Here is a 144,179-nt window from a genome sequence, read left to right on the forward strand (position 1 = left end):
TTTAAAGAACGCAGGGGCGACGTTTCAAAGGGCAATGAATTATGCCTTCCATGACATCAAGAACATCGTTCAACCTTATCTCGACGACATTCCGGCTCATTCGCGAAAGCGGACTGATCTTCTGCAGCATTTAAGAGTGATATTTCTACGTTTCCGACACTACAAGATAAGACTCAATCCACACAAATGTGTGTTTTGCGTCGGTTCTGGTTGTTTACTTGGCTTTGTAGTCTCTAAGGATGGGATTCGTCTCGACCCTTGCAAGGTTCAGGCAATCATTAATTTGCCTCCACCTTCAAATTTGCTTCAGATTCAGAAACTCCAAGGGAAAGCAAACTTTCTGAGGAGGTTCATTCCAAATTACGCAGAACTTGCTAAAGGTTACACTCGTCTTTTGAAAAAGGATGTACCTTTCGTCTGGGACCAGGTGGCGCAAGCTTCCTTTGATGCTCTGAAAGATTGTCTAGTAAAAGCATCATTAATGTACGCCCCAGACTATCAAAGAGATTTTAACCTATATCTGGCTGCAGCAGATACGACCATTGCGATGGTTTTAGTTCAAGAAGTCGATGGAATTGAACATCCTATATATTATTTAAGTAAAAACTTAAATGATACAGAAAGTAAATATTCTTATGTTGAAAAACTAGCGCTTGCAGCTGTTCAAGCGATTCAAAGGTTTCGACATTATGTCCTCTTTCGGAAAACTACCATTTTATCAGATTGCAACCCCATGACTTATATACTGTTGCGACAGTTGCTGGGGGGCAAATATTCAAAATGGATAGCGATCCTTCAAGAGTTTGATCTGGAATTTGTAAAATCCAAATCAAAGAAAGCTCTAGTTTTCGCAGAATTATTGTGCGATCTCCCATCATCGTCCAACGATGAAACATCAGAAGAGTCAATCGTAGACGAAAGTTTGTTTCTGATATCTACAAGCAATGAGTGGTATGGAGATATCATAGTTTATCTCCAAACCCAAAAGTTCAGGCCTAACACCTCTCACTCTGAACAAAAACGCATACGATACTAAGCCAAAGACTACATGATCGTCGGTGATACGCTTTACCATCGTGGTATCGATACAGTTCTGAGGAGGTGCCTTACCCATGAGGAGGCCGAAAAAGCACTGAATGAGTGTCATTCAGGCGCGTGTGGGGGGCATCAATCTGGATATGCAACAGCACAAAAAATCTTACGAGCAGGATACTTTTGGCCAACCATGTTCAAAGATTGCATAATCGCAGTCAAAAGTTGCCATGCTTGTCAAATTTTTGATAGCAAAACCAGAAAACCGCCCGCACCTTTACAGCCAATAGTTGTTGTTGGGCCTTTCGCCAAATGGGGCATCGATTTCATGCAATGTAACCCCACCTCGACCGGGGGGCATGGGTATATTATAGTCGTTGTTGACTATTTTAGCAAATGGGCCGAGGCGATGCCTACATTGGATAACACTGGTGAAACAGCTGCCCTTTTCTTTTTCAATCATGTAGTCGCCAGGTTCGGCGTACCACAGGCTATAGTTACAGATCATGGATCGCATTTTTGCAATCACATGATGGTCGAATTAGCTGCCAAGCTAGGGCTATCTCACGACAGCTCTACCCCGTATTATCCGCAAGCCAACGGACAAGTTGAAGCAATCAACAAGGTCCTCAAGCGTATATTGCAAAGGATGATCGGGGTTCATAAAAGAAGGTGGCACCTAATCCTGTACTCAGCCTTGTGGGCTTACCAAACGTCGGTAAAGAACGCAACCGGGTTCACACCTTTCCAACTGGTGTATGGCCTGGAAGCAGTCTTGCCATTCCAGTGTTAAATTTCGTCGCTTAAACTCACAATTGATCTCCTCCCCGAAACTTCGGAAGAAGAGGCTCGTTTCTTGGAATTAATCCAATTGGATGAAACCTGTCGTGACACTGCTTTGGCTAACGAAGCCCATAAGAAACGAGTCAAGGTGTAGTTCGACAAAAATGTCAAACCCCGTGTCTTCTCAGAAGGTGATTTGGTCTTGCTTTATGACCAAGAATCCGATAAATTGGGAGCAGGTAAATTTAATTCCTTATGGATGGGCCCCTATATTGTTAAAAGGGTGTTAGCAAAAGGAGCCTACGAGTTAATGGATTATGACGGAATTCCACTGGCGCAACCCCGCAACGGGTTGTACCTCAAGCGTTACTATCCTTAAATAGTAACCTGTATGCTTTTGTTGTATTTTGTTTTCGCTAAAGTGTTTGTTTTGGTCGAGTGATCCAACTTTTTCATTTGTTGCAGATGTCAAACCTTCTGGAGACATGTGTTGGATATGCCGACGGAGCGAGTCGTAGTTCGCGGAACCTATCCTCCGTAGCCTGGGCCATTTTTGATCCAAGCGGCGAGTTAGTAAGTTTCAGAGTTGTGTGTATTGGGCAATCAACGAATAACATCACTGAGTATAGCACGTTGATAGAACTACTCTCTGATGCCATCAACCATGGTATACGCTGACTAATTGTCAGGCTAGACTCACAACTCGTGATACTGCAACTCAATGGTATATATTCCGTTCGCAATCCAGCTATTTATCGCATGTTCCTAAGGGTTAAGATTTTGGAAAGACAATTTGATTCAATTCAATACTAGCATATTTCCAGAAACTTAAACACATTAACCGACTCATTAGCAAATTATGTGCTATATAGACATTTGCGACATTTATAAAAAGAGACACATCATCAATGATTGTACATATGGATCATATAACTCAACCAGAATAAAACTCGAAAATCAAAATATATATAAGTTGTTTATCGTTCATACATAATGTTCTGTAACCAAGACAAAATCGGTCATATGACCCAAAAACTCAAAAATGCTAGGGGGCACCCTAGCCTAGTGGTGCTCATGATAGCACGTCACGGCCTGTGCAATCATGCGCAAGAGACGAGTCCATCGTCTAGGCACACCAGTAGTATGTCGCTGCAACTGTAAAGGTAACTCATCAATCCTCACATCGGGAATGCCGAGAGTAAGACTCTCAACCTGCTCCTGCACAGCTATAAGAGTCTCTGCCACATCAAGGTCGCAGAGAATAACCCTCCCAGCAGTCTCCCCTGCTGGGGCAGCAACTGGCGCTTTCGGGCGAGCTGCTGGATGAACAGGACCAACATCTTCATGCACACATGAGTTTGATTAAAGTCTTGATAGAATAAATCACAAGGACATTATAAATAAGAACAGTAAACAGTAATATGGTCAAAGATTTTACCAATAGCACCCCACTGTTCGCCATCCGGTAGCACCAAATCCGGATCACCTCAGAAATCCATGCCAACATATGGGTACTCAGAATAGACCATCTCCTGGCACTCGAACCACCTGAAGAAGGTATCAGTGAAAGTAATCTGAGATTGACCGGCATGCCTAGACATGTGATCAACCCATCTCTGCATGCGTGGCTCGGTAGGAGAAGGTAAGTCGAGTGTGATATACTGAGGCTGCAGCAGTGGTATTTTCTCCAAGGCAAAGGCAGTCAGAATAGAACCATACCCAAAGTTCTTTAGCTTCCCGTCCTTTACCTTGGTCAATTGACTTTTCATCTGAACAAGTACTGCATCACACCAATTGAATACTTTCGGTTGGAGACACTCCAAGGCGTGCTGCACATAAGATCTGTTGGTAACATGTAGAGATGCGCTACCAGCCATCCTACCAATAGTATACAGAATGGACCTGAGAGACCTGTCAGTGATCTCACGGATAACAACCTTGCCATCTCTGCTCGGCTGGGAACCTTCCCTGCAATACTGGCGGACATAATCTCTCACGGAGTCATTCCCCCGGGCTGAACCTGACAAAGAAATGGGGGCACCCCGCCTTGACAACCCAATCAAGAAGTAAATGTCCTCTATGGTCAAGGGGATGGATTTTCCCCTAATCTAGAATACTTGGTTGATGGGATCCCAAGCATCAAGCATGTATTGCAGTAAAGAGATCTGTGCTCTCATGCTAGAGATACGGAAAAACTTCAGCAGGCCACAGTTCCGCAGCGCGTTCACCGTGACAGGGTCATGGAGGGCAATCATGTCCTCCTCTTCATGTTCTCATTCTCGCCATGTAAGGGACATTTTGCTCAAAGATCCCTGCAAAACAAACAAGAGAAAGAGTAAGTTCCTGAATTTGATGAGAAACTGGCAAAATTTCATCAAAAACTGTGCATAGAACTGCTTTTCTGAGATCAACGCAGTTGGCAAGTGTCCTACCTGCGTTGAAGGTCAAACTGCCTTAAGGCAGCTTGACATTCAACGCAGGTTTCGAATGGACTGCCTGCGCTGATGCCAGAGCGCCCTAGCAAAACCCCAGGGGCTCATGGGGACAGGAAAACAGGCACAAAATTGAAAAAGGAAACCATGAAAAGAAAGAGCTAGGGTTTAGCTCCTACCTGGTCCAGACGGCGCTGAAAATCGTCCGCAGAATCTCCCGGAATAAGCTGGTGAAAATCAAGGGGAAGAGGCACCTCCAGAGCTCCAACAAACCAAGTTCAAATGAAATGGTAAAATGAGAGGTAAAAACACCTTTTAATGGCTTTTTACGAAGTTCAAAGCGAAATATTAGGGTTATAATCTCATTTTCATGCAAATGTTATTCATTTCTAACTAAGTTTGATGCAGCAATTAAGAATGCAGTACTATCCTTGAAAGGAGAAAATCTAGTTATGGTAAAAATAAAAAATTTGACTATATAATCGAGCAGTTTTAGCATAAAGTTCATGCTCGTTAAAAAATAAACGCAAGATCCGAGCAGTTTTAACGCAGTCTTCATGCTCGTTAAAAAATAAATATAAGCAGTGAGCAGAGTTTCCTCCAGTGTTCAAGCTCATCTTTAACTAAAAAATGAACCTATCCCGGTAAATAACCACTGTGAATGTAATTTTATCAGCCGTTAAAGCCTTGGTCGTGTTTGCACCTGCCACCTCCACTTTTCATTTGGCCGATCGTTCACCTCCATATGATTGTTTACCCATTTTGAGAAACAGCTGCGAAGAGTGATTTCACCTAGCCATCCTTGTGACACTGCCGTGATTGGAAAATTCCAACCTGTACCTGGAATCAGTTGCTATCCCTGTTTATCACTCGTTCCTCAAAAGACGAGTCTTCTTTAAGCTCTTTTCAATTGACTCGTAAAATATGAAAAGATTGCCGAGTTTTGGCCTTCCAGCTCGTTAAAGGACAGGAAGAGCTATCCCTCCTCTAGATTTTAATCTTTTTGGACATGAGGGATTATTGCACAAAAAGGTCGAGCGCTTGTTTTATTCAGCTCGTTAAAATTATCGAAAACTCATCCCTTCTGTATTGTTTTATACTTTTTCGGACTTAAGGGATTAGATGACGAAAAAGGAATTTTGGAGTTAACTTTATGTACCTTTTCAGACTCTCTAAAAATGAAAAGGACCGAGTTATCCTTGTCATTAGACTCGTTAAAATTATTAAATAGCGACAAACTTGTCTTTAGACGAGAACGAGTTTCACTATCGCTAGGCTCGTTAAAACATAGCGATGGGCTTGCCCGAAGGGCAGGTTATAGAACAAGCATATGTTATCCTCCTCAAGCTTGACAAAAATAAAGAGGTACTGGTCAGTAATGACTGGGGAAAAATTGGGAAAAATCAAGAAAACTTTGATGGTAGCAGGTCGCTCTTGAACATGACACTTTTCCTCCGTGCCACATTCGGGTTGGGTTGTCTCATTCACCGGTCACATCACCATGGTCTCGCCATACCATCCATATTTGGGGTAATGCTACCAATCCATCGCATTAGTGTCGCCATATGTTCAAGAGAAGTCGTTCAGAAAGAGTCAACCGGGTCCCATCCACTACCATACATTATCCTTCATCCATTCATGACCGCCACCCTGAATCATATGTCACAGATCGTTTTCACCTCCATTAAAATCATTAGCTCCGTTCCGTGTCACTGATGTGGGATTCATTAAGGCCCTCCTGTGACGGATCACTTCTTGTCGACATCAGCTCATTATCCAAGAAGTTGATCTAGGAACAACCCCTTCAGTACTTTGAAGCTTGCATGCCTCAATGGCAAGTTTCTCACTTCCGGCGACAGGTATACATCAATGACCTTCGACCAGAAGATTTTGCGTGGTGTTCGATGCCAAGTCCTTTATTCACACCACGTGAATTGTACTGCAGTACCTTGAGGGTCATTATCATTATCGGTGATTCCTCTCGCGCTTGTTAACGGTTTACATCATTGACCGGTAATCAAGCGATGTCTTTCCATGTTCGACTTCAGCGCAATTCTCACATGGATCGACTTGTACTTAGAGTGAAGATCGAACGAGTTTGAAGACCCCGGATCTAGTTTCATCCATCCGGGCTGCGATATATATATTCAAGAAAGATAAAGACATTTGACATGTACATCATTGCAGCAGATGATCATCCTACTCAAAGGATGATAATTTCGCCAAAATTATCAGTCTACCATCAGACGATCGTCTGCTCTATGTACAAAAATGAATTTATAAAGCTGAGCATGGGAATGCCCGCCTCAGCTAGATCATGAAAGCAGTATGAATCATAATGTATTGTATTGTATTTTATTACAGGTCTCCTCCCAACAGATGGATGAACTTCGGACCCTCCTGGATAAAGCATTTCACCCGATAAACGACCTCATACTTTAGGGGGCAACTGTTATAGACATTTTTGTGCCTTACAGCATTGAGCATGAAATGTCCATAAACTAAGGGATCCAAAGTCCCTAAACATGTTGTTCCTAGCCCTAGAGGAACAAGGAAAACTAACCACAGCAATTCACAGAAGTTCTCCACCTGAAAACACTCAAAAACAAGCCAATTCTGGATCATGTCAACTGCTCCACTGAGCATCTGCGCTGAATGTCAACTGCTACACTGGCTACCTGCGTTGAATGTCAACTCCAACACTAGCTACCTGCGCTGAGCGAGTTTGGACATGTGGCAGAGTCATTCCTCAAGGTGTCAATGCCCAGGAAGCTTCCAAAATGACACTTGCATCAAGGAATTCGACTGGTGATGAGTAAGAGGTTCCAAATCTCCAAGTGGAAGCAAGAACCTCCAAGTGGACTCAAGAACTGAGAGAGGGAGAGGACACTAGTCAGATCTCAAGCTGACTCATCCTCTCTCCAAAACATCTATATATGGATCTCTCCTCCATGAGATCCAGGAGGCTGGAATTTGGTAATTGCAAAGAATTGATGTTGGTTTGTGGCTGGAAACATTGGGTGTCTAATGCTTTGAAGGGAGCTGAAGAAGGAATTCCATTCTGCTGGGAAGGAGATGCTAGATTGGAGCCCTGTGGGTTGTATCTCTTCCTGAACCCTGTTACTTATTAATAAAGCTATCTTGATTCTTTCATATATGCTGGTGTACTTTGTATGATTGCATTAGTATATTTGATTTGCTTCTAATCCTGAATCATTTATGAATATGTATATTTGCCTTTGTATTGTGTTCTTCTCTTGTCGCAAGTAGTTGTTCTCTTGTCATAGGTAGTTTTTCTCTTGTGATCTCGTGGGACTCAAGTAGCTGTTCTCTTGATCAAGCGAGGAGGCAAGTAGCTGTGGACACACAAAGAGAAGAGGATCTAGTTCGAGGGACAACCGGAAGACAACGGTAAGTCTGTCAATCTCCCCTCTTTCACATTTCATAAAGGAAGAAATCATAATAGCTGTATTCGTTTGTTGCTAAGGCGTTGTCACACCTTAGGTGGATAGGATCGTCCTGCATAGGCATTTTTCCCCACAACAGGTACTGATTCTGATAAGGTCATCCCATTGACTACCTGGCACATATTTTTCTTTCCATAGCCGTGCCCAAGGTATATGTGGTTTGGAAATCGAGTTCCACCAGATGCGGGCTCCCATTGTGTTGTTGCTTTGGAGGGGATCCCTTAATCCTAACCCACCGGAAAATTTTGGCTGATAGACCTCATTCCAATTGACAAGAGCCCATTTCCTATTGAGACCAGAGGATCCCCAAAGAAAATTTCTTTGTAGATTGCGGATGATCTTGAGTACCCATTTGGGCGCTGCCAGAATAAAAAAGAGATAAAGAGGCATGGCCTGGAGAACTGATTTGATCAGGATGAGTCTGCCAGCAATATTGAGCGAGCGGAAAGTCCAGGAAGAGATTCTGGATTCCAACTTGTCAAGGAGGGTTCTCAAGGAGGCGTGTTTTATGGCTGAGTCCAACAAAGGAGCTCCCAAGTATTTTGAGGGAAGCACGGCTATAGAGAACCCCAGAATCCTGGCAATGTTCCTTTGAGTGATGGAAGGGGTATGAAAAAAGAAAAGTTGGGATTTGGAGGCATTGATGGAGGTCCCAGAGGCTTTAGAGAAGAGAGAGAGCAGGGTCTTGAAGGCAGATGCCTCTTGAGCAGACAGGTGACCGAAAAGCATAGTATCGTCTACAAACTGTTGGTGGGATAAGGGTTGAAGACCATGGAGAGAAATTCCTTTTAGGGTGTGAGAGGAGATGGCAGAATGAAGTAGGTGACTGAGGCCTTCTGCCATGAGAACAAAAAGGAAAGGGGAAAGGGGATCCCCTTGACGGATACCGCGGGAAGGACGGAAGGGTGCGGAGGGTGAACCATTGAGCAGGATCGAAAAACAGGGAGAAGAGATGAGATTCATGATCCACATTGTCCAAGTTGCATTGAAGCCAAAAGCCAATAACATCTAATGGATATAGTTCCAGCTAAGTTTATCAAAAGCTTTGGAGAGATCTAGCTTAAGAATCATACATGGCTTTTTTAGAAGCTTCAGAGAGTGGATCACTTCATTTGAAAGAATAATGTCGTCCATTATCTGTCGCCCTTCTACGTATCCAGTCTGCTCTGGCGAGATGAGAAGAGGGAGAAGAGGTTTGAGCCTGTTCGCCAGTACTTTGGATATGAGTTTGTAGATGACGTTACACAATGCAATTGGCCTATATTTTTCGGGCGTGTTTGGTTCATCCCCTTTAGGAATTAGTGCTAAAAAAGTAGCGTTTAGGGAGGGGAGAATCCAGTGCATGGATCTTGATTCCTCCACTAATTCCCAAACCTCTGTGTTGATGAGCTCCCAAAACTCGTGAAAGAAGTTGGCGGTGAAACCGTCAGGACCAGGTGCCTTGCCATCCTTGAGTTGGGCCATAGCATCTTCCACTTCCTGCATTGAGATGGATTGGAGCAACTTGTTGTTGTGGTCCTCCGTTATAATTTTAGGGATGTGCTGCATGATTGATCGAATGGCTTGTTCTCTACTCCCTGGTTGTTCCCTGAGAGTTTCCTGAAAGTACTCTTTGAATTCCTGTTCCATTTCTTCATGCGCTTCTAATCTCTCCCCTTGACGATTATTGATGAAGGCTATATTATTGTGCATTCTTCTTTGGATGGTAGATCTATGGAAAAATTTTGTATTTTTCTCCCCTTCCTTAAGCCACCAGATTCTAGACTTTTGTCGCCACAGGATTTCTTCTTGCTGCCTGCGTGCTTCAATTTCGGTCAAGAGGGTCTGCTCCTGTTGCGCATGCTCTTCTGTCCTTCCCTCCAAGATGATGTTCTGTTGGAGTGAGCACATTTGCTGCTCCAGCTTTTTTCGATGCTCAAAGATGTTGCCAAACTGAGTTCGATTCCAGATTTTGAGAACTTGTTTGAGGTTTTTTAATTTTTGTTGGAACTAGAACATCTTGGGTCCTTTAGGTGGGATAAAGGATTTCCAAGCCTCATTAAACACTGCTTTGAAGTTTGGATGTGAGAACCAAAAGGCTTCAAATCGAAAAGGTTTATTGCACTTTGTACCTAGGCGCGTCCATTATAACATAATGGGCCAGTGGTCGGATCCCACTTGAGGCATGATGGAGGCATGAAAGTCCCCACCCAGGTGTATGGCATTATCCGAGATGAGGAAACGATCCAGCCTGGAAGTAATATGTTGAGGTCCCCTCTGTTTGTTGGTCCAGGTATATATACCATTTGAAGTCTGAATGTCCATTAATTGGTTGCTTTGAATGAAGTCTTTGAAACCAATACTATCGCCTTCTAGCTTCGATTTTCTGCCTGTTTTCTCCTCCAAAGCCATTATGATATTGAAGTCGCCGCCACCAATCCATAGGGGAAACTAGCTATTAGAATTGAGAGTTGTGAGTGTATCCAATAGATCCAATTTTTGTTGTAAATTTTGCGGAAAATAAACATTGGAGAGATGACCGTGAATGTTTGTCCCGATGAGATGGAAGGTGGCTTGGATGAGGAAATGAGAGGCATGAAAGTCTTGAAGGGTGAGTACCTACAGGTTCCACAAGATTTCCAGCCCTCCGGAAGCACCTGAAGCATCCATTGAGACTGAGCGACATCCTAACCAGACCTTATTAAGAATCCTTTCTATAACAGTGCTGTTACTTTTTGTTTCTTGAAGAAAAACTAATGTGGGCTTTTCTTGCTGGATCAAGTTTTTTAACATTTTGTGTTTTGAGGGGCTATTAAGCCCTCTCACGTTCTAGGAAATGAGCTTCATGAGGAACAATGGGGTTGAGATTTGTAGAACTTTGTCAGCTTGGGGAATCTCCCAGATTCCACTAGCATTTCTCCTATAATAATGGTCCTTTGCAGATCCATTTTGCGCCCTCTTTTCTTCATTTCTTTCAAGATTTTCTTTCCATCCCATGGACTTCCGGCTTGGATACCTAGACATTTATTATGCTGAGCCCTGGTTAGAACTCCTTCCAGCCTTTCGATTTCCCAGGGGGGTATTGTATTGTATTCTTTCTGTTTGCATGCTGTTTCCAATTTGAGAATGTCCAAACCTTCCAGGCTTACACTCTCTGGATCCTCATCCATATTTGTCAGAGTGTTCTGATCTTCCTCGATAGTATTATCTTGAATATTGAGGGCTAGAGCAGCATCCAGCTCCATTGAAGAAGACTGCAGGGCGATCTCTGGAACAGTTTTCTCCGATGAGGTCGAGTTGGGAAGGCTAGAGAGAGCGGTGGTTGAGGATGGCAGAGAAGCTTTTGGAATCTGGGAGGATGAGGAGGGAGAAGGGTTCACCAAAGGATCTGCATGATGATCCTCTGTAGTGTCTTGAGAGGAAAGAATGATAAATCTGTTCTGGGTATCAGGTCTTTTTGAGCTTTCTGGGGCTGCGGGAGTTTTCTTTGCATGCCGGTGGTGATTAGGGACTTTAGTAAATCCTTCAGAGTCTTTGCTGGTATCATTAACTGGGGTTTTGGGCTGAAGATTCAGAGGAAAATCCCTGAAAAGATGGCCATGTTCATGGCATTTTCGGCAATGAAAAGGAATATGTTCATAGTCTATTGTTTGGATCCATTCATAATCATCATGAAATAGACTTACCGAGTCTGCAAGAGCTTTGGTCAGATGCATTTGAACACAGATCCTGGCATATGAGGTGTATCTTCGAGTTTTGGTTTCCTCAGCAACTTTGATGAAGACCCCCAGGCTATTGCCTATGTCCGTTAAAGTCTCCTCGTTCCAGTATTCCAAAGGAAGGGAGTACAAGCATATCCATACTGGAGCCCAACTGAAGTCTTCTTTATCTGGGTTGAACCTTTCTTTCCATTCTCGAAGGTACAGACCTGAAGAGTTAAAGAAATACGGGCCTCCCTCAAATATGCGAGATTTGTCCTCCAGACAGTTGAAAGTTGCAGTAAAGAAGCCTTTGGGACCAAGCTGCAGAGTGACTTGTCCTTTAGGCTTCCATTTTGAAGCAATCCAACCATGCAAGGCCTTTTCAGTTGGCCAGAATCTGAGGAACTTTCCTATGAGTGCATGGTCCCTCATAAATTGGATTTCGCTGTTGATTCTTTGACTGGGGAGATCGACTTTGATTCTTTTTGCAGTTTTCAGAATGCATGTTGCCGAAGACGCCTTTGGCTGTGACGTTGGGGACTTTTGGTTCACGCCTTTGTCATTGGCAGTCGCATCACGTGCCGCTGTATTCCCAGCTTCATCGTTGGCAGGTTCTGTACCCTAATCTTTCCCTGGGAGATCATCTGGTTTGAACAGAGAATCTGTGGGTTTGGTATTGTCAGAAGAGGTACCGATATGAGGAGGGGGGGATGATCTCGCCCCTCCCGAGGGCGCATCCATGGTTAAGAACTCAATGGGAGTTATGTGGCTAAGTCGCTGAAGGCTGAGAGGAAGCAGGGGTTAGGGTTAGCGCATATGGAATAGCGCAAGTCGCATTGCAGAGCTCAGAGCCCCAAGTCTTTAGAGAAAGTTTATCACCAGTTTCCCAATTTATGTGTGTGTGTGTTGAGAATTTGATATTTCCTTCCTAATAATTTCTAAGTAAAATGCTTTTATTCTAAATCTAATGTAATTGTATTCTAATGAACAGAAATATCTAATTCTAAAACTAACTCGGGATTTAATCTTTCAGTTATGCGATCTAAAATGATTTCAAATGGCAATTGGTAATAAAGATCATTCAACTGCCATGAGAAAAGAATTCAATAAACATAAACCATTTCGTATAAAAAGTTAGACAAAACAATTGCGAAAAACATATCGCATAATAAGTTACTCATATATTAAAGCATAAATAAATAGCTATCACCATATAGAAGTGCCAAATGATAGCTCAAGCATTCAAGCATTCATATATAAATAACTGAACATGAATATCACCTTAACACATAAGCAGAAATAGTTAAGAGATAAAAGTACCATTTATAACTAGTTCTACTCAAGAGCTTCAACAATAATGATCTATCTCTTCTTAATCCAACATCTACTAAGAGTACAAAAGTGCAACATCAGTAGTAGTTATTAAACGCAGATATCAATAAATCTTGTTCAATTAATTCATCAAAACCCCCTCGGAGGGTGCAAAAGTGCATGTTCTGAGGACAAGTTTTTGACAAATTTCAGGACCCTTCTCTACATGCATGAGAAGGGTTTAAATACTACTACCTAAATCTAAAAATAATTTATTACAAAAATGTAGGATACGATTTAAATGAATGTCCTCATTTTAGGCAAAAAATAAAGAAAAATTAAAACTAAAACTGAATCTAAAACTAAAACTTACAACTAACTATCTATGTATATTTTCCTTGTAGTCGCAAGCGTTCAACATTTTCTTGAGGAGAGTTGGCCGACCGACTTCCAACTTTAGCTGTCCTATGAAAACGGAATCGGCAAGTGCTGGCGCCATATTCTCGGTAGAGTTAATGACACATTTGAGAGTCATGCACTGGCTGTGTGGTTTTACCAAGTACGTCCAGTAAGAATCCCAATTCAACTTGGCTAACCTTTTGATGGACTCTGCTTTTTCTTGAGCCTTCTATCTCCAGCTTGTCTATAGATGCTATAAATTTGGTAGATATTTACATACCACTTGAGGATATCCCTGATAAATACCACTGGTTTTTGAGTTCAAGTTTTTCCTTTCGCCTTTAGTACTTTTTCCTACAAATTTCTGGGATTATAGGCGACTGAGCGATTAGAGGCTTCTCTTTTCATGAGGTTTTGCCTAGCAATGCGCGATTAGGCGCTAATTGCGCATCAGAAACTGCCTCCGTTTCTGGATCTGGGCTTCCCTGGTGCTATTTTTCGCCTCTTGCACCGTCCTTTTGTTACATGATATAAACCTTAAATTTTGTGGAAAGAATGACTGCGTACGTTCTCGGCTCTGAGTCTTAAACTGTCTATTCATGATATCAGCACTATCTAGTACCCATTTGACCATGTCCATGTATGGAAGAATTTTGGGCTTCGCCACTATCCGGTGCAAGAATGAACATGATAGTTCTGTAATAGACGCCTCAGATGACCCGTGTGAGCCAGTAGTAGCTGTAACCTCCATTATTCTGGGGTTTTCTTCTTTGAGTAGACTGTACATGCCTTCCCAAGTAGTAATACCGGCATCTTTGTTACAGGTGGTGTCTGTGTATAAGGGTGTCTTCTCTTTATCTTCAGAACTTGAAGCTTTACCCTTCTTTCCCATAATAATCTGAACACTCCTATGTACACTTCTCTGCTCTTTGCTCCTGCAGTTTACAAATGAGGCAAGAGTAATGATAAGAAAAAGGTGATGGGAAAGCTTTAAATGTTGAAAACATATAAAATATATCACCCTACGTGAAATGGCTCTTCGATCAGATCAAAACCATATTTCATTAATGATTGCCAACTAACTCATTAATTAACATTAACGCGCATAACTGGGCATCGGTTTATGGAAAAAGATTTTTCGAACAACGAGCCCTGTAGATCTGTGATAAGGTGATTTTGCGATTTGCTTCGCAATATTGTAGATCGCAATATCGCTAATCCGTTGCGTGTGGCAATCATCCGTTATAACGTGTTTTCTGCAAAATGCGATTTGCGAGATGCGCCATCGCATATCGGCGGTTTGAGGCATTTCAGCTTAAGTGATATTTGAGGCATGTGATGCGATGAGGGTCTTTTGATGCATGATTTCGCATCGTGATTTCGCAATCTTAGGATTCCACTTGTAGGAAGGCCTCCATTACCTTTTTGCGATGTGACGCTTTTTATTAAGGGAACGGTTTTGTTCGGACTTATCATAAAACTTAAGTCTTTTGAGATTTTTCGGGTATTCTCCTAAGTTTATGATAGTAAGTTTTATTCAAAAAGGGAATACAAGCACTAATTTATTTTTTTAATTTTTTGAATAAGGGTCCCCACTTATTTAGTATTAGTAATAAAACTAAATAAGAAGGGTGGTTGTTGCTGGCCACAAGAATTGGCGATTCACTTGGAAGAACCAATTATCTCTGCTTTTCTTTTGAATTTTCTAAATTTCCAAAACAGAAGCTTTTCTAGAAAATCAAACTTTATTATGGAAAGATAAAGTACATCACGCTTTCAGCTGTTAATGATAGTTTGATTCTTCTATGTTAACTTTGGTTATTTACTTCCTAGAGCTAGTCATTGTATTTACATCAGTCACTACTTGGTTTATGAAGATAAAAACAAAGGCTTCTCTGTAAATTAGTTTTAAATATGCTCATTTGTCGTAGGTAGAACCTATGCTACGAGCAGGCGTTTATAGCATCGACAGGGTTACCTTTTACCCAGCAATGATCCTGTATCCTACTTGGGGAAAAGTATGATTTTCAAAGGGAAATCCATATCCACACTTATTGCTTTTATTTTCTTTTAATCCTCAAAGAATAATGCCTTGGTTTGATAGCCAAAGTATGACAGTGCCACTCACTTGATTTATAACTTTGCTGAACAAGCTGGCTCGTGATGAGACCCCTTGTCTTTTGATTGCAACAATCTTGAGTCATTGCCCTGTTGTGGTATGTAGTTTTGGAAAAGTCAGCAAGCTATAATATCTATGATCATGATAAGTCGGCTCGTGATGAGACCTCTTATTCTTTAAGTCAAAGTGTATCACTGGATTATTCCTTGAAGCTCGTAATTCCCTAGGTGGGGAGGAAGTCATTGTTTCCTTAAGAATAGCTCTAGACGACAATGGTAGATTTTTTTGGAAAGAGCTTTTCTACAGATAATATTAGTTTTGTTATTGATACCTTTCATTTGACTGATATAAAACAAATTCCCACTAAAGGTCGTTTTCTATCAAAATTTACAAGGTTGAGACTAGCATCATTTTCAAGCTTATAGCCTTTGACTATATCTTTTAATAATAATGATCAATTTTCTAAATCAATTCTATTTATACAAGCGAAAAACAAAATCTAAAAGAAATACTAGATTTTTGTTTTTTTGTTTGTTTGTTTGTTTGTTTGTTCTTTTTTTTTTTTCTTCATGAATTCCAAATGTAACCATTTACAACTGGTTTTATTATCAAAATAAAGGAAAAACTAATTTACAAAAATAGAAGACTGATCTCCTATGGAAAGTATTTTTTAAGGATCTGTCCATTAACAGGTAAAGATTCTTTTTTTCCTATTAAATCCTGTAACATAAAAATAGATGGACCTATGATTTCTGCAATTTGGAAAGGGCTAAGCCACATTCATTGAAATTTCGTATGTTTTCCCTTTTCCTCATGGGACTTATCCCATTTTAAAACTAGATCTCCAATCTGAAAGTCCTTTTTGGATATCATGTTTGAATCAAAAGAAGCTTTTACTAATGCTTGGTGATGAGCATGAGTTATTTTAGCCTGTTCTCATTGCTCTTCTAGCTTAAGGATTTGCAGTTGCCTTAGTTGTAAGGAAGAGGTTGGTGTTTCATTAATATATTGAACTAAGGCCAAAGAGGGAATCGCTAGATGAGTTGGAAGGACCACTTCTTTCCCATAAACTAAATTAAAGGGAGAAGTGCCAATGGAGGCTTTTTGCGTTATTCAGTCTGCCCATAGAGCATATATTAAGGATCTGTGCCAATTCTTATGATTTTGATGAATGGTTCACTTAATGATTCTGATTAAGTTTTTATTCGTTGATTCAGCTAATCCATTCCCCTATGGGTAATAATTGGCAGAGTATTTAAGTTTAAAACCTCTTTTGAGTGCAAATTCAGTCATAGCATTGCTAGAAAAATACGATGCATTATCAAACATTAAAGCAGAGGGTAAACCAAACCTGGTGATTATGAACTGATCTATGAAATCAATGATGTGTTCGGCATTAGCTGTCTTGAGAGGAACTGCTTCTACCCATTTAGTAAAATAATCTGTAGCTGTAAGGATATACCTATGCTGTTTAGAAGAGTGAGGAATGATCTCACCTATTATATCTAATCCCCATTGATCAAAAGGCTGCTCAATGTTGACTGGTTGCAAAGGCAATGATGGTTTCTTTTGTCTCCCAGCAGCAGTTTGACAAACTTGACATTTCCTTACGTAGCTATGTGCGTCTTTGAATAGTGTAGGCCAATAATATCCTGCACGCAGGATTTTATGTGCGGTAGCATCTCCAGCATAATGTCCACCTACTGGTCCATCGTGGAGTTCCTGCAACACTTTTTTAGCTTCATGTTTCTCAAGACATCTAAGGAGAACAGAATCATAATTCATCCTAAAAAGTACATTGTTCACAAGCTGATATTGCTTAGCCTTCAACCTTAGGGCTATTTTCTTTGTATAATCTAGGTTTGAAGGAGCATATCCATTTTTTAGATAAAATATGATATCAGTGTATAATGATTCAAGATCGTTTAGGCTTACCTCGTACATTTGTACTTCTGAAGATGGTATTTTGGAAATAAGCGATGCTCCAACCAACGTTTTACAAAAGCCTTGACCTTTTATAATATTTGTTGGTTTAGTTTCTGCGTCGTATTCTTGTAAGGCAGTAACCCAATTGGCTCTTTTCTCACCCACGTCTTTCTGTACTAAGAGATTTCTTACCGCTGGAAACAGTACTATGATTTTTGTATGGGTCTTAAGCAGAAAGGGTCTGAAATGTTTGATCGCTTTAAAAACAGCATAAGCTTGTTTTTCAACGTCTGAGTAATTTAATTCAGCCCGTTGTAGATTTGAACTGAAAAATGCAATTAGGACTTTTGCCTTGTCTTGATTTGCTTGAGTGAGTATTGCAACATATGATCTATCAGAGGAAAATGTATACAAAATGAAAGGGTCGGAAAAATTTTGAGTTGCTAAAGATGGGGCGTTAACAATCGCTTGTTTAATCAAATTGAATGCTTCATATTCATCTTAGCCCCATTTGAAGATTGAATTCTTTTTAATCATTGCCTGTAAGGGAGATACGATTCTTGAAAAGTCGGGAACAAATCTCTTTACAAAATTAATCTGGCCAAGGAAAGATTGCATAGATTTCTTGTTGTGAGGTAAGGGTATTTGGAAATCTCCTTGATTCTGTCGGGATCAATATGGATTCCAGATTTTGACACTATAAATCCAAGAAGTTTTTCTTCACTTAATGCAAAAAAGGATTTTTTCGGGTTAAGTGAAATTCCATACCTTAGACAACGTTGGAAGATCTGTTTTAAATCTTTGAGATGATTACCTCGTTTTTTGGAATATACAGTTATATCATCCAAGTAGATTACTACTGATTTATTTACTAATCCCTTAAATGCGATGTCCATGGCCCTTTGAAATGTGGTGCCAGCGTTGATCAGACCAAAAGGCATCTTTTAATATGCATAAGTACCCCATTTGGTTTTGAACGTGGTCTTTAATTGATCGTCAGGATGGACCAAAACATGGTTGTAGCTGGAGAAACCATCCAAAAAAGACATTAATTCTGATCCTGCAACTGCCTATAATATTTGCTCCATGGGAGGCAAAGGAAAGTTACCTTTTTGGAAGGCTTTGTTAAGATTTCGAAAGTCAATGCAAATTCTAATGTCTCCATTTTTCTTTCTAATGGGAACCATATTGGAAACCCATTTAGAATGTCGAACAGGAAAAATAATTTTGGATTTCAATAATTTATTGAGTTCAGACTTGATCTGGTTTTTTAGATTAGGATGGATCTTTCTCAGCTTTTGCTGGACAGGTTTTTCATCGTTTATCATTGGGATTGTATGCTGAATGATAGAAGTGTCATACGTCTTAAGTTCATCGTAGCTCCAAGCAAAGACACTTTTGTATTGTTTCAAGAGACAAACATACGCTAATATTTCTTCAGGGGCTAGGCCAAGACCTAGATTGATATTCTACGGCTTGGAGTCAGTTTCTAGATTTACTAATTCATAATTCAGAGTTGAACTTTGAAGTTTTGAATTGGTAGATCTTTTGAATCGATCTTTCAAATCATATAGGTCTTCTAATTTGACTACTAACTTTGGCATAGCATTATTAGTGCTATCTTGTTGCAATTGTCTGTCATGTTGGTCCTCATCAATTATCTGATTGGCATAAGATCCCTCTGATGTGAGGAAGCTTACAATATCAGGATCATTGTTGAAAATTCTCCAATTTGTAATGTATCAGGAATTGAAGGTCTAAAGATTAATTCGATTGAAAATCTATCAGGGCTAAGGGAATGAGCTTGGAAGCTACGTTTGCTAAGAGGTCAGCACTAGCGTTTTGGAGTCTGGGAATTGATGAAATATTGAATGCTATAAAATTGTTGTTGGGAAAAGTATCCAATACGGAATGACCCTATCCCACTCTAAGGGTGATAGTACCTCAGCAACAATCAAAGCAAAGTTATTCGAGATTACTTCTTTATGAGATGTAAGAGAGAGGAGAAAGAGATCCACTAACCGTTATCTTCCGCTAATGATTGATCCAATCTTCCCTCTTTGCTGCTTGCTCCCAGCTCCTTGCTCTTTCACTGGCCCAGCTACACAAAGATCCTGCAAAAGGGCAAGAGAGGGAAACTACAAGAAGCATACATTCATAATTGATTCAAGGATTAGAATAAATCAAATACACAAGTATAACAATACACCATTGAGACACATGCATATAGAAGAACCTCAAATGCTTTATTAATGGAAGAAGTAAAGTTTTGAGAGTGTTACAACCATAAGAGGCCCAATCCAGCAACACCTCCCAGCAGAAAGAAATCTCCTCTTCACCTCCTTCAAGCAAATCACCCAATAGTTCTATACTCAAACCAACAGCACTTCCTTACATTCACAAGATTCCAGCCTCCATAGACCTCATGAGAGAGCTCTATATATAGGATATTTGGAGAAAGGATGAGTCAGCTTGAGCTTGGCATGGAGCTGACTAGTGTCCTCTCCCACTTCAGTTATTCTTTAGTTCTTGAGTCCACTTGGAGGTTCTTGCTTCCACTTGGAGATCTAGACCCTCTTACTCATCACTAGGCGAATTCCCTGATCCAAGTGCCATTTTGGAAGCTTCCTGGGCATTGACACCTTGAGGAATGACTGTGCCACTTGGCCAATCTCGCCCAGTGTAGGTAGCCTTCATTACTGTTGACATTCAGCGCAGGTACAGAGTGGAGCATTTGACATTCAGCGCAGATGCTCAGTGGAGCAGTTGACATGATCCAGAATTAGCTTGTTTTTGAGTGTTTTCAGGTGGAGAACTGATATTTAGTGCTGTGGTTTGCTGACCTTGTTCCTCTAGGGGTAGGAACAACATGTTTAGGGACTTTGGATCCCTTAGATTATTGACATTTCATGCTTCATGCTGTAAGGCACAAAAATGTCTATAACAGTTGCCCCCTAAAGTATGAGGTCGTTTATCAGGTGAAATGCTTTATCAGGAGGATCCGAAGTTCATTCAATCGCTGAGAGGTGACCTGTAATAAAATACAATACAATACATTATTTTTCATTCTGCTTTCATGATCTAGCTGAGGCGGGCATTCCCATGCTCAACTTTATAAATTCATTTTGGTACATAGAACAGACGATCGTCTGATGATAGACTGATAATTCTCTGCTGAAATTATCATCCTTTGAGTAGGATGATCATCTGCTGCAATGATGTACATATCAAATGTCTTTATATTTCCTGAATATATATCGCAGCCCGGATGGATGAAACTAGATCCGGGGTCTTCAAACTCGTTCGATCTTCACTCTAAGTACAAGTCGATCCATGTGAGAATTGCGCTGAAGTCGAACATGGAAAGACATCGCTTTATTACCGGTCAATAATGTAAACCGTTAACAAGTGCGAGAGGAATCACCGATAATGATAATGACCCTCAAGGTACTGCAGTACAATTCATGTGGTGTGAATATAGGACTTGGCATCGAACACCACGCAAAATCTTCTGGTCGAAGGTCATTGAGGTATACTTGTCGCCGGAAGTGAGAAACTTGCCATTGAGGCATGCAAGCTTCAAAGTACTGAGGGGGGTGTTCCTAGATCAACTTCTTGGATAATGAGTTGAAGTCAACAAGAAGCGATCCGTCAAAGGAGGGCCTTAATGAATCCCACATCAGTGACACGGAACGGAGCTAATGATTTTAGTGGAGGTGAAAACATCTGTGAAATATGATTCAGGGTGGCGATCATGGGTGGATGAAGGATAATGTATGGCAGTGGATGGGACACGGTTGACTCTTTCTGAACAACATCTCTTGAACATATAACGACACTGATGCGATGGATCGGTAGCATTACCCCAAATGTGGATGGTTTGGTGAGGACCATGGTGATGAGACCGGTGAATGAAACAACCCAACCCGATGTGATACGGAGGAGAAGTGTCATGTTCAAGAGCGACTTGCTACCATTAAAGCTTTGAGGTTCTCCCAATTTTTCCCCAGTCATTTCTGACCAGTACCTCTTTATTTTTGTCAAGCTTGAGGAGGATAACATATGCTTGTTCTATAACCTGCCCTTCGGGCAAGCCCATCGCTATGTTTTAACGAGCCTAGCGATAGGGAAACTCGTTCTCGTCTAAATACAAGTTTGTCGCTATTTAATCATTTTAACGAGTCTAACGACAAGGAAAACTCGGTCCTTTTCATTTTTAGAGAGTCTGAAAAGGTACAGAAAGTTAACTCCAAAATTCCTTTTTCGTCATCTAATCCCTTAAGTCCGAAAAAGTATAAAACAATACAAAAGGGATGAGTTTTCGATAACTTTAATGAGCCGAATAAAACAAGCGCTCGACCTTTTTGTGTAATAATCCCTCAGGTCCAAAAAGATTAAAATCTAGAGGAGGGATAGCTCTTCCGGTCACTTTAACGAGCTGGAAGGCCAAAACTCGGCAAACTTTTCATATTTTACGAGTCAGGAGAAAAGAGCTCAAAGAAGACTCGTCTTTTGAGGAACGAGTGATAAACAGGGATAGCAGCAGATTCCAGGTACAGGTTGGAATTTTCCAACCACGGCAGTGTCACAAGGATGGCTAGGTGAAATCACTCTTCGCAGTTGTTCCTCAAAATGGGTAAACAATCATATGGAGGTGAACGGTTGGCCAAATGAAATGGAGGTGGTAGGTGCAAACACGACCAAGGCTTTTTATGGCTAATAAATTTACGATCACAATGGTTATTTACCGGAATAGGTTCATTTTTTAATGAGCTTAAACTCTGGAGGAAACTCTTGCTCAATCTTATGTTTATTTTTTAACGAGCATGAACTATGTGCTAAAACTGCTCGGATCTCACTTTTCTATTTTTTAACGAGCATAAATTCCGCGGTAAAACTGCTCGATAATACCAGTCATAAGATAAGAATGTCTCCTGTGAGATCTCTATTTTTTATAGAGCTTCATCTTCACTAAGCTTTGCTCCCTCTCATCCTTTCTTTATGCAAGTTCGGAAACGGCTAATCCCAAAAACAGATAAATAACCGCTCTTAGCTTGCACTCCAAAAGGTTTGCATGCCCCCAGGTATAAAGTACAATTTCAAGGCTGCCCCTACTTATCCGATAAAACATCTGTTTTAAAGGGTGAGGCTTGCCTCTTTCTGGTTACCCAAGGATTGTTTCATTAACACCATCAAACTAAAACATTTCCTCGGCACTGTCTACCGAAGTAGACAATGGTGAATGACCTTTGTCAAACAAGTAACCTTGACAAAAGAATCCTGTTCTAGAACAACCCCTCTTCCATCCACGGACGGGGTACGGACTAGTCATATTCTTTCGCGGAAATTCTACCTTATACCCAAGGTTTCCTCTGCCCAAAGCAGACCAGGATGCATGCCCCCTGGGTTCCAGTCCCATCTTTCCGAATCACTTGCACTCATCGGGAAGGAGGACTGGGGGTGGAGACATTTCTTGGGTGAATAGACCATTCAGGGTTGGTATTTGACTATTTGCGATGCGTGATCCCGGAAATGAAAGTTGGTCTACGAGCTTGACCATTCTTCCTTCGTGTGGAAAACACATTACTCTAAAGAGTGAGGAGACTATAGCTCCCATGCAATATATATAGTCTCGTCCAAGGAGTAGGTTATAATCCAAGGGTCCTTGAACGACTATCACGTTCATTTGAACGGTCTTCCCTTTCAATGTAACAGGTACATTGGGGAGGATCCCTAATGGTCGACTGGTTCCTTTATCAAAACCCGCGAGATTTCTTATCTCAGGTAAAAGCTCCGGGGAACCCAGTGCTTTCCAAGCAATAGAGGAAAGGATACTCACAGATGCCCCTTCATCAATGATAGTGCCAGCCATTACCATTCTATAAATTTGGACTATGATTCTGAATGGTATACTGGCCGGCAACCGGGGTCTGCCTAGTTGGTTCCAATCAAAGGACACAACCAGGTTGCTTGGTGGTGGGACCGAATACACGGCCGGATATGAACCTGACGATGTTCCTTCCTGTGATAAAGGAATGGGTGCATTGCCCTGATGCTCATCAGAGTCGGTGTTGATGAAAAGAATCTGGATGGTGTCATCCTTATTCTCTTCAGTGAGGGTGTCATTTGAAGATGAATCTTCATTGACGGTGTCATTTGAAGATGAAACCTCTGAAGGCGGAACTGGGTCAACTGCCATTTCGACCTTTAGACTTTCATCTGGTCTGGATTCAGTAGGTTCATTTTCAATGACTGATGCTTCAGCTGACCACTTGAGCGGGCCAGCTGTATTTTCAACCAACGAAGGACTTGGCACGAGTTTTTTGTATCCAGGAGGAAGTCTCAACGGTGAAACCGGGCGATCTTCCAAAACTCTCTTCGCTTCGTCTAAGAAGGGACAACGGTGGATGGCGTGATCGCCTTCACACAGTCTGTAGGGGGATCTTGCTCCCCCTCTTTGTCTTGAACCTTCACTTTCGCTGGTTGACGGTAAGCATTCAACATGGCTATCAGAGGTTGATGCTCCCGAATTGTGCAACCGAGGGGACCAGTCCCTTAGTATCTGGGGAATACAGGGACAATCTCTATGGAAGTGGTCTCCTCTACATATGACACATGGCGATTTAGTCCCGGTCTGTGCTGTGTGTGGATTTTTGTCAGATGTCTTTTGCTTTCCCCCAGTCGCCTTAGGCTCCTTCTTCTTCTTCTCCTTCTTCTTCTTCTCCTTCTTCTCCATGGGAGCTTGGCTTTTGCCAGCTCTACCTTGTGAAGATGAAGGATTGGAGGAAGAGTTATAGGAAGTAGAAGGCTGGTGGGCAGTTCTAGACTCATCTAACTATTGACTCGACTGTTCAGGAACCATGGTGTTCTGAACTACATTGGTTGAGAATAGCCAAATTGGCAGGCCAATTGTCAGTCCTGGAAGCGAAAATGTGGCCATGTGGGGCGCACCAACTTCTCCCCAAGAGGAGAAAGGACTAGGATTTCCATCATGTGGAATTCCTTGGTTGGGGCGTTCCATGTTCTCAACCTACAGATCAACGCAGGAATAGGAGGTGATTATGTTCCGTTTAAAATAAATTTTATAACGACGCTTTAGACACAACTTGCTTTTTCACTTTTTAAGAGTCGAGAAAAAGCTAAAGATGACTCTAGTCTCCTTCGATGTTTTAACGAGCCCGAAGTGACAAATGCTCGGATGGACTTTTTTAGTTATAGAGTTTGAAAAAGGCCAAAAGAAACTGCTCTGGAGATCTAGGCAGAGGGTGTGCCAAACTTTTCGCAAAACCACAGAATACGTTTTACGGTACGGGTGGTCGATCTTCGTGAATGCTGTGTTCACTGCATTGCGATCAGTAGGGCGGCCGACACGGTTTCCTATGGATAAAGGCTTTGTTCCTATAGGGGTCTCCCAATATATACGCGACGGTACATGGGAGCACAAGTCCGTATTGATACTTATCGCTTCACCGTGGAGGAATCACCCAACCACTCAACGCTAAGATATCACGTTTAACGACGCCGGAACACATCTCTAGCTTAGACCTCTATGTGTTTGCGTTATGTTTCAATGCGTTGTTATGTAAATTCAATTTATTTTAAGGTTGATCTTGTTTAGCAGTTTGCCTTTATGGATCACCACGAGATGTATAGTAACACTCCTAAATGCAGTCTAAGATGATAAGCAAGCTTTTCAATCTTTCAACTTTGAAAATCTTAACTACTGAGGGAAAAGAAAGACAACATCTTTTCACACAAATCATAGAGCACACACTAATGCACTTTTTCCTAAATCAACATGCAAGCTGTCATAATGCACATGCACAATGCAAGTATTTCTTTTCTCTTTCTTAATGTTTGTACGATACAAAAAGAAAGCTGTTGTATAACTTTGAATTCAATTTCAAGTGAAAGCAAACAAGCTTGTCCAAAATCAAAAGACACCTTAAGATTTACTTGTTTCGACACTAGAAATATATAAATTCAAACCATATGACGAAAGCAAAAGCTCAATCAGCTATGAACAGCAAATAAACTAACTCTTAAGATCAAAACGACACTTAATCACAGGTCTAGATCTAAGAGGCCACAGCAAGACTAGTTCACTTTCGTTATGGGAAACTGCAAATGATACAAGAAATACACAAAGAACAAACACAGTTTCTTTATACAACCAAGGCGGAATAGTGGAAAGGAAAGTTGGTTTCAGATAGGTACATTGACTGGTAACAGGCTGCAAAAACAAGGGTGAAAACAGGGCAAGAAACAGCAGGAAACCCCAGTAGCACAAGGCAAGACTGGTTCAGCGCAGGTAGTACACTGTCAGTTTGACATTCAGCGCAGGTAGCCCCTTCGGGAACTGCGCTGAAATGCAGACAGCCTTCACACAGCCTGCACTGAAGAACGAAACTTTCATTTCTCTTGGTTTCCGGGTCACAGATTGCTCAAAAATTCACAGTTTTTGGCCAAATCAGAAGCTATCAGTCAAGTACACACTAAGGGATGAAAAGGAGGATGAAAAGCTATCACTAAGAGCTATTTAGAGTCCTTGTGAATCAGCTCTTCAAATCATAAACATGCCCAGAAACTGAGCTAGAGTAGCTGCCCTCTACTTTGCATTTGAAAGATCCAAATGCAGTTCGATTCGGTACTCCCTTTGTTTACGAAATGAATAGCAAAAAACACAAACAACCAATAAGATATGATCCCCAGTGGAGTCGCCAATTTGTTGTTGGGAAAAGTATCCAATACGGAATGACCCTATCCCACTCTAAGGGTGATAGTACCTCAACAACAATCAAAGCAAAGCTATTCGAGATTACTTCTTTATGAGATGTAAGAGAGAGGAGAAAGAGATCCACTAACCGTTATCTTCCACTAATGATTGATCCAATCTTCCCTCTTTGCTACTTGCTCCCAGCTCCTTGCTCTTTCACTGGCCCAGCTACACAAAGATCCTGCAAAAGGGCAAGAGAGGGAAACTACAAGAAGCATACATTCATAATTGATTCAAGGATTAGAATAAATCAAATACACAAGTATAACAATACACCATTGAGACACATGCATATAGAAGAACCTCAAATGCTTTATTAATGGAAGAAGTAAAGTTCTGAGAGTGTTACAACCATAAGAGGCCCAATCCAGCAACACCTCCCAGCAGAAAGAAATCTCCTCTTCACCTCCTTCAAGCAAATCACCCAATAGTTCTATACTCAAACCAACAGCACTTCCTTACATTCACAAGATTCCAGCCTCCATAGACCTCATGAGAGAGCTCTATATATAGGATATTTGGAGAAAGGATGAGTCAGCTTGAGCTTGGCATGGAGCTGACTAGTGTCCTCTCCCACTTCAGTTATTCTTCAGTTCTTGAGTCCACTTGGAGGTTCTTGCTTCCACTTGGAGATCTAGACCCTCTTACTCATCACTAGGCGAATTCCCTGATCCAAGTGTCATTTTGGAAGCTTCCTGGGCATTGACACCTTGAGGAATGACTGTGCCACTTGGCCAATCTCGCCCAGTGCAGGTAGCCTTCATTACTGTTGACATTCAGCGCAGGTACAGAGTGGAGCAGTTGACATTCAGCGCAGATGCTCAGTGGAGCAGTTGACATGATCCAGAATTAGCTTGTTTTTGAGTGTTTTCAGGTGGAGAACTGATATTTAGTGCTGTGGTTTGCTGACCTTGTTCCTCTAGGGGTAGGAACAACATGTTTAGGGACTTTGGATCCCTTAGATTATTGACATTTCATGCTTCATGCTGTAAGGCACAAAAATGTCTATAACAAAAATGTTCAGTCAGATCTTGTAATAAAGATTGATAATGCTTTAAATGACTTGATAGACAATGTATAGTATTTCGTACATGTCTGATAACAATTTTAGAATCTCCGAAGACTTGTAGATATTTGATATCTAATCCGATTGCTTTGTATAATCCTTGGACTAAAGCCTCGTACTCTGTAGTATTATTGGTGCAATCGAACTCAGGTCTACAAGTTAGCATAGTTTTTTTTCCCTCTGGAATGATTAATACGCATCTTGCTCCTTCTCCTTCATTAGACTTAGAACCGTCAAAAAATAACTTCCAAAATAAATATTTATTTACAGGACTATCTATAAAATTAATACATTTAGAACTATCTGTTTGAGAAAATTTTTCCACTTGAGATAAAACAGAATGTTCTAAGTAAGGTGAAGTATGAGCATTAAAATTTCCTAAGAAGTAATCAACATAATAGTTGCCAATTATATTGTTGTTGTATGCTACAGGTTCATTTTCTCCTTCCAATTATGTTACTATGTATTTATGATGTCTTTCTCGCTCAACCCTTATTTGATTTGGTTTACCATTGTAAGGGAGCCACATATGCGACCAATCAGTTGCAAAATATCCATGAAGCTTTTCATACCAATATCTGCTAAGAATTAAGCCATAAAATTCTGGAATATCTGCAATTAAAATGTCGATAACTTGACATACCTTCGGATTAGATGACAACTTTATGGTAACCTTATTTAATTCGCCGATCACTTCAACTTGCGATCGGTCCAGCTGAACTATGCATACTGCTGATTTTTGAGGTTGAACGTTCAACTTTGCACATATTGATTTAGGTAAGATATTAGATGAAGCTCCTGAATCCACTAAACAATTATGCAAATTTTTGTTGAAAACTTCGTAAGTAAGAAGAAATGGGGAAGCATGAGATCTTTACCTTCCTCTAATTAAAGCAATATCGTTTGGATCAACTTTATTAGTCACATTAGTTGGAGGTCTTCCCATCTCATGGGAAGCTTGCGAGATTACAGCGACGGGCAGAGGTGCAACTGGTACTGTGTGTAACTCTTTCAAAAGTATCTTTTGCTGGTGTTTTAACTTGCTCAATTCATAAAAAGTGATGTTAGCCCTAGTCTTCTTCATGTCTTCTATGATATTATATTCCATCTCATCAGAAACAATCAATGTTTTAGATGGAGTTGGTGAATTTGTTTGGACTGGGCTTGTTTGAGTCGCTTTGGGTGACGTTTTCTTAGTTGCAACTTTATCCGTAGTCATTGAGCTTGCGCTCTTCGACTTAGGATTAGGTTGAGGAGGATCGAGTTGATTTCTACTTCTAGTACGACCGGTGATACCTCTTAATCCTCTTCATCTGGTAGGATGAAATCCCACATACCTTGTACTTCTACAACTTCTTCTTCATCGATAGGCTCTTCGTTAGCAATTTCCTCTTCTTATTCTTCTGATTCAGCGTTTGCAATAGCATTGGGAGGCTTTGAATCAGTTGAAGGATTTCTTCTATAAGGCTTGTATGGACTTTTAGAAGAATTTTCTGCTACTTGTTTCTTAATGTCAACCATTTCATTAGACATGGTTTTCAAAAATTTCTGCAATCCTTCTAAATCGAATGGGTCTTTCGATTTTTTCTTTGGATCTTCTTTAAAAGTAACCTTCTTATATTTTCGTTCATCAACAACGTTTTTCTTTTCTAAGGCTATGATACATTTCTCTACTGCTATTGCTTCCTTCATATTGTCAGCTAAAGTTGTTTTGTTAGCCCTATCGACGAAGATTGCTATGTTTGATGGTAGAGCAGATATGTACCATTCACTTCGAACTTCTTCGCTAGGCTTGGAAGCAGTAGGAATTTTGTTCAACAGTTTATTGAAACGTGAGTTAAAATCTTTGATAGGTTCCCTCGACTCAGCCCTAAGGTTGGATAGGTCATTGATAAGTGTCGCAGTAGACCTGTGATCCCCGAACTTAGTCAATAATTATGCTTGGAAAATATCCCAACTAGTAATAGATCCGGATGGTAATGAGAAATACCATGATCTGGCTGCTCCTTGCAAAGTGTAAGGAAAGAGCCAGACAATAGCGTCTTCATCAGCAACCCCATTGAGATTTATAGATAACATAAAGTTGTTTATATGTTCTTTCACTAGCATGCCTGCTTCAGGATTAAACTTAGGCAGCCATTTTTCAGGATGGGTCGGTATTTGACTCAAAGGCGCAGGCATTAAGACTACCCCTGGGTTATTCCATGGAGTTTGGGCCATCGTTGAACTACTAATGGAGGAAAGTGCAGAAGATGATCCCTGCGGTTGGGAAGATGAGGATATTACAGTTCCAGATGATTGAGAAGGAGATGTGTAAGTTCCAGTGGACTGGTGGACAATTATCTGAAGTGGAGGGGTGGATGGTTGACTTCGTGGTGGAGAGGTTGAGATGGATGATGATGAAGAAAGAGTCTCTCTATCAGACCCTTTAGGTGATTTCCTTTCTCTCTTCCTTGTAGGTATAGGTAACTCGTTTGGTTCAATACCAAACTTTTCGCTCTTCAATCTGGTAAGAGGATGAGCAGGGTTATAGTGTGAAGTCACACTACCTTGAGATTTTTTAGATCTTTGGGGTGATATAGAAAATATTTGAAGTTTATGGATCAAATATTCGACTTCGGGAGGTTCTATAGTAGATTTCTCTGAAATGTTTGGGTTTGTGGCAGTGGTTGTTGTTTTATCGACTTCTTGCTCAAGATTTAAAGATTCTAAATGTGATGGGGAAGTTGGGGGAGATGGTGAGGGTGATTTACTCTCAGAATGGTATTTAGATTTAGATTTACTTGCCATTCACATTTCGGGGCCCTCCTTCTAGCGCCAAATATGTTGAAGCCCCGAAAATCAGGTCTAGAAGAAGGGGGATACCCACTCGGTCTGGACCTTAGTTAGCAACTCCTTTTCCATTTGGTATAGTGGGTCCGACTGGGGATATGGGACTAGTTTCCCAATTTATGTGTGTGTGTGTTGAGAATTTGATATTTCCTTCCTAATAATTTCTAAGTAAAATGCTTTTATGCTAAATCTAATGTAATTGTATTCTAATGAACAGAAATATCTAATTCTAAAACTAACCCGGGATTTAATCTTTCAGTTATGCGATCTAAAATGATTTCAAATGGCAATTGGTAATAAAGATCATTCAATTGCTATGAGAAAAGAATTCAATAAACATAAACCATTTCGTATAAAAAGTTAGATGAAACAATTGTGAAAAACATATCACATAATAAGTTACTCATATATTAAAGCATAAATAAATAGCTATCACCGTACAGAAGTGCCAAATAATAGCTCAAGCATTCAAGCATTCATATATAAATAACTTAACATGAATATCACCTTAACACGTAAGCAGAAATAGCTAAGAGATAAAAATACCAATTATAACTAGTTCTACTCATGAGCTTCAGCAATAATGATCTATCTCTTCTTAATCCAACATCTACTAAGAGTACAAAAGTGCAACATCAGTAGTAGATATTAAACACAGATATCAATAAATCTTGTTCCATTCATTCATCAAAACCTCCTCGGAGGGTGAAAAAGTGCATGTTCTGAGGACAAGTTTTTGACAAATTTCAGGACCCTTCTCTAAATGCATGAGAAGGGTTTAAATACTACTAGCTAAATCTAAAAATAATTTATTACAAAAATGTAGGATACGGTTTAAATGACCGTCCTCATTTTAGGAAAAAATAAAGCAAAATTAAAACTAAAACTGAATCTAAAACTAAAACTGACAACTAACTATCTATGTATCTATTCCTTGTAGTCGCAAGCATTCAGCATTTGCTTGAGGAGAGTTGGCTGGCCGACTTCCGACTTTAGTTGTCCTGCGAAAACTAAATCGTCAAGTGTTGGCGCCATCTTCTTGGTAGAGTTAATGACACATTTGAGAGTCATGCACTGGCTGTGTGGTTTTACCAAGTATGTCCAGTAAGAATCCCAATTCAACTTGGTTAACCTTTTGATGGACTTTGCTTTTTCTTGAGCCTTCTGTCTCCAGCTTGTCTGTAGATGCTATACATTTGGTAGATATTTACATACCACTTGAGGATATCCCTGATAAATACCACTGGTTTTTGAGTTCAAGTTTTGCCTTTCGCCTTTAGCACTTTTTCCTACAAATTTCCGGGCTTACAGGCGACTGAGCGATTAGAGGCTTCCCTTCTCGAGGGGTTTTGCCTGGCGATGCACGATTAGGTGCTAATCGCGCATTGGAAACTGCCTCCGTTTCTCGATCCAGGCTTCCCTGGTGCTATTTTTCGCCTCTTGCGCGCCTTTTGTTAGAGGATATAAACCTTAAATTTTGTGGAAAGAATGACTTCGTACGTTCTTGGCTCTGAGTCTTAAACTTTCTATTTGTGATATCAGCACTATCCAGTACCCATTTGACCATGTCCATGTATGGAATAATTTTGGACTTCGCTGCTATCCAATGCAAGAACGAACATGCTAGTTTGGTAATAGACACCTTAGATGACCCGTGTGAGCCAGCAGTAGCTATAACCTCCATTATTCTAGGGTTTTCTTCCTCGAGTAGACTATACATGCCTTCCCAAGTAGTAATACTAGCATCTTTGTTACAGGTGGTGTCTGTGTATAAGGGCGTCATCTCTTTATCTTCAGAACTCGAAGCTTTACCCTTCTTTCCCATAATATTCTAAACACTGCTATGTACACTTCTCTGCTTTTCGCTCCTGCAGTTTACAAATGAGGCAAGAGTAATGATAAGAAAAAGGTGACGGGAAAGCTTTAAATGCCGAAAACATATAAAATATATCACCCTACGTGAAATGGCTCTTCGATCAGATCAAAACCATATTTCATTAATGATTGCCAACTAACTCATTAATTAACATTAACGTGCATAATTGGGCATCGGTTTATGGAAAAATCTTTTTCGAACAACGAGCCCTGTAGATCTGTGATAAGGCGATTTTGCGATTTTCTTCACAATATCGTAGATCTGTTGCATGTGGCAATCATCCATTATAACGTGTTTTCTGCAAAATGTGATTTGCGAGATGCGCCATCGCATATCGGCGGTTTGAGGCATTTCAGCTTAAGTGATATTTGAGGCATGCGATGCGATGAGGGTCTTTTGATGCATGATTTCGCATCGCAATTTCGCAATCTTAGGATTCCGCTTGTAGGAAGGACTCCATTACCTTTTTGCGATGCGACGCTTTTTATTAAGGGAATTGTTTTGTTCGGACTTATCATAAAACTTAAGTCTTTTGAGATTTTTTGGGTATTCTCCTAAGTTTATGATAGTAAGTTTTATTCAAAAAGGGAATACAAGCACTAATTTATTTTTAAAATTTTTTGAATAAGGGTCCCCACTTATTTAGTATTAATAATAAAACTAAATAAGAAGGGGGGTTGTTGCTAGCCACAACAGCAGTTTTGTCAGGTTACAGTAGCATATGTACACACGTTTCCCCATATGAACCCATGTATACGCAGGTTTCTTTGGGCTGAATCACGTATACACACAACTGTGTATTGACACAGTCATGTATATCTTAATTTTCCAAGATTTTTTCAAGTCTTTCTACCTGAGAAGATTTGTTTTCTGGTCTGAGTATTTCCTAAGTAGTTAGTTTTTGTTGTCAGTCCTTGGTTTTGCAACAAGTTTACGGTTTCGAACTCTCTCCTGTTGTGGAAAGTTTTGGTCTTGTTTGGTTTTGTTGCAAGTGTCATCATTTGTGTTTGAGCACATGAGATTTCTTTCTGAGAATATTGGTTGTTTTGGCCTTTCAGTGCAGAAAGATTGGTTTCAATCTTTGTGACAAACTTTATCTTTGTGATCTTATTGCTTTGTGTCAAAACTACATCTTGTGGCCATTTGCTTTTCTCACTTTTTGAAAGTTTTTGGTTGACGATTTTGAAAGTTGTCTTTCTTGGTCTTTTGATCATTGTTACCAAGCCCTTTTTGCTGCTTTTTGGTCGTTCGGGGCATCTTGAAACACCTATTTTGTTGAGTTTTTTCCCATATTGAGTTGATAACTTGCAAAGTGTTTTTGTTGCCTATTTTCAGTCTTAAAGTCTTCAATAGTATTTGGAGCGCTTTTGAAAAGTTGTGTTTTTGCTTTTGTGAAAAAAAAATTCTTAAAAACTTGGTTTTTTTCTTTCTTTTGCCTTGTTTTGATTTGCTTTCTTTTTGCGAGTGAGAGTACATTTTGTTTGTCCTAAGATTTTCTTTTAGTGTTTGGACGAAAATTAGCATTAGGAACTTATATTCTATCTGAACATCTAAGGTGGCTAATTGGAAGCGATAAACAATTTGTTTTCATTCTTTGCTTTAGAGTAATCTTAAGTTTTTGCATTAGCATATACTCAGTGCATTAGGGTAGTTTGTGCATTTTTTAGGGCATCAGATAGTTTTTTTAGTTTTTGTGAGTGTGAAGCTTGTTGAAAGAAAAGAGAAATTTATTGCTTTATTAGAAGTTACCTATAACTTGGTAGAAATTTCTTTTCATCGAAGAATGAATCAAGTGCATTTGCATATAGTTTGGTTTTTATTAATTTCTTTCGCATCGACAAACATCACAAGTTTCACTTTCGTTTATCCCTTGACTTAAGAACAACCCATTTAAAAACAAGCACTAAATAAAATATACTAGAACTTTTTTATATTGTCAATTTAGACACACCAACAAGTTTTAGGATATTTAGTGCCTTGGATTAGGCGAGTGGAGAGAAAACTCTCTAAGGCCACTTTAAACTGTCAAACATAGAGGTCTGAATAAAGAGTGCAAATCCAATAGCGTTAGGGAGACCAGGAAAGCTCCAAATTTGGGAGTCAAGCACGAGGGTTTTTGAAGATAAGGAAGAGAGATACCCCCTCTCCTACTTGTCGGATCTTACCTCGAGACTGTTCCGCTTGGCTTCTGACACAAGTTGGTAACCTTAGGTGCTTATCCTAGGGATCTACACAGGTGGCTGCAAAGGGGAATCCTGTGGCACCTGAGGTTGAAGTTGTATCACTCTCAGCAGTACTTCTGGAGGGCACCCTTGCGAAGCTCGGGGGCTTGCACTGGCACAGGCTGTTGTCTTGAGGTCAGCGTAGCTTCCTCTGATACCTTCGCTGGTAGGCCTGGGCCATCATTATCCTAGACTATCTTCGGAAGGCACCTACTTCACTTTCTTGTATTTTGGTGTCCGGTCCTCATCACCCACAGTGGAAATACTTAAAAGTTGTTTGATTGGCTAACTTCTTTTAGGGACATTTTTAGTGTGTTCTCTATGCTCCTAGTTGGCCTAGGTTTCATTTTTTCTTGAGTCTTTAATTAGATCTTAATAAAATATTCAAAGTGGCTGACCAATTGCTTAGACGGTCCCACAGACTTCGTGGGCTTTCACCTGCAAGTCCAGATCCTTCTTCTAGAAGGCGTAGGAGCGATACTGCCAGTGGGCTTCACCCAGTGGCAGCCGACGCATCAGGGATTGATCCTCCACTTAGGGGTAGTAGTGTACAAGATAGGCCTAGTATTACCACAGAGCCAGAGAGGAACACCCCAGTTCTTTCTCGAGTCCTCTTCCAGTCGAAATATAATATTTAGGTAGAAGAACTCTTAGAGATGTTAGCAACTTTGAATTCTCCTCTGCCTTCTGATAATCTGGACGTAGTCTTATACGTTGGGACTCCAACACATAGACCTTCAAGTCTAGGTCCACACACGCACATCCCTTTGATGACCACTGCTGGGGGCATGGCATACACCACAAGTGCTACAAGTATGCAGACTCCTATATTAGTACAGGGGGGGGACCATTTCCATCCCTTCTACATCTTTATTTGGGTCTACTGCTAGCACATCCTTGTTTTGGTCTACTTCCATTCCATTGACGAGTGGAAGTTCCCAAGCGCATGCATCCAGTTTTGGATTCTTCCCTTTTGGCATGCCTTCTCTAGGTATTCCTTCAGTTCCATTAAGTGTACCATTAACTGCCTCCACATCCATGATGAGTGGATTGGCATCTTTTCAGGGTTTTCCTTTTGGAAGTGGTCATATACCACATTCCAATCTGACGGTAGGATCTATGCCTTTTTCTTTCACAAATCAAGGCAGCAATCCCTTTCAGGGTTGGAATAATCCTGCAGTTAGTGGCACGGGAGCTGCGAATCTATTTTTTGGAAATAAAGGAATATGTTGTACTCCTTGGTCAGTTCATTTCGAAGTTTTCCACCCTTAGCTAATGCTTGGAACCCTTACCAAGGGTTTTCCACTCCTTATAATAATTCGTTAGGGGGAAACTTTGCCAGTTACGAAGGTGTTTCGGTTGGAGTTGGTCAAAATCCGAGTTTTGCAGGACCAAAAGGGTCACCTTTTGGTTCAGCGAGTTCTGCTAGTTACTTCAAGTAGCCTGGTGCCTTTCAAAATCCAGGCCAATCTTTTTAGAACTTTGGGAACTCCGCCCAATTTGGGTGGAATCCCCAAGGTCCTTCCATACTTCCTTTTCTAGCAACGCTGAATTTTCTAGATCTCACAAAATTGACAAATGATCCAATCAGATTCAATCCGTCCTGGTGTCTGGTCCCAACCAAACTCCCATCAGATATTCCAAAGTTCGAGGGGAAGGGCGGTGAAGACCCAGGCGACCATGTAACCACATTCCATTTATGGTGCTCATCAAAATCCCTCGTTGATGACTCGATTAGGTTGATACTTTTTCAACGCACCTTACTTGGCAATGCGGCTAAGTGGTATATAGAGTTTCCAGGTGGCAGCTTTACATCTTTCGCCGATTTTGCTAACATTTTCCTAATCCATTTCCAGTTGCGCGTCCATTATGATGTCGGAACTGAACTTCTGGACAATTTCTGTTAGGATACGGTAACTCACATCTCTGATCATATTCAGGAATGGAGACGAAGAAAGAGGCTCATTAAAGCTGAAATTCCTCCTGAATACCGTCTCGAATGGTTCTTGAAATCATTACAACTTGAGATCTCCAAGGATGTCTCTTTGTCCGGAGTCTATTCTGAAGAGCAAGCTATTTTTCGGGCCCAGCAGTTAGAATTGATTTATTCTCAGTCTGGGATCCTTTAGAAAATCTTGCCTGATGCTCCTGGGGCTAAGGTTGATATAGCCAAATCGAAGCCAGGTCCCCATGTAGACGGTATTGTTGGATCGATTGATGCGAATGCGATGGACCTTCTAAGCCAATTGCAGCAGTTGTCTATACAAACTGCTTCTTCCAATCAGGTTGCGCCGTCTACTATTACACCTTCTCAACCTTCTTCCATAAATGCCATTTAGGCTTCTAACCCCAAAGGAAATCAAAATTCTGATGGGAAGAAGAAGGGACAAGGTAAAAAGAAGAATCAAGATGGGAAGGGTAATGTGAATAAGCCCGGAAATAATGTTGGTGAAGGTGGAAAAGAGTCTAAGAAGAAATTTAAATTTCCATGCAAGCTATGTAGTGGGGACCATTTGACTCATCTCTGCCCAAAAATTCAAGATGCTCAGTTCTTGTTAGTGAAGCAAGGGTCTTCTAGCTCCTAGGTTGTCTTAACTAACCCTTTCCCCCAAGGGCAACAGTTGCTTGTTGGCGCGAATTCAAACCTTGGTACCTCTGCAGGGGGAAACCACGAGGGGGACCATTCCTCAAATGTTTTCATGATGCATTCTCACATCAATGTGGCCACACGGTCACGTCATTATGGTGAAGCTAAAACATCCAAGGATAAAACTGTTCCCGGAACTACGGATCCACTTCATATTGAGCGACCCTCTATCGAGTCTATACCTCGAATACCGAAAGGTTCCACCAAACGCGCGACTATCAACCCTAATGCTAGGGCAGCTCAGAATTACTCCATTGTGGAGGATCTGGCTCAAATTACATGTGCTATGTCTACCTTAGAGGTACTCCAGTCGCGTCCAGCTCAACGAGGTGCTTTGCTTTCAGCGATAGGTGCAATTGATCCAAACAATTCCTTAATGCTCACTTTTGACATGCTCAATGTCAAAAAGAGACTCCCTCATCATATGGCTTTTCAAATAAAGCCTGCTTACTGGAAAACTAACATTTTTCAAATCATTATTGATGAAGGAGCTTCCATGCCTCATTTCGATGTCATGTTGGAAGGCCATTAAATCACCTTTATTTGTTCCTTCACCTACACTCTTGACAGCATTTGACGATCATTCTCATAGGCCACATGGGATTATCTCGGCCTTTCCTATATGTGTTGGTAGGAAGGTCGTTAAAATCAAAGTAGAAATCATCGATGCCAACCTAGATTAAAATCTCCTCTTGGGATGAAATTGGATTTATGAAATGGATGTCGTTGTTTCGACTCTATTTTAGGTCCTGTGTTTTCCTCATGAGGGGAAAATTGTTAAGGTTGATCAATTGGATTATTCTCCAGTTGACCCTCGAGCAAATTCAGATTCTACTATTCCGTTGGTGGATAACCCTTGTCAACCTATCGAGAATCTAGGAGTTGGGATGTATTCTTCATTGATGGGTACATTTGATTTTCCCACTCCTATAGCTAGAATCAATGTCATTTCATCCTCCAAAGAGTCTTCATGGGAAGAGTTCTTACGGACTCGTTATTTTTCAAACCCTTGGACCTTGCCTTCGCCTACTACCACATTAGATGAAGGACAAGTGGGTGGAATGGCATTCCCCATGTCTGCAGTAGAGCTTAGATATCAGTCTATCGTGAACTCTGCAGATGACCATCCTACTCCTTTTTTAGAGGAAGAGTTAGATGGTGATGTGGCCCCAGCTTGGACCCTTGACTCTACTTCTGCTATGGATTGCTTAGATATGGTTTTACCATCTGAGGAAGAAATCTTAGAAGCAATGATGGGTGTAGATCGACCTTGGGAAGACTTACACCATCATTCATATTTTCTTCCCCCATTGCAAGAAGTCAAGTCTAGGTTTTCCAATCTGCTTACTAGTGATGTTTGTATGGTTTCAAACCCTTTGGCTCCAACACACATTCGTGCCGAAGGTAACATGTTGGTCATTTCAAAAAATGTACCAATAAACATCTCTAGGAACCTTAGCGTGATAGAAAATGTCTTCATCGGAGCTGAGTGTTCCCCTGAAGAGATTCAAGTTTACACCGACCTCTTCAAAAAGTTTCAGGACGTCCTTGCTTGGTCTTATGAAGAAATTCCTAGTATTGACCCATCCATCGTTCAGCATGAGATCAAGACGTATGAAAATGCTAAGCCAATTCATCAGAAGCTTCGACCGGTCAATCCTAGGAAAGCAGCAACTATTAAAGCTAAAGTAGAAAAGTTACTCAAGGCAGGTTTCATATACCCCATTCCCCTAACAATTGGGTTTCTAATCCAATCCCAGTTGATAAAAAACAAGGAATGATCCATGTATGCATTGACTTTAGGGATTTGAACAAAGCTTGTCCAAAAGATAATTACCCCACATCGTTTATTGATCAGATAGTTGATGAATGTGCAGGTAATGAGATTTTTTCCTTCATGGATGGATTCTCCGGTTATAATCAAATATCTATCTGTCCAGAAGACCAGCATAAGACAACTTTCATATGTCCCTGGGGTACCTTTGCGTACAAAAAGATGCCTTTTGGTCTTAAAAATGCTGGAGCGACATTTTAGCGGGCCATGTCATACACTTTCCACGACATCAAGCATGTCATCGAAGCATACTTAGATGATTTAGCTGCTCGTTCTCGAAAGAGAATCGATCATCCTGGTCACCTTCGATTGGTTTTCGAACAATGTTGTTTTTACAAGATCTAGTTGATTCCAAATAAATGTGTTTTTGCGGTTACATCAGGTCGGTTGTTAGGGTTCATTGTGTCAACTGAAGGGATTCAAGTTGATCCCTTCAAGGTGGAGGCAATAGTTCAGTTGCCTCCCCCGTCCTCCATCCGACAACTTCAAAGTCTTCAAGGGAAGGCAAATTTATTGAGATGATTTATAGTGAACTATGCTGAGATAACCAAAGGGTTTATGTTTTTTCTCAGGAAAGGAGTTCCATTTCTATGGGATGACTTTTACCAATGATCTTTTGATGCCTTGAAGTAGGCGTTGATCTCTGCCCCGCTTTTGAGTCCACCGGATTATGGTAGAGATTTCCTTTTATATCTTGTAGCTACAGAATCAACCATAGGTATGGCTCTAGTTTAGGAAGATGATGTGCTCACAGAGCATGTCATTTACTACTTGAGTCGAGGCTTTGTAGGCCCTGAACTATGCTATTCTCCGGTTGAGAAATTGGCCTTGGCAGCTGTCCATGTTGTCCAGCGGCTTCACCATTACATTCTACTATGAAAAACATTTGTCTTAGCGACAGTCAATCCTTTCCAATTTTTCCTCAGTAGGTGAGTGATTGGGGGCAAATACACGATGGATTGTTATTTTACAAGAATTCGATCTCGAGTTCTTGTCGGCCAAGTCTAAAAAATCATTGGTTTTTGCGGAATTAATTTATGAGCTGCCTTGTGGAGAGGATACTATTTATGAGGAAATTTTTCCTGATGAACATTTGTTCCTCATCTCTTCACAAGATCCCTGGTATGGAGATATCATAATCTATCTCCAGAATTCGAAGTTTCCTCCTGCTGCCTCCAAGGATGAATTGCGAAAATTATGTCACCTGGCTAAGAACTATGTGATCATTGGTGATACATTATATCGCCGAGGGATTGATTCAATCCTTAGGCATTGTTTAACCTTAGAGGAAGCAGAGTCTGTGCTTAATGATTGCCACAGTGGAGCTTGTGGCGGTCATCTTTCAGGGCTTTCTACAGCCCAAAAAATCTTGTGTGCCAGCTACTTTTGGCCTTCTCTTTTCAAAGATTCTGTTGAAGTGGTCAAACATTGCCACCCTTGTCAAGTCTATACTCGGAAGATGCATGCGCATCCAACTCCTCTTTTCCCTGTTGTCACTGTCGGTCCTTTTACAGAGTGGGGTATTGATTTTACTACTTGTAATCCGCCTTCAGTAGCAAATCACAAGTACATTATTGTGGCGGTAGACTACTTTACAAAGTGGGCTAAGGCCATGCCCACTTATAAAAATGATAGTGAAATAGCGGCATTGTTTCTCTTCAATCAGATTATTTCATGGTTAGATATCCCGAGAGAGATTGTCACTAATCATGGCAGTCATCTCCAGAACCAACTGATGTCCGAATTGGCTCTTAAATTGGGCTTTCGACAGGAGCATTCTTCTCTGTATTATCCTCAGGCCAATGGCCAAGTAGAAGCCGTGAGTAAGTCCCTCAAGACGATCCTGCAAAGGACAATCAATAAAAGTCGCTCCAATTGGAATCTCATGTTGTATCCGACTCTCTGGGCATACCGAACTTCAGTAAAGACTGCTACTGGTTTTACACCTTTTTAGTTAGTTTACGGGTTGGAATCTATCTTTCTTATTGAATGCGAAATTCCATCTCTTAAGCTAGCTATTGAGCTCCCTCCAGAGACCTCTAGTCTTGAAGAGTGCCTCCTTCATTTGGAACATCTCTATGTGCATCATCGAGATGCCACCACAATCAATGAGGCTCATAAGAAAAGGGTTAAAACTCAGTACGATAGAGTTGTCCGTCCTCGAGTCTTTTCTGAAGGTGACCTTGTCTTGGTCTATGACCAAGCTAAAGACACCTTGGGGGCAGGAAAATTCAAGTCTATGTGGTATGGTCCCTTTATAGTGAAATGAGTTTTAGAAAAAGGGGCTTATGAATTAGTCGATTTTCAAGGGAACAAGTTGGTGGAGCCCCAAAATAGGCTCTACCTTAAGAAGTACTTTGCCTAGGTTACAACCGAGCAATGGCTTCTTTGTATATTTTGTATTTTTGTACATATCTTATCGGGAATTTTCATGATATTAACACTTTTTGATCTGCTTTGGCGGTGTTGATGGATGACTTGGTCTATTTTGGATTTGTCGATGGTGCTAGTTGTCATACTCGGAACCTCGCTTCCACAGCTTGGGTGATCTACTATCCAACTGGTCAGTTAATGGTGTCAAGGAGAGTATGCATTGGTCCTGCATCAAATAATATGGTTGAGTATATTGTCGTTATTAATCTACTATCCAAAGCTATTTCTTATGGAATTGATTCGTTAGTAGTATATCTTGATTCACAACTAATAGTGTCTCAATTAAATAACATTTATCGGGTTAGGGATCCATGTTTATATCGCCAATATTTGATAGTGAGGGTGTTGCAAAGATCATTTGTTTATATTACTTATTTGCACATTCCACGATCTAATAATTCATTAGCAGATTCTATTACTAATCAAGCTTTAAATTAGCAGATCATTCATTCATCAAGATAAAATCAAACATCAACAAGTAGAAACTATATATATATATATCTATATATATATATATATATATATATATATATATATATATATATATATAGATATATATATCATAAAACATCCCGAATGTACATAAGTGTGTCCAAAATAATATACAAAAATTGGGACTAAAATTCCCATAATCATGTCCAGACTATCTATGACCCGGCTTAGGATGAGCGGCCAAGTATGTGACTACAGCATTAGCCACACACCTAAGAGTCCAAACCCAGGCCCATGGCATTCCAACCACGTGACGCTGCATGTTCTCAGGGAGATCCTCTACTACCACCATCAGTATTCGGTGAGTCAATCTCACCAAGTTCCGTTGAACTACATATAGGACCCGCTCTATATCGGCAGCTGCCTCTTTGGCACCTCGACCATGACGTCCATTGTTGTAGGGAAAAGTATCCGACTCGGATGACCCTATCCCACTCTAAGGGTGACAGTTCCTTAGCAACAACTGTAAAACAAACTACTTAAGGTTTACTTCTTTATGAAAGCAAAAGAGAATGGAGAAAGCACTAACCGTTGCCTTGCGCTTAATGTCGAATCCAAACTCTTCTCTTTGGCCGCTTGCTCCTAGCTCTTTGTTCTTCTGCTCGCCCAGCTACGATGAGATCCTGCAAAATAACAAAGAAGGAAACTACAAGAGGCATGCAATCATAACTGGTTCATGGATTAGTGTAAACCAAACATGCAATCATCACAATATATTATTGAAACAAGAGCACATAGAAGAACCTCAATAGCTTTTATTAATGAAGAAATAAAGGTTCTGAGAGTATTACAACCATTGAAGGCTCCAACCCAGCAACACCTCCCAGCAGAAAGAATTGCTCTTCTTCACCTCTCTCAAACAATCACCCAATAACTCAATAGTGAAACCAACAGCATATCATTACTTTGCACAAAATTCCAGCCTCCTGAGCTCATAGGAGAGAGCTCAATATATAGATGAATTGAGAAAGGATGAGTCAGCTTGCAACTGATGTGTAGCTACCTTGTGTCCTCTCTCTCTTCAGTTAATCTTTAGTTGATCTTCAGTTCTTGAGTCCACTTGGAGAACTTTGCTTCCACTTGGAGAAACAGAGCCTCTGACTCATCACAAGGTGAAATACCTGATCCAAGTGTCATTTTTGGAAGATTCCAAAGCAATGACTCACTGTGCCACTTGTCCCTTCTCGCTCAGCGCAGGTGGCCTTTGTCCCACTTGCTTTGCAACGCAGGTACACCATGGAGCAACTGAGTTTCAGTGCAGAAACCTAGTGGAGCACCTGCTTTGATTTCAGGATTGCTTGTTTTTGAGTGTTTTCAGGCGGAGAACTGATCTGAGAGCTGTTGGTTTGCTGACCTTGTTCCTCTAGGGGTAGGAACATCATGTTTAGGGAACTTTGGATCCCTTGGATTATTGACAATTCATGCTTGTTGTTGTAAGGCACAAAATTGTCTATAACATCCATGCCGTGGGAATCCATCTGGTCATACTGGCCCAATATATGGAATATGATCATTACATTAGTCATTTGAATCCCATCAAAAATATTTTTAAGTTCATTTTCATATTTGAAAAATCATAAAAATCTTAAAAATCATAAAATCAATAAAATATTTGTTACCTATATCTCCCCATGCCGCACCTGGTGGTAATGCTAGATCAGGATCTCCCCAGAAGTCCAAGTCGGCATAGGGGTAACCATCCACTGCGATGATTTGCTGCTCCCACCAGGAGAAGAAATCGTTATCAAAAGATGTTTGCGGTACGTCCCCACCTCCTAGACGTTTCATCAAATCGGCCCACCTGCCCATCCGTGGATCTCGTAGGCTGTTGATCTGAACTGGTACTCTAGGGCATAGCCTAGGGCCTTCTCGAAAAAGAAGGAGCACAGAAAAATCCCTACCCAAAGTTTTTGGTCTGGCCCTTTTTGATAGATGATAGCTGGCTCTTCAAGTTGGTGAGGAGAGGTGTACACCAATCAAATACTGTGGTGAGATAGTCTACAGCCAAGCTCATGGCAAGTCGTGAAGCTTGGTGTAAGGAGGTTGATCCATTCACTTTGGCTATAGTGAACAGGATGATCCTCAATGACAAACTCTCTACGTGCTTGATTGGAATCTGGCTTCCAATTTTTTTTGGATGGCCCAGGCAGTATATATGCACATAGTCCTCTATAGAAAGGCTACCTCGTGAACGACCCATAGAATGTACTACCTCTCCCCTCCGAGAAAGGCCTGTGATAAAATAGATATCCTCAATCTCTATCCTCAATGGCATTTGATCAATCATGAATGAATCGTCCTCGATACTCCAGTAGTGAATGAGCATTTCAAGCAAGTGGGTATTTGCCTTCATATTTGGCATTTTGAAAAATTTTAACAAACCGCATCCCCTCAGTGCATCTAAGGCCTGTTGATCATTCATAACCTCATCATCAATAGTGGCATGCTCCCTTTCCCTCCAGGTGATTGTCATCCTGAGAAAAAAAACAAGTTTGGACCGTTAGTTTTTTGTTTTGAAATCAAAATGGCATATACGCGGGTTTGTTTTATACTCAGTCGCGTCTAGGGCCTGCGTATACGCAGGTTTCATATAGCCAACACGCGTATGCGACGTAACAAAAAAATTTGACATAAATTTAATGGTGAAACCTTAATTAAAATTATTAAAAACAATCACAAATTGATGCAAGCCAAGTTTGGGGGTTACCTGATGATTTTGAGAAGATTTGAACAGTCAGATTCGGCAAAAGGCAAGCTTGCTTCTTTTTCTCCACTCCTTGTGCTCTCAACTCAAACGGTAACAATGGTGAGTCAAAAAACTATTTTATAAGCTTTGAAAATGTCAATTTTTTTCAAAACTTCATTTTGTTTTGTCTCATGTATCTTTTAACTTGGGAGCTTGGAGTGTCGAGAATGGATTGTTTTTCAGGACATTTTGGACACTTTTTCGAAAATTTCAAGTCAGTTCCATGACTGCTGACCCATCATGGCAGGTATCGTTTTCTCACTGGCATATAGGTTAGGGAAGCCATTTTTCCATTGCATTTTGCATACTAGCCTCCATTTGTCGATACACTTGCCATAGGGTCAATCCCATCGTGTTATGGTTCATAAACCATCTTCACTCGCCGATTTTTTAAATCATGACATGATGGTAGAGCCATCCTTTTCATGGGCATCATAGTTAGCACCTCACTGACATTGGTTGCCCATGCTACTTCATTGAGTAGGCTCGGGATTCCTCTGTAGTCCCGCCATGACTTATGCATTGGAGACTCATTCCTCTTTGCTTCTTCGCTTCGTTCTAGCCTTATACCCTAGAAGCTCCTTTATGTTGAGTTATACTACTGCATTGCATTTTGACCATTTGCACCTTTTGGCCTTGAGCCGGCTTCACTTGGACTCAAGTTTAAGCCACTTTTTGATCATGTCTTCTGCAAAAATCAAACTTACAATCCCTTAACTTCTGCAACTTGACACACTATGACCCATGGAAGGAACATACCTTTGAGTGTCTTTGACCAGTTTTTGCCTCCCTGCATTGAGCATAGGATTGTTCCAATCCCAGGAACTAGATCATCTGCTTCACTGACACTCGTTCTTTCCACTATATTATAGCATTCTTTTATTCTTTTTCAAGCTTAATGAAAAAGACAAAAAAAATTATATATTCCAAAAAGAGCGGGAACGGGACAATATTTCCATTTATTGTTGGCAGCTAGAGTCATGTCGCCCTTGAACAAAGCACTCAAACAAAGTGTCTCCTCCATTTGGGTGGGATCTAGCTTGGCTTAGGTATGCCTTAACCTTGTTATTGAGTCAGTCCTCCTCCGATTGGTTATCTCTTCCAATCATATGGAGAGTTCGTTCATGCCTCCTGCGTGACGAGCTTATACAAAGTTATCATATGCTACCACAAAGTCATCATTTGAGTCATGCTTTTGTTCAAGGGAAGTAAGCCTGAGTCAGCCTCTCTGCAGTGTCTCTTGACTCATTTTTCATTCGGCCTGTTATCACTTAGAACTAAAAAAAAAAAAAAATTGCATATAATCCTTTGTCCTAGTTCAATGTCAAAAGTTTGTGCCAAATTGTTTTCGTTTTATGTTTCTTACTTAGGGTTGGAGCTTTAAAGGTGTTTGATTTAAATTATACTCGAATCCTATTGGTCCTCCTCCACCATCATGGTTTCATAAGTCATGTCTTGTCTTATCCTAGTCACCGATTCTTTTCGTGATTTCGCAGCGTAATCTCCTATTGGCCAGTTTCGCAGCGTAATCATTGCTCAGCCATTCCGCAGCGCGTTATCATTAAGCCGTTTCGTAGCGCATTATTAGAATTCAAAACTAACCGCGCTGCGAAATCGTGGATTCGTGCATTTCGCAGCGAATCTTTCCCAAAGTGTCAAGTCTGTTGATGAGTCACCAATTCTGTCCTCTCATGTCAGTTTGTGTACCTCCCGTACCATGCCTAAACGCTCATTAGTCACTACTCCACCAATAGATTTGTTGAAATGCACATAAATATCATTCCAATGGATTTTACCGTGCATGGATCTTTATGATGATCGTAAGCGATGCATAAGTGACGAGCTTGTATGGTGATGTATTTGAGTTTTCAAGCGAGGCTATTTTCAAGCGAGCCTGATTACAAGTGAGGCCGAGTTAAAGAGAACTGAACCGCCATTTCAACTGAAGCTGTTGGTCATTGTGTTTGTGAAGATTTCAAAAGCAAAATGGAGAGGAAAGAACACAGATCTGGAAAATGCCAGAGGACCGAACCTGAAGGTTTGGACATAGCATTGAGAGATGAAGGCGTGAAGAAAGCATTCAAAGATGCCGGGTGCTGGAACTTTTGTAAAAAGCTGCAAGGAGGACATGCGCAGGTAACCAAAGAGTTTGCTTTAAAATTCACCGGTTTAAATTCAAAAATAGCTATGTTGGAAGTTCAAGTGTCTCCGGAGGCAATAGCTGCTGTAACAGAGATCCCAAGAGGGCGGCAAGAATGGTTTAAGAATTTTAAGTTTGATATGAATCCATGCAAAGAGTTTTTAAAAGAGGCATATGTGAATGAAGACCTAACAAAAGCAGTGCCCAGAAACTATGTCAAAGAGCATTATGCCCTTCTTCTCACCTGTATTCAGAAATACTTGACCTGTGAAGGAAGATACAATAAGGTCTACTCTTATCACTTCAAGTTGCTTTTACATTTCACTGGGAAAGCTTCCATAGACATTCCTTTTTACTTATTTCGTAGTTTGAGTAAAATGTGTGATAAGGTGCAGCTGAGGAAAGAAGATTGTGAAACCTCTTTGTTTCACCATGGTTTGGTTAAATTGTTAGTTTTAGATGGCCTCCAGAAGATAGGCAGAGACTGGAATTCGTTCATCTTCATGGCTGGTTTCCAAAGAAAAATTGGCCTTACTCCACAACCAGTTAAAGAACAACCAGTCAAAGAACTTGTTAGCGCTTGGAATTCACCTAGGCTGAGATAGACAAACTCTCAAGGCTACATCAAACCATTTCACCTCGTAGCTAGCCCTACGAGGTATGAGAAGGCTCTCTCGGGTCAGATTTGATAGATCTTATAATACAATAAGCTGACCAATTAGGATCAAAGATATTAGGCTAGTAAATTGATAAGGGGGGTTGATTTAATGATTTTTGGGGTTTTTGGTGGCAATTGGAGGAAGTGCAATTCAGGGTGCGGGGATTGGGCACAGTTTTTGCAGGTGGGTCTTTGGGGCAAGGTAGGAGTTTATGCTGATGCCTTTAGCTGAAAGAGATGATTAAGGAAGAAAGAAGAGAAACTAAAGAGGGCGAACAATGAATTCGAATCCTCTCTAGACAGTGGAAAACATAAATTTTAAACAAAATTGAAAGCTGAGCATGGCATGCATGAATTCAAACTTTATCACTTCTTTTGTTTAAATAGCAGCAAGAGATTAAGAAATGGAACACATAAACACACTTACAATAACAGTAGGAGACACACCATCAACATAATAATCCACAAGAATCCACAATGAAGTCTGCAAAATCCTGGCCTTCCTTTTCCTCAAATTGCAGAGAATACAAGTCAATAATACAATAGCACTTCTCCCTCTAGAGTCCAACCATCAAAATGAGAAAGAGAAGGCATAATATAGAAGGTCAAACCTCTTTCCCCACCTCTAGGGGTCGAGCTCAGTTTCCTAGGAGCTGTTGTAACTAATTCTAAATCAGTCACTAGATAATAGACCAGCTCAACAACTTACCTCTAAAACTTAGGAAGCTTATCTATGCATTAAATATTCACTATTTACATCAAAGAAGCTTCTAGAAGTGGTAAAGAAGAGTAAAAGTATCTAATGCCATGAAATTTACACAATAATCCATCATTTACATGCCCAAATAGTCAACCAAAGTGAAAATAGTGCTTTTCTGGCCGAACTAGTCAAAAACTGGCAAATCTGGAAGTTCTGGTCGCGCCCCTGGAAGTTCTGGTAGCGCCCCTTTGCAGCTACTTTTGAGTGGGTTCCACTGATCCAAATCAGGTGCAAGATGGCTCATTGGAAAGCTTGGCCTGTCTACTTTCCATCCCAAGTGGAATTTCTGAATTTGGTGTAGATTTGACCCCTCAAAAACCATTTCTCCCAAGGTCACTTTCTGCAACTCAAAAAGTGGGCAGAAAGTCAATTTTTAGGTGTATTTTGAGCTTTTGGAGGCTCAAAACTCAAAATTAGGCTGCCCCCAAGTACTGGTAATTTTTCTTTTTGCATACCCTTTCCAAAAATGCCAAGTTTGCAAAATTCCGAGCAGCCCTTCAAAATGGTCTCACCCGGGGTGAGACCAAACCGTGGGCAAAACCTGTAATTTTACCAAAAATTTGCAAAATGCTCCAAAATTCTCAAAATTTTCAGATTTTGATGCTAGATCAAGGCTGATCAGTACCATGATGAGTGAGGAATGCCTCAGCCAAGATGCGGAGTGGATTTGTCCTTTTCTTCTTCTTCCGGGCCTCTGACAGCTCTCTTTGGAGAAATTTCATTCTCGCCTTGCAAACATGTAACCACTATGATGACCACCTTTGCCACCCTTACGAGGCCTCTGCTGTGTCTCAACCTCTGTAGAAGAAGACCGGTCATCACCTTGCTCATTAGTCTCAGTGGTTGACATGGTGTTATTGAGCAAGGTGGAATAAATAAGTCAAGATGACTGCTGCCCTGCCTGCAAAATGCTGTGAAGTATGCTGTTTTCAAGGGGAAAAATCATGAGGGACATGTTAAGGGGGGGAATTTACATAAGGAAAGGGAAAAAATATATATAAACAACAGGGAATTTTGAAGGAAACAATCACACAATGTTAAACATGTCATTCTATCTTTCATCATTTGCAAATAAATACTGTATTAGGGAAATATGTGTTATGATCACCAAGGGAAAAGACAATATAGATTTTCATCATGATGGAGGGAAGGATGTCATGGGCATAGGGGGATAAGGCAGCATCAACTATCAACATTTAACAGGCTGCTCATTTCATTTTGTCTTTGAATGTCTATTAAGAGCATACTCTGTTTTTTTATAGCTTTTGAAATGGTCATTGATGCTTTTGGGAAACAGGGATTTTGTTATTTTGATTACAAAGGGAAGAGAAGGGTTTTTATGACAATTTGAAAAGGAAATGGGAAAGGGACTGTATCAAGGGAATTAGGGAAAATAGAGGATATTAGGGATTAGGTTTAGGGGGGATAATGGAACCCATCAACAAAGTCTGCTGCCAATCAATTTTTGTAGCAGCAATTCATTTAAAACAGAGGCAGCCTTATTTTTTCATTTGCCATGAGTAATTAGGGTTTCACTGTGTGATTTGATCATAGGGAGGGATATTCAATTGCCTAGGGAGTTTAACTGAAGGGACAAGCAATTGAATTAGGGTTTACATAGGGAATTAGGTAGGGGAAAAAACAGAGTTTTGAGGAGGGGAAAAAGATACCATGTTAGTGCAAACCCTAACCACAGCAAGTCTGATTTCTTTGATGTCTATGCAAATGAAATTTTGTCATGACCTTATTGAGCTTTGAAGTCTTTGACATATACACGAGATGACCCTTTTCCTTTGTTTTTTCTGAGGCTATGCAAAATGGCAAATTTCACTGTTTTTACAATTTTTTGAGTGCATGCCTTGTCATCACTTTTTTTATTTGTTTTTTTTTTTATAATGTTTCTTTTCATTCTTTTGCTGTACATTTACATAGGCATTTTGCTGTGTTACTAGTGCTTAGGGTTTGATCATTATACATGTGGAAAAGGTAGGGTTTATAGGGTTTGAAAGGACTAGGGTTTGCAAATAATTTAGGGGTAGGATTTGTATAATATTGGGGGTAGGGTTTGAGTATTGTTTGCAAATGAGATTAATGATAATGACATTTTAACACCTGTGATTAATCATGGGAAAATGAATGGAAAGGAATAAGGAATAAAACACCTTGAATAACAAACAAAACTACCAAAGCATATGCTTGCAAAAACCTCAAGCCAATTTAACCTATTCTTACATTGACTTCTTGCATGAATTTTATGACCATAATCCACCTTTGAAATCATGACACATTTCAAAACGATGTGATGGAGGCATACCTTCAAACCCACGAGCAAAATTTGGTGAAATTCGGGAGTTTGGGTGAGTTTCTGGGCAGACAGAGTTTTTGGTCGCGCACCTACGTTTGGTCGCGCCTGTGTAATTTAACATAGTGCGTTGGCCTGTTTTTGGTCGCGCACCTCCGTTTGGTCGCGCACGTTCACAGCCTTGTTTGAGGGCCTTCCCGGCATCGGAATCAGGCGCAGGATGGCTCGTTGGAAAGGTATTTGAGTCTACTTTCCAACCCAACCATAATTTTTCAATTTGGAGTTGATTTGACCTGTCAAAAAGCAAATCTCCCAAGACTGGTCAAAAAGTGTCCAATGAGGCTGCCTCAAGGAAGAGTGCTGTTGCAGTCAACTTTTGAATGCCTTCCTCAACCCCAAATTGAGCGCAGGATAGCTCATTGGAAAGCTCTTCGTGTCTAGTTATCAATTTATCCATCAAGTAAGTCATTTGGCCAACCAAGCTAGGAGAAAACTTGATTTTCCCAAGGTCACTTCAGAGGTGCCTTTGATTCTCCTGAGGCAACGGTATTCTTGACATTTCTCTCAAACCATGACACCTGTGTAAAAAATGAAGGAGGTTTTTCTTCCTTGGAATGTTTTGGACAAAAACCTCTCTCAGTTTTGAAAAATTCATCTTTGATTGCTCCGAAACAGCTTTTGAGTGAAACTTGTCCCGATGTGTGAAACAAGGAATTTTGTCGAAATGAAGCGGAATGAAGGGGACAGAGGGCTTCTAAATTCTTGGGGAAATTTTTGGGAATGGGGAGGGATGTTAGGAAGCAGGGGAAAGTGGAATCTCAGAGATTGAGCGAGGGGAAGGGGTCCAAAAGGGCAAAACACAGGCCAAACCTAGAAAATTGCCAAGTTGTAGCTAGAAACTAGGGTTTGTGCAAAAATGAGGAATTTGGCGGATCTAAGGGATGGGAAGTGTTTGATAAGGTACATGAAGGATAGGGGAAGGTGTATTAACATCAGGAAACAAGTTTTGCCGATGATTTGGCCGCCCAAGAGAAATTGGCTTTCAAAACCCTAGGAGAGGGAAATGAGCTTGCCTAGGCACAACTGAAGCATGAACATGGTGTAAAATGACCCATTAGACACTGACATGACGATGAAAAACCTCTGAATGATGATAGGCTCAGCTGAATGATGACATGGACTGACATTTGGGCAAACCCTAGGCCTAATGCCTAGTGACCAAATTTTGCTTGAAGACTCACTGAAATGACAAAATTTGACCTTGACACTTCAAAATCACTATGTAAGAGCACATTTGATCACTGGAGGAAGGCTGTAAAGACTGACACTAACAGAACTCACGATAGCTGAGCTTCAAAAAGAGGCAAGAGATAAAAAGCAAGCCAAGTCACAGCTAAGAAAACCAGTGAAGCCACTGATCATTAGAGAACAACCTCAGCAATCAACAAAAGAAGAAGCTCAGCATAAGAGGACTGTACCTGAAACAAGTAGATCTGAAACAGTGTCAAGGGTAAGGACAAGAAGCCAAATAAGTAAAGAAAAAGGTAAAGCCATAGCTGTTGAAGAAAGCCCAGTATCTAAGGCAAGCCTGAATGATTTATTGGAGGCCATTGAGTTTGAGCAAATTGAACCAGTGCATATTGATTTGACACAGTCATCACCAGAAAGTACCAAGAAGTCTAAGGCCTCAAAAAGGCTGAAGTTTGATGAGCCAGGTGAAGAATTCATTTTCAAACCCAGAAGACCTATTACAAGGAAGCAAGTAAAGGAAGCCGAGAAATTGCCCAGAACAGAGGAGGCAGAGAAAATTAAGAAAAAAGACACAAATAGAACAGTCATCATATCTCAAGGAGGTAATATTATAGCTATAAGGAACCAGTTAGAAGCAGCTAAACATGAGATTGCTAAGGTGAAGAATGCCACTAGGGAGTCTGCAGTCAGGTATGCAAATTATCGTAAAGCTGTATGGAAAGGAAGTGAAAACCTAGTAAACCAGTTGGATTCAGTAGCCGATGTTTACACATGGACAGTTCCAGCAATCAAAGAGGCCAAATTCATCAGAAAGACAAATATGCATCTAAGAGTTGAAAATAAAGCTATGAGGAAGAAAGTTGAAGACTTGAAGGCACAGCTAGGCCAGTTAGCTACTAAATGAAGTTGTTGTTCAAAGAAAGGTTTTGTTCCAAATTTTGTCAAATTTTGCTTAGTTTTATTGTTTTGAGGACATGTAGATCCCCGCTATATGTATCAAAGATCAAAAGGAGTTTTGGCAATCAAATGTCTAGGCGGTAAATACCTCAGGGCAAAGACAAGCTGTTTAAACAATTCAGCAGTTTCGTAGCGCGCTACGAAACTGCTGTAGGTGGTGTTTTCAATGCAGACAAACAGTTTGGTAATATGTGCGGAAATTTTCAAAAGGAAACACCTAAAGGATATGTAAGAGACCAAATGAAGCCATCACAACCATTCAGATCAAGATAGGTGTACCTTTAAAAGGTGGAATGCTTTAACTCAAGTTTAAAGTTTCTGTTATAAAGCCACTTTATTACCGGTCATAGGGTATTGAATGAGTTGCATACAAGGAATTTTGGCTTGCACACTTGGCCATCGATGAAGCCTCCAACACATCAGGAACATGGTGGTGTTCTATATTTTTGGGTTATTAAAAGGGCTAAAAGACATGTTGCTGTATATTCGAAGTTATGGAGGACTGGAACCGAAAAGCAAGGGATATCACCTAACATCACTGAGCAGTTAAAGCATTCAGCATCCAAGGCCAACATGGAGCATTAAATACTCATCTCAGCAATCATCTCAGCCATCTCAGCCAAACTGAAAGAAGACCAGGTGTCAAAGAACAAGGAGGAATCATTCTACGAAAAAGATAGAGTTAGAGTCATAGTCAAATTAGAACTCTTTAGAACTCCAGTTAGCACTTATTGTATTTAATAGTTTGTTGCAAAGCAGATAGGTGTCATAAAAAATAGTTATTGAATTCCCCTCATGCTGGAGGAGGAATCTCGAATTAGGTAGAATAAGAATTCTATATATAGCTAAGACAGTGATGTAATGAGGGTTGGATATTTTATAAAACAGAGGACTGTTTTGGCTTATGTAAAAAAACAGAGTTCAGTAATATAAATGACTGTTTTACTTCTCAGGATTCATAAGGGATTTTCTTGTTCAGAATGTGTGATGGTATATTTTCTTTAGTGTTCTTTTACAGTTGTACAAATGCATAATCACTCAGAATTCATTGATCATGCTCTGACTTCCTGTATGTCTTTGTAAACTGTGGTTTTATATAAGTGGTATTCTGAACATCCAAATGCTAAATGCCCTGACTTCTATGTAAGGCATCATCATTGTTTGCTGTAGTATGTTTGACTCCATAGGCCCAATGGAAACTTATGTAATGTTTGTCCAGCCTTCATTATTTGTCAATGTTATTCACAAGAGTTAGCCATCTTATTAATAGTCAAAATCAATAATCCTTTGAGAGAGCCCTCTCAGGCTAAGGAGGCTAGGCCTTAGTCAAAGATTGGTGTGAAATAGTTACTTGAAGTCTTCCTAGGTTGCAGCCTTCCAGGGCTTGATTTTGAGATAACATTTTGGTGCGTCTGCCGGGAGCCTGAAGATTACTCATTCCCGAAATTATGAAGCTGAACTTCTGAAGGTAGCAGGAGCTCAGAAAGGTTTTCGAGGCTGCATTCTACCTTGGTGACTCCATTCAATCTTAAAGTTAAAAAGGTGGCTTCGAGAGGAAGATATACAAGGAGTAATCCTGACCCAAACCCACCTAGTCCTGTGGATAATCCCAACATTATCTCAAGGAGTAGACAAAGATTTTCTGATATACCAGGTACTTCAAACATTTCAAAATCTTTGTTTCCTGAATTTTCTAGAAGTCCTGAAGATAAAATTGTTGATGATAAAATTCAAGAGGTATTGTTGAGGTCTGAAAACGAAGAAGAGCTTATTGGAATTATTTTAGATTTACAAAAGAGAGGCATTGATACTTCATCTTTAGTGTCACAAAAAGATAAGGAAGAGTTTTGGGAGGTTGTTACTTCAGAATTGCTATTAGAGGAAGAGGACTTGAATCAGCTCAAAGAGCTTGACCCTTTTGAAGTTTTGCTCAAATCTAAAACTGGTTTACCTCTCCCAAATTGGAGTTCTTTTGTCAGTGGTTTACAAAGTCCAAATAGCCCTTTTCGTACCCATACTTTATCTTCTGCCTCTGCTAGTTCAAATAGTCCTCAGACAACATCTCATACTAGTTCTGGTTCCACTGGTCATACAATACCTGTTATCACTGTTCCCCCATTCACTATGGCTATACCTGCTAGGTATGCCCCTCTAGCTCTCCCTGTTGTTTTGCATGATCTTCCTAGTAAATATGCTGCCAGAATTCCAACATGGGGAGGAGATGAAGATATTACAGCCGAGGAACATGTAGATAGGTTCAATGATTTTGTTGACAGGGAAGAAGTGGATGATGAAGATGTAAAATTAAGACTGTTTGCTCAAACTTTCATTGGGGAAGTCAGAAAATGGTTTAAAGCCCTTAGAGCTGGAAGCATTCATAGTTGGGTAGAATTTGAAGACAGCTTTCTAAGGAAATGGGGAAACAGAACTAACCCTGTCCAAGCCCTTACTGAGTATAACAATCTTAGGAGAGCTCCAGAGGAAACTGTTCAAAGTTTCTCTAAGAGGTTTAACAAAGTTTATAATTCTATTCCAGCTCATCTGAAGCCTCCTGGAGCTTTGGCACAGTTGAGATATGCTGAGTCCTTTGATTCAGATTTTTCTCTTTTACTCAGAGAAAGGGAGTCAGCCTCTCTTGCTGACATGCAAAATGATGCAATTAAGGTAGAAGTGAATATGCTTGCTGCTAAGAAATCAAAGATGGCAAAGACAAAGATAAAGGAAGAAGAGAAGCCTTCTACCTCTGCTCAAGAAGACAAGTTTGAAACAATGATGAAAACCATGGAGAAATTGATGGACCGATTAGCTCTTGGGAATACTTCTGCTCCTCAAGCACAACAAGAACCTCAATTTAGAAACCCACAGTTCAGAAGACCTCAGAATCAGCAAAGGCCAAGAGACAACAGAAATCAGCAGGCAGATCCTCCAGTGAGACCTCCTTTCCAACAAAACTTGGTGGATGAAGAAGAAGAACCTGAAGTCCCTGAGGAATCTATCCATTGCTTTGATGAAGAAGATTCAGGAATTTTCTTAACTAAGGAGGAACATGATGAGTCTAGCATGATAAAATCAGAAGAGGAGCCTTCAGATTTCTTAAAAGGTTATCAGCATGCTATATTTGAGATACAGAAGCAGTACAATCTTAGGAATAGAGATGTTCCTATCACAGCAAACAAGGCACAGCCCAAGAAGAATTCCTCAAGAACAGCTGATGATAAAAAGGAAAAAGCAAAGGTAGGTGAAAGTAAAGATGATCCTCCTCTTGACAAAAGGGACATTCAAATTTCTTCTCCTCCCAAAGAAAGTGACAAGTCTACCTCTGTTTTTAATATTGAGAATGAGATTGCAAAAATTAAAATATCAGTCCCTTTTAATGAAATTCTCAAGGTAGATAAGTACAGAAGCAAAATTGTTGAAATGCTAAATTCACAACCAGGAGTGGCTGATATCCTAAATGTACAAGAAGATAATCCTATTATATGCTTGGGTCCAAGGCTTGAGGATGAACAAAATGAAGAATTTCCTCCTTTCTACATAAGCATTACCATCCATGACATGACTCTACATAATGCTATGTTAGATTCAGGGGCATCACATAATCTTATGCCTAAGGTAATTATGGAAAGACTGGGGTTAGAGATTACTAGGCCATATAAGGATTTATTCTCCTTTGATTCAAAGAGAGTTCACTGCATTGGTTTGATAAAAGATGTTGTTGTGGGTCTTACACAAATTCCAGCAAAAACCACTGTTATGGACATTGTTGTTGCAGACATTCCACCTAAGTTTGGAATGCTTCTTTCAAGGTCATGGGCAGCCAAAATCAAGGGCACAATGCAGATGGATCTTACATATGCTACTATTCCAGTGTTTGGTGAGCAAAGGAGGTTGTACCGTGAAACAAGGATGGCCTACATGGTGAGCAGCAAAGAAAAGCCTCAGAATTTTCCTATTTACTCATGTGATACTGGTCTTGGTTCAGCTATCCTTTTCAATGAATCAGTTGGGAGAGAATTAGAAGATAAACCTGCAGAAAATCAGAGTCATGAAGGACAGCAAGGAGATGAAAAGGATATCATGGGTTGTTGGTCATTGTACTTTGATGGATCAGCAGGAAAAGAAGGGGCAGGAGCTGGCATTTGGATCACTAGTCCAACTGAAGAAAGTAAGTTTCTCTCATACAAATTAAATTTTGATTGTACCAACAACATGGCTGAGTACGAATCTCTAGTTTTAGGTCTGGAAGCCTTGATAAAGTTGAAAGCCAAAAACATTGCTGTTTGTGGAGATTCTGAATTGGTAATTAAACAAATAGAGGGTGCATATCAAACCAAGGATGCAAGAATGAGAGCATACAGAAATTTAGTGTTGGAGATGTTAGAAAAATTTCAGACTTACTCTTTTAGCATCAAAACTAGAGACCAAAACTCTATTGCAGATTCTCTTGCTATTTCAGCCAGTTTATTTGTCATTCCTAAGCACTCTTCTGATAGTTATGAGGTGGAGGTTCGCCATAGACCAGTCATACCAGATAATATCATAAATTGGCAAGTTTTTGAGGATGACCAGCAGGTAAGAAATTTCATTGAATTAAAAGAAGAGTTTGAGCACAATCAAATAGATCAGCAGAACATGTTAGTAGAATCAAAGGAAGGTTCTGAAGTCTTACAGTTACAAAATAATTTAATCCCTAAAGGCCTCATTCCTTTGGAGAAATTATTTGATCAAAATGATGTGTTCAAAGCACCAAGACTGCAAGCTAATGAGGAGGAAGTGGAAAGCTGTAATTTAGGTGACTCAGTAGTGCCTAAAATAGTCAAGATTTCAAAGTTCCTTTCAGCTGATATGAAGACTAAATATGTTGAAATGATGAAAAGATTCATTGATGTTTTTGCATGGAGCTATGCTGATTTGAAACAGTATGATTCTTCAATCATACAACATACCATCCCAATTAAGCAAAATGAGAAGCCTTTTAAGCAGAAATTAAGGAGGATTAATCCTCTTCTAATGCCACTGATTGAAAAAGAGGTGAAAAAGCTTTTTGATGCCAAAATTATTGTTCCAATCAGATTCTCAAATTGGCTTGCTAACTTGGTACCAGTTAGGAAAAAGAATGGGGAGATCAGAATTTGTATAGACTTCAGGAACTTAAACAAAGCTTCATTGAAGGATAATTACCCTCTTCCCAAAATGGATTTCATTTTGCAAAACATTGTTGGTTCACAAAGGATGTCTATGCTTGATGGCTTCTCAGGGTACAATCAGATTCTTGTTCACCCAGATGATCAGGAGAAGACAGCTTTCACTACACCTTGGGGAACATTCATGTATGCAAAAATGCCCTTTGGCCTCATGAATGCTGGAGCAACTTTCCAGAGAGCAATGGACATTTCTTTTGCTGAAGAAAAGGACAAATCAGTGGTGGTTTATCTTGATGATATCACAGTTTTTTCAAAAAAGGAAGAAGACCACTTAAAGCACCTTGAAAGGGTCCTACTGAAATGTAGGAGGTTTGGTATTTCTCTAAACCCAACCAAAAGTATTTTTGCTTTAACTTCTGGCAAACTGCTTGGACATATTATTTCTGAAGAGGGAATTAGGATTGATCCTAATAGAGTTAGTGCAATTCAAAAGTTAGATTTACCAAGAAGTAAGAAGGAGATTCAATCTTTTCTTGGGAAAGTTAACTTTGTTAGAAGATTCATTCCTAACTTTGCTGAAGTGGTTAAGAACATAACAAAGATGTTAAAGAAAGGAGCAGATTTTAAATGGACACCTGAAGCAAAGAAATCATTTGAAGAAATTAAGAAAGCACTTACTCAAGCACCAGTACTCATCAGCCCGGATTTTACCAAGGAGTTTCTGATCTTCACATTTGCTTCTGAAGACACAATTGCTGGAGTTTTATTGCAAAAAGGAAGTCAAGGTACTGAACAGCCCATTTCCTTCTTTAGCAAGACATTGGCTAATGCTGAATTGAAATATAATATCTTAGAGAAACAGGCTTATGCATTGGTGAAAGCCGTTAAGGATTTCAGAATTTATGTTTTGCACTCTCACATTGTTGCATACGTGCCAAATACTGTTATAAAAGACATTCTTACACAAGCTGATCCAGATGGAAAAAGGGGGAAGTGGATAGCAAAGTTGTTGGAATATGATATTGAGATCAAACCCACCAAGTTGGTAAAGGGTCAAGGCCTAGCCAAATTGTTGACTCAGTCAAATCTGGACTGTATTGATATTAATTTAAGCACAGAAATCTCAGAAATTTCTGAAAATGAAGAAGAGTTGGTCCAGATAAATGAAAAATTCCTGATCTCTGAATGGTATAAGGATATAGCATTTGTTTTGCAGCATAATAGAGCTCCTGATAACCTTTCAAAGTCCAAAGCTCGGTTTACCAAGTTGAAATCTCTCAGATATTTTGTGTATGATCAAAATCTGTTTTGGAAAGATGCAGGAGGAATATTATTAAATTGTCTCATTGAAGAAGAAGCTGATAAAGTAATTGATGAGTTTCATAAAGGGGATTGCGGAGGTCATCATTATTGGAAAGCCACTGCAAACAAGGTTTTGAGAGCTGGCTATTTTTGGCCAACTATGTTTAGAGATATTTATAAAAAGATAGCCACATGCCATGAATGTCAAGTATTTGAAGGAAAAAGAAAGCTCATGCCAATGCCCTTGGTTCCTATTTATGTTGAAGCACCATTCCAGCAGTGGGGATTAGATTTTATAGGGGAAATCCATCCTCCCTCATCAGGACAGCATCGCTGGATTCTCACAGCCACTGATTACTTTACAAAATGGATAGAGGCAATACCCACAAGGCAAGCAAATGATTCTGTGATTATTTCTTTCTTAGAAAATAATATATTATCAAGGTTTGGTTGTCCAATCAAGATCATTACAGATAATGCTCAAGCTTTCAAGTCCAAAAGAATGATTAATTTTTGTCATCAGTATCACATTTCCCTTGGACATTCCACTGCTTATTATCCACAGGGAAATGGATTAGCTGAGTCATCAAACAAGAGTCTTGTGAGAATCATAAAGAAGCTGCTGCAAGAAAATAAAAAAGCTTGGCATTTGAAACTGAAATATGCCTTGTGGGCTGACCGGATTTGCACAAAAAGGTCCATTGGAACATCACCATATGAACTTGTGTATGGAGCAGAGGCTATATTCCCAACATCTCTCGGGGTACCAGTAATGAAGCTGATTCAAGGATTAGAAGAGGAACCAAATGCTATACAGCGAAGGATCAATCAGCTAATAGCTTTGCAGGAGAAAAGAAGTGAGGTGTTTGACAGTCATCAACAAAACCAGAACAGGGTCAAGAGAGCATTTGACAAAAAGATCAAAGAGGTCACATTTCAGATTCATGATAAAGTCCTGAAATGGGAAGCCAGAATTGAAGAGAAAGGTAAACATGGTAAATTTGAAAATTTGTGGAAAGGGCCATATCAGATTTCTGCTTTCCATGGAAATAACACCTACATTCTGCAGGAAGTTGATGGAACACCATATGCTGGAGGACCTGTTAATGGCAGGTTCTTAAAGCATTACAATTAATGAATTTCTGCCAAGTGTCTCACAAACATTGTATATAACCGTTTTATGAATCTTTCTTGTTGAAAATAAATGACAAGCTGAACAGAAAGCTTAAGCCCAAGGTGAAGGCCCACAAAGCTAGAAAGGAATGCTTGTCAACTGTGTGTGTGTTTTTAAGAAATTGAACAAAGCACTAGACCTACGAGTTCTTAGTGTACTACAGGAGCACACTATCCCAAGTGGAGCCACTGTTATCACTTAGAACTAAAAAAAAAAAAAAAAATTGCATATAATCCTTTGTCCTAGTTCAATGTCAAAAGTCTGTGTCAAATTGTTTTCGTTTTATGTTTCTTACTTAGGGTTGGAGCTTTAAAGGTGTTTGATTTAAATTATACTCGAATCCTATTGGTCCTCCTCCACCATCATGGTTTCATAAGTCATGTCTTGTCTTATTCTAGTCACCAATTCTTTTCGTGATTTCGTAGCGTAATCTCCTATTGGCCAGTTTCGCAGCGTAATCATTGTTCAGCCATTCCGCAGCGCGTTATCATTAAGCCGTTTCGCAGCGCATTATTAGAATTCAAAACTAACCGCGCTGCGAAATCGTGGATTCGTGCATTTCGCAGCGAATCTTTCCCAAAGTGTCAAGTCTGTTGATGAGTCACCAATTCTGTCCTCTCATGTCAGTTTGTGTACCTCCCGTAGCATGTCTAAACGCTCATTAGTCACTACTCCACCAATAGATTTGTTGAAATGCACAGAAATATCATTCCAATGGATTTTACCGTGCATGGATCTTTATGATGATCGTAAGCGATGCATAAGTGACAAGCTTGTATGGTGATGTATTTGAGTTATCAAGCGAGGCTATTTTCAAGCGAGCCTGATTACAAGCGAGGCCGAGTTAAAGAGAACTGAACCGCCATTTCAACTGAAGCTGTTGGTCATTGTGTGTGTGAAGATTTCAAAAGCAAAATGGAGAGGAAAGAACACAGATCTGGAAAATGCCAGAGGACCGAACCTGAAGGTTTGGACATAGCATTGAGAGATGAAGGCGTGAAGAAAGCATTCAAAGATGCCGGGTGCTGGAACTTTTGTAAAAAGCTGCAAGGAGGACATGCGCAGGTAACCAAAGAGTTTGCTTTAAACTTCACCGGTTTAAATTCAAAAATAGCTATGTTGGAAGTTCAAGTGTCTCCGGAGGCAATAGCTGCTGTAACAGAGATCCCAAGAGGGCGGCAAGAATGGTTTAAGAATTTTAAGTTTGATATGAATCCATGCAAAGAGTTTTTAAAAGAGGCATATGTGAATGAAGACCTAACAAAAGCAGTGCCCAGAAACTATGTCAAAGAGCATTATGCCCTTCTTCTCACCTGTATTCAGAAATACTTGACCTGTGAAGGAAGATACAATAAGGTCTACTCTTATCACTTCAAGCTGCTTTTACATTTCACTGGGAAAGCTTCCATAGACATTCCTTTTTACTTATTTCGTAGTTTGAGTAAAATGTGTGATAAGGTGCAGCTGAGGAAAGAAGATTGTGAAACCTCTTTGTTTCACCATGGTTTGGTTAAATTGTTAGTTTTAGATGGCCTCCAGAAGATAGGCAGAGACTGTAATTCGTTCATCTTCATGGCTGGTTTCCAAAGCAAAACTGGCCTTACTCCACAACCAGTTAAAGAACAACCAGTCAAAGAACTCACGATAGCTGAGCTTCAAAAAGAGGCAAGAGATAAAAAGCAAGCCAAGTCACAGCTAAGAAAACCAGTGAAGCCACTGATCATTAGAGAACAACCTCAGCAATCAACAAAAGAAGAAGCTCAGCATAAGAGGACTGTACCTGAAACAAGTAGATCTGAAACAGTGTCAAGGGTAAGGACAAGAAGCCAAATAAGTAAAGAAAAAGGTAAAGCCATAGCTGTTGAAGAAAGCCCAGTATCTAAGGCAAGCCTGAATGATTTATTGGAGGCCATTGAGTTTGAGCAAATTGAACCAGTGCATATTGATTTGACACAGTCATCACCAGAAAGTACCAAGAAGTCTAAGGCCTCAAAAAGGCTGAAGTTTGATGAGCCAGGTGAAGAATTCATTTTCAAACCCAGAAGACCTATTACAAGGAAGCAAGTAAAGGAAGCCGAGAAATTGCCCAGAACAGAGGAGGCAGAGAATATTAAGCAAAAAGACACAAATAGAACAGTCATCATATCTCAAGGAGGTAATATTATAGCTATAAGGAACCATTTAGAAGCAGCTAAACATGAGATTGCTAAGGTGAAGAATGCCACTAGGGAGTCTGCAGTCAGGTACGCAAATTATCGTAAAGCTGTATGGAAAGGAAGTGAAAACCTAGTAAACCAGTTGGATTCAGTAACCGATGTTTACACATGGACAGTTCCAGCAATCAAAGAGGCCAAATTCATCAGAAAGATAAATATGCATCTAAGAGCTGAAAATAAAGCTATGAGGAAGAAAGTTGAAGACTTGAAGGCACAGCTAGGCCAGTTAGCTGCTAAATGAAGTTGTTGTTCAAAGAAAGGTTTTGTTCCAAATTTTGTCAAATTTTGCTTAGTTTTATTGTTTTGAGGACATGTAGATCCCTGCTATATGTATCAAAGATCAAAAGGAGTTTTGGCAATCAAATGTCTAGGCGGTAAATACCTCAGGGCAAAGACAAGTTGTTTAAACAATTCAGCAGTTTCGTAGCGCGCTACGAAACTGCTGTAGGTGGTGTTTTCAACGCAGACAAACAGTTTGGTAATATGTGCGGAAATTTTCAAAAGGAAACACCTAAAGGATATGTAAGAGACCAAATGAAGCCATCACAACCATTCAGATCAAGACAGGTGTACCTTTAAAAGGTGGAATGCTTTAACTCAAGTTTAAAGTATCTGTTATAAAGCCACTTTATTACCGGTCATAGGGTATTGAATGAGTTGCATACAAGGAATTTTGGCTTGCACACTTGGCCATCGATGAAGCCTCCAACACATCAGGAACATGGTGGTGTTCTATATTTTTGGGTTATTAAAAGGGCTAAAAGACATGCTGCTGTATATTCGAAGTTATGGAGGACTGGAACCGAAAAGCAAGGGATATCACCTAACATCACTGAGCAGTTAAAGCATTCAGCATCCAAGGCCAACATGGAGCATTAAATACTCATCTCAGCAATCATCTCAGCCATCTCAGCCAAACTGAAAGAAGACTAGGTGTCAAAGAACAAGGAGGAATCATTCTACGAAGAAGATAGAGTTAGAGTCATAGTCAAATTAGAACTCTTTAGAACTCCAGTTAGCACTTATTGTATTTAATAGTTTGTTGCAAAGCAGATAGGTGTCATAAAAAATAGTTATTGAATTCCCCTCATGCTGGAGGAGGAATCTCGAATTAGGTAGAATAAGAATTCTATATATAGCTAAGACAGTGATGTAATGAGGGTTGGATATTTTATAAAACAGAGGACTGTTTTGGCTTATGTAAAAAAACAGAGTTCAGTAATATAAATGATTGTTTTACTTCTCAGGATTCATAAGGGATTTTCTTGTTCAGAATGTGTGATGGTATATTTTCTTTAGTGTTCTTTTACAGTTGTACAAATGCATAATCACTCAGAATTCATTGATCATGCTCTGACTTCCTGTATGTCTTTGTAAACTGTGGTTTTATATAAGTGGTATTCTGAACATCCAAATACTAAATGCGCTGACTTCTATGTAAGGCATCATCATTGTTTGCTGTAGTATGTTTGACTCCATAGGCCCAATGGAAACTTATGTAATGTTTGTCCAGCCTTCATTATTTGTCAATGTTATTCACAAGAGTTAGCCATCTTATTAATAGTCAAAATCAATAATCCTTTGAGAGAGCCGTCTCAGGCTAAGGAGGCTAAGCCTTAGTCAAATATTGGTGTGAAATAGTTACTTGAAGTCTTCCTGGGTTGCAGCCTTCCAGGGCTTGATTTTGAGATAACACGGCCATCCCTAATTGCCAGTGTCTTGTCTATCATCACATCAGTTATATTGGTCCTTTACTCATGTCAGTTTGAGAAGGTCTCCATTGACTTCTTGTTAGTGGGTCTTGTCCTTATCGACGATGACATCTTGCTCTGAGTATAGGCCTAGAGCCACACCCTGGCCCTATTTTCATTATTGATAGGTCACCTTGTGCTCAACATCGATCAGTATCATGGGTCTTTGACTGAGTGGTTTCCCTTGTGTTCGACGTCAGCTTACATTATCACACATTGGGATTCATGTAGTACCTTGGTTTCCATTTGACCCTATTGGTGGATACATCACCTCTATGTCAGCTTTCATTATTGGTTGGTTCAGAGGGTTTTTTTCGTGCACTAGCTACATCTTCTGTATGCCAGAAACGTGCTTCGGTTGGGTTACTACATCTTTTTCATCTGATTCCTTCCACATTATTGGCCTATGGATTACACTCGCACTAGATTGATGAAGGATGCCTTAATACCTTCCTTCTAGTGGATATTTCCCCATCGACTATGACTCATTGCTCTGGGGCAAAGGTCTAGAGTCCATTTGGCAGTACCTTGGGGTGTGCAGTCATTAGTGGCAGGTCCTTCGCTATCGACAGTGGGAAACCATCATTGTCTCCTGATCGATAGATTCTTCTAGGTGTTCGACTTCAAATCATTTATTCGCACTTGTTAGATTGTACTAGGGTACCTTGACTCTCATTATCATTATCGGTGAGTAGTCTCGCGTTTGTTAACGGTATACGTAAATGACCGGTAATCAAGCGATTTCTCACATGGTCAACTTCAGCTCATTCATTCCCATTGTGTAGAAATGTACCACGGTGGTTGGTGAAGACCTCGGGTTGCATCAACATTCATTGGTTCATTGGACAGTTGCTCCTGTTGCTACTAGTTGATACCATTCCACCTTATATGTTGCAGTCATTCATGGTGACATTCTATATGTTGGCACCCGAGTTTGCAGTGTAGTATCATCTTATTCCATCATGTTCATTTGGTACTATTGGGATCAGTTTTTGACGTCAGTGATCAGCTCCATCCTTCAACTTCATTGATCATCATCTTATATGTGATATTCAGACATGTACTTGTTTGATCGTGATCAGATGATCCATTATGTACTTTCAGTTCTTTATACTTGTATACATAGTGGATCCGCTTGTACTTGATATGTGGAAATGATTTACTTTCTATGAGCATGGGTATGCCTGCTTTAGATAGTGTTTCTTTCTGATCTCCTTTTCTGGCTTGGTAGGCTGAAATCTAGTGAAGTCCTTCTCAGTTTTTGACAGGTTTCCTTTCCATGTACTTAATACATTTCGGCCATCATGTACCCCTTCTGACCTCATATATTAGGGGGCATCTGTTATAGCTCCAAATCTCACCTTTGATATTTTTTATGCTTCATTTTATGGCCTAGGGCAACCCCTCCTTCCACACTTGGTCCAAATACTTAAAAAATAGTGTTTTATTCCCTGTACGCTACATTTCCCTGAGCTAAACACATGTGTACGTGGGTCAGTGTATACCCAACCCATATATGTCTTAAAACACTTAAAAAAAATTCAATCTCCTTAATTTCGAGCGGAGATCAAGGGTTTTACCTGTTTATTACCTATTAGTGCCTGTGGCCCCAACTGTTCCCAATGAATTCCCAACTAAAAAACTACTTTAGGAGAAGTATAAAAAGGCTTCAATGGGAAGGCCTTAAGAAGGAGAAAAAGGAGAGAATAGACTCTGCTGAGATTATCCCTGATCAGGTTTGAAGATCCCTATGCGTCCAGCACTTCCCCCACTGTAGGAAACCCTTGTCTCCTTGAGTTTTGATGTCATTTCACTAGTTGAGATATCCTTGTGTGAGTCATGGAAGGAGCCTTTTGAAAGCTTGGGATTGTACGGACCCGGAGGACGGTTCTGCTTGGAGCTAGTAAGAGGAAGATTCAGGTGATATCATTCCTTGCTTTGTTTTAGTTATCTGCAATAAAGAAACATTTGTCTTGTTCCCGAAATCAATCTTCTTTATGCATATGATGTTATTGTTATGGTTTACATATGAATAATTGTTTCAATGTATAATTAACCATCTTTCAATATGTTATGAAGTTGATTTCTATATGATACTTTGTCCATATATTGCTATGCTTCTTTGAATTGGCTATTTTGCAGGTTCAAGGATCGAGAGGAACTCCAAGAGGGTTTGAACCCTGGCTGGATCTACTCGAACGAAGGACCCCCAGGTACACATCTCTTTGCATAGTTTGCTTATTTAAGTATCATGTCTGTGTGGAATGCTTGTCTTTTACTGTAGATAACCCCTCACTCTACTAAGGTGTTGACCCAAAACCCTAGTGGACTTAGTCCCTCAACAGTATGACCAACCAACAAAAGATCTTACCAATGGGAAGGTTGCAAGGGGTGACAGTGCACATTGAAGGCGTAAGTACGCAAACGGACTTTGAGGTAATAGAAATTGTTGATGACAGTAATCCGTACCCCACATTGTTAGGAATAGACTGGGCCACGGACATGAATGGGGTCATCAAATTAAAAAGAGGGAAGATAATATTCGAGAAAAAGCCACTCCGTGTAATAGTTCTGTTGGACCCAGCCGAAGGAGCGTGCTACACTGAACCTGTGCGTGATGAGGACAGTGACGATGAACTAGACTGCATCAACTAGATAACGGCGCAAGACCTGAATCAAGTGAATCCAACAGAGGATGGGAGAATCTCATGGGAACGCGACAGTTCCTTCACGTCAGACTCAGATGAAGAGATAGAGCGATGGCAGAACCAATTGCATGAAGTAACAACACTAAATTGTAATATGATGATTAGATCACTATGACGCGTGACAACCGAAGTAAGGAAACTGCCAGCAGATGACAGCGCAACAAATAGGGAGGAATTTGTGGACCACTATGGAACTACAATCATGAAGCAACAACGACACGGTGTGCAAAAGGGGGCGTTGTGTGCACCAAATACACGACGGTGGAGTACACCTTGGAAGATTAGGTGGAATGAGCGTGAATGTAGAAGGCGGCTGCGTGTATGGGTTGGAGGCCTTCAGCATCGACCACGGTCTGGGCAGCTAGGACAAAGTGGTTTGGGCACCCACCTACGATGAGGGATTTAGTCGTATGTTGTACAACCACCGCCCAACTAAATCTGTGTGTACCAGGGGTTTGATGGGTCGATAGGACAGTAAACAAAATGGGGTGTGTGGAGATGACCCTATCCGCGATCAGACACGATGAAAATAGGAAGGCGGAGAGAATTTCCCCAACCACTGCCCCTGCAGTTCGGACTAAATGTGAGGACCTAGGCAAAGGAATTTGGCGGTTTCCAGAATCCATTCGGCACGGCAGCTTGAGACTTCACGAACTTGATGAAGAATGGGCATGGATGAGGAGGAAAAGCGTGATGTTGGACGAAGAGATCAGTAAACTGAAAATCAAAGTCACACAAGCAGGCCGCATGAATCTGAGAATAAGGGGACCAGGCCTGGCCAATCCTACTACAGAACCAAAACGAGCTGCGACCTTGATATCAGGAAAATAAGGGACTGTTTGCCGAAAGAGCCAGTTTCCCGACATTGAGAAGAACCTCCCTGAAGCCGTGCGGTATAACTCGCTCCAAGCTACGAAAGATGCCATGAGGATTCGTGAGATCAAGGTGTTTTGGATATTCATGGAGGTGAGTATCCGGACATGGATTGCTCACAGACCGTGATTATCCCCGACAGTATACAATAGTTTGCAAAGCGTGGCTGAGTTTAAGGCGGACATGCATAATCTATATATCCGGGCACGGAAGGATCCAAATCGAACATGGGTAAAGCTTCTGTTCATTGCAACGGACGATGCAATTTACGAAGTAATGACAGCATGACAGCATGGCCTCTGGAGTGGCACGCCCTGGACTTGGCCGAATTAGAAAAGATTGTAACACAACAGCGAAAGAAGGAACTCAAGCTGCGAATCACTAAGATGGCGGAAATGACGCGCCAGGAACAGAAAGCAACCTTGTAGCAGGAGGCGACCAAGGAAGCATCAGCAACCACCACCGCAATCGCTGAAGAGATCAAGGAAGATCAGGAAATGTTCATGGAGCAGGACATGCAGGGGGAAGTGGAGACACAGGAATTCATGGACCTTACCACAACATCGACCCAATTTAAGAAGTTGTGCATCCAGGAGCCGCCACATACATGCAAAAATACAAAGACAGCAAATACCTTGGAGAAATATTTTCTTGACAACAGCAAACCAGCGCCTGATGTCACTAAAGGTGCTCTGGAGGAGCTGATGTTAGAGCAGACAACTATGTTGGGGGAGCTTAGGGCACAGTTGCAGGAGTTACAAGTGTGACCCCTAGGAGGGAATATTTTGGCCCTCGCAGAAGGTATACCCACAACGGAACAGATGGTGTGCGCCTCCACCATGAACACTTTAGTATTACCAATCGATGTCGTCTTAGTAGAGGCCGAAGGTGACATGAGGGGTTGGGGATTGAATTGAATTTGGCCACCCTTCCAGGATAAACCCTATACCAGTTGCAGGATGGGGTGATCGCTGAGCTCTGCTCTAGGGAAGGTCATGCCCTCTAGGTCTTAATGGATCAAAAATGAAATCTGGAGCAGATCAGTCTACAGCACAATGACTTGGTGGCACACAACCAAGGATTGGAATAGGCTATGGAGGAAGTTTGTAGCAGTGTACCAGAATTGGCTGTCCCAACAGAACTCCCCACAACCGAGAAGATTCATCAAATGGCAACAGGATTTTGTAGGGCCCAAGAGGAGGCCGCGAAAGCTCAGTGCGAGTTGAACTTACAGATCGCGGAGCTAAGGATGAAGGCACAACCTACTACACCCATGGAAGCTCAAGAGTAGCGCAGCTGTGAGATTCAAGCAAGATTGGAAGTGATAGAGCGCGCTGCCCAAGATTGCACGGGATTGTTAGATCAGTCCCTTCTTATGCTCACATCACTCCAAGAAGACCCAACGCTGCAACGGGTAGAGACAGAAGCGTGGGAGTTACAACAGGCTTATGACAAAGTCCAGGGGACTGCACAAATGGTTGTCATCACTCAGCGCTTGGTCAAGATGAGGGAGGCCCAGGCTTTGAAGGAGCAGGTGGACGTCACACGACAACATGAAGTTGGGCTCAAAGTGCACATCCAGCCTTGGCTTGAGGAAGCATTCACGATCACCACTACAATTGAGGAGAAGCTGACCTAGCTGCAGGACACATACGCACTAAGGCAGGAAGGTGCCTCCGACAATATATCAGAACGTCAAGCACAATTGATACATCAGACAGCAGAAGAATGTGTGGTAGATGTTAGTGCAACGCAAAGTTTGCTAGAGGAACTCCAAGCAAAGATCAACGCACCAGCTGAGTGACTCGAGACGAGTCACGATTGTTATAGACATTTTTGTGCCTTATAGCATGAAGCATGAAATGTCCATAATCTAAGGGATCCAAAGTCCCTAAACATGTTGTTCCTACCCCTAGAGGAACAAGGTCAGCAAACCACAGCACTGAATAAAAGTTCTCCACCTGAAAACACTCAAAAACAAGGCAATTCTGGATCATGTCAACTGCTCCACTGAGCATCTGCGCTGAATGTCAACTGCTCCACTGTCTACCTGCACTGAATGTCAACTGCAAAGAAGGCTACCTGCGCTGGGCGAGTTTGGACATGTGGCACAGTCATTCCTCAAGGTGTCAATGCCCAGGAAGCTTCCAAAATGACACTTGGATCAAGGAATTCGACTGGTGATGAGTAAGAGGTTCTAGATCTCCAAGTGGAAGCAAGAACCTCCAAGTGGACTCAAGAACTGAAGAATAACTGAAGTGAGAGAGGACACTAGTCAGCTTCATGCCAGCCTCAAGTTGACTCATCCTTTCTCCAAAACTCCTATATATAGATCTCTCTCATGAGGTCTAAGGAGGCTGGAATCTTGTGAATGTAAAGAATTGTTGTTGATTTGAGTTTAGAACTATTGGGTGATTTGCTTTGAAGGAGGTGAAGAGGAGATTTCTTTCTGCTGGGAAGGTGATGCTGGATTGGGCCTCTTATGGTTGTATCACTTCCTGAACCTTACTTATTCCATTAATAAAGCATTTGAGGTTCTTCTATATGCATGTGTTTCAATGGTGTATTGTTATACTTGTGTATTTGATTTATTCTAATCCTTGAATCAGTTATGAATGTATGCTTCTTGTAGTTTCCCTCTCTTGTCATTTTGCAGGATCTTGGTGTAGCTGGGCCAGTGAAAGAGCAAGGAGCTGGGGGCAAGCAGCAAGGAGAGAAGATTGGATCAACCATTAGCGAAAGACATCGGTTAGTGGATCTCTTTCTCCCTCCTTTTACATCTCATAAAGAAGTAATCTTAGATAGCTTTGCTTTGATTGTTGCTAAGGAACTATCACCCTTAGAGTGGGATAGGGTCATTCTGTATTGGATACTTTTCCCAACAACAATGATGATTGTGTTGGGGGCTTGTTGGGTAGCAGATCCCCTGCGCGTAACGGTTTTGGGTCTTAAAGCCCACAAGTTTGGGTAATAGTATGGTAAAGGCTCCGCGAAGTGCGCGGAGCGCGAATTATAATGAGTCAGGTCAAAGGTTTGTCCACCCGAGAATAATGTAAGATAATAGAAAGCGAGTCGGCCTGCCCATGGTCCGTGGACCATGGGAATGTATAAACAGAGTAGGCATCTAGGTTTAGAAGTCAGCTTTTGGGTAGTTCTGATCGGATCGGAAGTGTATGGGTTTGTAAAGGCACGATTTGCTCTGAGTCTATAAGTTCGAGTCGGGTTTGGTAGTAGTTAGAGTAGGCTCTGCAGCTATGTTCGTATAGGCCTGGTAGAGTGCGCAGTTGTGTGGGCGGACCCCTATAGCTGAGTGCACAGGGTGGAATGGATTGTACTAAGTAGAAGAGTAATAAAGATAAATGTTTCTGAATTATTGTGCATTTGGTCGCAGATCCATTTGTTTATGCTTATATTTTGAGTTTATCCACATCTATAAGATTTATGGTTGCACGCGTTGGTTATAACTGTTTAATGCTTGATTAAAGACCTTAAGAACTAGATTGAATCTATAATACACACATTAATAAGAAGGATCTAAGAAGTGCCTCGTCGCTGAGCTACGTGAAGGCTAGACTACTGGGCAGAGTAGCGCGAGTGTGCAGATCGATTCACGGCCCTCCCAGTCCTCGTCAAGACATCCCTAGGGTGTGGAAACCTGGTTCCAGAACCTTCCCATCCTACCTCGAGTGAGACTTCAGTCTGTGCTTTGCGGACTGTTGCCGAAAGGGCCGGTAGTGTGAGATTTGTTTGGCTAAAACACTTCCGAACCTGGGTCAGGCCCTGAGTTATACCGCATGGCTTCAAGGAGGCTCTTCTCAATGTATGATCTGGTCCATAAGCATATGTGAACAACATCCAAACCATCAACTTGTATATGTCCATAAAAAAGAATCACTTGAATCAAAACAACTATGCGGATCTGTACCAAGATCTTCTAAGATAATGCCAACAATGCATTATTAGAAGCATATGCTCCCCTTGAACCTGTGCCAGATGTTTACTGTCAGATTTGATCATTGCATATATCAGAAGAATTATCAAGGCATCATCATCAATCAAGTTATCAACAACTTATGAGAACCAACATATTTCCACATGTCATTAGCAGATTGTAACCATCATCAAACAGAGAAGATAATTCACTGAACCATATTAGACCCCTTTCTCCTGAGTCTAGCCCACTTCTTTTCCTCAAACCAACATATACATGACTGTGCCCATAGAAACTAGCGTATGTATGCGACTACACTTAATGAAACTCGCGTATAACAATTGTTGGGTGATAAAAGTTGTCTTTTAAAACTCCTAATTATCTCACATTAATCATCAACCTGGGAAATTCCTTTTATTCCAAGAGTGTACACAATATGTGCATGCTATGAATCCAGAGAGTAATGTTTCTTAGAATGAAGTATAAACCTTTGATACAAGAGTAAACGAATGCATTTATAAAACTAAAATTGCAACCATTAAAGGAAATATTACATCTAAGCATCAAGACTCAATCCTCTACTCAAATCGTAATCAAATCTAAAACAATAAATTCAATTGACAATGGCATCAACTGAGAGTGTAGTAGCAATAACCAATCTCTTCATAGCTGATTCAATCTAAATCTCACTCAATCTCTATTAAGAAATCCAAACGGAAATGATGTCAACCAAGAGTTCAATAGCGATAACCAAACTCTTACAGTTGATTAAATCAGCAAGATTCTTTGTCTTAACGGCTAAATAATTTAATCTACAATGAGCGTAAATAGAATCAAATGACAGTGTTGCAAAACATGTAAAGAAATGTACTACTTCAATGTATGGGCCATAAAGTTTTAATCACCCCTTCTCATGTCATCAGACTCTTATGGTTGGCAAACATTTGTAAGGGGTGCTTAGGTTCACTTCTCACCCAAAGATCCAATCCATGTTCCTACCTTTGAAATGAATTATAAGATTTAAACCATTTGAGTTGGTTAACTTCAAACGAAATAAAAGCCTGTAATTGAACATCTCCTACAAAAGGGTTAGGGTTATTTTCCACCTCATTCTCTAATATAAAATTGTGTAGATAAAACTCACAAAGAAGCCTTTGGACCTTCACACCATGTTGCTTACAGCAATTTATAAAATCTTCAATTGTCCTTAATTCAATTGGCTTACCAGCTCTTACGGCTTTAATTTTCAATAACAGGTACCGTTCTAATAAAAACAAGGCATAATTGGTGGCGAGAGACCTACATGCCAAGACATCCGAGTATAGTGAGCAGATGGTGTTTGTCTGACTTATGACTCTGTTCAGCTTGAGCTTGATCTTCTCCATTTTTTCTTCTGCCTTTCTACATCTGTCAAAAGTCTCGCTCTCTGTTGTATTCATTTCCCGCAGTTGTTTCTATAGCTCTTGATATTTCTGTCAAGAAACGATTTCTTGTTCAAGTCGTTCCAACGCAAGTCGGGCTTGTGCCAATTCCTCCTGAAGATTTAATAGAAGGGGATCATGGTGCATCATAATGTCTTTGGCTTGTATGTCTGGCTGAGTGCCTATGTTGAAAGAGGGGATATCTTCTGTCTGTACTTCTTTATTGTAGGACGTCCAAACCTCCATCTAAGTAGCTAAGTCCACTAAATCTGCATGCAGTCATTCTTGAGTGACAATTGTCTGAGTAGGTATGAGCTCAGTTTGAGTTCCTGTAGCCCTACCTTCATATAATTCCATTTGCATGGCCACATTTACTACCTCAGGGGTATTGTTCGGCACCTTTCCCATTTTGATTTCTTTTATTTTTCTTTGGAGCCTCTTGACCATCTTACAAAGCTTCTAGTGTTCTTTTCTAAGCTTCTTCAATTTCGTTCCGGCTCCATACCTTTTCTGAGGAGTAACTAGTCTGCTAATAGTCTCGTTAACAGCTTATGTCTCTAAAGAGCCAAGTTGTTCACCCTGGCTTTGTTCCAATAAGACCGTGTCTCTAGATTGATTATCAGACTCCCGAATAATCTCTGTCTCTACTTTCTCTTCTTGGCCTATGTTTCCTGTGTCTAGACCTTCATGACTATTTTCCACTGGGAGTGTGTCACCAGATTGGTTATCTGATTTCTGAAGAGCCTCTGTATCTGTTTCCACTTCGCGGTTTGTATCTTTTGGAGAAGACAAAATTCTGGTATAGCTAGAATTCCCTGGAGATTGGGTTTCTCCTAAGTCAAGATTAAGCGGTTCTTTAGGCTGCATGTAGAAATTCATGTTGGCCAGGGACTGGACCATCCCTGTCTCGAATTCGTGCAACAGATCGTCTTGAGAACTCAGATTTGGTGTTGGATGAGGTCCCACTTCTTTTCTTCGTTCATCATCAGAATGTGCTACTCCTTCCTCAGATTTTGGTTCAGGTTTATCTTGTCCTCCTGACTCTATTTGCAAGTCTTTTTCATTTACAAGGCTGGATAATTCTATGGGTTGGCTAGTGCTACCTTGAGGATTTTCATACACTCCCTGTTTTGACTTCAACCTTGTAGATCGTCTGCGGTTGTGAGGTATGCTTCCTGAAAGGGCAGTCCTCTTTCTTTTTTGAACAACGTTAAGTGCTGGTAGGTTTTCACCTCTTTCGAGGGCCAATATGAGATCATCCCAGATTGATTGTTGTTGGGCCAGGTTGTGACTAACTATTAACCTGATCAGACAATGGTGGCTAACTATTGTTTCCGGGTGTTGAGACCATCTCAGACTTTTGGCAGTGTCATGCAATAATGAATGCAACAATGCAATAAACTTAACAGATCATTTTTGTTTTAAAACTGCTAAGATTTTGAGTTGTCGCAGCCTTACCACGTCTCTACGCCCATCGCAGGTAATATAGTCCTGGACAATTCGTGCCAATTCTCCCCATGGCTCTTCGAGATAAGATGGCCTAATGCCTTTACGCTTCTTGATTAGCTCCTATCTGTCGTCCCTAAAAACCTCCATAGCGTCATGTAGGCTTGATCGCTTGCCAACCCATACTGGTCCTTTTGCCGGCAACCCAGACACTTATGTTATCACAGCATGTTATGAAACCAGCTCAAGGAAAGATAAAAAAATATAGATCAACGCCTTAGAATTCAGCCTCTTCGAGGGGGCAACCTCCTTTACATTACATAAATGAACAATTCTTGGATGATACAAATGACAAAACCTCCTTTCTATATATAGGAGTCTAAGGAGTCACAATATAATCCAACCGACCTAACAATAATAATATAAAGCCACAAAAATAACAATAGAGGGATTCTATGGGGCACAGAAATAACAACATGGAGGTAATAGGGGCACAACAATATAAATAAGGGGTATAACTACAATAGTAATGGGATAATCACTAGTATTATAGGGACCCAACATGCCCCTCTCCTTCAAAAAGGTGTTGTCCTCAACGCTTGAGTAGTTCTGGATACTTCTGCATAAAATTCTCATCCTCCCATGTGGAATCTTCAGCGGATAAGTTCTTCCACTTGATAAGATACTCTGAAATTGATCGATTTCATAGCTGTCGAGTTCTTGTTTCTGTGACTGCTTCCGTTTCCAATATAATTTTTCCTTCCTCATCAAGTTCTGGCAATATTGTTTTCACTGGGAGCTTGTCGCCTATAACCTTCTTTAAACATGAAACATGGAAAACTGGGTGCAATCGAGAAGCTGCAAGAAGCTCCAATTTGTATGCCATAGTACCAATCTTTTGCAACACCTTGTACGGACCATAATACTTTGGTGATAATTTATTATCCTTCTTAGTTTGCTTTAGGGACATTTGCTTATATGGTTGTAGCCATAGGAATACCCAATCACCTACATCAAAACTTCTTTCACTGCGATGTTGATTTGCCTGTTGTTTCATTCTATTTTGTGCCAACACGAGGTTATCCTTTAAGAGTTGGAGGACTTGTTGTTGATGTTCGATGTGATGTTCCACTTCCTGAACCTTAGAATTTTCTCTTAAATATGATGTGATGGATGGTGGTTGATACCCATAAAGTGCCATAAATGGGGTCATTTTTGTTGCTGTATGGAAGGAAGTGTTATACCACCATTCAGCCAGAGGAAACCATTTGACCCATTGTGTCTCTTTATTAGATACAAAGCAACGAAGATATCCTTCCAAACATTTGTTTACTATCTCAATTTGCCCATCAGATTGAGGGTGATAAGATGAGCTATGAGCTAACTGAGTACCAAGACAAGAAAATAATTCTGTCCAAAAATCTCCAGTGAAAATGGGATCTCTGTCACTAATAATAATCTTTGGGTTTCCATGTAGCTTTTGAATTGTTTCCATAAATGCAGTAGAAATTGTACTGGCTTTAAATGGATGTGATAATGCACAAAAATGTGCATACTTGGTAAGTCTGTCAACTACCACCATGATGACACTCTTTCCCTCAGACTTGGGTAAACCTGTCATAAAATCCATTGAAACCTCCTCCCAACGTTGGCTTGGAATGGATTAAGGTTGTAATAGACCCGGTGTCTTAATTATTTCAACTTTATTTTGTTGGCAAACCAAACATTCCGCCACAAACTTTTGAATATCTGATTTAAGGCCATCCCAAAAAAATTCCTTCTTAACCCTGTGGTAAGTTTTTAAAAATCCTGAGTGCCCTCCTAAGGGAGAAGTGTGCAATTCCATAAGAATCTTTTGTTTTAGTTGGGAATTCTTACAGAGGTATAAGCGATATTTGTACCATAATGAATCATTTTTCCAGCTAAATGTATCAGACGTACTGGAATCTTGTTGTAGCTTTTGAATAAGTGCCCACACTTCTTCATCATTCTTCCATTCCTCCCTTGCTTCGTTTATCCAATCTGGTTGGATAATAGAAATGGCACACAACAATGCTTCCACATCCTCATCCTTTCTTGAGAGTGCATCTGCCACCACATTTTGCTTCCCTTTTTTGTAGATGATTTCAAAGTCATAACCCAACATCTTTGTGACCCACTTTTTTTGCTCTTCAGAGGATAATCTTTGTTCTAAAAAGTATTTAAGGCTATCATGATCAGTTGAAATGTCTTCCCATTAGGTAGGGTCGCCATTTCTTAAGTGCATGGAGTATTGCCAACTTTTCCTCCTCATAAATAGCTTTGCTTAAAAGCTTTCCCTTGATTAGACGACTTTCAAAAGCAATGGGTCTTTCATCTTGCATTAGAATAGTACCAATTCCATTTCCTGAAGCATCACATTCCACAATAAAGGTTTTTGTGAAGTCCGGTGTAGCTAAGACCGGTGCTTGGCACATTGCCTCTTTAAGAAGGCCTTTGTTGCTTCCGGAGTCCATGAAAATGCATCTTTCTTCAATAATGTTGTTAGAGGTGCTGCTATTCTCCCATAATTCTTAACAAACTTGAGATAACACTCTGTCAACCCAAGAAATCCTCGCAGATTCTTTATGGATGTGGGGATTTTCCATTCCTTAATGGCTTTAATTTTGCTAGGGTCTACCTTAACTCCTTCATGAGATACAATATGACCCAAATATTCCACCTCCTGGACTCCAAAGAAACATTTGGATCTTTTTTCATATAATTGTTTCTCCTCCAATAGCTGTAGCACCCTGTCAACATGTTCAACATGATCCTTCCAAGACTTGCTGTAGATTAGTATATCATCAAAAAATACTAACACAAATTTTCTAAGGAATGGTTTGAAAATTGAATTCATCAAACCTTGAAATGTTGAAGGTGCATTAGTAAGGCCAAAAGCCATGACCAAAAATTCATAATGACCCTCATGGGTTCTAAATGTCGTTTTCGGAATGTCTTCAATCTTCATTCTGATTTGATGATATCCCGAACGAAGATCCAACTTGGTGAAGTAAATTGATCCATGCAATTCATCCAGTAATTCATCAATGATAGGAATGGGGAACTTATCTTTAATAGTGAGCTTGTTGAGCTCCCTATAATCCGAACACATGCGCCATGATCCATCCTTCTTGTGCACCAATACTACTGGAGTAGAGAAAGAACTTTGACTTGGTTGTATTATACCAGCCTCTAGCATTTCTGCAACCATACGTTCAATTTCACTTTTTTGGACATAGGGATATCTGTACGGCCTGATGTTTGGAGGAACACTTCCTGGAATCAGATGAATATCATGATCATGATCACGCATAGGTGGGAGACATTTGGGAGTCTCAAATACCTTGGAATGATTGTCCAGGACTTTTTGGAGATCTGGAGAAATAGATGATTCTGATGTGGAAACATCTAGCGAACATAATTGTGCAATTACACCTCTTTGCTCCTTTTTTAGAAGCTTTGTCATACCATTAGAGCTGATTATCTTTCCTGGTTTCCCTACAATACCCCTTAATTCAACTTCCTTTCCTTCCATAGAAAATTTGATGAAAAGTTCTTGAAAATTAAAAGCTATTGTACCCAAGGATTGTAGCCATTGGACTCCTAGTACAACATCGGCACCTTCCATTGGAATGGAAAGCATTGGGCTAGTCAATACATATTCTCCCATGGATAGCTTGATATTATGGCACCTTCCAGAGCAATTTATTGTTCCTCCATTTGCAATCATCACTTGACACTCTGGTGCTGGATATAGGAAGCAATTCAATTCTTTTGCTACCATACAATGAATAAAATTGTGGGTGCTTGTTGAACCTCAAACCTGCACCTTCCTATACACCCTCTCAGCCTTCCTTTTCCACTTATTTCATCCACCCAGTTGTTAAATCATTGCATTGTAGTTTAAAAAGAGCTTTTTACATGGTTTTCTGACTATGCTTATGACTGTTGTTTGGTTTAGTTTTTTTGTTCATGCAGCTGCGGAAACTTGTCAATTTCCATAGCCAGCACAGGTTTCTGCAGCCAGCACAGGATTCCGCAGTTATTTTGTTAAAAGATGTGCTACAGGTGTCCTATGAAGAAACGAGCCACATGGGCAAGCTCCAGGTGACGGATACATGGAACGTGTCCTTTCAAATCAGCCAAATCATCCATAGAAGGTCACGGTCAACGAAGGTCAAAGGCAAAGCCAACCAAGGAGTTCAACGGTGGCACGTCTCTATTTTGAGCATGTGAGCATTTACGTGGCACAGTCCTCAGCTCACGAAGACACCGGCACACCTGGAGATCATTTCTGTAACCTGAATCTAACAGCTACCACTCCGGAGATTTAATAGACATGATGACAGTTACGCTAGATCTCGGCTGAAGGGATCTACGTGTCTTTGGCAACACAGTCAATAGCGTAGGAGTTAGTTAGTTAGTTTCAGCATTTTTTCATTATAAATAACGCGTCGATGAACGCTGTAAAAAAGATTTTTTTGGATATGTAAATTCTGAACTGTTGTGTTATCACCCCACTGTTTATATATGTTGTTGTTTTAATATATGCGAAGACTTTTCTGAGTTTATTCGCGTGACTACTTGTTGACCGGCTGAAGTGGCAGAGGGCCCCTGCACGATGAAGCCTTGTAAAGTTTTCATTTGGTTTTATTATGTTCTTGTATCATTAGCTTGTACATAACACACTGTTTGATGTTTCTTAACTCACTGCTGTTTATATTTTCACCTCTGTTTTCTTATAACTGTCAACTGATCAGTGCTTTTCTACATGTTTTCTTAGGCAGCCAAGGAAAATTTTCATCTTTTTGATAACTATTGACATATGAGATCATCTTGTCCTTCCTGCTAACTTTCATTTTCTGGAGTTTAATTTCAGTACTTTCTTTTCAAGATTGTGATTTGCTTATTTATTTTTTTTGTTATTTAGATATCATACTGCTCATCAATTTATGGTTTCTTTCTATAGTGAAGTGACTCTATTAGCAAGAAATCAGAATATTACTAACTGTAGTGTGATTTAGTTATCATATTGCTTAAACTTATTCATGATTGCTTCCCACAAGGTAGATTGAGCTGAAGGGTAAAGGATCAGAAGAGTTGAAGTAGTGTGATTAGTTTCATTTCTGCAATTTAATTTCTTGCAATTTAGTTATCATATTGCTTAAACCTATTCATGGTTGCTTCCCACAAGGTAGATTGAGCTGAAGGGTAAAGGACCAGAAAAGTTAAAGTAGTGTGACTAGTTTCTTTTATGCAATTTAATTTCTTGCCATTTAGATAGCATATTGCTTGACTTATTCATGATTACTTCCCACAAGGTAGATTGAGCTGAAGGGTAAAGGATCTGAAGAGTTTAAGTAGTGTGAATTAGTTGCTTTATTTTTGGTTTGAGTTGCTTTAAGTTCAGTTTTCACTTTCTTTTTAGTCAGCAGCAAGGATCTTGGGCCATTGTCATTAGTTCACTGTTTGATGCATTTACTTTCTCTTAAAGAATTGATTTCAGTTTAGTTGTTTTAAAGCTTTCTTCTTGAGCACTTTCAAGTTTGAGAAAATCACTGTAGAAACCACCATCACCATCCATACTTCATACTTCACTTTCATTTTCACCATCACACATTAGGGAAAGATAAATCCAAAAATAAACTAAAAACTCAAAAACGACAAAAGATTAAGGAAATGGTTATCTAGATAACTTCACTTCGTCAGTTTACGAACCCCAAATTGACATTTTAAATAGCAATTTAGATCACACTAAATTGACCAAACATTTTGGCGTCGTTGCCGGGGAAGTGAAATTAGGTAGCCAATTCCTAAAAAAAAAACAAGAAAATTTCAAGGAAGGAAAATTGATAACCTCTCAAAGTATGCTCTCCTCTTGCACTTAGTGTGATCTGGAGGATCAGAAAAGAGAAAGTTATTGGTTTAATAGTTTCTTGAGTATGCTCTCTTCTTGCACCTAGAGTGACCTGGAAGATCAGAAAGAGAATTATTAGCCCGACTTGAAGAAAAATATAAAAAATGACATGCATAGAGAAAGAGATTCTAGGGGAAGATTTTTAGCTAGAGCCAAGAGTTCGATTTTTACAACTCCATCTACTTCAAGGAATAGACAAGAGACACCTCCATCATCTCCAACTTACACTCCTGGCCCTAGGATTCCTGGAATTCAAGAGGCAGTAGTTGACTCTCCCACACCTTCCATCGAATATGAATTAGAAAGAGATCCTTTCCTTCCTTCTACAGAGAGACAAATTGTAATTGAAGAAGTAGAATCATCTGAAGAAGAAGAGGGAGAAATTCCTTCTCGTTCACCCTTAGTAGAGGAACCAGAGGACTCTGAAGTCTCCAGGGAAACTACCATGACAGAGGAAGGAGAAAATGGATTTGGTAGAGGTAGAGGAGGAGGAGGAAATAATGGAGGAGGTAGAGGTAACATTGGGGGAAATAGGGATGGAGATAACTCATTCGGATTTCCTATAGTCGATGAGGACTCCCGAGCCACAATGAAAAACATCTCACCATCTGTCCTCCCAAACTTCCATGGGTTAAGAAATGAGGACCCTGAAACATTTCTATTTGAGTTTGAGGTCGTGTGTCGAACTTATGATTATCTGGAAGACTCTCAAAAACTCAAATTTTTTCCTTCAACATTGAAAGGAGCAGCCTTGAAATGGTTATGGGATTACTCACTCAATCCATTAGGACTTGGAATGATATGAAACAAACATTTTTGGATAGGTACCTGGACTATTGTATGCCCACCAATCACAAGGATGAGGTATTCAAAATGGTGCAAAGAGAAGATGAAAACTTGGAGGATTTACTTGAAAGATTTCAATACAACCTGAAAAGAGCAAAAATGAGTAACTTAGATAAGGAGACCTTGAAAGCCCTTCTATTAAAATCCATTAGAGATGAATGGATAGATATTTTGAACATGATGGGAAAAGGAGACATATCTCAACTTCCACTTCATGATATAGCAGAGCTATGTGTCCATCTCTCAAGGGGGAAATCTAAAACTCAAAAAGGGCCTAGAGATCCTTCTCTCATCAGAGCAAACAAATCTGCAACTGGATCAGTAAGTAGGGCTGAGATTGGCAACATGCTTGATGAATTCAAGACTGACATCTTAGGGAGTCTTAGTGAGCAACTAGACACTCTTAAGATTCACAATAAGCAGAAAGCAGAAGCTGAAGCTTTGGCCATCTTTTGCCCAAAATGTAGAAAGAAACATGCTCTAAGGGAATGTCCCTTGGATGCAAAAGTTGTAGAAACATGTGTGATTTGTTCAGAGAATCATGAGACCAAGGATTGTCCTTCAATTCCTGGGCTCAAAGCTGTCTTTCAAGAAGATCCAAATACAATCGAGTCTCTCTGTTTTGTTGCAAGGAGACCTTAGCAGGGGCAACAAAATCAAGGGTTTAACAACTCTATGAATTTTCAACCCCCACCAAATTGGAATCCTTGGCAAAAACCTTGGTCCCAACCTCAAAATCCTTTTCAATCATTGGTACAAGGTATGCAAAATCCTTATGGGAGATTTGCTCAATTTTATCAATATCCTCCATCTTTTCAAAACCAACAAGCTCCACAACTTCCAAATCAAAACCCACAACTATCATTGCCATTTCCACAACAACAACAACCTTCTCAACAGAATCCAAATTCTCAACTCTTGCTTCCATTCCAACAAAAGTCAAATCAACTTCCTTCTCAGCCATTGCCAAACCTCAATAACAAAAACCCTCAAAATGCTTACATGATGGAAGGTCAACAATTTCCTGCCTATATGATTGTTCCTCTCAATGATGTACAACTCAGATCAGGTAGAGTTCTAGATAAGCCTTCTATAGATGCTCAAAAGCAAAGCATTTCTGAGGAAGATTCTCTTGAAGCCAATAAGGGTTCTGAAGCATCCCTTCAAAACCCAAGCAGTCAAAAAGAAAAAGAAAAAGAGTTAACCCCCACAACTCCTATAGTTGAGCAACCTGCATCTTCATCCACACCTCCTTTTCCTTAAAGATTACAAATTGGCAAAGGGGTGGAAAAACAAATCTTGTTGCCTAACTATGATTTTCTAGATGAATTGAAGAATGTCTGTATCAAGATTCCCTTGTTACAAGCCATTAAAGAGATTCCTATTCTAGCGAAAACAATAAAGGAGTTGAGTCTTAAAAGACCAGGAAGGAAACCAAGAGATACAAGAAGAATCCACCTGGTAGGAAGAATTGCAGATATCATGATGGGAAAAATTACTATGCAGAAGTATGTAGATCTCGGTAGTCCAATTGTCAAAACACATATCAATGGGGTAGAAATACCAAATACTTTGATTGATTTAGGGGCTGCTATCAACATCATGAGTAGACAGACTATGGAACAGCTAAAACTTCCTAATCTTCTTTTTACACCTACTTTATTGCAACTTGTAGATCGATCAATTATTAAACCAGATGGTGTATTAGAAGACATTTCAGTCTCCTTAGACTCTTGGGAATATCCAGTGGATTTCATGATTTTAACTCCCAAGAGTAATCTAGGAGGACATCCTCTCATCTTAGGAAGACCTTGGCTAGCCACAATTGATGCTTTTATCAGTTGTAGGTCTGGGGATATGTATATTTCTGATGGTAATTCGACAAAGAAGTTCAATCTGTATCCTCCAGCAAAAGCAATTACAGAAATAGGAGATAATGAGTGGGTTGATGATGAAGATACTATACAACCTGTCTTTACCATTTCTGAGATCAGTGAAGATAGTCAAATTCTTAACACATTAGAAAACTTTGAAACATCTTCAGAATATGACCACACACAATTTCAGTTGGATTCTGATATTGAGTGTCTATCATCTAGACAAATGTCTCTTTTCTCTATGGAAGAGTTTGGTAGTTTTGCCATTGAGATTTTTCCAGGAAAAACATTGAATATCAACAAAAACTTGGAAAAATCACAACAGGAAGAGCTAACCAAAATCTTGCAAAAACATTCTACTGCATTTGCATGGGAGTATACCGATATGAAAGGTATTGACCCTAAGACTTGCATTCATCACATCTACATTGAGGAAAACAGTAGACCAATCAGACAACCTCAAACAAGGATGAATCCAAACCTTAGGGAGATAGTGAAAGAAGAGCTCCAAAAGTTACTTAATATAAACTTCATTTATCCAATTTCAGATAGCCGGTGGGTTTCTCCTTTGGTTATAGTACCTAAAAAGAATGGTAAATGGAGGGTTTGCATTGATTACAGAGAATTGAACAAAGAAACTTTGAAGGATCACTTTCCTTTACCCTTTATTGATCAGGTATTAGATACTTTAGCAGGCAAAAAGTATTTCTCATTTTTGGATGGTTTTAGTGGTTACAATCAGATTCAGGTAGCACCTAAAGATCAGGACAAGACCACATTTACTTGTCCATGGGGAACTTTTACTTACCGAGTACTTCCTTTTGGATTATGTAATGCACCCGCAACATTTCAAAGGGCAGTACTAGGAATCTTTTCTGATCTAATTCATGATTGTGTAGAGGTTTATATGGATGATTTTACAGTTTATGGTAATTCATTTGAAGAGGCATTAGAGAATTTGGAAAAAGTCCTTATAAGATGTAAAGAAGCAAACCTTTCATTAAGTCATGAGAAATTCTTTATGATGTTTACTGAAGGGATTGTTTTAGGACATCATATTTCAGGGGATGGGATTAAAGTTGATAGATCAAAAGTTGAAGTCATCTCCAAGTTGCCTATTCCAAATTGTCAAAAATATGTTAGAAGTTTTCTTGGATTTACTGGATATTATAGAAGATTTATTGAAAACTTCACCAAAATAGCATCTCCACTCTTCAAATTACTTACAAAAGACTGTGAATTCAAGTGGGATCCTGATTGTCAATCTGCATTTGAAACTTTGAAAATAAGAATATCTGAAGCACCCATTTTGAGAGGGCCAAATTGGAAACTTCCTTTCCATATTTCTACAGATGCTTCAGATACAGCTCTAGGAGTTGTGTTGGGTCAAAAGGATTTAGTTCCTTATGCCATTTACTACACAGGTAAAAATTTGACTCCCACTGAGTTAAATTATACTGTGACTGAGAAAGAGTTCTTAACTGTTGTTCATGCAATCATCAAGTTTAGACATTATATAACAGGCTATGAAACTTTTGTCCATACTAATCATTCTACAATTAGATATCTCATGAACAAACCTGTTACTAATGGCAAAGTTACAAGATGGCTTTTACTTTTACAAGAATTCAATATTACTGTGTTGGATAGACCAGGGAAACAAAATACAGTAGCTGATTTCTTGTCTAGAATCCAAAATACTAACGAAGATTCTCCTGGAGAGGATAAGTTTCCAGATGAATATTTGTTTGCAGTAACTACTAAGACTCCTTCGTATGCAGATATTGCTAACTATTTGGTTACAGGGAAGCTACCTCCACACTTATTTCCTAATGAGAAAAGGAAAATTATTCAGGAGAGTTCAAATTATTCATGGATTTCTAATGAATTGTTTAAGACAGGGCTAGATTATGTGATCAGAAGATGTGTTCGGGAAGATGAAATGCCTGACATCCTCAAGGCATGTCATGATGAACCATGCAGTGGACACTTTGCTGACAAGAGGACGGCCTATAAAATCCTTTATTTAGGATATTATTGGCCTTCTCTCTTCAAAGATGCAAAACAATATGTCAGAAGGTGTGACAGCTGCCAGAGAGTTGGGAGACCGACTCTTTCAAATGAAATGCCATTACAGCCACAGGTACTCATCGAACCCTTTGAAAAATGAGCTTTAGATTTCATTGGACCCATTAATCCACCATCTAGACAAAAGAAATATATATTGGTTTGCACTGATTATGTCACTAAATGGGTAGAAGCCAAGGCATTGCCTTCTGCCACTGAAAATTCAGTTGTTCAATTTCTTTTTGAGGATATTTTTACTCGTTTTGGTGTCCCAAGACAAATTGTGATAGATCAGGGAAGTCAATTCACATCTAACTTGATGGAGAAGCTGATGGAAGAATACAAAATCAAGCACAGAAAATCTACTCCTTACCATCCTCAAGCAAATGGTCAAGTGGAATCTACAAACAAAGTTCTTGAGAGCATCATCACCAAAACTGTTCATCTACATAGAAGAGATTGGGCAGAAAGGCTTCCTGAAGCCTTATGGGCCTACAGAACTACATGGAGGAACACAACAGGACATTCTCCCTATGAACTTGTTTATGGGAAAGAAGTCCTGCTCCCCATTGAGTTTCAAGTCAAGACTTTCAAGATGGCAGTTCAGTTGGGGATGAATCTATCAGAAGCCCAAAAGCACAGAATGGAGCAGCTAAATGAGCTAGATGAGATCAGACAAGATGCAATTTTAAGGACTAATCTAGTTCAACATCAAAGAGCTAAGTGGCATGACAGATATATTAAAGAGAGAAAGTTTCAAGAGGGAGATTGGGCTTTACTGTTTGATTCCAAGTTTAAAGACTTCAAAGGGAAGTTTCAAACTCATTGGCTTGGGCCATATGAGATTGATAAAGTCTTTAACAATGGAGCAGTAAGAATCAAGACCATTGATGAATTTCAGACTCCTCTTATTGTGAATGGCCACCGATTGAAAATTTATCATAAGCCACTTTCAAAAGAGGAGTTTGTCAAAATGTTCCAAGAGAATTCTGCAATAAGGCTGGTGGAGAAGAATCCTTCTCTCCCACCAGCCTAATCTTTGTTTCTTTCAGTTTTTGAAAAAAAAAAAAGAGAGAGAAAAATAAAAAATAAAAAATGTGTATAAGCCTGAAAACCAATCCCAGATTGGCGGTCTTATGCAGAAAATATAGAGTGAAAATCAGGGACACCTGACACTCTATATTTTCCAAACAAACAAAAAAAATCTCCTCTCCTTCTCTTTCCATCTTCACTTCATCTCATTTGTCATTTCACTTCACCTCCATCTCATTTTCATCTCCATTTCACTTCATTTCACTCATTCCATTTCACTCCATCAATAAAAAGTCCCCTTCAGGACTATTTTCATTCAGTTAGTTCTTTTCTAACTATATTTGTGTAGACAAGGGGGTGCTGTCTCAGTTTCCGCAGCTGGAAACCGTTTCCGTAGCCAGAAGCAGTTTCCGCAGCCAGAAACGATTTCCGCAGCCAGCATCACTCTGTTTTCAAAAATAAAATCAACTATTAGTGCCATAATCATGAAATGCAGGTGTAATTAAGCTAAAGACATGGGGCATCTCCAAGATATCAAAGAAGAGCAATTGGTTAGAAGCCTTGAGCAAGAATTGACAAAGTTTCCAAAGGTATGATAAAAAATCTTTATCAAATAACAATTCAAGTCATAATTACGTATAGTTATTAAACCATAACAGGCTCTCCTATGTGCAATGATTTGATATATTAGCCCACTATCACTCTTATTCCGCGATATCACTCCACACACCTCACATTCATTTCCCTAACGATCTCATGATTACTCCGAGTTTGAACTCAAGTATGACTGCACTTCTAGTTATTACCCGTACTCTTGAGACGTGACCTATTGTGTTACGGCTCTTCCCAGCCGTAATTTCCGCAGTCGTCTGTTGAGACGTGTAAAATATCATACACAGTCATCCGACTCGAAAGAATCCTGTCGTTACTCCACTCGCTTATCACTCCACTCATACTCCACTTATACCATACTCCTTGAATGCGTCCACATTTCATTTTATGAACTCTTTTACCACTGCTCGCCCACTGTTCCTCCCGTAATTTGGGTATTTCCATTCACTGTTCTCGATTTCCGATTGCAGTCACTACAGTCATCCTAAACCCTGACTACAGTCATTACAGTCTATCCTAAACCCTGTAACAGAGCTATTTTTTTCCCTTAACCCTCACATGCAGAAGAACTCTCAGTGGAATTTAAAACAGAGGATGGGAAAATTACTGAGAGCTGAGCCGGAAGGACCGAAATACTTGAAGGGTTATCCTCAAGTTAAGGAATTGTTGAAGAAAGTCAGATGGCTACGATTTATCTAGAAATTTAAAGGCTATAACAAGGAGGTGACCAAAGCTTTTGCAAGATCCTTTAATGGACAAACAGTGGAGGTTGGAGACTTGAAATTCACAGTGACCGAGGCCACAGTAGCAGCTGCCACGGGCCTACCTCAAGAGGGTGAAAGGTGGTTTAAAAATAGAAGTGTGGATGATCAAATATGGAGAACCATGCTACAAAACCAAGGTATGGATACCACCGTATTCACAAGAGGCATCCTTGTTCATGTATTAAAAGAGGAATGGTCTAGTCTACTGTTATTCATCCATAAATTTATCACGTGTGAAGGTCATTTTGGCTCTATGTATATGTATCATGTCAGACTGATGATGAATTTCATAGACGGTCACACTCTTAATTTGCCTCATTTTCTGTTATCAAGTTTGAAAAAGATGAGTTTTACAGTTCAAAAACATGTAGGCAATATTGTACCTCATCTCTACCATCATGGGCTCATAAAAATTCTTATTGAGGATCAGTTGAAGAAAACTAAGGATACTTGGGGGCAATTCTTGACAAGGAACTACTTCCAAGAGCCGTCTGAGGCCTCTGGAAGCAGTCCACCAAAGATTCCAAGGAAAAGTAGGAGGAAAGAAAAGAAAATTACAATCCAAGACTCCCCTATAATAGAAATTCAAGAAACAGTCCAAAAAGAAAAAGAATATAGAGCTAGAAGTAAGAAACAGAAGAAGGAAAAAGGCAAAAGAACCATCCAAGAAGTCTATCCATCCCCTGAGCAATCCATAGAAGAGGATTATCAACCTCTATCAGAAAGATTAATAGATCTTCAAGCCGCTGCCATAACCAAGAAAAAGTAAAAAGGAAAACAGAGTGCACAAGAGAAGAGTACTAGTTCATACTTAAGAAGGAGCACTAGGCTAAAAGGGAAGGGGAATAAAACCAAAGAAAAACAGTCTCACTTTATTGATTTATATGAAGAGACACTTGAGAAATCTCCAACTCAGCTAAGCATTGAGTCAAGTCCTCCATGTGAGGAAAGCCCTTTTCGGCCGGAAAGAGAGAGCAGTCCTCCTCCACCAGATTTTGAGTTTAGGCCGAGAAAGACACCTGAGGTAGATTCTAATCAGCAAGAGGCATACAATTACCTGGAAACCTTAGAACAATCAGCTGCAGGACCAAGTACCTCTCTGCCACCTAATGCACAAGTTCAGTCTTTGAAACAGGAAATATTTGAGTTAGAAGTCCTAAATAGGCATATCATACAAGAAAATGAAGCACTCAAAGAGCAGAGTAAAGTAGACAAGATTGTCCATGATAATACTATGCTCCATTTAGGACTGTGGCAAAAGAAAAACAGAAAACTAAAGAAGAAGTGCAAAAAGTTAAGCAGAGCATTGATTAACCTCAAGTTCAAATGCCTAGTCAGGAAGCCAAGGATGATGTTAGCATCAAGGAAGAAGAAAAGAGGGCTAGATGTCCTTGCAGAAGCATCAGAACATATGGATTAGAGGGAAATAACTCAATTTTGGTTGCATGAGGACATGCAACACCTTCACAGTGGGGGTATGTTGAACCTCAAACCTGCACCTTCCTATACACCCTCTCAGCCTTCCTTTTCCACTTATTTCATCCACCCAGCTGTTAAATCATTTCATTGTAGTTTAAAAAGAGCTTTTTACATGGTTTTCTGACTATGCTTATGACTGTTGTTTGGTTTAGTTTTTTTGTTCATGCAGTTGTGGAAACTTGTCAGTTTCTGCAGCCAGCACAGGTTTCCGCAGCCAGCATAGGATTCCGCAGCTATTTTGTTAAAAGCTATGCTACAGGTGTCCTATGAAGAAACGAGCCACATGGGCAAGCTCCAGGTGACGGATACATGGAACGTGTCCCTTCAAATCAGCCAAATCATCCATAGAAGATCACGGTCAACGAAGGTCAAAGGCAAAGCCAACCAAGGAGTTCAGCGGTGGCACATCTCTGTTTTGAGCATGTGAGCATTTACGTGGCACAGTCCTCAGCTCACGAAGACACCGGCACACCTGGAGATCATTTCTGTAACCTGAATCTAACAGCTACCACTCCGGAGATTTAATAGACATGATGACAGTTACGCTAGATCTCGGCTGAAGGGATCTACGTGTCTTTGGAAACACAGTCAATAGCGTAGGAGTTAGTTAGTTAGTTTCAGCATTTTGTCATTATAAATAACGCGTCGATGAATGCTGTAAAAAAACTTTTTTTGGATATGTAAATTCTGAACTGTTGTGTTATCACCCCACTGTTTATATATGTTGTTGTTTTAATATATGAGAAGACTTTTCTGAGTTTATTCGTGTGACTACTTGTTGACCGGCTGAAGTGGCAGAGGGCCCCTGCGCACTGAAGCCTTGTAAAGTTTTCATTTGGTTTTATTATGTTCTTGTATCATTAGCTTGTACATAACACACTGTTTGATGTTTCTTAACTCACTGCTGTTTATATTTTCACCTCTGTTTTCTTATAACTGTCAACTGATCAGTGCTTTTCTGCAGGTTTTCTTAGGCATCCCGGGCAAATTTTCATCTTTTTGATAACTATTGACATATGATATCATCTTGTCCTTCCTGCTAACTTTCATTTTCTGAAGTTTAATTTCAGTACTGTCTTTTCAAGATTGTGATTTGCTTATTTATTTTTTTTGTTATTTAGATATCATACTGCTCATCAATTTATGGTTTCTTTCTATAGTGAAGTGACTCTATTAGCAAGAAATCAGAATATTACTAACTGTAGTGTGATTTAGTTATCATATTGCTTAAACTTATTCATGATTGCTTCCCACAAGGTAGATTGAGCTGAAGGGTAAAGGATCAGAAGAGTTGAAGTAGTGTGATTAGTTTCCTTTTTGCAATTCAATTTCTTGCAATTTAGTTATCATATTGCTTAAACTTATTCATGGTTGCTTCCCACAAGGTAGATTGAGCTGAAGGGTAAAGGACCACAAGAGTTAAAGTAGTGTGACTAGTTTCTTTTATGCAATTTAATTTCTTGCCATTTAGATAGCATATTGCTTGACTTATTCATGATTACTTCCCACAAGGTAGATTGAGCTGAAGGGTAAAGGATCTGAAGAGTTTAAGTAGTGTGAATTAGTTGCTTTGTTTTTGGTTTGAGTTGCTTTAAGTTCAGTTTTCACTTTCTTTTCATTCAGCAGCAAGGATACTGGGCCATTGTCATTAGTTCATTGTTTGATGCATTTACTTTCTCTTAAAGAATTGATTTCAGTTTAGTTGTTTTAAAGCTTTCTTCTTGAGCACTTTCAAGTTTGAGAAAATCACTGTAGAAACCACCATCACCATCCATACTTCATACTTCACTTTCATTTTCACCATCACACATTAGAGAAAGATAAATCCAAAAATAAACTAAAAACTCAAAAACGACAAAAGATTAAGGAAATGGTTATCTAGTACATATAGTACACTTCACTTCGTCAGTTTATGAACCCCGGATTGACATTTTAAATAGCAATTTAGATCACACTAAATTGACCAAACAGTGCTTCCTGAATCAATCAACACTATTACCTTTTTCTTCTTGATTTGTCCTTCTATCTTGATGGTTTGAGGAGTGGTAATTCCCGCCAATGCATTACAAGATATGGTCGGATTTATTTGTTCTTCATCTAGGCTTTGTTCCTGGAGTAAATCTTCTTCTTTTGACCTTTCTTGCTCCTTTTCTTCTTCCTCTTCACAATCTATGTAGAATAATTTCTTCTCAGCACACTTACGACCTTTAGTGTATTTGCTATCACAACTGTAACAAAGCCCTTTTGCTCTTTTTTCTTCCAATTTTTGTGGTGTCAACCTTATAGGTTGTGGAAGACTAGCGGCAACAACACTTCCATCTTTATAGTTGTGAGTGTGGTATGCTTCCTGGTTGCCATAATTTTGCTTTCCATTTTTCTTGCTAACCTGAATGCCTTCTCTAATGAATCAGGTTCCCAAAGGCGAACATCATGTTGGATATTATCCTTTAAAGACCCTATGAACACATCAATCCTATGCTCCTCTGGAATATCTTTTACCCTTATGTTCAATTTTTGGAACTCCTTAATGTGCTCCATTACTGAACCCTTTTGTTTGAGACTTATCAATTGGCTAAAAAAAGTGTTGCTTTTTGTATCTTCATAATGTGCTATCAATTCTTCCGTAAAAATTGCCCAAGTGATAAATTTTTTATGAGAGCAAAGTCATTGATACCATACAAACTGATTTGGTTCCAAATATACAGTTGCCATACGTACCTTTTGTGTGTTTTGCACATTATTGAGATCGAAGAACTGCTCCATCTGTAATATCCATGTGGCGGGATCCTTGCCATCAAACTTCCTCATATCGATTTTTGGAATATGGTGGGTCTTCGATCCAACATTAGCATCTATGGAATCATGATTAACATTAATTTTGTTCACATCATGAGTTTCCTTTACAACCTTCTCACCATTAGTAAGTATTTCTTGTAGGAAATTTGTCAAATCTGTCTTCAAATCTGCCATGTCTGTCTTCAAATCCGTCTTCAAATCTGCAATTTCTCTCTTCAAATCTGTCTTTGAATCATCCATATTAGCTTCCATGCCCTTTATCTTAGATTCCACGCCATTTATCTTAGATTCCACGCCACTTATCTTAGCTTCTGATAGCTTTTGTGAGCGTGACATTTGTTGCACTTGTTCTTGTAATTTTGATATATCATGTAGCATTTCTTCCACTTCTTCATGAGTCATGCTAGAGCTTTTAGGTTCCTTACTAGGTGTTTACATTTTCTTTCCTCGGGGCATCAGTTACCGATAATAATGCTTTACTATGCCCTTTGAATTTCGTTAAACCAAGCTTACACAAAAATTTAAAAAAAACTACACACCTTTTTTTAACTTTATAGAAGCCTGATAATGAATCTGATGTATCTCTGTAATTTCAGATCATCCAATTCTGTAATTGCAACCTGTAGTAGCCTTTTGTGTCCTCTTTCTAATGCCACAAGTCTGACCCAAATTGGATTCTCCAAGGAAGAGTTATGTGAAATCTCCCACAGTGACTTGCTTTTAGACTAATTCAGTAGAGTGAACTTGTACGACGTGTCATGAGTCACTGTTTCAACCTTTGAATCTGAAACATGCACACAAGAAACTACAGTCCGTCCTCTTTTTGTACCTTCTTACAAAATTTCAATCCAATCCCCAGAGAGAAAGTTATGACAATTTTCCCCAGGTCACCTGTTTTGAATGTAATTCAGGAGTCTACAAAAAGACCAACTTCCTCAGATCATATCTCCGCAAATATCACGCGAAAAGCTCTGAAATTCAGGCCCAAGGTTCAGCGTGATTTCTTCTCAAATGGGTTTTTTTTTGCGACTTATGAAACATCACAGAAAAAAGTTATAGCGAAAATGCCACGATGACCTGTTTGGAGTAGCGAAACCCTAGAATCCAAAGCTCTGATACCAAATGTTATGAAACCAGCTCAAGGAAAGATAGAAAAGATAGATCAACGCCTTAGAATTCAGCCTCTTCGAGGGTGCAACCTCCTTTACATTGCATAAATGAACAATTCTTGGATGATACAAATGACAAAACCTCCTTTCTATATATAGGAGTCTAAGGAGTCACAATATAATCCAGCCGACCTAACAATAATAATATAAAGCCACAAAAATAACAATAGAGGGATTCTATGGGGCACAGAAATAACAACATGGGGGTAATAGGGGCACAACGATATAAATAAGGGGTATAACTACAATAGTAATGGGGTAATCACTAGTATTATAGGGACCCAACACAACATATGTTACAGTAATTTGTCTACCTCTTACCAAGGATTGTCTGTTCTATAGATGTTGTAAAAATTTGATGGCAATTTCCTCATTGGGGGGTTGAAATCTTGTAAAATATGTTGTCCATCCCGCGCGAGATAGAATTTCCCTAGCTTCATCAGAGATAGCTAGTGTTAAAGGTTCTCGGTGCATTGTTCTTCCTCCCAGGATGCTTAACTTCTGCAAACGATTAGTGCGGTGGAGAAAGCACAACAACGAGTAGAGCCGAGAGATGGAACAACAAATGGTTGTAATGGCTCTATAAGGTGATGCTTTATAAACATAAATACCATTATCGAGGACTGTTATAATGCCACACGCTTTGTGATTATGGGATGTCGTATTATTCTAGAAAATCAAATGAAAATATGACAACGCATGCATGAGCTACAAAATCAAATGAAAATATGACAGCGCATGCATGAGTATACCGGAGGTTCTCGCCCCCTCTCGAAATGATAGGTCACCTACGACTGAATGAATGAAAGGATGACGCACTGGCGGCGAAGTACAGGGGTTATGGATTGGGTAATGAAAGTGGCAAAGTATGTATATTAATGAAAGGATCATAAAGGATATTGGAGTAATTAAAACAAGGCGTGTAACGAGAATTATTAATAAGTGATAAGATGCCGTGAGGTGATGCGATAAAGAAAAAGGACAGCATACATAGGAGATAATACTTTACCGCCATTATTCTACTTAAAAATGTTGTGATTGATTTTAAAAGATTAAATCATGCATAAAGGTTCAAGGTAAGTTAGGGACATAATCTCTCCGTAGAAAACAATAGAAACATAAGAAGAGGGTATTATAATAATTATTGATGTAGAAAATAAAACTTCAATACCATAAGCAGAGCTTCTATTGCTTGCAGGCATCCATAGCCTCGACAGAGTTGTTTTCTAACCCTTGGGAACCATGGTCCTCTATGTATATTTGGGGAAGTTCATTATGATGTCCATAGTAGAGACCAATGTGCTGGCATGGTAACCAGATGAACACATTTCCATTCACCGGGAAGTAGCGAAAGTGGTCAGGCCAGCTCATGATGAGACCTCCTATTCCAAGGACTTTGTTTCTTGATGCATCCATTGGATCATATCCCTAGTGTGGTGGCCATAGTGGGAATGCCACTTCACTCCTTCCTTATGATCATGGTAGGCTGGCTCATGATGAGACCCCCTATCCTCCATCTGTGGACAAAAAAATCATAAAATTGTTAGTGAATATATACATTTTTTTTTTAACACTCTGCATTTTATATATAGAGGGTGGCTCAGTACTCCTTAAGAGTAGGGATGGTGGAAGAAGTTTGAACATATCAATAATATATATATATATATATATATATATATATACACACACCCATAATCTTATTGATAATAAACAGAGAGAATTATACAAGACAGGGGAGAACCAACATGGTAAAGATAATCAATCAGTTTCATTTATAGCAGAAATGAGGACAGTGAAGTGATATAGATAATTGTGCCCTTTCTTTTTCAATCATCACAAAGCAATCTTGTTAAAGATGATAATATTCAAGATATTTTCCTACTTCAGTAAACTCCATACTTGTTGTCCTTAGATATGTATTGTACTTTTATGCCATAAAGAGGATCATAAAGAGTGAATTGGGATGGCCTAGGAATGATCATGCAAGGGGGAGAAAGGGTGTTCTCAAAAATACTCACAAGGTGTTGTTCCCTTAAGGGAACAACAAAAGAAAATACACACAAAAAGTGATGTTCCCTATAGGGAACAGCAGCTATTCCCTGTAGGGAACAGCAACTGTTCCCTGTAGGGAACAGCAACTATTCCCTGTAGGGAACAACAACTATTCCCTGTAGGGAACAGCAAAGAAAAAAACACATGAAAAGTGTTGTTCCCTATACGGAACAACAAGGAAAAACACGCAACAAGTTTTGCTCCCTGTAGGGAACAGCAAATAAAAACACGCAAAAAGTGTTGTTCCCTATAGGGAACAGCAGTTGTTCCCTATTGGGAACAACAAAGAAGAACATGCAAAAAAATTGTTGTTCCCTATAGGGAACAGCAAAGAAAAATACACACGAAATCTATTGTCCTTTATAGGGAACAATAGTTGTTCCCTGTAGCGAACAACAAAGAAAAATACACACGAAAAGTGTTGTTCCCTATAGGGAACGACAAAGAAAAATGCACACAAAAAGTGTTGTTCCCTATAGGGAACAACAGCTGTTCCCTGTAGGGAACAACAAAGGAAAATATACATGAAAAGTGTTGTTCCCTTTGTTATCACTCAAAATTTTCTCAAGGTTAAAGAAAGAAATTTCTGAGGCAACCATAAACCAATCTTTTAAGTACATAATCTAGCCAAGATATTAGGCTAGTTATGAAAGCTTGGGGGGTTTTGATTTTGTTTGGTGGTGGAATTCAGGAGCAGATGGATAGAGAAAGGTATTTCAGGCCATTGGGCTATGGATTCAACTCAAGATGGCTTAACTAGATCAGGTTGATTCAACGAAGGAGGGCTTCACAGGGTGAGATAGCTAAACAAGAGACAAATGATAGTTTAAAAGGGTGAAATGGTTTTGAAAGGGAGGAAGGGAAATTAAGAATCCTTCACAAAGTTCAAAATGAGGGAAAGTGGGTGCTCATTAACAAAAAGCAATTAAGAATTCTTTGGTAAATGGTCACAATGATAAACTGAAAAGCAGGGAGCAATTAAGAATTCCCTACCTTTGATAGCTTGGAAGAAAACATTAAGAATATAAAAGATTTTAAAGACAGAATGCAGTAAAGCTCTTTCTGAAATATAATTTTTCGTTTATCATTCAGATATGAAACACATATGAATATTTAAACAAGAAAACTACAAAAACATAAGATATAGAATACTTATTTGTTTCTCGTTTGACACAGGTATCCTGTAAAAGTCCTTTGCTTTATTACTTTGTCCATCTAGCCATAAAATAGTTTTTCAATGGCACTTCGATTCCAAAATAAAGTGTCTACAGAAATGTCTAAGAATCCACCCTAAAATACTTCAAATGAAGAAGTATTTATACTAATTCTAAACTGAAATATCTTGAAAAAATATCAAGATTGGTTTACAAATATCTCAAACTGTTTTACAATAATAGAACTTAAATAAAGGACATTCAAAACTAATGAATCTATTTGGCACTATGTTTATGGATTTATGGTGATGAAGAAGAGAAATTCGAATTTGGTAGCAACTCTTAATTGATGATGAAGCATCCCAATCACTAACTGCATCCTTCCTTTGTGCATTCTGCCCCAAAAATTCTGCAAACTTAAGGTCCAATGATACGCTTGTATATCTCAATCCGAGATATATATGTAAAATGTGAAAGAGGTTATTGTATATAAGAATTTTTTTGAGATAAAACTCTCTCATTTTCCCAAAATTCAGCTCCATTTGTTCACAATATTCTCTACAAAAAGATGTCAAAAACAAGACTTTGCACAAACTGAAAAATAGGCTATGAAGACATGCACTTATCTCCCTTTTGGTAATACCTGTGTAAAATGTGAGAGAGGTTTTTGTAGATTAGCCTTTTAGGAACAAAATCCTCCTCCCGTTTCTCAAAATATGTCTTGGATTGGCCATAATAGTTTCTGCAAAACTATGACTCAAACAGGAAATTTCTGAAGAATGTACCATTTTTGCTCTGATTTCATCTTTTAACCTTAAATTCCTTTCAACTGTTTTTCACTTTTACTTTGGATAAACTTCATTGTTGCTGGTGAAAGTGTTTTCATCTTTGTTTTGCCCTTGATGTCTCCATGCTTACTTTTACTGTTTACTGTTTACTTTTTACTTTTACCGCTCTGTTTTTTCATCTATCTTCACTTTGACATGAATTTGTATGCTATGCTTTGTAATTGTCTTCTTTGTTGTTTATCTCCATGCTAGTTGATTTACTTGACTTGGTATTCAGTTTGATACTCTTTAATCCTGATACACTTTGACTATTCTTTACTGTGTCCTTTTACCTTCAATGTTTAGGTTTTTACTGTCTGTTTCAACAGTAAATCGTTTAATTTCATGTTTCCTTTGCTTGTTTTTTTTACTGTATGTTTTATCTTGCATCTTTGTTTGAATAGATTTGATAACAATATTGGAGTAAATAGGTCTTATGACTAGTATTAAGACTGTTTATCCAAGGCTGTAGTCTTTTGATTGCCTATAAAACAAAACAAATTGTTAAGAAAGCATTGGCTTGCAGGGGAGGTCGAAAAGGTTTCATTTGAGCTTGAAAGGTCTGTGGAGTGAGTCCAAAATACTTTTCAGGAGGTAAACCATGCTCGAATCAGTTAACAGAGGCTTCAGGTGGCGCAGATGGGTTACATATGGTTTTAATGCACAATCAGGTGAAAATGAGCAAAACTGGGGTTTTTGTGTTTAAACGGGTAAACGGTTGATATTGGCAAGTAAGCTTTGAATGAACAGGTTGCGTCAGCGGGGGTGATTTGACGTTTTTGTCATTTGCAGGAAAGCGGTAATCAGGCTTCATTGCACCAATTATGGGAGGTAAGTGGTATTTCGAGGAAGCAGTGCGATGCCATCCGTCTTTCAACACGTAGCATCGGCACTGTACATGAAACCGCTCACATCGCGCGCTAAAGGTCGTCCAAAAGGCCCATGCGATATGAGCGAAGGTCATCAGATCTGAAGGATTTGATCAAACAGTTGTCAGGGTAATGATGTGATTGAAGGATAAGATGGGCGTGCCTGATAATAATTAAAGGATTTAATAGTATCGGAGGTGATTTGATTGGTTGGGAGAGTTATTAATTAGTCCAAATGACTAAATTAATCCTCATTAAATGGTGGCAGGGTTGCGTTCTTAACCAACTACAGATTAGTTAATTAATACCATTTATTATTTGTTTTACGGTTATATTTAACCATAAGGGCAGGATATGTAATAATTTGGGGGTTTATATAATACAATAATACGGCTGTGGTTAATGTTGTTTTCGGGAATTACATAATAATATAAGTTAACGGTTAATATGATTTTGTAAGATATGAATGCGCACTAAGTTAAAAATGTTTCTGAAATCATTTTCATCATACACTTTTAAGACTTAGGCTAAGTGAATATGAGGGTTTATATGGAGAATGTTTTAATTTCCCTAAGTAAAATAGGATTTTACTTAGGAAAAGTTTTATTAAGGGAATGAATGATTTTATGGAGGGGTAAATGTTGATGAAGGGGATTTAAATACTTTAGGCATTCCAAATTATTGGTCCAAGGGTCCGGTCCCTCCAATAGTCAGAGAAATGCTCTGAGCCCCTCTAACTATGACAATTACCTTTAGCACTTAGGGGAAATTAGTGAAAATTTAGGGGAAATGAGTGGGGAGGTTAATTATTGTGACTTTGAATGTTGATGTGCCTTCCATGTGATACATGCCTTTTCCTAGTGATGAAAGTTAAAAGATTTAAGCATTAAACTCAACCATTCATAACACATTTATTCTGCAACCATCATCTACTTACCCTACCTACTTAACCTAGCATTTTTATTTCTTTATTAGGGTGCACTTAGACTGGCAAACCCTTTTCAACTTTGCTTTTCTTTTACATAGTGATATCTATCTAAATCTAACCTTATTACATCCAAGGGCTCAGATTGAACTGTTGAGCTCCTTTTTCACTCTACCTATCTACTGATCTGCCAAGATTAAACTATTTGGTCATATCTTTATTCTCTATTTCTAAAACATGAAATTGAAAACAGGAAATAACCAAGATTAAATTGTTTGGTTACCATGGATTGTGGCATAGGTTACAAGTTTCACGCAATATTTATTATACATAAAAGTAAATAGTAGTGGCATTTAGACTTGCACACTTTCATGGTCTTTTCTTTTTGTTGGGGTTCATTTTCTTTCCTTTTTTGACCTTTTCTTTATTCTTTTTACCCTTTTATTCTTTTTCTAGGGCATACCCTCTTTACATTTTTTATTTTTTTTATTTTTTACAAATATCGAAAACATTTGCAACAAGCAAAGGTATGTACATATTTCAGAGCTAAACCCAGTCAATCATGATATATGACACCTATTAGTATAGGAACCTAACACCCTGTAGGGAATAGCAAAGAAAAATGCACATGAAAAGTGTTAATCCCTATAGGGAACAGTAGTTGTTCCGTGTAGGGAACAACAAAGGAAAATGCACACAAAAAGTGTTGTTCCCTATAGGGAATAGTAGCTATTCCCTGTAGGGAACAACAACTGTTCCCTATAAGTAACAACAAAGAAAAATAGGAAAAAAAATTGACAAACAAACATCTCTACTATTTTAAGAAAATACAATCAAATAAAAAGGAAACAGAAAAACAATTGTATGTACAGGTCTCAAAAATAAACTCTTTACTGGATTGGTGCTATCAAAGGGTTGCCCTCTTCAGCGAGAATTTGTATCGTAGAGTCTTCAGGTATCTATTGGCAAAAGTATTCCCTTGTAAGTGATTTGTGGTAGAGACGTACTCGATGCCCATTTGCTTTAAAAGAGTAGCCAGACCCATCAATGGTGGCTAATGTAAGGGTGCCATTATCGTGCACCTCTTTTATCTCATAGGGACCTAACCACCTAGTCTAGAGTTTACCTGGGAAATCCTGGAACCTAGAATCGTACAGAAGTGCCCAGTCACCTTCATGGAATATCTTTTTCTTGATGAGGGCATCATACCATTTTTCTCTTTTTTGTTGAACAAGTGCAGTATGCTGAAGAGCTGATAGCCGGATTTCATCCAATTCATTTATTTGTTGTAATCTGTTAATCTGTGCTTCATTCAAATCTAGCCCTACTTCTTGTGTTATCCTCAATGTCTGAATTTCAAATTCTATGGGGAAGATAGGTTCCTTACCAAACACTAGCTGATATGGGGAGTATCTTGTGGTATTCCTCCAAGTCGTGCGATATGCCCACAGGGATTTTGGCAATCGGGTAGCACAGTCACGTCTATGCGAGGTGACTATCTTTGTTAGAATGGCCTCGATTACTTTGTTGGTACTTTCTACCTGGCCGTTTGACTGCGGGTGATATGGAGATGTGATTTTGTGCAAAATGTGATGATTGTTTAATGTAGTAGCAATATTATGGCCTACAAATAGTTGCCCTCCATCCATAATTATTTCTCTAGGCAAGCCATACCACACAAAAATTTGTAAAATAAAGTGGATTACTGTGTCCTCTGTTGCCCTTCGTAATGCTTCTGCCTCCACCCATTTAGTCACATATCCTATTGCAACTAGTATATATGTCTTTTGATTAGGTGATGGATTTATTGGGCCAATTAAATCTAATGCCTAGCGTTCAAAAGGTTCGATGACAAACTATGGATGTAGGGGCATCTCATCAAACTAGCCAGGGTGGCCCATTCTTTGGCAGGTATCACATGACTGGATAGATTTCTTGGCGTCCTTAAAAATGGTGGGCCAATAATAGCCCATATGTAAGATTTTATGTCCAGTCTTGCGGTTTGCAAAGTGTCCACCGCAAGGTCCATCGTGGCAGGCGTTTAGGATATCGTAGATTTCGTCTTCCCTGGCACACCTACAGATATGCATATCAGCTCTTACGTGAAAGAGGTAGCCTCTGATCCAGGAGAACCGAGTGTTGCGTTGCACTATTAATTTTCTTTCTCTGGGCATCAGGTGTTTGGGTAGTTTTCCCACTGCTAGGTAATTCGTGACATTTGTGTGCCACAGTGTTTTCACGGTCACAGCAAATAGGTGCTCATCGGGAAATTGGTCTTCTACCACCACTGCGTCATCTGTTCTTGGCACACGTGAGAGGAAGTCTGCCACCAGATTTTCCTTTCCTAGTCGATCCTTGATCATTATGTCAAATTCCTGCAAAAGGATTAACCATCGTGTCACTCTTCCATTCATAATAGGTTTATTAGTTAAATATCTGATAGCAGAGTGATTAGTGTACAGGACCACACAGTTTCCTGTTTTATAGTGCCTGAATTTGTTAATAGAATAGATTACAGCTAGAAACTCTTTCTCGGTCACTCTGTAATTCAACTCAGCAGGAGTTAAATTTTTGTTGATGTAGTATATCGCATAAGGTTTCTTGTCTTCCTCTTGGCCAAGAACTACTCCAATGGTCGTATCTGATGCATCAGATTGAATCACCTGATTATGTTAAAATCACCTGATTACTTGTATTCTAAATGCATGTTTAGAGAAAGGTAGTGTTTATTTGTCTTGTTTGTCACTAGAAAGCCTTAGCTTCTAGGGAGGTCCGTTTTGTCCGCATTATCGATTCTTTCCGCATGACACCTGGGTCCTCATATTTCACCAGTATCTCTCTACCTAATAACTATATCAGAAAAAGTTATGACTATGTGGACAGTTGGTGTTGCTTTTATTTTCCTCGTAGGCTTTTTGGTACACAATTCCTTAATGGTTTTTTCATAGATTGGAATGTCCTGAATGGCCTGGAGGAGGGGTATTTTTACACAAAGATTTTTTAATTCTCCCAAGAGATCGAAGTCAGGATATTCGATTGAGCGAGGTATAATCAATATTTCTGGGAATGGCGGAGAAGAGGTAATAGTTTGTTCGTGGATTTTCTACTTGACTGTATTCTCCCTTTGAGGTGTTTGTTCTACAGGTAGTGATTCTTCCAATTGTATATTTTTATCGTCCTTTGACTCGATTATTCCTCCATACCTCAATTTGAGTTCATTACATTCTCTCAACTCAATTCTCGGATCCAGACCTTCAATAATTTGTACCGATTGCACTAGTCTGTTGTTAGGATTTGGATTGGACTGGGCTGGGAGTTGCGGTCGTAGATTGGGTTGAGGATTCTGCTGCAGCGTGTAAGGTGCTGGTAGCGTAGGTTGAGGTAGGGGGATTGTTCCTACTGGCTAGTTTGTATGTTTTTTCTAGCTTGATTGCCAATTTTGGTTTTGTGAAGTGGAGGGGGAACATTGAGATGGATATGGATTGTTCTACCAGAATGGTGGAAAGTAAGAGGAATTTGGCCAACTATTGTTTGGATTTGACTAATTAGACTAAGGTGGCATAGAAAATGCTTGTGGTGACCAATTAGGAAAAGGTGGTTGGTTCTGCCATGCAGCTCCTGTGTATTGCTGAGAATTATATTGTGAAGGTTGAAAGAATGGAGATGGGTCAATAGGCATACCTGTTTGTCATGCTTACCATTGGTGATGTTGATTTAACAGGTAGACTGGTTCTGCTTCTTCCTCTGCCTCTTTGAAGACCGCTTTTCATCCTGGGAGAGATGGGCAATTTTCTATGGCATCTTCTTTAGTGCATATGGCATAGGTCTGTACCATATCCAGTGGGCATTCTTTATGACTATGTTTCTTCCTGCATCGAGGGAAAAAAATAACCAGGTTTTGTTATACTTCGACCTGCTTCTGCTTGGCTTACATGATATCTAATTGTGTTGTCAAAGTTACCAGGATATCTGTTTTGAAATCTTCTAGCAGGTTGCTGATTTCAGTACGAGTAATTCTTCCACCAGAGATTTTGTTGTCCCTAGTGATCATATCATGTTCAAATGGTTTCAATCTTGTACTACCCCTCGAGCACCTAATACTCAAGAATGTTAGCATAGTCTTCTTGATAGATATCACTTTTACCCATGATATTTAATGTCTCTATCCATTGGTCTTTCATCCCTTTAATCAGCGTGGTTTTTAGCACATTATCAGGTAGAGGTAGATTTGCATAGGGAGACCTTTGGAGGTTATATTGGAAACGCTCCACATACCTTGCTACCATTTGAAATCTCTCATCTTTTAGTTCTCGAGATCTGCAATAATCTTGATATTTTTTAAGGAAGGCAGTTTTCATTTGGTCCCAATCATTGATGGTGCCTCCACCCAGTCCCATAAACCAACGCAGGGCTGCTCCCTTTAAAGTGGAGGGAAACAGCTTCAGTTTCTAGGGGTCGATGGTGTAATCATAACCCCGACATAGGACGTCGAATTCAAACAGGAATGCATCTGGATCTTCTGAAGTGAGTCCATGAAAGGTGGGAATATTTTGTAGAGGGATAGCTTTCATGGGGGCATTGACAGCTGTGTCAAAAATAGGATACTGTAATGTAGATGTCTGGGGCGTTTGTGGATTATTGACCATTTGATCAAAGATATGCCAGTACCCTTCTGGGATCTTTGGAGCTAGAGAGTTATCCCTCGGATGTCTAGAAGAGGTGGGAATGATCCTAATAGCACTCCATTAATTTGGGACACTGGGTGTCCTCTGCTCAATTACTACCTCAAGGAATCTTGGTTCCTTTGGTTCCTCTGTTTCCCCCCCTCCTTCACGGATGTTGTAAGAATTCCCTTCTTGTGAGGGAATTGGTCGTGAATTTTCAATATCTTGAAAACTCTGCTCAGTCCCTTCAGTTTTACTATGGACCTCAGCCTAGGCTACAGATGGTGAGCCTGTGGCCTGAAGGGAGACAGTAGGTTGTCTAGAAGTAATGGTTCGGGGACCTACTAATGGCTAAGATTCAGCTTTTCTTAAGATTTCGTTGATAAAAGTTGATCGTCCAAGGGTCACCGATCCCTTAAATTTTTTAGGTTTGGGGTGTGAGATTGTATTTTTTTCTAGTCTTTTCTTCTTATTCATTCATGCAAAAATTCAAATGTTTATTTCTACCTTAAATTCCTAGCAGTTCTGCTGGAAAGCGGGCGGGGGAGCAGGAATTTTACTTGCTCCATACGTAGGTTCTTACCTTCCATTTTTAATACCTAGTTCTCTCTCAACATACAAACATGAAACACCTACTTCACTTTCCTGTAACTGTGCTGAAAAACGGGCAGAGGAACAAGCGTTTTACTTGCTTGTTACGTAGGTTCTTACCTTCCATTTTCAATACCCAATTCTTTCCCAACAACAATTATCAGGTATACATCACTCTTTTTAAAATGGCGACACTCTCCCTGGCAACATCGCCAAAATGTTGGGTGATAAAAGGCATCTGTTAAAACTCCTAATTACCTCACATTAATCATCAACCCGGGCAAGTCCTTTTATTCCAAGAGTGTACACAATATGTGCATGCTATGAATCCAGAGAGTAATGTTTCTTAAAATGAAGTATAAACCTTTGATACAAGAGTAAACGAATGCATTTATAAAACTCAAATTGCAACTGTTAAAGGAAATATTACATCTAAGCATCAAGACTCAATCCTCTACTGAAATCATAATCAAATCTCAAACAAGCAATTCAATTGACAATGGCATCAATCGAGAGCGTAGTAGCAATAACCAATCTCTTCATAGCTGATTCAATCTAAATCACACTCAATCTCTATTAAGAAATCCAAATGGAAATGATGTCAACCGAGAGTTCAATAGTGATAACCAAACTCTTACAGCTGATTAAATCAATAAGATTCTCTATCTTAACGGCTAAATAATTTAATCTACAATGAGTGTAAATAGAATCAAATGACAGTGCTGCAAAACATGTAAAGAAAATGTACTACTTCAATATAGGAAATCGGTAAATAGCAAATAAGATAAACTCACAGAAAATGGGAAAACTATCAAACCAATCAGACTTGCGAGAATCAGAAATATATAACACAAGGGAGCAGTTTAATCCACCAGAGGTCGGGCCCTTAGCCACCAGCGAATACTACTGAGCTACTTCAGAGAATACAAATAAACAGCAACACAAATTATATATTAATCATTGAACTCAAGTCTCATTACAATATGGTCGTGTTCTCCAACAGCACAAGTCTATAAATTAGAATTACAATTTGAAATAACAAAGATCGATCCCCTTTCCTCCTACAGTCTTTTTCTTTTATAGTCAAAAAGAGGTAAAAGATAAATGTGATCCCTGGGGGATTTGCAACTAAATGGTATCTTCTGACACCCTTCATATTTAGCGTTGATCCTCCTGATTCGTCCTCCGACCTGACTGCAGGCGATGCGCCCCATTCTTCCTTTGTTGGTTTATGTTGTTCCATCACTAGGGAACATCAACTGTTCCTTTCGTCATTTCTCTGCATAAAAAGGAGTAAAAGTTAGTTACAGTGGCTAAATCTTAATCGAGAGTAGTTCATCTATTTCTTATCATAATCCATCAATATGTTAGCATCTCAAGATATGAAAGAGATTAGAAAAGAGGAAAAAGGTGATGGAATTAAGAGAAATACATACCCATTTCATAACTCAACAAAAACCTTTCTCAAAAAAATGGATTTTAACATCAAGATGATGCAACAACTACTCCCAGCTTCTGTCTGAGATATTCAAATGTCTCTCTGGATAGTGGTTTAGTGAATATATCAGAAACCTGTTCTTTGGAGGGAACATAATCCAATTTGACTTTTTGTTCAAGCACTTGTTCATGTAGAAAATAATATTTGATGGGTATGTGCTTGGTCTTGGAGTGCATGACTAGATTCTTTGAAATATTGATGGCACTTGTATTATCACATAGAATGGAGATGGGTGGAGTACATGTGATCTAAATGTCTTGCAATGTTTGCATCATCCAAAGTAGTTGTGTGCAACAAGATGCAGCAGCCACATATTCTACTTCAGCTGTAGATAATGCAATTGAACTTTGTTTCTTGTTGAACCAAGACACTAACCTAGAACCCACATAGAATGCACCACCACGTGTGCTTTTTCTGTCATCAACACTTCCTGCCCAATCTGCATCTGTATATGTATGAAGAGTAAGATCTGTATCGCTAGGATACCATAAACCAAATTTTTGTGTTCCTTGAAGATATTTGAAAATCCTTTTGACTGCCTGAACGTGTGATTCCTTTGTATTTTCTTGGAATCTTCCAACTATTCCTACTGCATGCATGATTTTAGGTCGGGTACCTGTTAGATAAAGTAGACTACCAATCATGGATCTGTAAGTTGGTTGATGTATTGTTGTTGATTCATCATTTGAGCTGAGACTGCATCCTATTACCATTGGGGTACATACTAGTTTAGAATCTTCCATGCCGTACTTTTTCAAGATCTATTTGAGATATTTGGTTTGTGAGAGAAAAATACCATCTTTATTTTTTTGAACTTGGAGACCAAGAAAATAGGTAAGCTCACCAAGCAAGGACATTTCAAATTCTTGCTGCATTAATGAAGCAAAATTCTGACTCATGGATTCTTCATTGCTACCAAAAATGATATCATCAACATAAACAACAATTATTAGAAATTTATCAGTGTCAATCTTTGTATATAGATTTCTATCTGTAGACCCCTTTGAAAAACCCTGTTGGTGGAGATATTTGTCAAGATGGTAATACCGGGCCCTTGGAGCCTATTTATACCATAGAGAGCCTTTTTGAGTCTACATACAAGTTTTGCATCATTTCCAAGAATAAATCCTTCTGGTTGTTCAATATAAACTTCTTCTTCTAAGTCTCCATTAAGAAAGGAAAATTTTACATCCATTTGGTATACTTTGAATTTCTAAAAAATAGAAAGAGAAAGAAACATTCTTATGGATTCAAGTCTAGCAACAGGTGCAAAAGTTTCTTCAAAATCTATACCTTCTTGTTGAGCATATCCTTTACAAACAAGTATGTCCTTGTTTCTAATAACTTCTCCATTTTCATTCAGCTTGTTTTTGAATATCCATTTAGTTCCTATGATATTCTTATCATGAGGTCTAGGAACTAATTCCCAAGTATTATTCTTTTCAATTTGCTCAAGTTCTTCATTCATGGCCTTGACCCAACATTCATCTTTGCATGCTTCATTTACATTTTGAGGTTCGGTGGAAAATAGTAATGCTAGATAGCTTGAAGCTTCTGTAATAGTTCTTCTTGTCTGCACACCTGCCTCTTTCTGCCCTAAAATTTGAGTTTTTGGGTGATTTTTCTTAACGTACCTGGACGGAGTCTTTTCTTCTACCGTTATCTCTTCTTCTGGTGCTTCATTGGTTTTGTCTTCAGAATTAGTGTGATTTGATGTGGGAAGATAATCCTCATCTTCTTCATTGTCATAATCTTCAGTTTTTATCTGTTTTGGATTTTTGCATTCTTCCTCAACCACAACATCAATACTTTCAATAATTTTTCCAAGTCTTTTATTATAACATTTATATCCTTTACTTTGGGAAGAGTAACCAAGAAGAATACCTTCATCTGCACTGGGTTCAAAATTACCAAGTTTTCCATTAGTCCTTTTGATGTAACATTTGCTTCCAAAAACTTTGAAGTATTTTACAGTAGGAGTCTTACCATACCAAAGTTCATGTGAAGTTTGAGTGTTGTTTACCCGAACATTTGCTTGGTTGAGAATAGTGACGGCAGTGAATGCAGCTTCACCCCAGAAGGTTGCAGGAGTCCCAAAATCATCTAACATAGCTCGAGCCATTTGTTGAACAGTTCTGTTCATCCTTTATACAACTCCATTTTGCTGAGGAGTCCTTGTAGTGGAGAATTGCCTTTTTATTCCATGTTGTTCACAGAAGTCAAAGAATTCATCTGAGGTAAATTCCCCTCCTCGATCAGATCTGAGGCATTTGATTTTGCGATCAGATTCATTTTCAACCAAAGCTTTGAAGGCTTTAAAATTTTCAAATGCTTCATCTTTATGCTTTAGAAGACCAATCCAACACATTTTGGAAAAATCATCAATGAATAATATAAAAGAATTCTTCTCCACGAGGTGACTTTTTCCTTGATGGCCCACATAAATCAGTATGAACAAGTTCAAGAGGCTTACTAGCTAACCCTTCCTTTTCAATGAAGAGAGATATGGTTTACTTACCGAATTGACATGATTTTCATATTGTATTTTCAAGAATGTTGATATCAGGAAGATCACGAACAACCTAGAATCTGCATGCTTTTCTTATTTGACAAAATCTTAGATACCCCAATCTTCTGTGCCATAGCCAGTGTTCATAATTTTTTCTTGGATAGCACTATTGTTGTCCTCCCTTGAGTATGTATAAGTTGTTTGGATTTCTTGTACCTTTGATCACGGTTTCTCCTGTATCAAGCTCACGAACAACACATCCGTTTGATCGAAATACCATTTCATTTCCTTGATCACACATTTGACTGACACTCAACAAGTTATGCTTTAGACCATCAACATACATAATATTCCCAGCTTTAACCTTTTCTTTCAAGAAAATAGAGCCTTTACCTTTTATGACAGCAGGAGTGTCGTTTCCAAATGAGACATTCTTTTCCTTTTCTAAGGCGTTATATTAGTGAATTTTTTCTTTGTCACCTGTCATGTGTTTTGAGCATCCACTGTCGATGTACCACTAATTTTCTTGTCCTTCTGCATACAAGGTTATACCACATCTTTCTGTTTGTGGTTCTTTCTTTCTCCATATTTTGCATTTTAATGGAGTTTTCTCCTTTTGAGATATTTTACGAAATTTACTCCTGCATTCAGATTCTTCATGGCCAAAGTTGTTACAGATTGAGCATTCTATTTCATTTTCAAGAAGAGAAAAGTTATTTTAGGAATTTTTCTTGATCCCTGTCACATTCCTTTGATTTCTTGCTTCTCTAGTCATGATGGTCTTGTAAGCAACACATTGAGCAGCTTTGTGTCCAAAGTTATGACATGAAAAACATTGGCCATTAAATAAGTTCTTGTGATTATCGAATCTACTGACCTGGTGATTGTAGTTTCTATTGATATTCATCTTTGAAGAAAATTGAGTATGATTTACCTGAGGTTGGTTGTGGCTTCTGTTCATCCTTGAAGTAAATTGAGCCTGATTTACCTGGTGATCTACTTTATGCCTTTGCTGACGATTGTCAAACTATTCACTGCTCTTTGCTGCATCAAGATAGCTTTTAGTGGAGGTTGACGGCTTCTGTGATTGAGATGCTTCTTTAATATATCCAAGACCTATCTTTATCAGAGGAGAATGCTACACTTTGATAATTTCATTTAAGGTTTTTGATCCTTTAGCAAATCTAAGATTGAGAGCTTTTGTTTTCTCAAGATCCTTTCTTAGACCCACAATTTCACATTCCAGTTTTTAATTGTGTTTTTCTCTTTCAGCAAGTTGGTATGTCAAGGTATCTATAATCATATTCTTTTCTTCTAAACCGATTTTGAGTTTAGATATTTCTTCATAAAGGTCATCTTCATCTAAAGCATCCCAAAAATTATCATCTTCATAAGCCATCAGAAGTCTATAGTCATTACTAGTTTCATCTTCATCATTATTTGATAAACCATCGCTATCTTCATGAGTATAGTAGTTCTTTTTACTTACACTTTGTTTTCTATTCCATTTTGCAGATTCCTTCTCTTTATCATATTTATCTTTATGAGGAAATTTGGCAGCATAATGACCGACTCTACCACAGGAAAACATTTGAAAGGTAGTTTACCTCTGAATCTTCTAGAACCCCGTTGAAGCTTCTTGACAAAGTTTACTTCATATTCTTCTTCTGACATATGTCTTGATTCATTGAGTTCTTATTTTCCTTTTGTTGAAGCTTTAAATGTGGCTTCTCTCATATCTGATGGGCCTCCTTTTCTCATCTCAAAGGTAGTTAAGATTCTGTGAAGTTGTGTCATAGTAATAGTCTGTAGATCATGTTTTTCTTCTATGGCAGATACTTTGATTCAAATTTAGCATACAAGGATCTTAAAACTTTCTCAACTAAGGTAACTTCCTTTATCTCTTCACCCAGATTCTTCATGCAATTAACAACCTCATCTATACGTAAGAAGTAACTAGCTATACTTTCATCATTGTGCATCTTAAGAGTTTCATATTGAATTCTGAGAGTTTGCAATTTAGCACGTTTTACCTGAGAGTCTTCTTTGTAGCTTAGAATGAATTTGTCCCATATTTCTTTGGCTGATTTGAGCTGCATAACTTTGACAAACTCTGATTGTGATAGACTTCCCAATAATGTATTGACAACCTTGGCATTGGTTTCATATTTCTTTTTACCTACTGTATCTGTAGGAATTGTTGATGGAAATGTATATCCTCCTTCCATGATTTCCCAGACATTTGTTCCAAGTGATTGAAGATAGGTTGTGGTTCTTATCTTCCAATAAACAAAGTTTCTCCCATCAAAGATTGGTAGTTTAATGGATCCCCCGCTTTCTTGATTACTCATGATGATGGATCTTCCTTCAAGCTATCAAGCTTCTTCTGAAGAACCTGCTCTGATACCAATTGTTGGAAATAATACTGAGAGGGGGGTGAATCAGTATTATCAGATCAATAATTTAATTTTCAAAACTGATTTGAATACGCTACTTCAGCTAAGTGAACTAGCGTGTATACACAACTGTACTTAAGGCAACCGGGTTATATGCAGAGGTATTTTGATTTACCCAAATTATCATGCATTGAACTTTAACCAATATCTGGAATTCATTAGACAGTGCAGTAAAAGCAGAATAAAACATCACACATAAGCAACACACATGAACACCAAGATATAAGGTGGAAGCCTAATGTGGGTGAAAACCACCTGCTGTTGTTGTCTTTGTCTTCTTTTAATAATAAGAAAATATGTTTAAAATTTTTATACTAATGCAGTCTTATACCAGTACGCAGGGTTCTACCTACAAAAGGCTACAACCTTCTCTCATTCTCCAGCTTTTACTGGAAGGGAGCTACAACCCCCTAGCTCTTGTACTAGCCGATATGTTTACTAGTACGTAGGCGCCAACCTACAGAAGGTTGCAACCTTCTCTCTTCCTCCAGGGACCACATTTCATAAATTTTCAAACTGGATCCATCAACAACATTATAACTACAATTCAATCATTAAATACATCTACATCAACCGATCACTGAAACCCAAACATCACTTTATGAATCAATCCCTTTGACAATGAATCTGATACTGTTACCAGAATACAGTCACCAGAACCCAGAACTCTACAACAGCAAACAGAACAACTAAAACATACTTTATAAGGTATACGCTACTTCCATTTGTCGAACCTGCATGTGTACACGCTTTTACCAAAGAGAACTAGCGTACAGATCTGCAAATCAAACTTATGATGTATACACTGCTTTGATATGCAGAACCAGCGTGTATACACTCATTTTCTAAAGTGAACTTGTGTACAGATCTGTAAATTACGATTTAAACATTACAACTATTCCAGACTTCAGTCATACCCAGATCATCACATTTACAGACTACAACATGCACTAGTTATTCAGATACATGATCAAACCACATAAAGATAATTCATTTCAAGCCTTAAGATCCTGATACATCATTAGATCTTATCCTTCATCAAATGCTAAGGTTCATCCTTGGTTCAGATCAAGCACAACACCATAAGCCAATAACCTACATATTAGATCTCACACTTCATCAAATATTCGATACTTGCACACCTTGGCCTAATGATATTCTCCTCCTTTTATAGTTTTAAGCCTTACTCAATACCATGGACCAAAACCACTTAGGCCCAATACCTTGGACCAAATACATAGGGTCAATAGCTCGGACCAGATACCTTGGACCAATACCATGGATCAAAATACCATGGACCAAATACTTCAGATCAAAAACTTAGTTTTCCAAGGTATACACGCTTTTCCTTTTGTGAAAGTGCATGTGTACGTATACGCGACTTGTATATAGTGAACCTGCATGTATATGCAGCTTGGTCAATGGTGAACCTGCGTATACCTCTCTTTATTCATTCTGTGAAGATTGATCTGTAATTCTTTGCTGTTTACCTGCTATACTGTGATCTTTCATCTTAGTGAGTTGCCATCAAGGACAATACCTGTATCATAATGCCAACAATTATGTGCTGGATAGACATTTGTGAAACATGTAACAACTCGAAAACAAAAACATTTGTACCATAGTAAGCAAGGAAGTACAACATATATATATGTGTGTGTGTGTGTGTGTGTGTGCTGGTAATATTTTTCATACATCAAAACCTCAAAAAATAATATGTGTGTTTGAAATACATCGATGGCTTGAAGGCCTAAAAAATATGGAATGCTAGACCTATTCACTAAACAACATGATGCTCATGATAGCATGTAACTGCTCGGACTACGCAAGTCAGCAGTCAATGAATCTGATCTGAAACCCCCACTGTATGCCTCTAGTACTGGTGTGGGACATCACCCATCCAAGCATACTCTGGGATCCCATGGGTCAAACCCTCGAGATTCTGTGCAATCTCCTCCTCGTTGTCGCTTCCCTCCTGATAAGGAGCGACATCAAACTGCTGAGTGATACGCTTGGCAATTGGGGACATCCCAGTAGGGCATTTTGGTCCAACATCTGCATTCATAAAATTGAAGTGTCATGAACACATATATTTCAAAAAATAGTAAAAAACATCAAAAAATTTAAAAAATTGTTTGTTTTTACCTCCATCATCAAAATCCTCCCCTTCTGGGAGCGGCATATCTAGATCTCCGCGAAAGTCGATACTGCTGTAAGGCCAATCCTCCACTATTCTCAGTTGTCATCGTAGCCATGAGAAAAAGGCGGGCTTATAGGACATCTATTGGTGCCCCATAACCCTAGGCATCAACTCGCTCCAATGGACCATCCGTGGGTCTCATGGCATCAACGGATCTACCTCAGTCAACTGGTATTGGAACAGTGGCACCTATTCCAAGAAGAAGGTCACTAGCACAGATCTGAAGCAAAAATTCTTCAGGTGTCCCACCTTACCTTTTGATACTGGCACTTCATGGTTATTTTCATAGCTTCCACCCAATTAAATATGGTGGGCATGGTGCAGTCAATAGCATACTGAAGTTCAACTTGTTGGTCTCATAAGGTGCTTGGGACCGAGCCACTTTGTTGATGGTCAATAGTAGAACTCTCAACACAAGATCCCAAACAGTCATAATCTCAATCTTCCCACTTTTGGATTTTAAGAGCTTCTGGGCAATGTTTAGCAAGTAGCATAGTCACATTTTCCCCAATCAAACTCGACCCATATAGGTTGACTGGTTCCCCCCTCTGGGACAATCCTGTGATGAAATAAATGTCTGAAGTCTCCAACTCCATCTCTTGGTCACCGATGATGAAAATTTCTTATTCACGTCCCAGAGATTGATCAGGTACCTTAGCAACTCAGGTTGGTCTCGTAGACCTGGTGTAAGAAATAATTTGAGGATCCCACAGTTCCTCAAAGCCTCCAAGCAATTTGGATTATCTATTTCTTGAGTATCAATATCCTCATGCTCACATTCTTTCCAATCCACCATTTTTCACTCTTTCTTCCTGCAAAAACCATGTAATCAAGTCAATGATCATCCTTGGCCGGAAAAAATTGGTTTCAAACAACCAAATTGAGCAAAAAACATGCAAATTTTATGCTCACAACGTGGTTGGCAATTTAAGCCACCCCCAATTAACGCAATTTCGTGCCCGAAAATCGCGCCAACCGAGGGTGAAAACGTTTTTCCAAAAGCTCCCCATGAAACCCAAAAATGGATAAAAACACGAAAAATCAGTATGAAAATGGAGCTTAAGGTCTTGGCTCTTACCTGCAACTGACGGCTTGGTGAATGACCTCCCGAATCTCCTGCAATCTACTCCTAAAAAATTAGGCACAAGTGGGTAAAAGGCTCTTCACATAAAGGTAAAATGATAAATGGTAAAAAATAATTACTTTTGCCCCATTTTATTTAATTTTTCATGAAATATTAGGGTTTTTGAGTATTTTTTGACCTATTTTGCCTCAAAACTGGATAATGCATTTACCTTTCTTGTGCAACAACAGGTCATGGATTGTCGATGATGGTACTATAGTCGTGTTTCAACTCTTTTCTCAACTCGTAAATCTTAAATGAAAAGATGGCCAAGTATTTTTCCCTTTTTGACTCGTAAAAGAGAATAAAATGGGGGGTCTGCTTTCAAGCTCTTTTCCAACTCTTTAAACACGAAAAGATTTCTGAGCTCTTGACGTTACTCATAAAAGGATATGAAACGTTGTGCACCCAGTATACATTTACCCCTATTTCGGGCTAGGATGCACTATCTACGAAAAAGGTACTCCTTGACTGAAATGGTCAAGCGGTTCTCTCGAGCATCATTTTCTAGCTTTTCGGGCTCGAAAGACACAAATGTACGAAAAGGGACCATGTGGAGTTTTTTTTCCATGTCTTTTTCAAACTCTCTAAACATGAAAAATATATCGATTTGCACCTTTGTCGGACTCATTAAAACATTAAACGACATTGGATTCGTTTCCATGACGAACGTGAGCTTCTCATTCCTAGGGCTCATTAAACTTACTAGGTTAGATTCATCAGAAGGATGAATTTATAGTGCAAGCATATGTTATCCCCTTCAAGATTGCGATAAAAAATAATTGGGGTACCTGCCAAAAATGGTGGGAGAAATTTAGAAATTCGGTCAATCATGTCGGCGTCTCACTCTTGAACATAACACTTTCTGCTTCGTGTCGGTTGTGATATCCTCCTTTTCATTTTACCTTACCGGGTTGGGCCACTCATTTTTACCTTCCATTTGATCCCTGCCACATCATCATGACCACCAATCCTATGGATCAAACAATTGCCAGACTCCAGAATCGTGTCACCGATATGTTCAAAAGTTATTCCTTCTACAGTTAAACTTACTCCTGATTCTCTGCATCATCTAAAATCATTTTCATCCGTTTGTCTCATGTCGATGATGTGGGATACATAATGGCCCTCCTTCGACATGATCGTTTCCTATCGACTTCAACTCATTATCCAGGAAGATGGCTGACATAATCCCTTCCAGTACCTTAGAGCTTGCATGCCCTAATGGCAAGTTCTTCACACTCGACGACAAGTTCACATCATTAGCTTTCGATCGGGTGATTTCACGGGTGTTCAACATCAGTTTCTTTATTCACATTCCGTGAACTATGTTGCCAGTACCTTGAGAGCCATTGTCATTATTGGTGGTTTCTCTCGTGCTTGTTAATGGTTCACATCATTGACCGGTAATCAAGTGACTTCCTAGCATGTTCGACTTCAACACATTCATTCACATGTTAGGATTTGTACTTTGATTGGGTTGTTTGGAGCGCAAGACCCTAGGCTAAGATTACACAAGTCCAGGTTGCGAGGTAATGTGACATGGTCATGTTGATATACATGTCTCTTTCAGATGGATGGCTGCAACCATACCATGAGTTGTTATATGTGATCCTTCTCATTATTGGGTGGCTGCGACCATACCTTGGTTTCATTATGATCCTTTCTGCTAGATGGTTGCGCCCATACCTTGGATCCATTTACATGATCATTCTCTAGATGGTTGCATCCATACCACGATTCATGTATCATTATTCAGAGTTTTCACTGATGTATATGTATCTATGCTTGCTTTCAGGTTTTCCTATGATGGACTATGGTTCCCTGGTTCCACTTATAAAACATTTCACCCCTCACTCTAGTTTGTCCTTCACGCTTTAGGGGCCATCTGTTACATAGCATTTTGTCACTGTCCCTGTACTCCTTGTCTATGATCCTGGAGGACCTCTACAGTGTAACCAACATACTTTCCCATCATGAAGAAACTCCCAGTATGTCCCTCTTCATGAGCAGAATAATTCCCCTTTGCATCATTTCCCAAGAATCTTCCTTCTATCCCAGTTTATAAGACCGGCACTACTGACCATTTTTCTCCTCGCATTGATTTACAGAGGTTAAAACTAACCCCTGCACTAATAGGATCTACTGGGCCCCTTTTTCAGTCACACTGATCCTCTTTCGGAAGGTTTTTTAAATAAGGAGCTGAAGCTTCCATGTCTAGAAGCTTCACAATGGAAGTCTAGTAGATGGTTGGGCCGGATAGAGCCGAGGAAATCAATTTGGGCTCCTTTCCCCTATTAGGATGGAATAAACTCAAGAGATAAGACCTTCTCCCATGATGATAGGAACCTTCTCCCATCCATCCAAGCTATATAAGCCTCTCTTTTTCCCAAGCAAAAGCTAGTTGGAGTTTTGGAGCAAGTGTGAATAACCAACAAGTCATTTATAGCTTATAACTTTCTAGTGTGTGTTTGAGGGAGAATAGTGTGATTTTGGTTTGGTTAGAGACTAGATGGAAAGAGGCATTAAACTTCCATTTGTTGGGGCTATCCATGAAGTGCTAGCAGAAGTGTGGGAACTCGGATACGTCGGAGGAGACCAACAACATCAAGGCACCAGTTGTAATCTCTTTCTGATTAATATTAATGTAACCATCAATTGATCTCCTACATGAAGTGTAATTTTACATTTTTATGGCTTAATGTTCCTTGACCTATTAAGTAGGCTAAATACAATATTGTATGATATCATGTTTTTTGTTGTTGTTGTTTACTTGTTTCAGTTATTTGAAGGAAGGAAACAGAAGATAGTTAGAGTAAGGAAGCCGGATCATCTCCAAGCAGAATAGCGTTCTAGGAGGTAGGCCCTCTTAATTGATTCTAGCTTAAGGAGATTTTCCATAGATTTTTTTGTTTGTGGCTAGACCCGCTCTCTCTGGCTAGAGGAATTGTTTATGTCTGCACTAAGAATTTACCTGCACCACAAGTGGCCATAATGGAATGTCACTAGTTACATCCTTATGATCATGGTAGGCTAGCTTGTAATGAGACCCCCTATCCTCTTTAAGAAGATTTGTATTGTATTTTCATATTTCCATATTTCCATATTTTTATTGTAAAGGGAGGGAGGCTCATTTACTCCTTAAGAGTTAGGGATGGCATGAGAAGTAAAAAAAAAATCCAATGAAAGTTATGCTTTTATCCCTATATCATCATACCAAAGGGAATTATCAATTGAAAGTGTGAAAGATAAACCAGCATGGTATTAAGATAGTGAATCATTTTATGATATGTCCAAAGAGAAGATATTCAGCCAGTCATTATATAGATGAACCAGGTTAGTTTCAGAATAAAGATAACCATCAAAGTTTTTACAAGTCATAATGGTATTAATATTACTGTTTTTCCTTTATCTTGGGTACAAATTCCAAATCCAAACAGATGGTTTTGATAAGAAAACATGGGAGAGAAAATGGTTTTTGGTTAAAAATGAATGGCGATGGAACAACAATTATTGGTCTTAAGAAAAAGAAATCACAATTGTTCATTCTACCAAATAGCAACTATTCAATTGACTGAACAGCAGTTGTTGAATTGATTGAACAACAAACACACACACAAAAATTGGAGTTGTTCAATTGATTGAACAACAATTGTTCAATTCATTGAATAGAAAACACACCAAAAATAAATCAAAGTTGTTCAATTGGATCAATAGCAGTTGTTCAATTGATTGAACAACAAACACATCAAAAATAAATCGGAGTTGTTCAATTGACTGAACAGAAGTTGTTCAATTGATTGAGAAACAAACACACCAAAAGGAATTGGAACTATTCTTTCTTTAAAACAACATCTACTAAATTAATTGAACAACAAACAAACCAAAAAGAAATCGGAGTTGTTCGTTCTTTCGAACAACAATTGTTCAATTCACTGAATAGCATATGTTCAATTGATTGAACATAAAACACACCCAAAGGAAATCATAGATGTTGATTCTACCAAATAGCAGTTGTTCAATTGATTGAACAGCAAACATACCAAAAGGAAATCGCGTTGTTAAATTGATTGAACAGTAGTTGTTAAATTGATTGAAAAACAGTGGTTCAATTGATTGAACAACAATTATTAAACACACCAAAAAACAAGAGAAATCCTTGTATTTACATAATGATGTCTATCTAAAATAAATTACAACCAACCATAAGAAAAATATATACATTGTTTACAACTGAAAAGTGATAAATTTTCATGAGACTAAATTTGTCGGGTCATTACTCCCTATAGCTAAAATTTTCATAGTGGGATCATCACATACTTTTTGGCAAAAAGACTCTTTGGTGAGTGGCTTATGATAAAGACGTGCCTGATGTCCATTCACTCGGAAATAATGGCCAGACTCATCAATGGTGGTCAAAGTGAGAGTGCCATTGTTGTGAACCCCTTGAATTTCATATGGGCCAAGCCACCTTGTCTGTAAGTTACCTGGAAAGTCTTGAAATCTGGAATCATAGAGGAGTGCCCAGTCTCCTTTCTGAAACATCTTCTTTTTAATAATATTGTCATGCCACTTAGCCCTTTGTTGCTGAATAATTGTGGTGTGTTGTAGAGAAAGTAGTCGATCCTCATCCAATTCATTTATTTGTTGAATTCATTTAGTTTGGGCCTCCGTCAGATCTAATCCCACTTCCTGGGTTGTTCTGAGAGTCTTTATTTCAAATTCAATAGGAAAGATGGGTTCTTTGCCAAATACAAGTTGGTACGGAGAATATCTAGTAGTATTTCGCCAAGTTGTGTGATAGGCCCATAAGGCCTTTGGCAGTCTAGCAGCCCAGTCCTGCTGATGTGTCGAAATTGTCTTGGTCAAAATTGCTTCGATGACCTTATTAGTGCTTTCAACCTGCCCGTTCGCCTGTGGGTGATATGGGGAAGTGACTCTATGTGTGATGTGGTGGTTCTGTAGAGTGGTTGTAATCTTATGTCCTACAAATTTCCCCCCTCCATCTGTTATCACTTCCCTGGGTAAACCATACCGCACAAATAACTCGAAAAGGAAATTAATTACGGCTTCTTCCGTAGCTCTTGGAAAAGCTACTATTTCTACCCACTTTGTTACATAGTCTGTAGAAACCAATATGTAGGCCTTTTGGTTTGATGGTGGATGAAAGGGGCCAACAAAATCGAATGCCCATTGTTCGAAAGGTTCTATTACCAATTGGGGCTGCAGCAACATTTCGTCAGATTGACTAGGACGGCCCATCCTTTGGTAGCTATCACAAGCCTGGACATATTTCTTAGCGTCTTTAAAAATGGTGGGCCAATAATAGCCCATATGTAGTGCCTTGTGCCCAGTTTTGCGATCTGCGAAGTGTCCTCCACAGGGCTCGTCATGGTAGGCCTTTAGGATGTCGTAGATTTCATCTTCATGAATGCATCTATGTATGCACATATCAGACCCTGTATGAAAAAGGTATCCACCAATCCAAGAAAATTGGGCGCTCTGCTAGACAATATGTTTCCTTTCCCCTGTTGTCAAGTGTCTGGGCAGCTTTCCTACCACCATATAGTTTGCTACATCTGCATACCATGGCATTTAACTGCTACGACAAACAAATGTTCATCTGGAAACTGGTCATCCACTACTAGTGGATCATTTACCTTTGGAACCCGAGAAAGAAAATCCACGACTGGGTTTTCCTTCCCTGGATGGTCTTTAATGGTGATATCAAACTCCTACAAAAGTAGCAACGTATGAGTCACTCGACCATTTGTAATTGGTTTGTTAGCTAAGTATCTAATGACGGAATTGTCAATATATAGAAAAAATTGAAGCCATTTATATAATGTCTAAATTTGTTTATGACATAAACGACAGCTATAAATTCCTTTTCTGTTACTGTATAATTAAGTTCAGTAGCAGTAAGATTTTTGCTGATATAATAAATAGCATAAGGATTTTTGTCCTCCTCTTGGCCTAGGATAATGCCTATTGCTACATCTGACACGTTCGTGGAGATATCAAAGGGTATCTCCCAGTTGGGTCCACGCAGTACTGGTGTCGTCGAAGCTAATTTCTTTGAATCTGTAAAAGCTGTGTCACATTTATCAAACCATTTAAATTCAACATTTCTTGTTAAAGCATATAAAGGCGCAACAATTTGCCAAAAAAAAATTATGAACCTACGATAGTAACCTACATATCCGAGGAAGCTACGTACCTCCGTCTGAGTACAGGGTGTAGGTAGTAGGATAATTACCTCTATCTTCGTTGGATCTACCTATATCCCAGCCACAGAAATGTAGTGTCCTAGGATTATGCCTTTTGTCATCATCATGCGACACTTGATGTTTCTTAAACACAGCCTGGTGGTAATGCATCGTTCCAACACCTTTTCTAATTTCAGTACCGCTTGGTCAAATTTGTCCCCATACAAGGTAAAGTCATCCATGTAAAATTCAAGTCCTTCATTTATCAAATCAACAAAAATACTGAGTATAGCCCTCTAAAATGTAGTTGGAGCATTGCATAAGCCAAACTGTAACACTCTATAAGAAAACGTACCCCATGGGTAGGTAAAGGCAGTTTTGTCTTGGCCTTCATGGGTGATTTGGATCTGATTATAGTCACTGAAGCCATCTAGAAAGGAAAAGAACTATTTTCCTGCCAGTGTATCAAGGACTTGATCAATAAATGGAAGAGGGAAGTGATCTTTCTACGTGGCTTTGTTCAATTCTTAATAATCCACACAGATGCGCCACTTCTCGTTTTTCTTGGGAACAACTAACAACGGAGAGACCCACTTACTATCCGAAATGGGATAAATAAAATTCACATCTAGCAACTTCTGTAGTTCTTCTTTTACAATATCTTTGAGATGCAGATTTAGTCTTTGTTGAGGTTTCCAGATAAGACGAGCATCCTTTCCTATGTAGATATGATGTGTACACAATTGTGGGTCTATGCCCTTCATCTCTGGATAGTCCCAAGAAAAATACCCATTATATTTTTGCAGAACTTGAATGAGCTTTTGTTGTTGGTCATTGTCCAGACTATCATTAATATTTAAAACCCTCCCTGGTTCAATTTCAACAGGCTTGTTGTTATGAACGGCAGTTGTCAGGATATGTTGATCATCAGTATCTTTCAAAGGGCCTTCCAAGGCTTCATTGTCAATAATTTCTTTTAACATTTGACATTTTACAAAAAGAAATTCCCTTAAGGAAAAATTGCAATTTCATTAATAAAAAGAAATTACATTTTGTAGATGCATATGTGCATATTCAGATCATATCATGGACATGACTATCAACATCTTGACAAAGATCAAAAAATTGTTGCCTTGATCCATGCAGGGAGGCAACAATACATAAGACTATAGACCCACAGTTTAAAAACTATGTTAATTTGACATTTTACATTATTCACAATGGTTGGCCGATTAATAAAGTTATTAATTACATCGTCTTTAGTCTGATTTTATAATGCAAGCGCCTCTGCTATTATAAGTGGTGAACGAATACCTTCTTCCATATATGTGGGTAGTTGTTTATGTATTTTCATAATGCGAGACTTGGTTTGGCAGGAGGATATAAAATGAGATTATTTACAGTGTCTCCCTTAGCAATGGTCATGTTGCCCACACGACAACCTATGTAAGCATCGGCTATTGCCAACCAAGGTCGGCCCAAAATTAAAGGGTGCACATCTAATCGACATTTTGGGTTGATAACTAGAAAATCCACTGGGTACTCTAATGAACCAACAAAAACTATAATGTCCTGTAAAGTTCCCTCTAGTCTTACTATTGGGTGTGGAGCATGATTATCATCCTAATTTAGAGGTCTTTATTTCAGCGGGATCTATACCCCAGGAAGATTGGACACCCCTCAACGCAGGGGGGTGAGGGGGGGACTTGTCCCCCCCATGTGGGTTTGGGGGGGCCCATCCCCCCTGGCTGGGGGGTCTGGGGGCCAGTGTTCTCTCGGCGGGGTTTTTGGGGGCAGCTCCCCCGAAGCTAAAAACAAATGTAAAATTGCCTTGTAAAAGTATAGTAATTTCTAATGAATCTGGGCCGTTCATTAGGTGGATGATCTGATGGTAGAATTTGTGTTTAGTTTAGGGTTTTTTGTCCTAGAAGGCAACCCATCTCTTTGTATGATGGTATTGTATTGAGCCTGTGATATAGATGTGTATTCTCAGAGCGAGAAATAGATAGGTGAGACTATGAGAGAAAACAGAGGATATTACAGCGGATCTGCTGTAGGTTGCGTCTCTTCATTTTGCTGGATAATAAAAAGGAAGGACTGGTTGTTCGGGGTGGACGTAGCCCAAACTGGGTGAACCACGTATATCTGTGTCCCTCTTGTTTTATGCATTTTCTGTGTTTATATTTCTGCAATATTTTATGTGTTACATTGCTCTGTAATATATAATTTTCTAAAACTTACCACTGAACAGTCAGCAAGTTCTAGCAGGGTGGTGGTTGGTTCCAGAGCTGTGATACCAAGTGTCTTGCAAGTTTCTACGGTTAAGATGTTAATGGTTCCGCCAAAGTCAAATAGTGTGTTCAGAAAGGAGCTGCCATATACTTGGACTATAACTATGGGATTCCCTAGATCTTCATATTTTATCAGTGTTTCCCTGCCCAAAAGTAAATCAAACAAAGTCCCTACGACATGGATAGTTGGTGAAGATTTTATTTTCCTCACAGGATTTTTCGCACATAGTTCTTTAATTGTTTTAGCATAAATAGGAATATTTTGATGGCCTGGAGGAGAGGAATTTTAATGTAAAGATTTTTCAGTTCCCCTACGAGATCAAAGTCTAGATAAACAATTGGTTTAGGTAATTGTTAATCTTTCAGGGAACGGGGGAGAAGTAATTATGAGTTTTTCAAGATCTTTCTGTTTGACTGTGTCTTCTCCTTATTTTATTTCTGTGTCAGTCACAGTCGAAGGTGTATTTACATGTGATGTTTCTAACTCATTTGGTGGTTGTTCTATGTCTTCCTCAGGAGTGATAATGCGTCCTAACCTCAGCCTAAGTTCACTGCATTCTTTTTGTTCGGTCTTCGGATCTAAGTTTTCAACAATTTGTATCAGCTGAATGGGTTTGTTATTGGGGTTTTTTTACAGGGAAAAGTGTCTATGCAGAACTGCTAATCCCACTAAGGTGTGGTAGCTACCTTAGAAACAAACAAAGTAAAGCTACTTTCGTTTTCCTTTATGAAATATAGATGAGAGAAGAATAAAGGAGACCAACCTCTGTCTTGCGCTTGGTTCCTAGTTCGATTCCTCTCTCTTCTGATAGTCCTTTGCTACTTGCTTCCTTGTACACCCAGCTTCACAGAGTACCTGTAGAATCAAAGTAGCATAACACTATACAAGAACATGGATCTATTATCATAAAAAATCTAGGATCAGATGTAAATTGCCCATACAAATGCATGAAACATAAATGACACAATAGTATGGAGTAAAACTTGAATAGCTTTATTGATAATCAAGAAAGAGCCAAGAGAGTTACAACCAGTTGTTCTGACCCAACATCATCCTCTCAGCAAGTAAGCCCTTCTTCACCTCATGCAAAGCTTAGATCACCCAACACTATGATGTTGCCTCAAGAAACCAACAGCAATTCCTTACAAGATGCAAAATTCCAGCCTCTGGATCTCTGGGATGAGGGATCCATATATAGATATCTGTAAGGGAGATGAGTCAGCTTGTGATTTGATTAGTGTCTTCCCTCTAATAGTTCTTGCTTCCACTTGGAGATTGATGATCTCTTACTCATCCTTGGTCGAATTCAGAATGGCAAGTGTCACAGGAGAAGTTTCTGGAAGATTCCATGCTTCTCCACCTCGCAGATTGACACTGACATTTGTCTCTTCTCGCCCATCGCACCCCATAGAAGGGATTTTTGAAAAGCAACGCACCCACAGAGTGTACTTAGGTGAGATGCAATGCACTTTGCCTATGGAGCAGGTGAAATGATCCTGTTTTGACCAGTTCTGAGTGGTTTTTCATGGAGAATTTCTGGGAGAAGCTGTAATCAGTTGACCTTGTTCCTTTAGGAATTGGAACAACACTTTTAGGGACTTAGGAGCCCTTGGTTTATGGACATTTTATGCTTGGGGTTGCAGTGCCCAAAAATGTCTATAACAGTTGCCCCCTAAAGCATGAGGTCGTTAATCTTTTTTTTTTTTTTTGATGTCGGGTGAAATGCTTTATCATGAGGGTCCGAAGTTCTTTCAAGCTGGGAGGAGACCTGTAATAAGATACAATACAATACATTATCTTCATAATATTTTCATGATCTAGCTGAAGCGGGCATTCCCATGCTCAGCTTTATAAATTCATTTTCATGTACATAGGACAGACAATCGTCTGAGTGTAGACTGATGATTTTGGTAGAGCCATCATCCCTTTGATTGGATGATTATCTGTGCAGCAATGATGTACATTTTGATGTCTTTATTTTCCTGAATATATATCGCAGCCCGGATGGATGAAACTAGATTCAGGGTCTTCAATCTCGTTCGATCTTCACTCAAAGTACAAGTTGATCCATGTGAGAGATGTTCTGGAGTCGAACATGGAAAGACATCGCCTGATTACCAGCCAATGATGTAAGCTGTTAACAGGCGCGAGAGGAATCACCGATAATGATAATGATCCTCAAGGTACTACAGTACAATTCACATGGTGTGAATAAAGGACTTGGCGTCGAACACCACGCAAAATCTTTCGGTCGAAGGCCGTTGATGTAAACTTGTCGCCGGAAGTGAGAAACTTGCCATTGAGGCATGCAAGCTTCAAAGTACTGAAATGGGTGTTCCTAGATCAACTTCTTGGATAATGAGTTGATGTCGACAAGAAGCGATCCGTCATAGGAGGGTCTTAATGAATCCCACATCAATGACACGGAACGGAGCAAATGATTTTAATGGAGGTGAAAACGGTCTGGTGATATAAGGTTCAGGGTGGTGGTCATGAAAGAATGGAGCATAAATGTATTGCAGCGGGTGAGACACAGGTGAATTCTCTGAGTGACTTCTCTTGAACATATCGGCGACACTGACATGATGGATTGGTAGCATTAACCCCAAATGTGGATGGTGTGATGTGACCATGGTGATGTGACCGATGAATGAAACAACCCAACCCGACTTGGATGCGGAGTGAAAGTGTCATGTTCAAGAGCGACTTGCTACTGACAAAGTTTCTTCAAGTTTTCTTCCCAATTCTTCCCCAGTCATTGCTGACCAGTACCTCTTTATTTTTGTCAAGCTTGAGGAGGATAACGTATGCTTGTTCTATAATTTGCCCTTCGGGCAAACCCATCGCTATGTTTTAACGAGCCTAGCGATAGTGAAACTCGTTCTCATCTATAGACAAGTTTGTCGCTATTAAGTTTTAACGAGTTTAACGATAAAGATAACTCTGTCTTTTTCAATTTTAGAGAGCCTGAAAAGGAACGTAAAGGAAACTCCAAAAATCCTTTTTCATCATCTAATCCCTTAAGTTCGAAAAAGTATAAAACAATACAGAAGGGATGAATTTTCGATACTTTTAACGAGCCGAACAAAACAAGCGCTCGATCTTTTTGTGTAATAATCCCTCAGTTCCAAAAAGATTAAAATCTAAAGGAGGGATAGCACTTCCGGTCCCTTTAACGAGCTGGAGAGGCCAACGGCTCAGCAATCTTTTCATATTTTACGAGTCAGTTGAAAAGAGCTTAAAGGAGACTCGTCTTTGAGGAACGAGTGATAAAATTGGGTAGCAACTAATTCCAAGTAAGGTTTGGAATTTTCCAATCACGGCAGTGTTACAAGGATGGCTAATAGGATCACTCTTCACAGCAGTTCCTCAAAAGGGGTAAACAATCAAATGGAGGTGAATGATCGGCCAATACAAAGTGGAGGTGATGGTGAGAACACGACCAAGGCTTTAAAGGCTGAAGTACTACATTCACGATGGTTATTTACTGGAAATCGGTTCATTTTTTTTTGACTGAGCTTAAACACTGGGGGAAACATTTGCTCATGACTTATGTTTATTTTTTAACGAGCTTGAACTATGTGCTAAAACTACTCGATTAATCCAGTCGTATAATAAGAATGTCTCATATATGAAAACGGCAATTTTTTGAGTTTTGCCCCACATCCTTTCTTTATGCAAGTTAGGAAACGACCAATCCTACGAGTTTAAAGGGTTAGAGGACCTACAAATTTAAAAAAATAAATGGTCGCTCTTTGCTTGCACGCCAAAAGGTTTGCATGCCCCCAGGTATAAAACAGAGTTTCAAGGTCACCTTTTATTCAACCGACAAAAAATTTGTTTTATCAAGAAAGGTCTACCTCTTTCAGGTTACCAAAGATTGTTCTACTCACAGTGCAAACAAAACACTTCTTCAGCGATGTCTACCGAAATAGACAAAGGCGAGTGGCGCAGACGCCTCCACCCACATAACTTTGACAAGGGAATCATGTTCTAGTCTAACCCCCTTTTCCAATCACGGACGAGAGTACAGACTAGTCATATATCTCTCGCAGAAACCTACCCTATACCCGAAGTTTTCCTGCCGAAGCAGACCAGGGTGCATGCCCCCTGGGTTTCAGTCATGTCCCCCGAATCACTCGCGCTCATCAGGTGGACGGACTAGGGATTGATGAGACATCCCTTCTGTGAAAACACCATTCAGGGATGGTATATGACTATTTGCTATGTGTGATCCGGGAAATGAAAGCTGGTCTACGAGCTTGACCACTCTTCCTTCGTGCGGAAAACACATTACACTAAAGAGTGAGGAGACAATTTCTCCCATGCAATAAATATAGTCTCGTCCAAGGAGTAGATTATAATCTAGGGGTCTTTGGACTACCATTACGTTCATTTGAACAGTTTTCCCTCTCAATGTTATGGGCACATTGGGAAGGATCCCTAACGGTCGACTGGTTCCTTTGTCAAAGCCTGTTAGATTTCTTATCTCAGGCAAAAGTGATGGTGAACCAAGCGCTTTCCAAGCAGTCGAGGAAAGGATACTCACAGAAGCCCCTTCATCTATGATGGTACCGGCCATAACCATTCTATATATTTGAGCAACGATTCGGAATGGTACACTAGCCGGTAAACGGGGTCTGCCTAGTTGATTCCAGTCGAAGGAAACAACTAGGTTGCTTGGAGGTGGGACCGAATAGACGACCGGGTACGACTCTAACGAACTTCCTTCCTGCGGTAAAGGAATGGGTAAATTGCCCCCATGTTCATCGGAGTTTGTCCTTACGAAAAGAATTTGGACAATGTCATCCTTGTTCTCTTCGGTGACTGTATCATCTGAAGATGGAACCTTTGAAGGCAAGACCGGGTCAACTGCCGCCTCGACCTTTTGACTTTCGTCTGGTGTGGATTCAGATGGTTTTTCTTCGATGATAGAAACTTCGGCCGACCACCTGGGCGGGTCAGCCGGATTCTCAACCAGTGACGGATTCGGCAAGAGTTTGTTATATCCAGGAGGAAGTTGTAACGGTGAAACCGGACGATCGTCCAAAACTCTTTTAGCCTCGTCTAAGAAGGGACAACAGTGGACGACATGATCGCCTTCGCACAGTTTACAAGGAAATCTGTATTTTCCTTTTTGTCCAGGGGCTTCACTTTCACTAGTCGACGGTGTGTTTGCAACATGATCATCAGAGGTTGACGACACCGGGTTGTGCAAACGAGGAGACCAGTCCCTTAAGATCCGAGGGATGCAAGGACAATCTTGATGAAAATGGTCTCCTTTGCAAATGACACATGGCGATTTAGGCCTGGTCAGTGCAGTGTGTGGATTTTTGCTAGACGACACTTGGTCACCCCTTTTCGCCTTTGGCTCCTTCTTCTTCTTCTCTTTCTTCTTCTTTTCCTTCTTCTTCTCAGGAACTTTATTTTTGGCTTTACCAGCCTCATCAAGCGAAGAGAAAGGAGGAGAGGAAGAATTAGACGAAGTAGAGGGTTGGGGGGTAACTCTGGGAATGTCTAGTTGCTGACTCGATTGTTCAGGAATTGCGGTGTTCTGAATGACGGAGGTTGAGAAAAGCCATACGGGCAAGCCAATCGTCAATCCTAGAAGTGACAATGTGGCCATGTGGGGTGCACCAACATCTCCCCAAGAGGATAAGGGACTAGGATTTCCTCCAAGGGGAACCCCTTGGTTGGTGGACTCCATTCTCTCAACCTAAGACCAACGTAGGAAAGGTGATGATTATTCCGTTTAAAATAAATTTTAGACGCTTTGACACAACTTGTTTTTTCAATTTTAAAGAGTCGAGAAAAAAAAAAAGATGACTCTAGTCGCCTTCGATTTTTAATGAGCCTGAAGTGACAAGTGCTCAGATGGACCTTTTCCGTTAAGGAGTCTGAAAAGGAATGAAAGGGAATGCTCTGGAAATCTAGGCAGAGGGATTACCAAACCAATCACAAAACTGCAGAATACTTTTTATGGTACGACAGTCAATCTTCCCGAATGTTGTGTTCAGTGCATTGCGATCGATAGGGCGGCAGACATGGCTTCCTATGGATAAAGGATTAAGCCTATTGTGGTCTCCCAAAATATACTCGACGGTACATGGGAGCACAAGTGCGTACTGGCACTTATCGTCTCAAAGTGGAGGAATCACCCAACCAACAGTGAGAACAACAGTTACCAAGCTTTACGACGCCGGAATATGTCTCTAGCCTAGACTTCTAGATGTTGTGCATTAGGTTCCAAAGCGTTGTTAGATTCATTAAATTTCTTTTATAGTTGATCTTGCTTAAGAAATTTTCCTTTCAAGTTCACCGCATGATGTATATACACAATTCCTAAAATGCAATCTAAGATGATAAACAGTCTTTTTATCTTCTTTGTGCAATGAAAATCCTAGCTACTAAGGAAAGAAAGACAAAATTCTTTCAACAAAGAGCATAGAGCACACACTATATGCACTGTCCTAAATCAAACCAATCAAACAGTCTAAATGCAAATGCACATGCATGTATTTGTTTTCAGCCTTCTTAATATGTGAATGATAAAAAGAAAACTAATGTGCAAATCTGAATTATTTTCGAAGCGACAATTACTAACAAGTTTCTTTTCAAAATCAAAATGGAGACAATGACAACACTTTGCGATTTAGAAATGAAAACTTACTTTCGACACTAGGAAAACTATTAATTCAGATCAAATACAATAGTAACAGGTTAATCGACCATCAAGAGCAATCAGACCCTCTTCTATGACTGAAAATGACGCTTGCAACACTTTCAAATCAAGAAACGACAGTACAATTACGTTACTTTTTTGCAAAGGAGAACTGAAAATGACTCAAAAAATACACAAAAATATTTACAGTTCTTTGCACAATGGAGGCGGAATAACAGCAAGGAAAGGGGTTTCAAACAGAGGTGTACTGACTACAGGCAGCAAAACTCATGAATAGAACTGAAAAGAATGAACTCAGAAACCAAAATTTATGAACAAGGCCTTGTCTGTTCAGCGCACCTGTAACATAGTGAATTTGAAATGCAGCACACCTACTACACTCTGGAAGTGCGCTGAATTTCAGATTCACAGAACAGAGGCTGCGTTGGGCCAGGGACGAGACTTTTCTTTGGTTCCGGGTTACAGTTTGCAGTTCAGTTCAGGGATTTTGGCCTAGCAAGTGGTAATCAGTAAATCAACAACAGGGGTAGATCTAAGGAGGTTACTAGAGCCATCACAAAGGGCAATTAGAGAGTTTGTAAATCAGTTGTTTAATTCATAAACAAAACCCGGAGATTGACTGAAGCGGCATTTATCTATTTTGCATTTGCATAGCAAATGCAGTTTGAAAGCTACCTGGCTCGACTTCAGGCTCCATCTGTAAGTTTATAAAGTAAACAAATGTAGATAAACAATCAATCTAGTCGCTCCCTAGCAGAGTCACCATTTTGTTACAGGGAAAAGTGTCTATGCAGAACTGCTAATCCCACTACGGTGTGGTAGCTACCTTAGAAACAAACAAAGTAAAGCTACTTTCGTTTTCCTTTATGAAATATAGATGAGAGAAGAATAAAGGAGACCAACCTATGTCTTGCGCTTGGTTCCTAGTTCGATTCCTCTCTCTTTTGATAGTCCTTTGCTACTTGCTTCCTTGTACACCCAGCTTCACAGAGTACCTGTAGAATCAAAGTAGCATAACACTATACAAGAACATGGATCTATTATCATAAACAATCTAGGATCAGATGTAAATTGACCATACAAATGCATGAAACATAAATGACACAAGAGTATGGAGGAAAACTTGAATAGCTTTATTGATAATCAAGAAAGAGCCAAGAGAGTTACAACCAGTTGTTCTGACCCAACATCGTCCTCTCAGCAAGTAAGCCCTTCTTCACCTCATGCAAAGCTTAGATCACCCAACACTATGATGTTGCCTCAAGAAACCAACAGCAATTCCTTACAAGATGCAAAATTCCAGCCTCTGGATCTCTGGGATGAGGGATCCATATATAGATATCTGTAAGGGAGATGAGTCAGCTTGTGATTTGATTAGTGTCTTCCCTCTAATAGTTCTTGCTTCCACTTGGAGATTGATGATCTCTTACTCATCCTTGGTCGAATTCAGAATGGCAAGTGTCACAGGAGAAGTTTCTGGAAGATTCCATGCTTCTCCACCTCGCAGATTGACACTGACATTTGTCTCTTCTCGCCCATCGCACCCCATAGAAGGGATTTTTGAAATGCAACGCACCCACAGAGTGTACTTAGGTGAGATGCAATGCACTTTGCCTATGGAGCAGGTGAAATGATCCTGTTTTGACCAGTTCTGAGTGGTTTTTCATGGAGAACTTCTGGGAGAATCTGTAATCAGTTGACCTTGTTCCTTTAGGGGTTGGAACAACACTTTTAGGGACTTAGGAGCCCTTGGTTTATGGACATTTTATGCTTGGGGTTGCAGTGCCCAAAAATGTCTATAACAGGTTTGGATTTGGTTGAGCTAGTAGTTGGGGTTGTAGAAGGGGCTAAGGATTTTGTTGTAATGGATATGGGGCTGATAATGTAGGTTGTGGTTGAGGACCTATCCCTGTAGGAAAATTGGTTATCCCTAGAGGTCGCTACCAATTCAGAGACCAGTTTGAATTTTGTGAAGTATAGGCAACCCACTGGGATGGGCATGGATTATTTTTCCAAAAATGAATAAAAGGAGAATTCGGCCAACCATTACCTGGAAAGGACTGAGTTGGCCAAGGTGACATAGGAAATGGTTGGGACTTCCAAGTCGAGAAAGGTGATTGACCTTGCCACGTCATTCTTGAATTCTACTGTTGATTAAATGACGAAGAAGGAAAGAACTGAGATGGGTCTTGTGACATACCTATGGGTTGGCCTTGCCACTGTCAACGCTGGTTCATTAAATACACTGGTTCTGTTTCTTCTTCTGCTTCTTTAAAAATTTCTTTCAACCCTGGAAGTGATGGACACTGCTCGGTGGCATGGTCCTTGGTGCAGATAGTGCATGTCTAGACCATGTCCAATGGACACTCCCATTGACTGTGCTTCTTCCGGCAGCGTGGGCAAGAAACGGACAAATTATTTTCTACTAAGGCTTGTTTCTATTTGGCCTGTAGGACATCCAACTACATTCTAAGGGTGCCCAAGATGTCTATCTTGAAGTCCTCCAGGAGGTTACCGATTTCTACTCTTGTCACATCTCTATTGGGCAGTTTACTTCCTCTGGTCATAGGATCTCGGCTTCCTAACTCGGTGCATGTGCTACCTCGCAAACACCTGATACACAAGTGAACAATTTCATCATAATCCTCTTGAGAAATGTATCCCTTCCCCATCAAATTTGAAGTTTCTATCCATTATTATTTCATTCCTTTAATTAAGATGGCTTTCAGGACCTGTTTTGGTAATGTGGAGTGAGGGGATCTCTGCAATCTGTACTGAAACCGTTCGACATATTCCTTTAGAGTTTCATTATCCTTCACAGACATTTTAAATATTTCACCTTTTAATTCCCTATTCCTACAATAGTCCTGATATTTTGTGAGAAAAGAAGTTTTCATGTCATCCCAAGAGTTAATAATGCACCCACCTAAACCCAAGAACCACTACAAAGCTGCTCCTTTAAAGGTAGAAGGGAACAACTTCAATTTTTTAGGATCGGTGGTGTAATCATATCCTCTGCATAGGATGTAAAACTTGAATAAGAAGGCATTTGGATCCTTTGTGGTCATGCCATGAAAGGTTGGGATGTTTTTCAAGGGAATAGCTTTCATTGGGGCATTGGCTACTGGGTCGATGATCCAGGTCCAGGTGTGACGAAGGACCCTTCCAAGAACTTTTACTTTCATGATGTGTTAAAATTTCTTTCTAAAAGAAAATTAATGAATACATTTGCATACTGTAAAGAAGAGGAACATAACAATCATTAGCACATGAGAACAAAGCTGTTGATAATGGAGTTCATCCAGGAGGGACTATGTCTTTGAGCCCTGGTGTCAAGATGGTGTAGGTCGTTGCATTAAGTGCTATCAATAATGGTGATGTACACAGAGATGATGTCTCAATCATACAAGGAAGAATGCCCTCATGTAGGAGTGGCTCTAAGAGATGTTCCACAACTATAACTCTCAATCAAAAGACTCCTATCAGTATGACACAAAAAGCATGCATGGTGCGCATCCCACCAACATGGCACAAAAGGGATGTCAAAGCAAAACACATGCATGATGAAAACAAGAGTATCCCGGCAACATAAAACAATGGATCTCAAAACATAACATGATGAGTTATGACAACAAGTACATCACATAAAAGATTCTGCATAACATGAAGCAAGGAATCATGACAACATGTAACAAACAAGATCCTGCATCAACATCAATAATGGATCTGTACAACATAATGCAGAAAGAAGAAGTACATGAACACATCATATACCTCACAACCAAGGGCCATCTGAAGAATTGGATGTCACACTGCTGAAGTTGCTCAGACCATTGCTCTCAAGGCATCAATCACATGAAGATGGCTGCTTGCACAAGAATGTGGACATCTACACTAGCACTTAGAAAAGTGACTAGAAGAAGAAATGAGAGGATAAGAAATCTGAAGCAACCATCATATTTGTGGCATTGAGTAGTGCTGAATTGACTATCCAAAATCCGAATTCTAAGAAATTGAGAATGTTGGGCTCAAGGAATCTTCTAGATTCCCCAGGATTCCTCAAAGATTTTGTTCCATGGATGGGCTGTAAATCTACAACTCAGATGGTGAATCTGATCTCTCCATTGCAATCCCTATAGAAAACCATGAAAAATAAGTATAAACTTGACTATATTCTGAAATGTCAAAATTTTACCTCCTTGGGAAAATTTCATGGCTCATGGTTCCGCTCCCTGTTTTTGCTGAAATCATGGTTCCATGTGCATTCTGGAAATGACTAGAAAATGCATATCTCTGATGAAGAAACAAACAACACCATTGTTTTCGTGGCGACGAGAGGTGTAAAATCCATATAAAACTTGTCAAATTCTGACAAAGTGAGAATTTTGCCCTCTTGTAGAATTCATGGTTCCTGCATTAAAATATTAATTAATTCACTGCCTCGAAATCTATGCCTGCATTCTACCCTTAAATCCATGCCCGCGGTCTCTCTTTGTCTCGAACTGTGTGCAAAGGTAAAAATGATTGTTTAAATAGGAAAATCTTGGGCGGATTCACCAAGGTAAAGTGGTTGGCACATTGGTAAAGGAGGCATATGGTTAAGGAGAGGTTGGGGGATCAAATCCTGCCTTCTCAGCATATAAAACTTTTATAAACATAACTGTATTTGAAATAGGGCGGCCTACCCCTTAAACCCTGCATGATTACCTTATCGGCGGTCGGCCTTTGGCATCGGCGCTTAACATGGGGAGCTGGCAGTGTTTATCAACTCGATGTACGGGAGTTCCCTGATATATCAGTGATCAACATCTCAAATCAACGATCAGCATGGTCGTCGGCATATATATCGGCACGATCCATGTGTTAGGATATTCCGACACATAGGATATAGTTAAGTTCAACTTGGTCTAGTATAGAGTTAGGTTAGAGTTAGGTAAAGTGTGTTTCTTTACCGTTGTACATTTTGTAACTTACAATCCGACGGTCACGATATGTAGTGATCCGACGGTTCACTCTCACCTCGGTATTACCGACACTTGATCCGTGGCTTGACACCCGATTGGTCCATGAGTTCTATTTAAAGCGCATGGAGGGTCATTGTTCGGGCAATCCGTGCATGAGAGAAGCTTATGTAAATTTTCATTCTTTGATTAATAAATTGTCTGTACCAACGTTGGGACAGGCCGTGGACTGTTTCCCTCCTTGCACTCTGAGGGTTTTAACCACGTCAAAAATACTGGTGTATTGATTTGAGATCTGGTTGTGAGCGGTGTCCTTTTGGTATTCTTCTGTGGAACTTACCCTGTAAATTCCTACTTGGTATCAGAGCTATTTGAGGGCCGCGTCCGTTGGTGATCCAAATCTGAAGCCGGTAGAACTGCATGCGGCTGTCGTTTCCTAGATCTGCTGTTTCTGACTGCTTTCGGGCCGAGAGGACTGCTCTGTTGCATTCGGAGCATCTGTTTCAGTGAGGAACCCCTTTCGTTTCACGCGAAAAGGTTTCCGGTAGCCCTAGCTGCGTCATTTTTCAGATCGGGAGGTATACAGTTTTTTTTTTTTTTGCAGTTTACTGTCATTTTCTCTCTGCTTATTTCGGTTTCGGTTTATTTAGCCTTTTTTTTTTTCCCGGATCTATACCTTTCATTTCTGCGTATGCTCTTTGCCCTGCGACTCTGTGCGATCTGGGCAAATCAGAAACAGAAAGAAAGGATTTTTCTCATGCGTATGCTCTTTTCCCTGCACCTTAGTGTGATCTCGGAAAATCAGAAACATTGAGGAAAATATTTAGTTTTTCGGCTAAAAGCTAACTTTGAGATTTTTTTTAAAATTTCTAGTTTTTTGGCTAAAGCTAACTTCGAGCCGTAAGGTTCGTTTTTCTTTGGATATTCGTGTTGGGTTTTGTGTTTTGTAGGGGAAAAGAGTCTTCCCAAGGCAAGCACGCAAATCGAGGCCCCCCCCCCCCCCCCCCCCCCCCCCCCCCCCCCCCCTCTCTCTCTCTCTCTCTCTCTCTCTCTCTCTCTCTCTCTCTCAAATCTTTTGTATAGATCAATTGGTTCAAAGACCTTTTAAGAGAGTAGAGGTCTTGGGTTCCAGTCTCCATTTTGTGGGGGCGGATTTTTTCATTCCCGCACATTCGCGCACTTTGCCGGCAACGTCAACAATTTTTTTTAAAAAACCATAACTTCTTCATCCGGAAGCCTTTTTCAGAGCCGTTTTTTTTAAAACCGCCTATTTTTTCGAGATCTATCCATTGGACCACTCACTTTCAGCATCTTCAGCTTCAGTTGTTTTTCAAAAATGGAAAGTCCATGCCAAGTCATTCTTGACAGCACTAACTACTTCCAATGGGTCGCCTACATGGGAGATTTACTTAGAAGTAAAGGTCTCTTCAGAATAGCCACAGACCAAGAGAAGAAACCCAAAGATGAAGACAAGGCCGAAAAATGGGAAAATCGACAAGATCAAGCACGTGGCTTGATAGGAATGTCTGTTTCTCCTGATCTTAGATTCCACATTGCAGAAATTGAAACTCCTCATGAAGCATTAGAAAAACTTGCTAAAGTTTTTGGGATTAAAAATGAAATTAGATCCCATCAACTTGAAAATGAGCTGCTTACTTTGGATCCTAATAATTTTTCTTGCATTGAAGATTTCTTGTCAAAATTCAAGAACCTTAGATATCTCTTGGAAGGTGTTAAAGTTAAGAAAGATGATGGTAACCTTATTTATTCCATCCTCACTAAGTTAGGGCCAGCCTACTCTGTATTTGTTTCCACTTTCCATTCTACCAGGGAAGCCTTCATTTGTCAAGGCAAAGACTACAAGCCCCCTTCCTTTGACTCCTTTTGTGATTCCTTAATAAGAGAACAAGAAAAACTCTTACACCTTGGTCTTCTTAATCTTGGAAACTCTTCCACAAAAGCGTTAGCCGCCCAGCAGTATCCAAATTCAAAGAATCCTAAGAAGTCTTATCCTCAAAGGAATGGTCCTAAACCAACTCAGCCTCAAGATGAAAGATCATTTCAGCAATATGATAAGCCCAATAAAAACAAATGGAAGAAGACTGAAAGACATTGTAACTTTTGTAATCGAGATGGCCACTTAGAATCTAAATGCTTTAAGAAGATGGAAGCCTTGGAAGCCGCAATGAAGAAACATAACATCCATCTGGAGCCTACTTCAACTTCAACTTCCGGAACGGCATTTTCTGCATGTCATCGTCAATCATCTCAGTCTGGTTATGCATTAAATGTATCTTCTTCTTCTTCTCATTCTCATGAGTGGCTCATTGATTCTGGAGCCTCTTGTCACATGGCCAAAAACCAAGCCATGTTTTCTTCTTTAAATGATTGTAACACCAAAAATATATATGTTGGTGATGATAGATCTCTTAATGTTGTAGGGACTGGAACTGTTCATCTAGACAATGGTCAGTTCAATGATGTATTATGTGTTCCAAACTTATCCTGCAACCTTCTATCTGTCTATCAGATAACTCATTCAGGTGAAGGTAAAATCGTTGAATTTTCACCTCATGATGTTGTAATCAAGGATCTAAAAGATCCTAAACAGATTCTAGCTACTGGTCTTGCTGATGATTCCAAAAGGTTGTATAAGTTTCACAACTTTGGGTCATCCCATCTTCCCTCAGTATTTGTTGCTCATAATGATGAAGTGAGCAAACTTTGGCATGAGCGGTATGGTCACTTAAACTATCGCTCCCTTCAGCATCTCTGTAAAGAAAACATGGTGACAGGTCTTCCTATGGTATCTTGCAAAGATGGTGTTTGTTCCGGATGTGTACTCGGAAAACATCATCGGGACAGTTTTGACAAACGTGCCTCTTGGCACGCCTCAGCCCCTTTACAGCTTGTGCACAGTGATTTATGTGGTCCTCTTCCTGTTGCTTCATTCTCTGGCTGCAAGTACTTCTTAACTTTCATTGATGATTTCTCTAGACGCACTTGGGTATACTTCTTAAAACTCAAGAGCGAAGTATTTACCACCTTTTTGGCCTTCAAAGCATTCGTTGAAAAACAATCTGGACATCAAATTCTTAAGCTAAGAACTGATAATGGTGGAGAATATGTTAAAAATGCATTCATCACCTTTTGCACCGAAAATGGAATTCAAATGCAACATACTGTTCCATACACTCCACAACAAAATGGTGTAGCTGAAAGGAAAAATCGCACTTTAAAGGAAATGGCTAATTGTATGCTGCAATCTAAAGGACTCAGTCTTAGTTTTTGGGCCGAAGCAATTAATTGTGCAAATTATATAATCAATCGCACTCCTACTAAGGTTCTAGAGAATATCACTCCAGAAGAAGCTTGGAGTTCCATTAAACCAGATGTAAGTCACTTTCGTGTGTTTGGAAGTGAAGCATGGGCCCATATTCCAGATGAAAAGCATAAAGCCTTAGAACCTAAGAGTGAGAAATGTACTTTTGTTGGATATTCTGAAGATGTAAAAGGCTATAGACTTATTCCATTTAAGTCCAAAAATGTTATCATTAGAAGAGATGTAAAATTTGATGAAAATAAATCGGCCTGCGAGCCTAGTCCGGCGGATGTGCCACCTCTTCCCATCTCTTCTATCTTTGAGAACATTTCTTCTTCTGATGATGAAAGCGAGGATGATAATCCTTCCCCACCTTCTCAGGATCCTCAACTTCCAAGATGGGTCCGTGCTACTCGGGATGCAGCAGGTGATCTTGCCGGTGATCCTACAGATCAGCGACGTACACGTTCTCAGTTTGAAAGAGCCTCTTCTTTACTGGCTCAAGCTCCAGTGAATCATGATCCTGACACTTTTGCAGAAGCTTCAGGCCATCCACATTGGGAAACAGCTATGAATGAAGAATATCATTCATTGATGACAAATGATACATGGGATCTTGTTCCTCTACCAAAGGGACGCAAACTTGTTAGATGCAAATGGGTTTACAGAACCAAGTATGGACCAGATGGGAAAGTTAACAAACATAAAGCTCGTCTAGTTGCTAAGGGCTTTTCACAGGTTGAAGGCATTGACTACACTGAAACCTTCTCTCCAGTTGCCAAAATGAACTCTATCCGCCTTGTTCTTTCCCTTGCTGCCTCTTTAAAATGGGAAGTCCATCAAATGGATGTTAAATCTGCCTTCTTGCATGGGGACTTGCAGGAAGAAATCTATATGGAACAACCCATTGGCTTCATACAAACAGACTCCAGCCTCGTTTGTCGCCTTAAGAAATCCCTTTATGGCCTCAAGCAAGCTCCTCGAGCTTGGTATGCCAAAATGGATAGCTTTCTTTTAGAATCTGGCTTTTCTAGGTGTCATTCTGACAATACTGTCTACACCAAGAAAGTGGGCAACTCTCTCATCATCCTTGTTCTTTATGTTGATGATCTTATTCTTACTGGTAGTGATCCCAACCTTATAAACCATGTGAAGTCCAGCCTTAAAAAGAAATTTGAAATGACAGACTTAGGACACTTACACTATTTTCTCGGTCTTCAAGTCTTGCAATCCCAAGAGGGTATTTTCCTTTCCCAGTCCAAGTATGCTTGTGATATTCTTCGTCATTTTCACATGGAAGACTGTAAGCCAGCCCCTTCTCCCTTTCAGTCTGGAGTCAAACTTTCAGTCTCTTGTACTTCTCCTGAAGTTGATGCTACCTTATACCGTCAACTTGTCGGAAAACTCTTGTATTTAACCCATACTCGTCCTGATCTTTCCTTTGTTGTTGGCCTTGTTGCTCGTTTTATGCAAAACCCCCGTGAAAGTCATTGGAAAGCAGCTAAAAGAATACTTTGTTATGTTCGAGGTACAATACAGTTTGGGATTCATTACAGTGCCAAAGCAGCTCCTCTGTTAGTTGGTTTCACTGATTCTGATTGGGCTGGTGACCTTGATGATCGGAAGTCTACTGCCGGTTATGTCTTCACTCTTGGTTCAGGACCTATTACATGGGCTTGTAAGAAACAGGCTGCCATTTCTCTTTCGTCAGCAGAAGCAGAGTATCGTGGTGCCGTGGAAGCTAGTAAGGAAGCCTTGTGGCTTCGTCAGATCCTATCAGAGTTTGGCTTTGAGCAGCAGCATCCAACCACACTTTGGTGTGATAATCAAAGTGCCATTCAGCTATGCAAAGATCCAGTCCAGCATCAGCGCAGCAAACACATTGAACTACACATGCACTTCATCAGAAAGCTCATTCTTGACCATGTTCTTGAAGTGCAATATTGTCCAACGGATGATCAGGTTGCAGACATCTTCACAAAGGCTCTCACAGAGGCGAAGTTCACTAAACTTCGATATATGCTTGGAGTTCAGGAAGTTGTCACTAAAGGGGGATAGGCTCTAGTGCCTCCTTCCTTCTCCTATTGTGTCATATTTGTAAATCCTTCAATCCTATCCCAAGTTGTTCTTAAGGGGGGATGTTAGGATATTCCGACACATAGGATATAGTTAAGTTCAACTTGGTCTAGTATAGAGTTAGGTTAGAGTTAGGTAAAGTGTGTTTCTTTACCGTTGTACATTTTGTAACTTACAATCCGACGGTCACGATATGTAGTGATCCGACGGTTCACTCTCACCTCGGTATTACCGACACTTGATCCGTGGCTTGACACCCGATTGGTCCATGAGTTCTATTTAAAGCGCATGGAGGGTCATTGTTCGGGCAATCCGTGCATGAGAGAAGCTTATGTAAATTTTCATTCTTTGATTAATAAATTGTCTGTACCAACGTTGGGACAGGCCGTGGACTGTTTCCCTCCTTGCACTCTGAGGGTTTTAACCACGTCAAAAATACTGGTGTATTGATTTGAGATCTGGTTGTGAGCGGTGTCCTTTTGGTATTCTTCTGTGGAACTTACCCTGTAAATTCCTACACCATGGAGTATCACCGATATATATGTCAGTGATCGGTGTCGATAATATCGGCGCGATAACAGGTGTCGGGGCGATATATGACGTGCGACATATATAAATTGGTGCATATATATGTGGTTGGACTGTTGGGGTTTGGGCCAGGTCCACCACCGATGGCCCGCACCCACCCCTTAATACATTGTTTTAAACATATATATGGTATATATGGTTAACATAACATGCGGTGATTGTGGCGGAGGGTTCGGCGAGGGTAATTACCACCGATCCTGATATATATATATATATATATATATATGCGTTTATTGTTGCGATTTATATTGTGATAAGGTGGTTTAAAGGGTTCAGCGGGGTTGTTGCCACCGATCTCGAAACCATGTGTTTGATTGTTTTGTTGTGTTATATAGTTATTTTAATAACTATATTGAAACATATTTCGTTATATGGTTATTTATTAACCATTTAAAAATGATTTTGTCTCTTATGCAGGTTTAGGAGACAAATGAGAGAATGCCAAGTGTCAATGGCTGATGGGCTGCCATGTGGGTCCCACTTGCTTACTGGGATGCCATGTGGCACACTGTGGGCCCCACTTTCTCCTGTCATGTCAAACTTTGAAGAGCTCTATCTTTCGCATACGAGCTCGGTTTGACGAACCGTTCACACCACCACGATCAAGACAACAAGGTCTTCGATATGGTCCTAGTTCGAGCATAATTCAAACACTTTGTTTTTTGAGCCATCTTTGTCCTGGGTGTCTCTCTGGAGCCACTTGGATCAGTCGACTATGGGATATTCCAACATCGAGGTTTGACCTTGAGGTGGTTGATTTTCCATTTGGTCGAAAATGTGCCAATATCCTTCAAGGAATTTAGGGGATGTTATCTAAGGAAGTGGAGTATTTTCAATCCGAGGTGGTTTTACAAGACTACTCAGATCTAGAATCATAGAAGATCCTAGTTCATACAATTGTGGCTCTACCTTACTAGTTCCACTGGTTTCTCCCTCTCCTTCTCTTAAATTGCACAATTTTCCCTCTTGTGAAGGATCAGAATGTAAATTATTAGTGACCTAAAATATCTATTCAGATCCTTTGATTTGGCTATGAATCTCAACGTAGGCTGCAGATGGTGAGCCTGCTACCTGAGGGATTACAGTAGGGCTTTTTCCAGATATAGTATGAGGTCCTACTGATGGCTTCAATTTTTCTTTTCTTGTGATTTCTTCTATAAAATTTGATCTTCCAAGGTTCACTGATCACTTGGGTTGTGTGGATTTAGGTGGGGGGTTATGATCTTTTTCTACCTTTTTATTCTTAGTCATTCATAAAAACCCCTACTCCTATTTAACCTCTATGCATTTGCTGAAAAGCGAGTTATTGAGCAAGCACTTTTACTTCTTGGTTACGTAGGTTCTTACCTCCTGTTTTTGATACCCAATTCTTTTACAACAAGAAAAAAAAAAAAAAATCAGTTTGAAACACTCTCTCCAGCAACGGCACCAAAATGTCGGCACACTAAGATGACTATTAAAAGAAATCTTAATACCTACATTAATTATCAAACTAGGGTAAGTTTGTTTATTTCAAGAGTGTTCAGCATTGTCTATGCAAGTGAATTCAAAGGTTAATTCAGAATGAAATGATTTTGAATCGTTGCAATAATTAATATCTAATTCTCAAAGTTCAATCCAAAACAAATCTAAAGGCAAACCTTAAAGCATTTGCAAATCTATTTTAATCTATTGTGCAAAAAATTGAATCTGAATGCAAGTAAAAGGAATCACTCTTAGCAAATCTAACTAGTATCAACAATAATTCATTCAACAAGAAAGAAATCTACAGCAAATGAATAGCAAGCAACTATTCAATATTTTAACTGAAAGAAATCAACTATGAACTCAAATAACACTACGCAGAAGGAACACCAATCGAATACTTAAACTAATATGATAAATTCATCAAAGATTAACACGCAATTGTAAACATAGCAAGATCTAGAATCTAGTTTGAATGGCAAAGGTAAATCATAACAATCAATACTTACAACAATCAGAATAATTCTAATTTCATGAAATAACAGGAATAAACAAATGCGAGTGTAAAAATAAATAAGTATGGCACAAGAAAAGCAGTAAATCTCCTATCGGTTGGGCCCAGAGTCTCCAGAAGTCACTGCTGAAAAAAACTCATAATGCGATTACAAGTAAAACACGGTTTTTCTCATTAAATTCAATAATAAAGATACAACATCACCATAGTGAGAATACTCTGTGTCAAAAGTGAATAGTTACAATCTCCAAATTTCTAGCTAGTTTTTCTATTTCGCCTGTCAACTTTATATAACCTATGAGAGACAAATGGATAGAAGCAAATCCTCAGGATCAGGAGATCCTGAGGATTTCGCAACTAACAATCAAATTTTATTACAAAATAAACTTGATTCTCCTAGTCTTCCGCTAGCCTTCATGATCGAAACATTGTCCTTTTTCTTTTCTTGGTCATTGTTGTTCCATCGTTTGAACAAAAATCGTTCAATTCATATTCCTACATATAAAAATAGTGAAAGTTAGCTTTTATGCCCAAAATTACCCAATTCATTAATGATTTCTTTTATTCGGCTTCTACACTTGTTTCTTCTAAATTATTTTCTAAATTGAAGATAAACATATAAATATGAATGATTAATTAAGCTAATATGAGGATAAAACATACCTTTTCTACAGCTCAATACTTGATCAGGCATTCAACCTCCGATCAAAGTCCCAAGGTGTCTCATCAACTTTCTATCAGATTTCCTTAAATTCAATTACTGATTGCGCCTCTGACTTAGGCTTGTTGAACTCCTTGTTCAAAGCTAGCTATGTATTTGCCAACAATGCGTTGGGGTTATCAGTGAAATACTTGATATACCATGTTAATGCTCAGTCCTGTAAAGTTATAACCAACTGTGATTTCTTAATATTATCGTCTGTGATCTGTTGTGTTGTCCAAACAGCATCTGCGAAAAACCAAAACTATTATGGATCTTCGGTCCCCGTTCATTTAAAAATCATCATCTTCATCGTGTTTGCCATGTTGAATGGTGGGGGTGGAGATGGAGGGATAGGTGAAGGTGTATGAGGCAGAGGTGGAGGTGGAGGTGGAGTGGATGGATGAGATATCCTCGGAATACCATGAGTTACTAATTGAACTTCACTTCGTAGTGTAGCCAACACTATCCCTTCGTTGTCACTTGAAGGGGGTTCAATAAGCGAACTATATTCTGGGCTAGATCCTCCATTTCTTCTAAAGAATCTCCCACTTCACATAGCCCCAAACATCAAGGTAACTGCATAAACCTCTTTTCACATAAAAACATTTTAATCCAAGTCTTCAGTGATTTCAAATACTTACCTCGCTGTCCTTTAAATATCCTTCGCTCCGCTTTGCTATAGCTGATATTCCTATCGATCGCAAAATATGTCACAAAACTACCCAATGTACGACCAACCTAGTGATCCATAGCCCGCACGATATTGCTTTCTGATGCTTCCAGACATCATACCAGTTCAGGGGTCCACACTATAGGGCCTTCGAGCCTCCACGTCCCTTGACTATCGGCTAATTTAGATAACCATTCATATAGTTCTTTAGGGAAGAAACAGAAGAATGCGTTGGTCTCGTCCGTGTACAAAAATCTTTGCAACCACTGCTCCTTGGATAATTTAGGGCTCCTGTTCTCTTGAGCCACAAACGTGTACGATTTTCGATCACTCCACTTATCAAGCTCTTTCTTCGTAGGAAACCATTTATTTCACATCTATTAGATAGATCTCGGTCCCGACAATGGAACCATTTGTTGGCTTAAGGGGGCCTGACCCAGGTTCAGAGTTATTCGCACCAACTAACAAAACCCTAACTATTGTCCCTTTTGGCAACAACTTGTGTAGCGCAGGCTGTAATCTCACCCGAAGTAGTATTGGGGGATGCTATAACCAGGTTTCTGCATCCAAGGACATGTGCTAAGTGGTTCTTAAGTTCCTATAGCTCAGATCTTCCTTCGCATAGATCGGAAGTCCTCTAGGGCTCGCTACTACAACTCTATGAAAACGGCTTCTAGACCTTCGTGAAGGTCTACGATCAATCTTTTTGGACCTTAAATAAACAAGTTATTCACTTTTGTGCATCAATAAATAACCCTATATTTGACTTCGCACAAATTTATCCAATTCATTATAAAACATAACAGAACTAGCTTTTAACTTCGTGAAAATAGATGACTACTCATATCATACATAAATAAGATAGATTCAGTGGTTTCGCGCAACTTTCATTCATTATTCCATAGAAAGTACATTATAAGAGACAAAACATAACATAACGGAATCAACAGAAATGCTCAGATTGCACATTAATTCTTCAAACTTCATCTTTATTGATTTTCCATGTTCAAATTACAGACTCTTCTACCCTACACACTCAGCTGCAGGGGTTTGCACACTTAGATACAGACTTACCAAGGCCTCTTGCACACTCAGCTACAGGAACCTTCCCCTTCTCTCCTATGTATAGGAATCATAACCTTC

The sequence above is a fragment of the Pinus tabuliformis genome, chromosome 2_2 (genome assembly GCF_031772625.1).
Source record: "Pinus tabuliformis cultivar Carrire ecotype Pingquan chromosome 2_2, CPIR1, whole genome shotgun sequence".
In the NCBI taxonomy this organism is placed as follows: domain Eukaryota; kingdom Viridiplantae; phylum Streptophyta; class Pinopsida; order Pinales; family Pinaceae; genus Pinus; species Pinus tabuliformis.